General features: G+C 50.6%; 2 protein-coding genes and 1 long non-coding RNA gene across 7 annotated transcripts; 1 reads left to right on the top strand and 2 right to left on the bottom strand.

Moving 5' to 3' along the window:
- Positions 1–4,908: 4,908 nt before the first annotated feature.
- On the bottom strand, positions 4,909–7,309 carry LOC130542463 (uncharacterized). Its single transcript, XR_008957035.1, has 2 exons — positions 6,493–7,309; positions 4,909–5,607 (listed from the first exon to the last, which is right to left on the bottom strand). It is a non-coding gene; the product is annotated as an uncharacterized LOC130542463 (long non-coding RNA).
- A 16,465-nt stretch (positions 7,310–23,774) lies between these two features.
- On the bottom strand, positions 23,775–83,194 carry SSH1 (slingshot protein phosphatase 1). Of its 4 annotated transcripts, XM_026515054.4 has the most exons (15): positions 83,019–83,194; positions 78,197–78,237; positions 56,736–56,839; positions 52,882–52,946; positions 52,307–52,428; positions 47,748–47,816; positions 46,418–46,483; positions 43,329–43,523; positions 41,785–41,878; positions 40,609–40,737; positions 38,131–38,177; positions 36,593–36,739; positions 34,889–35,089; positions 32,508–33,075; positions 23,775–29,933 (listed from the first exon to the last, which is right to left on the bottom strand). In XM_026515054.4, exons 1-15 carry the CDS (start codon positions 83,085–83,087, stop codon positions 28,680–28,682), a joined length of 3,171 nt encoding a protein of 1,056 aa, XP_026370839.2. In that variant the 5' UTR covers positions 83,088–83,194; the 3' UTR covers positions 23,775–28,679. The 4 variants fall into 4 exon arrangements, with proteins under 4 accessions (XP_026370839.2, XP_026370841.2, XP_057161907.1 ...); XM_026515056.4 differs by lacking the exons at positions 56,736–56,839; positions 78,197–78,237; positions 83,019–83,194 and having other exon boundaries at positions 52,863–52,944; XM_057305924.1 differs by lacking the exons at positions 52,307–52,428; positions 52,882–52,946; positions 56,736–56,839; positions 78,197–78,237; positions 83,019–83,194 and adding an exon at positions 48,350–49,287.
- An 11,241-nt stretch (positions 83,195–94,435) lies between these two features.
- DAO (D-amino acid oxidase) lies at positions 94,436–112,996 on the top strand. Of its 2 annotated transcripts, XM_026515058.4 has the most exons (11): positions 94,436–94,578; positions 99,118–99,320; positions 101,707–101,821; positions 103,266–103,342; positions 104,000–104,065; positions 105,926–105,980; positions 107,235–107,339; positions 108,246–108,328; positions 109,648–109,765; positions 110,407–110,505; positions 111,713–112,996. In XM_026515058.4, the coding sequence occupies exons 2-11, from the start codon at positions 99,127–99,129 to the stop codon at positions 111,842–111,844; spliced, it is 1,044 nt and encodes a 347-aa protein (XP_026370843.1). In that variant the 5' UTR covers positions 94,436–94,578; positions 99,118–99,126; the 3' UTR covers positions 111,845–112,996. The 2 variants fall into 2 exon arrangements, with proteins under 2 accessions (XP_026370843.1, XP_057162063.1); XM_057306080.1 differs by lacking the exon at positions 104,000–104,065.
- Positions 112,997–113,531: the final 535 nt, after the last annotated feature.

Below are 113,531 nucleotides of genomic sequence, written 5' to 3'. Positions count from 1 at the left end.
TCCCCTTAATGTAGTCTTTCATGAAGAAAATATTTTTAATTTTGATATTCAATTTGTCAATTTTCCCTTTTTGGATCACACTTTTGGTATTAAAATCTAAGAAGTCCATGATCCATGTCGAATTATTATTTAAGTTTACTTTTTTTTTTTAGTAAACTTTATACCCAATGCAGGGCTCAAACTCAACACCCAGAGATCAAAAGTCACATGCTCTTCTGACTGAGCCAGCCAAGTTGGCTTTGTTGAATTAATTTTGGGGTGTTTCTGTTTTTTCTTATTTAATTTTATTTATTTACTTGACAGAAAGAGAGCACAGCAGGGGGAGCAGCAGGCAGAGGAAGAGCGAGAAGCAGGCTCTCTGCTGAGCTGCGAGCCTGATGCGGGGCTCGATCCCAGGACCCTGGGATCATGACTTGAGCCGAAGGTAGACGCTTAACTGACTGAGCCACCCAGGCGCCCTTGAATTAATTTCTGTATAAAGTTTGAGACTTAGGTTGAGGTTAATTTTTTTCCCCAGCAGTTGTACAATCATTCCAGTATCATTTGTTGAAAATGCTATCTTCCCTCCATGGAATTTTTTTTTTTCCTCTGTGGAATTTTAATTTCATATTTTTGTCAAAAATCAATTGGGCATATTTATGTGGGTCTATTTACAGATTCTCTACTTTGTTACATTGATCTATTTATCTATCTTCTGCCATTAACACACAATCATGATTACTATAGTTATATAATAAACCTTGAAACTGGGTATACTGTTTCTGCCCACTTCACTCTTTTTAAGAAATGTTTTAGTTATTCTAACTTCACTGCTTTTCCATATGTTTTAGAATAATCTTGTTTATATCTGCAAAAAAAAATCTCTCTTGAGATTTTATAGGAATTGTTAAACCTCTCAGTTTGGGGAGAAGTGACAGCAGCTTTACGATGCTATTTTCCAATCCATAACATCATATGTCTGCTTAGATCTTCAATTTCTTTCATTGTGTTGTGTGGTTTTAGTAAATAAATCCTGTAATGTTTTGTGAGATTTACACCTAAGTTATTTTTTTACGATTATAAATAGCATTGTATTTTTAAACTTCAGTGTCTATGAGTTCCTTGGTAGTGTACTGAAATACAATTGATTTTTTTGTATGTTTAACTTGTATCCTGCCGCCTTTTTGAACTCACTTATTAGTTCCAGGAAGTGTTTTGTAGATTCCTTGGGATTTTCTGTGTAGACAATCATGTCATCCATAAATAGGGATAGTTTTATTTTTCCCTTTCTGATCTGTATGCCTTTATTCCCCTTTCTTGCCTTATTGCACTGGCTAGAACCTCCAGTACTATGTTGACTAGTGAGAGCAAACATCCTTGCCTTCTTCCTGACTTCAGGGGGGAAGCATTCAGTCTTTCATCATTTTTTTAAAAATAATTTTTATTTTGTTATATTAGTCACCATACAGTACATCCTCAGTTTTGATGCAATGTTCAATGATTCATTATTTGCATGTAATACCCAGTGCACCATGCAATATGTGCCCTCCTTAATACCCATCACCGGCCTATCCCAATCCCCCACCCCCCTCCCCTCTGAAGCCCTCAGTTTGTTTCCCAGAGTCCACAGTCTCTCATGGTTCATTCCCCCTTCTGTTTACCCCCCCTTCATTCTTCCCTTCCTTCTCCTACTGATCTCCCTATTTCTTATGTTCCATAAATGAGTGAAACCATATGATAATTATGTTTCTCTGCTTGACTTATTTCACTTAGCATAATCTCCTCCAGTCCCGTCCTTGTTGCTGCAAATGTTGTGTAATCGTTCTTTCTGATGGCTGAGTAATATTCCATTGTATATATGGACCACATCTTCTTAATCCACTCATCTGTTGAAGGGTTCCTTCCACGATTTAGCTATTGTGGACAATGCTGCTATGAACATTGGGGTGCATATGGCCTTTCTCTTCACTACATCTATATATTTGGGGTAAATACCCAGTAGTACAATTGCTGGATCATAAGGTATCTCAATTTTTAACTTTTTAAGGGACCTCCACACTGTTTTCCATATCAGTCTTTCATCATTAACTGTGATATTAGTTATAGATTTTCTTTGTAGATACTCTTTATCAAGTTGTGAAATTTTGCCCTTTATTCTGACTTTTTAAAAGAGCTTTTATCATGAATAGGTATTGAATATTGTCAAATATTTTCTTTTCATCAAATGATATGATCATATGATTTTTCTGTTCTAGCCTATTACTATGGTAGGTTACACCGATTGATTTTTTAATATTGACCTGGCCTTGTATCCCTGGAATAAATTCTACTTGGTCAGGCTGTATAATTCTTTTTACATGCTGCTGAATTCTATTTGCTAATGTGTTTTTAAGCATGTTTGTTTTTAAACTAATGAGGAATAACGGACCCTTTTTTGTACTCTTTGACTGGTTTTGTTAAGGCAGAGTAACATTGCCTTAATAAAATGAGGTGGGACGTGTTTTCTCTTCTATTTTCTGGAAGAGATGGTGCAGATTGCTGTTAATTCTTTAAATGTTTGGTAGGCTTTTCCAATGAAGCCATATGGATCTAGACTTTTTTTTTTTTTTTGAGGGGGAACTATTAAATGACAAATTCAATTTCCTTAATAGTTATATTGCAATTCAAATGATCTGTTCCTATTGGGTGACTTATGGTGGTTTGTGTTTTTTAACGTATTGGCCCACTGCACTTAAGTTGTCAAATTTATGCACGTAGAGTTGTTTATGAACTGTTATTATCTTTTGATGTCCGCATGGTCTGTAGTAATAGTTCCTGTTTCATTCCTGATATTTGTAAGTTGTGTCTTCTTTTTTTCTTGTTTTCTTGGTTAGTCTTACAGATTTGTCAATTTTACTGATACTTCCAAAGAACTGCTCATCATTTCATTGATTTTCTCTATTGTTTTTCTATTTTCCATCTCATCGATCTGTGTTCTTTATTATTTCCTTCCTTCTGCTTGCTTTGGGTTTATTTTGCTCTTCTTGTTTAGATTTTTGAAGTAGGAGCTTAGATTATTGATATGAGACTTTAATATATGTATTTAGTACTTCATTTGTAATATACGCTTTTAGTACTGTAGAATTGCTTCTTAGTACTGCTTTAGCTGTGTGCCACACATTTTGATATTTGTAGTCATTTTCACTCAGTTCAATGCATTTTAAATTTCCCTGAAGACTTCCTCTCGGACTCATGAATTATTTATAAGTGTGTTGTTTAGTTTTGAAGTGTTTGGAGATTATCGTGTTATCTTTCTGTTACTGATTTTTTTTTAAAGATTTATTTATCTATTTGACAGACAGAGAGACAGCCAGCGAGAGAGGGAACACAAGCAGGGGGAGTAGGAGAGGAAGAAGCAGGCTCCCAGCAGAGCAGGGAGCCCGATGCGGGACTCCCTAAGCTGAAGGCAGACGCTTAAAGACTGAGCCACCCAGGCGCCCCCTCTGTTACTGATTTCTTTCTTTCTTTTTTTTAAAGATTTTATTTATTTATTTATTCAACAGAGATAGAGACAACCAGCGAGAGAGGGAACACAACAGGGGGAGTGGGAGAGGAAGAAGCAGGCTCATAGCAGAGGAGCCTGATGTGGGGCTCGATCCCGTAACACCGGGATCACGCCCTGAGCCGAAGGCAGACACTTAACCGCTGTGCCACCCAGGCGCCCCTCTGTTACTGATTTCTAATTTGATCTCATCATGATCAGAGAACACACTGTATGGTTTATTTAATTCTTTAAAATTTGAAGTTTCTTTTTTTTAAAATAATTTTTTAAATTTTAATTAAGTAGGCTTCACACCCCACATGGGGCTTGACTCATGACCCTGACATCAAGAGTCGCATGCTTTTACCAACTGAGCCAGCCAAGTGCCCCAAAGTTTCGTTTTTGGTTTTGCATTTTTATAAAGCTTGATAAAAAAAAGTATTTTAAACTGTACAGTCACCAGAAGTACGTAGTTATTTAAAATGCACACACTTCACTTGCCATCTCCTGAAGTTTCTTTTTTATGGTCCAGGATATATTCTATGTTGGTATGTGTTCTGTGGGTACTTGAAAAGAAAGTGTGTTCTGTTGTGGTTCAGCAGAGTTCTACAAATGCCAATCAGATCCTGTCAGTTGACAGAGTCCTTGCTGATTTTTTTTTTGTTGTTATTAAGTTGTTCTTTCAATTGTTTTTTTTTTTTAAAGATTTTATTTATTTATTCGACAGAGATAGAGGCAGCCAGCGAGAGAGGGAACACAAGCAGGGGGAGTGGGAGAGGAAGAAGCAGGCTCATAGCGGAGGAGCCTGATGTGGGGCTCGATCCCATAACGCCGGGATCACACCCTGAGCCGAAGGCAGACGCTTAACCGCTGTGCCACCCAGGCGCCCCATGTTCTTTCAATTGTTAAGAAAGGAGTGTTGAAATCTTAAACTATAAGGATGGATTTATCTATGTCTCCTTTCAGTTCTATCAGTTTTTGCTTCACATATTCGGCAGTTCTGTTGTTTGGTGTATACACATTTAAGACTGTTAGGTCTTCTTGGTGGATTGCCCTTTTATCATTAGAGTGTTCCTCTCTGCCTGATAGTTTTCTTTGCTCTGAAATATACTTTATCTACTATTAACATGGCCACTCCTGAATTCTTTTGATTAATGTTTCCATAGTGTGTCTTTTCTCTATCCTTTAACTTTCAACCTGCCTACACTGATATATTTGAAGTGAGTTTCTTATAGATTGCATATGTTAGTTCATGTTTTTTAATCTAATCTCCGTCTTTTAATTAGTATATTTAGACCATTTACATTTAAGGTAATCATTGATATATTGAAGTTTAATCTGACATTTTGTTTTGTGCTTTGTGCCTGTTGTACTTTTTGTTTGTCTTATTCTTATTCTCTTTTTCCTGCTTTCTTGTGAGTTACCTGAACATTTTTTTTTTTAGAATTCCATTTTGATTTATCCCTCGTATTTTTTAGTGTATCTCTGTGTATAGCTTTTTTTAGTCGTTGCTCTAAGTATTACATGATAGCTAGGATAAGCCTGTATCTATGTATCCGTATCTATATATCTATAGATATGGTCACAGTCTACTGGTGTCATTGTACCAATTCAAGTAAAGTATAGCAAACTTATTTCCCTTTATGTCCCCTTTGTTTGTAATATAATTGTCTTAAAGATTTTCTCTACATACATTTGGGACTATATCAGATGGTGGCAAAAGTCCTGCCTCTCTATTAAGCCTCTTCTGATGCCACCCTAGAGGAGAGAGACAAGCACATCATTTCAACAGGTAGGGTGGAAATCCAGACTCCTCCTGTGGTCTCCACTGATGCCAACGGGGTGACAGCCTCATGACCACCCAGTGGGGATGAATGTCCCCACTCCCTACTCAGCCTCCTCTGACACCACCTCATGATGTGGGTATAGCACAGTTGGCTCAGGGCCCAGCCCATGGTAGGGGCTGAGTCCGTGCATGAACGCCATGATGAATTGCGCTGATGGTAGAAGCCCCGGTGTAAAGACTGGCCCTGCTCCCAGTCCTCCTCACCTTGTGATCTTGGGTGAATCACATCACCTCTTGGGGCCTCAGTTTCCTTATCTTGTCACTGGGAAAAAAAATGATGCTAATTTGAGATTATGTTTGTGAGAGCACCTGCCACAGATCCTTAATACAAATAAATATTATAATGGAACTGGTACTTATTAAACACTTACTACTGCTCACCAGGCCCAGCATTACCAACTTGCCAGGCACCAGCTCAAGGAATATTCATCCTAAGCTGATGAACACTAATATGGTTTTTTTAAATCTCCATTTTACAGGGGAAACTGAGGTTTGTTGCACAATAAGAGCTGACACAAACTCAAAAGACGTCAGTAGGGCTATCCTACTTAGGCTCAGTAACTCCATTCTCAGAAATTTATCCTTAGGCCATAATCATGGTTGCATGCAAAGATACAGTCAATGCTCATTATTTACTGTTGTAATACCCTATAATAAAGTCACCACAAACACTTCATTAGTGAACACTGAATCCTTGCACCTAGGGGAAATACTAGGGCTAGGTTCCTGCAGGCTGCTGGTCACGGCATTTTCCTCAACCAATCAATACATAACCTTGTTTTATGTGTGTTTCTGTTTGAAGGCACCTTATTTAATATATACATGGTTCATTAATGTATATTTATATAGTTGATTCATTAACATTGAACTCACAGCCAATAGCCCTATAACTCATGTCTGAACAAAGCTTGTCTAACACAAGCATTTTCTCCCTAAGGCACATCGCAGCCTCCTTGCCACTTAGGAACCCAGACCGCACTTGAGCTCTACACTTGGGGGCCTTTCAATAGCAGCTCATGTCCTAAATGCACACAAATGCTAAGTATACCATGAAAGGACGCTTGTTTACATTATGAGAGCCGAAACAAGAAGGCAGAACGTTGCCTCGTTCGACCTCAGCCGGCACTGTGCGTGTCGGATGACTAACCTTTTCTCCACTCTGCATACGCGCGGGCCACGAATGACGAAAAAGCACTACAAGTGTGGCTTCTGGGGTTGCAAATACATTTTAATAGTTGAATTTGCAAATATGGAGTCCGCAGATAACGAGGATTGACTGTATAAGTGTAAGGACGTTTATTGCTGTTTGCTCTGGAAACAAACCTTGATGGAAACAAGAGCAGATAGGTAAATACATTCCAGTGCGGTAATTGGACGGAACGCAGTAAATGAGGGATATAACCAGAAAGGCAGGCTGAGGTCAGGCACTGGGAAGAATGAACAGCAGACAAAAATGTCTGTACCTCATCCTAGAGGCAAATGTGACTTCCCAGAATCCAACCTCTGCCTTCCTCCTGCATGAGGTCTGTGGTCCCTGGCCCCCACATGCCCAGGTAACATCTGTGGAAGGACTGGTCTGCCACAAACCATGGAACAGGGCCTCAACCTTTTCCCCTTGTGAAGCCTGACTATTCCTAAGTCCACTGAGATCCATAGGTTGTTAAGTAGGAGATAGAAAAGAAATTCGTGGAAGACAATTGTTCGCTTAGTGATATGTAAGGCTGTCCCATCTGTGCTGTTAAGTGAAAAAGGCAGGTCAGAAAGCAGTTATGTCCCATCTCTATACACACACACACACACACACACACACACACACACACAGTAATAGAAATTATCTCTGAGTGACAGGATTCAAGTTATGAGTGAGTTTCCTTTTTCTCTTTCCTGTTCTGTATTTTCTCATGTTTCTGCAAAGGGCATTCAATGGTTTGAAATTTTAAAATGTTACCTTTTTGAAAAGGGTGAACAAATTCTGTATATTCAAGGTGTTCTGCCAAGACCTGCAAGCTCCTTGAAGATTTTTCAAAATTCAAATATGAATCTTGGTACAAAAAAACCACTCGCTCCGCCAAGTAAATCCTGTTGTTGCAATAAACCTTACAATGCCTGTGTCCTCTACAGCCGCAGAGCTACACCTTCCAAAGTCTAACTTGGCCCCGGGGATTACTGTTAATTAACAACAATGATAAATTCTCAAATAGGGGCCTTTACACTCCCCACCTCTGCCCCCAGGGCACATCAGACAATGTCTGGAGACATTTTTGGATGTCACAACTATGAGAGTGCTCCTGGCATCTAGGGAGTAGAGGCCAGAAATGCTACTAAATATAATGCAATGTACAGGACAGCCTCCATCCCACCCCACAATGGAGAAGTATTAGGCCCCGGATGCCAACAGTAGTGAGGTTGAGTAACCCTGGCTCAGACATGGGGAGCTTGACTAAGTCTTACCGGGCTCGGGGTTTTACAGGAAAAATCTCATGTGATCCTCATGGCAATGCTAGGAGATAGGGCCTATACTCATGCCTGTTTTACAGAAGAGGAAACTGAGGCTTTAGGAGGGGGAAGGAACTTCCGATTAGACAGCTCTATCTTGCGTGTTTCTGACTTCAGGGCCTGCCTTCATCTCCCCTCCGCAGCCTCTGCTTCCAGATTGCTGAGTTATTGCTGTTTTTTGTTTTTGTTTTTTGAATCATGGAAACTTTCAGATAGAAACAAAAGCAAAGAAACCAGTGGAGCGGGGCGCCTGGGTGGCACAGCGGTTAAGCGTCTGCCTTTGGCTCAGGGCGTGATCCCGGCGTTATGGGATCGAGCCCCACATCAGGCTCCTCCGCTATGAGCCTGCTTCTTCCTCTCCCACTCCCCCTGCTTGTGTTCCCTCTCTCGCTGGGTGTCTCTATCTCTGTCAAATAAATAAATAAAATCTTTAAAAAAAAAAAAAAAAAAAAAGAAACCAGTGGAGCAAGCCCACGTGTTCCCACTCTCCAGCCTCAGAGCTACACTTGGGACCTCCAGCACGGGATGCTCTCCTGCAGAGTCGAGAATCCCCCGGACACACCAGGGTACATCACACCAGGCCTGGAGCCCTCGGGGGGCACAGGAGCTCCTCTCTCAGGTGGTTTGGAACACGTGCCCTTTTCCTTTACAGGTTTTGATCATAGCCCCCGTCGGCTGCTGCCTTTCCCAGCAGAAGAGCTAGGTAGAAGATCATCCGTTTTCTCCCCAAGGGAAGTGCCACCTCCTTTTCTGAGAGGTGAGAAAATGGTTTCTCCTCAAAGGAAAGCTGAAAAGAGGGAAGAGCCCTCTGAAACAGAGAGACTCCTGCCACCAGAATCGTCAGTAGCAAGAAGGCATTATTTGCCCCGTGGGAGCCAAAGCAGCTCTCACTCTGTGTCTGCATGCATACACCAGTTCTTATGGGAAGAGGAGGCAATATCTTTGATTCAAACAAATGTTCTCTGGTTTCTTTGTGCCAGGCTCAGCTGCACTCTAGTTTTGGACTACAGACAGCAATCAGGAGTCAGCTGGCTTCTTTCAAATGAGGCCAGAGCTTCATGGTCGGACAGGAGCAACCGGGTTTGTAACCCAGACAGAGGCTCCTCTTAGTTCCTATTAATGTTTGAACTGAATTACATGTGCTGGGGAAAACAGCAGCAGGGATGGCTATGACCGTGAGCTTTGGAATCAGACAGCCCTGGGGTCTGAGTCCAGTTGTTTCAAAGATTAGCTGTGTGACCCTTGTTGTTAAATGATCAACTTCTGTGAACAACAGTTCCCTCACCTGGAAAGTGAGGATTATTCATTCAACATGTTTTGAGCCCCTACTACATGCCCATAAGTGATTTCTGTTAACTTAGTTACTGCTGAGAACCGTATCCTTTTTCATTTGTCCTTCCCAATATCCCTGCCAGGGACACTGAGGAAAGATTGCAAAAATGGCTACGAATTATTCTCTTCCATCTAGCCACGCCCTGTGCAGTTGCTCTCCACTCTGACTCAGGCCTCGACCATGGGACTGGCTTTGGCCAATGGGATATGAGCAAACGTGACACATGCAAAGACTTGCAAACTGTTTGCGTGTGGAGCTTACCCTCTCTTGCTGTAGTTGGATCCCAGCCACCATGTGAAAAAGCCCAGGGAGAAGAAGCTAGCCTGCTGGATGATGACAGTCCTATGACCCAGACACATCCTGTCACCCCCAGCCAGCCGCCACCGAATATCAGATATTTGAGTGAGGACACCCTGGACCATCCAGCCACGATCAACCTTCCAGCTGACCACAGATGCAAGAGCAAACCTACAACCAAGCTAAATAATATATGTTGCTTTAAGCCACTAACACTTTGGGGTGGTTTGTTACACAGCAATAGTTAACTGATACATAGCTCTTATCCTCCCACTTTACAGACAAGGAAATGGAAGCTTGGAGAAGCTTGCCCAAGGCCATGAAGCCAGGGCTCAGTCTCTTCCTCCTACACCATGCAATGAGGCCCCCTCTGCCATCCCTAGCCCCTAAAGCAGGGACGATTATTAATAAGACAGCTGATGATGTGAGGGCTGTATTCACTGCCTTTGCTCAGTGGCCTGCTTGGAGACCGTGGCCATGCCCTTGGCCTCATTACGTTGGTGGACATATTATCGACTGCTCGGAAGCTCTGTGGATATGCGTCCAGCCTGGTGCATGGTGGGACCCACAGAACAAGCTAGAGGATGTGGGCTCTTTGAGAACTCCACAGTTCACTGGGTGGGGGAGCCCTCAAATGTTCACCCATCCTCTCTGGGTCCTGCTCTGCATATCCGATGGCCACCAAGGGAAGGGGGTATGTATGACCTTTCTAAAATATGTAGGAATGAGAAAACACCTCCCTTGGACAAGACAGACTTGCAAAAAATGGCCAAAAACGCCAGGAGCTCCCTTTCCAGGGTACACCACATATACATTGTAGACTCTGGGCTTAGCACTTTACACGCACGTCATCTGATTTTATCCTCTCCCAAACCACATCATGTGGATATAAAGCTGCAGAGTTAAAAAAGTTCAGAGCACTGGCCAAGGACCACGATTACCTGGGTTTAAAACCAGTCTTGGCCACTTACTAGTAAGTGACTTAACTTCCCTGTGCCACACCTTGCCCATCTGTAAAATGGGGATATGATAATAGCACCTACTTCATGGGGCTGTCGTGAAGACTCAGTGCGGTAATGGGTGTAAAGTACTTAAAACAAGGTCCAACACAGCTGGCGCTCAGAGCATCCCACCGCCATCACTGACAGCATTTTACAGATGAACACTGAGGTGCACATGGGTTAACTGCATTGACTAATTTCACTTGGCTGAGTCCATGGTGGAGCTGAATTTTGGACCTTGGTCTGACGGACTTTTTGTTTTTTAATTATTTATTTGAGAGAGTGCAAGTGAGGTGAGCGGCAGAGGGAGAGAAGACTCTCAGCAGGTGCTGAGCCTGACGCAGGGCTCGACGTGGGGCTCGATCTCATCCGAGATCATGACCTGAGTGCAAAGCAAGAGTCGGATGCTTAACCGACTGTACCACCCAGGCTCCCCTGGTCTGACAGACTCTTTTTTCTTTTTCTTTTTATTTATTAGAGTGAGAGAGAGAGAGAGCCGGGGGTGGGGAGGGGCAGAGGGAGAGAGAGAAGCAGACTGCCCCCTGAGCAGGAAGCCCATCAAGAGGCTCGGTCCCAGGACCCCAAGATCATGACTGGAGCCAAAGCAGACACCCAGCTGACTGAGCCACCCAGGCACCCCGATCTGACAGACTCTTTTTTTTTTTTTTTAAGATTTTATTTATTTATTCGACAGAGATAGAGACAGCCAGCGAGAGAGGGAACACAAGCAGGGGGAGTGGGAGAGGAAGAAGCACGCTTATAGCAGAGGAGCCCGATGTGGGGCTTGATCCCGGAACGTCGGGATCACGCCTGAGCCGAAGGCAGACGCTTAACCGCTGTGCCACCCAGGCGCCCCTCGATCTGACAGACTCTTAATAACAACCCCATTGCTCCTGGGGGTTCCAGGATCACCTGCTCACCACACAGGGTCCTACCCCTGCACCCAAAGTTCCTGCCCCAAAGTCAAAGAAGGACTTGCCCTTTATGGTCCTATTACACAAACAGATTGCAGGCTGGTTCCTCAGACACCCACACCCATGCCTCAAAACCCACGTAAAGGCCTTTTCGATAGCATTTATCACACTGTATTGCATGATTTGCTTTTCTGGTCATCTCCCCCCGCTAAAAGAAATGGCTGCCATATATTTTGGGTCTCCTGTGTGCCCGACATCTAGATGCAAGCATTGCCTCACTTAACCTGCACAACAACCCGGCAAGTGCGTTGATCAGACTTTTGTATAGATCAAGAAACCAAGGCTCAGAGCGGTGAAGGCATCTGATCCATGGTACACGCTCGGGATGCAAATACCCGTCTCTCTTGTTTGTTTGTTTTTTAAGATTTATTTATTTGAGAGAGAGAGAGAGCAAGCGCATGTGGAGGGAGAGAGAGAGAATCTCAAGTAGACTCCCTGCTGGGTGTGGAGCCCAACGCGGGGCTCCATCTCAGTTGAGATCATGACCTGAGCCAAGATCAAAAGTCGGACGCTTAACCATCTGAGCCACCCAGGTGCCCCAGGGTCTGTCTTATTTGCGATGTGGGCTCATCTGTGGCGCTGTGGGACCTTTGACTACTAACAATTACGCACTCTGCAGGGGTTAAACCCATGCCATGCTCTAGGGCCCATACTAATCGTTTCACATGCATATCTTCTTTAATCCTCAAAACATTGCAAATAGATACTGTTATTATCTTCTCCTTTTAGAAGAGGAAACGGAGGCTCAGAGAGGTACAGAAACCTGTCCAGGGTCACACAGCTTACAGATGGTATAGCTAGGACTTGAACGTAGTAGAAACAACATCTATGGACCATTCGCTGCCTCTGTGAACAACTTCAGACACAAAGACCATGACTTACATGCTTTTGAATGTTCTCAACATAGTGTTGCTGAGTGTCCGGGATGCTAAATGAATATTTACCAAACATACTAGTGATTAAATGAATGGAACCCTCAATGTCTCTCCAAGTACCCATGCAGGTTCCCTGGGTCTGTGCATCGCATGGGAGAGCTTTCGAGCATGTCAGCCAGAGAAATGGAAGCTGACTTCCTCACCATAAAACCTCGTTCCGGTTGCATGGGTCTGATGAAATATTCTTTCTTGAGCCAGATGGTTTTGCTGACACTCCTTAAAAAGTTTGTGAGAAACCAGAGAAAGAAAGGGGCCATTAACTGACAACAGGCCGGGCTTTCTCTGCTGCCGGTCTTGGGCTATTCGATGTATCAGCTGGGCACAGAAACGAGCTGTGAACATCTCTCCCTGGAAATGCTTGCGGCCACAAATCAAAAATCAGTCTTTATGGGGGAAGAGCGTGGAGACGGCTGTTGGTCACGTACGGGGCTTTCCAAATATACTCCACATCCCCAGAGCTGATAGGAACTCGTATGGGGAGGTCATTGTAGATCATCAGACCAGTTCCATGTCAGAGTCAGAACTGATAATCTGGCCGCACGAAGAGGAAAGAAGAAATGGTGTTCTCCGTCATGAGTCTTAAAAGTGCTCTGGTCTTTGGCTATTAGTCTGTTACCTCTGGCTGCAGAACAAATCACCCCAAGCGCATTGGCTTTATCATCTCTTGCAGGTTGAGAATTTGGGAGCCATCTCGCTGAGCAGTTCTGGGTCAGGGCTTCTTAGAAGGTTGGAGGCAGGGGCGCCTGGGTGGCTCAGTCGGTTAAGCATCCGACTCTGGGTTTTGGCTCAGGTCATGATCTCAGGGTCATGAGATGGAGCCCTGCGATGGGCTCTGTGCTCAACGGGGAGTCTTTCTGAGATTCTCTCCCTCTGCCCCTGCCCCTGTCCACTCTCTTTCTCAAATAAATAAATAAATATTAAAAAAAAAAAAAGGAGGAGGAGGAGAAGGAAGGAGAAGAAGAAGAAGAAGTTTGCAGTCTGGTGAAAGTGGGACTGCAGTCTGTGGAAGGCTTGACTGGGACGTGACTTCCCTTCCGAGTTGCTTCACCCACACGGCTAGCAAGCTGGTGTGGCCGCTGGTGGGAGGCCTCAGTTTCCCGTCAGGTGGGCATCTCCTCTGGCTGTTGGAGCGTCCTCATGACATGGCAGCTGACTTCCCCAGACGGTGAGATTCAAGAGCTCAAGGCAAGGCTGCAATGCCGTTTATGACTCAGCTTTGAAAGTCACACGCTGTCATTTTTGTCCACTCAGGCCAGCCCCAATTCCACAGGTGCCACAGATGCGTTAGGTGTTCACTGCAGCGTTGTTTTGAATAGTAAGAAGCTGGAAACAACCTATGTATGCGTCCTTCTGTATGAGAACCCACACAGTTGAATAATGATTATCTACGTGCCTATGCCCCGGGAAAGAACCGGGAAGCTGTCGTCGCGACATCATCATGCTTAGCGCTCTGGTTCTTCCTGTGGGTGGGCTGAGTACTATAGGTAGCAAATTGAGGCTCGGGGCACCCAAATGTGGGACCAATGAGGGAAGGAAGCTGGCTCTTCATGTCTGAATTCAGCCGGCTGGGCTGCTCTCTCCTTGACACTCCCAGAAAACTGGAGCTGAGCATTTTGGTTTCTGGAACACCCCTTTAACCAGGCTGGCTTCTAATCAGAGCTTTAGCAGCCGCCTCTAGGGTTTGATTCCAAGTAGCAGATGGTCCTGCGAGGTGTCAGGGATTGCTTCTCATTCCCCTCCCCAATCCTCTCTGTCCCCTACACCGATTAGGACACTGAGAGTCTTCTGGAACACCCAGGCCAAGCAAGGGCCACAGAGATATTACCTCGTCCTGTTAATTAGAAACAGACGTTTGTCCCCTGCTCCCTCGCCCCTGCACCAGTTCAGTGAGAAGTGACCAGTCATTTTTCTTGACCCTCAACACATTAATTATCCAGGGATTGCAAAGAAAAGGAGACCATTTCTGGAAGAAATCTATGGCCCCATCTGTCCCTATTTCCCTGAGGCTCCCAGGACTCAAACAGCTTTTAAAGGATGCAGATACAGTTTCCTTGTAGCCAGCTTGCTTCGGCCTCCCTGCAGCTGAAACCAAGGCCTTTCCCAGGGCCTGGGACAGTGACATCCCTCAGGGGGAAGAGGCTGATGGGGTGAGAGAATTGGATGCTAACTCTTCCTCTGCCTCGGTCAGTAAGCCAGAGGTGACAGAGAAAAAGAGCAAGACTTTCTGCTATCATTTTAGCACCACTGGAGCAGTTTGGCAAATGAGCAGACCCCGTTTTGATTTCCATCTCTGCCAAAGACATGCTGTGTGGCCTTGGGCAAGTCACTCTGCCTTTCTGTGCCTCCATTTCCTCACCTTTGAAAGGAGAGACTAGGGTTGCCTGGGTGGCTCAGTCGGTTGTGTCTGCCTTCGGCTCAGTCATGATCCCAGGGTCCTGGGATGGAGTCCTGCATCGGGCTCCCCATTCAGCAGGGAGTCTGCTCCTCCCTCTCCCTCTCCCTCTGCCCCTCACCCCATTCGTGCTCTCTGTTTCTCAAATAAATAAATCTTTAAAAACAAAACAAACCAAAACATAAAATAAAAGGAGAGACTAATGGGGCCTATCTCTCATGGTTGCCATGAGGTTTAACGGGATCACATTTATTATTTTTTTTTAAAGATTTTATTTATTTATTTGACAGAGATAGAGACAGCCAGTGAGAGAGGGAACACAAGCAAGGGGACTGGGAGAGGAAGAAGCAGGCTCATAGCGGAAGAGCCTGATGTGGGGCTCGATCCCAGAACGCCGGGATCACGCCCTGAGCCGAAGGCAGACACTTAACCGCTGTGCCACCCAGGCGCCCCTAACGGGATCACATTTAAATGCTTAGTCAAGTCAGGGCACCTGGGTGACTCAGTTGGCTAAGCAACTGCCTATGGCTCAGGTCATGATCCCAGGGTCCTGGGATCGAGCCCCGCATCGGGCTCCCTGCTCAGTGGGGAACCTGCTTCTCCTTCTCCCTCTGCCACTCCCCCTGCTTGTGCTTTCCTGCTCTCTATCAAATAAATAAATAAAATCTTTAAAAAAATGCTTAGCCAAGTGTAGGGCACACAGTCATGGTCGTCAGGCTCATACTATTGCAGATTCATAAAGCTAGCTGCAAGAGCAGATGCCCGCTGGCCTAGACGGAGCCTTTGTGAAATTAAGGAAGCTGAACCACTAGGACCTCAGATTTCTCATCTCTCAAGTGGGGACACACAAGACATACCCTTGCCGCTGGGATGTTGAGATCAGCTGGTGGATCTGGTGTAGACTGTCGAGCGGGTTTCAAACCCTGCCTATTGGACCTGATTGTATTAAGTGCACCTGCTCTTTGCCTTGGCCTTCAGCCATGCCCCCCAACCCTGCCCGAGATGGTGTGCCTGAAGGCTGGTGGGCACGCAGGACCTGAATCTGGGACCCTTGCACTGGAGGCCAGAGGGCTCAGGAGGTGTGGGCCATGCCCGCTCTCCTCCAGACTGTGTACCATGGGCCTGGTAGGAGGAGGAAGGGCGTGGTCCCTGGGGTCCCCACCAGGAGGTCAGCGGTCCTGTGAGGAGGTGGAGACGGCGGGCAGGGGAACACACTGTGGGCGGGCAGGTAGAAGGCAGTGCTGCCCAGAGTCCACCTATCTGGCCCAGAGTGACCCTTCCCTGCCCCCTGGGGCTGCAGAAGCCATCCTGACACTCTCGTGCCACCCCGAGAGGCTTTTGTTCCCACAGGGGGAGGTGGGGGTATGGGTGATAAGGGCGCTTCTCACCTGCCCTTTGTGAGCTTCTAATAACATGCCAAGCTGCTGACCTTGTGTTTCCCCTCACTGCCCTTTCCCGGGTATGGGAGGCCGATTGAGCTCCTGAAATCACACAACGCACGGTGTGTTCCTGGACTGGCCACTGTCACTTCCTTCATTCAGCAAACAGATCTGGGGCTGGAGTCAAGAGCTTCCCTTTTTCACTGTATTGCTGGGCAAAGGACAGTCGCCTCTCTGAGCCTCTGTTTCCACATCTGTGAAATGGGGATGACAATAGTGCTGCCCTAGAGTTTTTAGGATTTAATGAGAAAACAAGGCCCTAGGTAAAAGGGGCTGTTAAATTCTCTCCTCCACCACCCCCTCCCAACCCCCCCTCTGCTCTAGGGAGACCCCTCCTGGTCTACCCAGAAGCCCAGCCCTGCTGGTTGTTATGCGGCTGAGCAGGGAGAATGGCTCAGGCCACAGCTGGAACCAGCAACATACAGACTCTGTGACCTTGGACAAGTCACTGGCCCTCTCTGGGCCTCAGTCTCCCCTTCTGTGGAAGTCAGGAGCTATACAGTAAAAGCTGAGACAGCAGTGCCTGGTACATTTATGGAACACTTACTGTATGCTCCACCCTTCACCTGCTTCTCAACAATTCTAGGGGGCACCCGTGTCATCGACAGCCCATCGTCCAGCAAGCGAGGCTCAGAGAGGTGGGGGCACATGTCCACAGGCACACAGCCAGGAGTAGTGGTGCTCAGCTTGTATCCCACCCTCCTGTACGAGTAGCTTCCTCTCTTGGGGTGTGAGGCTAATCTGGAGGGGCTTCCATTCCCGCTCCAACCCTCCCCCCTCTCTTCCAGCCTCTGTGGGGGGGTGCTCTCTTGGAGGGGCAGCTGCCGTCCCAGCTCCACTGAACTCAGCACAAAGCAGTGACAGGGCCGAAGTCCCGTCTCCACTGAGTCAGGAGGTCTGATGGAAAAACACCCAGAGCCGGCCCGGGTTGGGGAGGGTGCTCTGGGATCTGCTTTTGTTCTCTGGGCCCAGAGCCAAACAGCCACAAAAATGAGATTCGGGCCCTTCCGCAATCTGAGCACCTAACGTGTGCCTGGCATGGAGCAAGGCCCTGGGGTCAGGTAGAAGTGGGAGAACTCACCCCAAATCACAGAAGCCCGTGTTTATGGGGGACTCACAGGGTGGACTCTCATTTAATCCCCATCACCTTGAGTGATCAGTGCTCTTATTATCCCCAAGTGACAGATCTGGAAAATGAGGTCCAGAGAAGGAAAGTGATTTGTCTGAGGCCACAGAGCTAGTCCGTGTAGGAGCTCAGATTGGGAACACTCGCAGCCTGACTCCGGGCCTGAATTATCTCTCTACAGTACTGTTTCCTGAACACCTACTATGTACAGTCATTGTAAGTCATCTCCACCCCTCCCCACAGACCGTAACCCTATTTTACAGAGAGAGAAGTGGAGGCTCAGAGAGGTTAGGTAACTGGGCCAAGGTCACATAGCCAGGAAGTGGCAGAGGAAGATTCAACCAGGTTTGCCTGACTCCCCCAAACCTCTCATGGCCCAAAAGGGGAAAAGTGATCAGCTCCACCATTCATCATTTTATTTATTTAACCATTCACTGAACAAATACTCATCGAGTGCCTCTTATGTCAGGCACAGGGTGGGCCGCAATAAACCTGACCCAGCCCCCAACGTAAGAGGCTCCCAGTCTTGTACACACCCATGGGGTGCTCAGACTAAATAGCCCTCTCTTTTAGACTCGGGGGCATGCTATTAGGGATGGCTTTCTGGAAGAGGTGGGTCTGGAATTCTGTCTCCTTTCTGGCTGGGCGACCTGGGTAAGGCATTTAACTTCTGAGTCTCTTCATCTGAACAATGGTGAAAACAAAGCCGGCTTGTCTGGTATGGCTCAAGAGGTGTCACCTGTTATACCAACATTAGGATCCCAACCGAGGCTCCACTGCCAGGCAGAGAAAGTGGGCGGAGGGAAGAGGTGTGATGTCACTGGGGTCTAGGCTCTGGCAGGCAACAGGCAGAGTGCCGAAGCCCTTGGAAGGCAGGAACACAGGCAAATGGGTGAGGACAGCGCAAAGGCCCCAGACAGGGTGTGGCCTCCTTGAGTCTAGGGCCAGAACTGTGACCTCAGCTGGACCCCCCGAGGCTTCCAGCAGGAATGAGGCCACGGCTGGGGGCGTGTGCCCTGAAGAGGAGGGGACCTGGTGAGGTGTTCAAGGACTAAGAGAAGCAGCAAAAGGGGTTGTCGGTGGTGGAAGGTTCTGGGCTTAAAGCTCTAGTGTTGGTGTCCCCTGGATTCAAAACCAGGTCAGACACCCCTTAGTGACCTTAGGCAGGTGATGTCACTTATCTGAGCCTCCTGTTTCTTCACACTTGCGTTCCCAGCTCGATGTATGAAATCAGATATTAACAATTATTTTATCTGACAAATGCATGTAGAGCACATATCTGGGCCTGGGGCCATTCTAGGCCCTTTATGCACGCATATTTTTTAACGAGAGGTGTGTGGCACAGCGAGCGGCTGGCTCATACACCACGAGGGCAGCTACTGTCACTACAGACATCATGTGATTTTGATACAATGACTGTTTTACTTTCCAATCAGGAAAAACAACAATAACAACCAGGAAAGCAAATTCCATTTTGGGAGCAAGATGGGGCCGTCTAGGGCATCTCTGGGAGCCCAGCTATGAGCTAGAACCAGGATGAGAATTCGGGGTGGGGGACAGTCCTGCTAGGGCCGTGCACTTGGGCTCTTCTCCCGGGACCTCCAGGAAGAACACTGGGAATTAAGAACCGCTCCCTATGGGAAATGCACCGGTCCCGGAAGCCTTCCAGACACAGTGTGTGCTGCGTGCCTGCGTTCGTCTCCGTGCCTGTGCACGGGCATGGACATGTGTCCTGCGGGGGTGGCTGGGGGCGGTTTCGAGGAGGTTTCCCAGGTCACCGTCCAGCTCCGGTCTTGCTCCGTCTTGCGTCCTCTCCACCCCGGCCTCCAGTGCCCGTCCACGGCCCCGCTGCCAGCCGCCAGCCACGGCCGTCTGTTGTGGCAGATGTTTGGCTGTGCCATGGCAACCCCAGAACAGGATGTGCCTCTGGATCGCGGCAGGGACAAGCCCACGCTCACAGGCCGCCCACGCCGTTCCCTTCCCCAAAGGCTTATGGCAAAGAACCACTCGGGGCCGGGTCGGGGACGGGCGGTGTTTGTGTCCGGAGAGAGGCAGAGCCAGCATCCTCCGTCATCCAAGGGTTCCGTGGCAAGGGATGGGGAGGATGTGTGTGCACATCCCAGGGGAGTGCCCCTCCTCCTGCTGCAGGGGCCTTGGGTTTGCTTCCCTCTGCCCTTCAGAGCGATGCTAAGGAAGCAGGGTGGGGAGGAGAGGTTCCCATCAGCAGGGTCTGATCTGTGCGTGTCCAACCACCATCTTCCCCACTGTTACAGCAATGGCTCACGGAAGGACTACTTTGTGTCACGACCTGTGCTAAGTACTTTATATAGCAAATAATACTAAAATTCAGGTGGGTGTACTTGGTGCTAACTACCCAGAGCTAATCTTTAGCACAATATTTTAAGGTTATTTTTGTTAACTTGGGAAACTGAGTCACAGGGAGGTTAAGTCACTTGCTCCAGGGCACAGAGTAGCTAAGTCAGAGAGCTGGGACTGGAACCCAGGCCTATCTTGCCCCAAAGCCCTTGACTGGACGGGTGACACTGCCAGGGCCGGCTACATAATTTGCGGGACCCAGTTGCAAAATGAAAAGGCCTGGTCTTTGTTAAGGAATTATTAGGGATTTCAGGGTGCCTGGGTGGCTCAGTCGGTTAAGCGTCTGTCTTTGGCTCAGGTCATAATCCCAGGGTCCTGGGATGGAGTCCTGCATCAGGCTCCCTCTCCCTCTCCCCCTCCCCCCTGTTTATGCTCTCTGGTTGGTGCTGAGTCCTGTGCAGTAGCCGCCCGTGAAGCCAACCCTGGATGCTACCTCACCACCCCCCAGATGCTCCCGGGGGGGCCTGAGCAGCCCAGAGAAGCTCACAGAGCAGGAGAGTGAGCCACGGCAGCCTGGGAGCGCTCTGTCTGTTCCCGGGGCCGGGACAGCTTGCCAGAGGGAGCAAAGACCTCCTGCAAAACGCTGTGCTGAGTCTCCCAGAGCCACGAGCCTGGGAGCTTACACGGCAAAGTTTAGCTCAATACAAAAGCATCCTTTTATTAAATCTTTACACTTCTCTTTCTCATTATAAAAGTAACAGAACTCTGTTGCAGAGATGCTGGAAGATAGGTAAAAGGAGGAAATAATATAAACCTTGAATCCTACCTGTCTGACTCCATTTCTGTTAGCAGGTGGTCTATTTTCTTCCTGTCGTTTACAGAAGGGCTTTGTGTCAGGACCCTCAGGGATGAAACAGATGGCTTCCTCTTTGTCCCCAGCACCTGGCACATGGCAGGGGAGCCACGAAGTGGGGGAGGGGGAGAATGCTGGAATGGATGGATGTTATAAAGGGACCTGGCTTGGGTGACCTTTCAGACGCTTCTGGACTCCGAAACACTCAGGAATTCTTAGACTCATCGCTAATGCCCGGTGCTGACCTAAGGTTTGGTCCAATGAGCCAAGCTCTTGTTGGGGTCCAGAAGGTGGCAGGCTCCACCCCTGCCCCAGAGGGACTTGGTTTAGGCAATCACAGGTGTCCCCAAACTTTCCAGGCCTCGGTGAATGAAACTAGGACACCCTTTCAGAGCATATTTCATTCATTCACTCACTCATTCACAACCGTCAAATATTTATTGAGCAGCTACTATGTGCTCAGAATCGCACTAAGTACACTACGGGCTATTTTCTTTGGGGAGAGGATGATGGGGTAGAAAGTATATGAATTTGGAGTCAGGCACCCTGGGCTTTTGTCCTTTTCTGGCTGAGTGGCTCCGACCCTCATTCCCTAACCTGAGCTTCCAGCTCTTTGTTTACAAAACGGTGTCAAACCTGTTGTGAGGACCAACTCGGTCATACATGCGAAACACTTGCAAGGAGTCGATGCTCAGTGTAGGTTCCTACCTTCCTGCCTCCATCCCCTCCAACCCTCCTACCAGGACCAACAAGAACAGCCCCCATGCTGCAGCATGGATGGTGGACCAGGCAAAAGGGGGTTGCGTACGTTAGCAGCTCATTCTCAAATCCTTGCTCCACGAGGTAGGTAGCATTGTTCTTAACCTATTTTGATATCCGACTTCCAAACTAGAGAGAGCTCACCACCTCCAACATACCCAGGAGAATCTGTCTCTTAGCATCAGGGCCCTAGGCACCCTTTCCTACGCTGGGAGGTTACACCTGCCAACACCAACATTTTATTTGCTGGAACAGTTTACAAAAAGAGGACTTCTGAGCTGAAATGGGACCCTTTACAACTATACTTCAGGATGCACGAGCAGTTTCCCTTTAAGGGCAAAAAATGGTGAACAGGATTTGGGAGAGACACACACACACCTTGTCTCGTCCAAACAGCCTTTGGAGCACGACGTGGGCCAGATTTTCCGGGGGCTGAAGGCTTCATTCCTGACTCCTGTGTTTTCTTGCTGATACCTATAGGGAGACCAAGAGGCGTCTTCAGGTTGCTTTTTCTACTTCTGGGGTGGGGACAGCTCTGGGAAATGTTTCAGGTGGGAAGGAGGCAGTACCTCCCGGCTTCATCACTCCCCAGATGTAACCGCGGGCAGACCACTTGCCCTCTGCAGGCCTGTCTCTTCATGTGCGAGCTGCGGATCACATCAACAGGGCTGTTTGGAGGACTCTGGGATTCCTTACCTAAAGTGCCGGGTACATAGAAGGGCTGGTAGGATCTGCTCCGTCGTGCTAGGGTACAGGATGTGTACGTGGTGTCTTCTGGGTGGGGTTCCTTTGGAAGCTGTTGACAGGTACCTAGAGAAAGGGCTTCCCAACAGACCATGGAGTGAATCCTGAAATGCCGGTCATTCTCCAAGCCCCGCCTTCTGGAGCCTCCTCCAAGCATCTCACCTAAAGGGGCTTCTCCAGACGTCAACACAAGCAGGGGGGGTCCTCCTCTACGAAACTACCCCCGCTAGAGGCGTGACCTGGGATCACACTCAACCTCAGGATCCTTAACTCTGAGGATGAAATCTGGGTAAAAATCAGCCAACTATGGGAACGTTCTCCTAGGGCGCTGGGTAAATGGAGTATCCGACAAGTTTTGGGAACACCCGTGTTCTGTTAGGGGGATGTGGGTGTTGTCTCTGGGAAGCATGTGTGGAACAGGATTGTAGCTAGCAAAGTGGAAGCCTGGCCCATTGCATCACACTATTTTGATGGGTTTTGTGCTTGGCCATTAGAATTCCCAAGGAATCCATCGGGAACAGAGTGCTAGGCCGGTTCCCCAGGCTCTGATTCATGTTTGGAGCCTGAAGAGAATTTAGGAGGTATGCCCAGCCATGCCAACGACAAAGACTGTCCTGAACCATGACCCTCCGTGGTTTGGTTTCAAAAACATCTTACAGAAAGGACTGCTCGGCAGCGTGCTGGCACTAACCACGGGATCACCCCCCCCCCACGCCCCTTAACCTTACGCTTTGATTTCATACCCCATCAATAATCCCTAACCATAATTTGGCTTCAAATGTAGATGTGTCTAGAGGACTCCATGTGCTAATTGGCAAGTGAGAGTACTCAGACCTGCTAGACAGCTGTAATTCTTGCTCTCAAGTCATCAGCTTGCATTCTGGTTTATCCATCAGTCTCCCGTGAGTCCAGGCGACAGACACAGCAAGACGACACAAAGTGTTTCTTGGAGCCACAGGCACTGGAATTGAGTGGTCATGCCAAGGTACCTGTGGCCGCCAGTAGCGCCCACCAAGCATGTGTGTACGTCACAGCTCCCAGCGGTCCCGGCAGTCGGGCGTGGGGCCGTGCAACTAGGTCTTGCCCGCTACAACATAAACATAGATATATCCTATCTAAAGGCAGCGACGAATGAATGTGAGTCCCCGTGCTCTTTACCCTGAGGCACAACCAGAGCAAAGAACACCAAGGTAACAGGGTTCAAAACGCAAGGAGCTCAGTTTTGTGAGTGGCCAAGGGAGGAGGGCCACCCCAAGGGTCCTGACCTGCAGTGGACTGGGACCTGGGCATGAGATAAGCCTTTGTCGTGTGCGGCAACTGAGGTTCCCTGGGCTTCCTGCCTTGGCCACCAGCAATAATTAGCCTCCACAGTCTCCCCTCCCATGATGTGTGGCTGGACTAGCTTACGTAGTGGTGTCGAACACACTCTAGCTTTCTGCTTTCATGCAACAAGACACACCACCCAGAGTCCAAGTCCCTCACTGGCAGGGAGAGTTTTTGGGGGGATACAACCCACAAGCGGGCCTGTTCTTCCTTACTAATAAAATCAGGGGGTGGAAAAACAAGACAATTCCTAGAGGAGCTAACATTTGTTCCCTTGGTTCTTTTTTCCCTCGAATGTGTCCGGGTTTTTACAGCACAGGGCTCAGCCCAGGGTAGGTGCTCAGTAAAGACTGGCTATCAGGACGATGCAGACACGCTGACTGACTTGGCAAGGACTGAGGAAGAGGCTTCCTTTTGCACGAGTTCACAGGTCATCAAACGTTTATAAAGAAAAAGTTTATTTTCATCACAATAAGCACACAGACTATTACAGGACACACCAACAGAAGTAAAAAAAAAAAGTGCATTATGCATCTTCTACTGCAAATTCACAGTACAAAAGATACTGCCTTTTAAATATATAATATAAAAAAAAACACGAAGAAAACAATAGAATAAAAAAATCATTGATATCTTAACGCAACACGCTGGAACCCACTGGCAGCTTCTGAAAACCAAAGAACTTATCTTAGAGAGCTCCTGATTTTGCAGGGGGCTGGTGTCTGTCCCCACATTTGGCTGCAGCGAGCGCAGGACACCAAGAGGAGAAAACGGGGAGGCCTAGGTGGTAACACATCTCTATTAAACAAGAGTACAATTGTGTGATGGGGGGAAGGGGGGAGGTGCCACCCCCAGCTGGCTAGCAAACCAGATTCTGTGCTTTCCTTGCTCCTGTGGGACACACTGTGAGCCAGTGCCTGCCTCGCCTGCGGGACCACCAACGCTCCTCGGACAGTTGCGGGGGGCACCGCCCACCCCCGCATACGACTGCACAGATGAGTACAAGTACGGGGAAGGGCAGGCTCCAGCCCTCACGCCAACCACCACTGACAAGGCAAAGGTCCGATCACAGAAGGTGAGAGCTTACCAGTTTCCCATAAATACACAGTATTTGTAAACTATTATTAAGGCACTCAATTGTAAAACAATAATTACAGTGTCGGAAAAGGGGGAGGAAGCAGCCACCTTCTTGTGTGGCACGGCCAACACAAAGGATAGCAGAGGGGCTGGAGGGCTGGCAGGAGGAAAGACTCCTGTTGAAGAGACTGCCTGAAGCCAGGGCCGGGGCACCTACCGCTAGACAAAAAGGGGGGGGGTGTCAACGTCCAGGGTCTACCCCGAGTGGCGCTGCACACGGCCCCACTCATCGGTCAAGGTGATCCACTTCGTACTTGCATGTGTGCGGATGGGAGAGCAGTGGCGTCAGATGATCGGATTCAAGTGGCGTAACGTATGTGCATATGTACGTCTGTGTGCAGTGCGCGCGCACACACAAAGGTATTCAGTTGCAGGGTACACAATAAAAAGACCAAGTAGCTGAGCATGGCGGGGGGGGGTCCATCAACTACCCCTGTTTGGCATGCGGCACTGGCAAGACCCTGTGGGATGCGAGCGGAGTGGGCGAACCCTCACTGTGCTAAGTGTCACCGATCCTTAGCCTGCCCGGCTCTCCTGCCAGAGGTCATGTGGTTGCCCTCCCTGGGTCTGGGGAAAGCTCTGCTAGGTGGCCAGCCAGATGAGGGTTGCGTGGAATGTATTCTGGAACAAAGCATTTCTGGTCACCAGAGAGCACATCTTTCTTCAGACACCTTGGGTAAAGGTCACTTATATGACCTTGCCTAAATGATGCATCATTTCTTCTCACTGGGGAGAAACAGCCCCAGGGGAGCAGGGGGTCATGAACGTTCTGGGAGCTGGCCAGTATGGAGAGACAAGAGTGCCGAAGCAGAGGGCTGTCCTGAAGCTGCTAATTCTATTGCACCTTTGGCCCTACCCTGTGGCATCCTCTGGGCTCTTCCAAGAAGGAAAAGCTTTTAGAACGGGCTGGAATGGTTTTTGGCTAGAGGGGTGGCGTAGAACAGAAGGGAAGGTTGGACAGTGCGGCCACGTGTGAGCAGCTGGTGAGGGATCTCACTGCATGACGGACAGGGTGTCACTACCCAGGAGCGTGCTGTTCAGCACCCAGAGGTTGGCATGGGTCCCCAAGAAGAGATCAAAGAAACAGGGAATGCCAAGAATAAGAAGCCCTGTGCTGAAGTTCTTCTGCAGCGACCATTGCTCCAACACCCTAACATAGCCCCAAGGCAAAGAAAGTAAAATCAGCATTATCGAATCATGGTAAGAGGGCAGCGTGGTCTCTCCACTCTCTGGAACCAGTTTCCCCCTCATACTTAACAAAGCTTGACAAGAAGACCCCCCCACGCCACCCTGGATCAATGCAAAATGAAGATCTAGGGAAGTTCAGTCTAGCTTGCAGCATGCCACATGAATTACAGCGAGAGAGAGAGAGAGAGAGGGAGGTGAGGTGGTCATGACACGCAGTTCAAGACTCAGGGAGATTATCCAGCGGATCTAGAAAACTCCCGTTCTCTATTTCAACAAGGGCATTCCCTGCAGATGGTGGTCACCAGGATCAATGACCTTCACAGCAGAAACCCCCGCCTCTCACTCGTGCCCCCCACATTCGGCACGTTCGCCATCAGCGAAGATTCCAGATGGAGCACTGGCCAAGATGCGGCATTATCTTATGGCACGGACTTTCTTTTCAGAGGCCAGTGTGAGTCTGTCTTTGCCAGGGTGCCCCCAAGCCTGGCAGAATGCTCTTGCCGATGGAGGTCTTGGAGAAAAGTTTGTATCCTTTCCTCCAGGCCAGAGTGTTATCCATCCAATCAAGAACGCTCCCATTTCACTTTGATGATGGGGACCTGGGCCCTGGTCTGTGTAGATGCTGATACACAAGCCGTGCTCGTGCAAACGGAAGGGTCACCAAAAGCCGAGGACTCACTCAAATTTGTAATCCTCCTCCTACGCTTTCCAAGTTAAAGTTTGCAAGAACGTACTGGTCTCACACACCAGACGCGGTTAAAAGAGCAACAGAAGCCTGTCAGCATCAAATCTAAAGGACCATCTGACACAAAAATGCAGCCACCACGTGAAATTTAATTTGGCAAAACATACCGAACTCGGTATGTTTTTTGGGAATGATGTTTTTTTGGCTGGGGGTAGGGGGGAGCCCAACAGAGTTTCCTAAGAAAGAAGCAGATAATCACCTTTCAAGATGATTTCAACGGACAGGGGTAGGAAAACAAATTCCTATAAAATAACATTATGTTAAAAAAAAAATAGCACTGGGGAGGAAAAGTTTCTGGAGAGACGGTTTCTGCACCAAATCTACCCACTAGTTGAAATGTGCACCACCCTTGTCCGCCCTTGCTCCTGAAGACCCTGCCTGGGGTGCTGTCTGGCTGCTCTGGGGGACCCAGGTCTGACCACTGTTAAGATACAGGACGACAGCTCCTTCAGCCACTTTCCGAGCTTGGCTGGCACCGGAAGGCTTCTAGTCTCACTGAGTAAGTCTGGCTGACAGCTGAGTGCAAGCTGTACTTGGAGAAAGCTTCGGCCAGCAGCGCCCCGCACCTACACAGCTACCCCCACCCCGCAGGAGAGCCACGCGGGGCTGGGCGGGCAAGGTCTGGGTCGGGAGGAGGCAAGGGCTGGGCCTGAGGTGTCCAAGAGGCAGGGGAGGCCTTTGACTTTGCCAGTTTCTTCTTGGAGGGCCCTGGGCAGCCGTGCGTTGTCAAATAAAACCAAGGGTCGGCAAACCTTTTCTATAAAGGGCTCGATTGTTATCTTAGGCTTTGCAGGCTACGTGGTCCCGGCTGCACATTAGGTGGTTGTTTTTAATAACCCCTTAAAAATATAAAAGCCATTCTCAGCTCATGGGTCTGTATACCAGAGTTTGCGTACTCCTTAGACGAAACCTTTCTGCCTCACTACCAAGCCTCTTTTCTCTCTCTCTTCGAAATACTTTTAACAGCCCATCTTGCTGACCAGCACCCGCGGACTCCCTCCACCCATGCCTTGAGCCCGTGGCAGCGAGACGGGCACAGCTCACCTGATTCTGAAAGCCCCCCCCGCCCCCGCAAGCCCAGGCCAGGACTACAGACCCCTCCTCTACTCTGTCCTCACCACTAGAAAGAGCCAGAGAGAGACAGGGGGCAGTATCCTCATTGAAGGAAGGGGCGACCGTAAACATAAGCGAAGCTTTTCAATGGTCTCGTTTCTCTGAGAAGCTGCTGCAGGGCTGTCCCTGGAGAGGGACTGGCAGAGCTGCTCACGACGGATTAAAGCTCCCTGTCCCCCCCAAACATGCTCCTGTGACCTAATGAGCCCAAGGGCCTGGGCTCCTGGCAGGACAAGCCACGTCTCGGAACCACCACCCCCACGAGACGCTTGAGCACTCTCAAAGCCTCAACCCCACGCCATCGGGTTCAGCAGCAGATGTGACGCAGTGAAGCTTCGTGGGTCCTTCTCCCCAGACTGGGGGCAACTTACACATCACCATTAGCCATGACTGAGGACGTCACACGTGCCCAGCCCCGTCCTCACCCCAGTGCTGGCCAGACACACATCACTCCGCCGTGACAACACACCAGGACAAGGAATTCAACTGCACAGATGATCTCCACACACCACGCAGCCGGTACAACAACAGCATTCGACAGCCTTGTCTAACTTCACCTAGCGGTGCTGGGTGCAGCCGACTTAAAAGTCTTAACACTTTTTGGGGTCCCCACCAAAAAATAAAAAAAATTAAAAAAAAAATTCTCTTTTGGAAAAATCTTTTCTGACACAGCATTATTCCCTGGAAGGAGCCTTGGTCACTACTGTATTTTAAAAATAAAAAGCACAGCAAGAACAGAGGTAGGACTTATATTGCCATCCAAGGGCTTCCCCGCGAGGGCCTGAATGAGCTAGGAACGTGCACCGTGGAGACGGAGCCATCACTGCGACCACTCTTCCGCACGGTGCAAATGGAGTATTCAGGATGTGTGTGCATATCTGTGTATGCTCTTTCGAAAACAGGATTCTTCCTGAAAACACGGGACTTGGGGATCGGAGTTTTGTATCTCCTGGCCGACGGCTTCTGGCTCTCCCGGGCCACCCGACTGGCATCGCCCCCTTTCTTCTTGTGCTGGGTTATTCTTGTTCCCTCTCCTCCTCTCGGCGGCAAGAGTGGGGAGTGTTCGAATGTCAATCACTTAGGAGACATCACGGCCAAGACCCACGGTGAAACGAAGGGAGGGACCACGTGAAAACACACGTCCAAATACAGCAAGAGGCGGGTCAGCTTTTGCTCATCCACGAGGGGCTTCTCAAGTGTTCTGAAGCAGATTTCCCTGACGGTTGAGAGGTGGTGGCTGGGTTCCTTGGGGTTGCCTGGGGCTCACGCGAGAAGGCAGACTCGCTCGACTTGGCATCCCGGGAGTTGGTGAGGGTAGATGCATCCGCCTCGCTGGACAGGTCCTCAGTCGAGAAGTTGAGACTTCCAAGCTTGGCCAGAGAGTGTGAGCGTTTCAGCGGGGACGAGACGGTGAGGCCTGCCAGCCGGAGCCGGGTCTCGATCTCCTGCGTCCGCTGCTTCACCAGCCCGGGCTTGCCCCGGACACTGTGGATGCTGTCACTGCTGGAGCTCCGCGTCAGGTTGGAGCTCATGGAGGAGGAGGTGGGGGTGTAGCAGATGGTCTTGAGGAAGTCTTTTGAGAAATGACTAGTGTGATCCATGCGGCCGAGGAAGGGAGTGGGGCTCTTGAGTGGGGTGCCTTCGAATGGAAGGGGGATGGCCTCTGACTTCTCATCGCTCCCAGCGAGGCTGGGCAGAGCCGGGGGCCCTGGCAGAGGGATGGGGGCCAGATCAGGGTTCTCTTCGGGGATGCTGGCCTCCAGCCTGCTGGTGGTGCCATCCCTACAGGTAGACGCCGGGTCTGCGGGCGTGCCCTTCAGCCTCTCCAGTTCTTTGGTGTGCTTTCGGACCAAGCCCGCCTTTTGCAGCTGAATGATGGATTCCTGGTGCTGCATCAGGTAGCTGTTGGTTGCCGGCTTCTCGGCTTCTTTGCTGAACAGAAGCCGCAGGTCCTTGGCCGGTTTCAGATCTTTCTTGGGTGGCAATTCCTCCTTCGCTACTTCCATGCTCAGAGGGTTCTTATCACAGTGAGAATTCTTCAAAAGGAGGGACTTTGGCAGGACTTTTTGGGTTTCTCTGGAAGGTTCCAAAAGGCTAGCTGGTAGTTCTGGGACAGCTGCAGCCCCGGAGCCACCGACGTCTGACCTTCTCGAGCCTGCTGGTGGTAGGAACGGGGGACTTTCGCTTGGGCCAGAGGCCAGTTTCTCTAAAGCTCGGGACCTGCTGGACGTGTGGGCCACGGGGCAAGATGTGAGGTGGGGCAGGAAGGTTGGCTGGGTACAGATGGCGGGAGCTCCAGGGTTCTCGCCCCGCTCCCTGAAGGCCTCAGGAGCCCCGCCGGCTAGAGGGTACACACAGTCGGCACAGGATTTGTAGGAAGGCTTCACCTTGTTAAGGATCCCGAATATAGCATCGTGCTGGAAGGGGACAAGAACATGGTGAGTAGACAACAGGGAGCCAGAGGCCACAAAACACGAGGGGGGCGTGCAGTGCGGCCGGGCAGGCACCGGACAGGCAGCGCCCCCCTTCAGTGAGTGCAGGAACACAGGCCTCTCGGAACCCACTCGGCCACGAACAGTGGTGGTTAGGGATGCTCAGCCCAACTTTCCAGAAGCTATGTGACTACGATCCTGGGCAAATCTCCAGCCACACGGCCAGCACCGTCAGGTGCAGAACCTGCTCAACCCCACCTGTGCCATCTCACGTGTCTCTCCCTTCCTTTCCCTTTCCCTACTGTGCTCGGGTAGTATGCAGCCTGAAAATGGGGCTCTTCCCTTCTAGCGCGAACAGCGTGGCTCCAAAGAACTACCAGCTAGCCACTGGCTGTGGTCTTCACAGTAAGCTGGTCAAAGGCAAAAATGGCTTTGGAAAGACTCCAGTATAGACCCAAACACGGGCGCTCACAGTCCCGGATGAGCGAGTCAGGCTGAGGTGGGTTTTATATACCAATGGGGAACATGTTTGCCTTGTTTTCTGAGGAAAGCCACCTGCCTCTTGGCAAATGTGACCTGCGCCTCCACGTCGTGCCCTTCCGACAGGCAGGGCAACAGCTCACTTCCCTCACACGCCCATCGACAGACAACAGGGCTGCTCCTATGCGCTGAGGTGGGGAGCCGACCCTCTCCCCTCGGACAGTGGTTTAGCTGTGAGATTCCCAAGCTGGCCTAAAACAAAGGCTTCTTGGCAAAGAGCAGCTGGTCCATGTTTCTCCCTGCCCCCTGCCCATGGCCCTGACCATCACGGCCTAATTCCATCCTGCATCACAGACGTAGGTCCCCCAAGAGAAGAAGTCATAGGGTGGTCCAATACTGGAGGAATTGCAAGGAAACCCAGCCATGATTCCTACAGGCTGCAGGGAGCATATGGAGAGTATGTGGTGGGGGAGGCGGGAAGCCAGATCTCCTATAAAATCCTAATGTAGTCAGGATTCCTGGGGCCAGCTTCCAGGTCAACCAGTGAGACCTGAACACCCCCAAACTCTTCACCCAGAAATTTTTCTGAAGCTCTAAGTTTTCTCCTAAAACCTTTAGAACCTAACATTCTAAAATGTGGGAGAACATCCCCCGGTAGGAGATTTAAGACTGACTACCTTTCAGAGCCCAAGGAGCGATAGGGGGGGAGCAAATTCACTCGCCCAGCTCATATTCAGGGAGTGCCTGTCACATGTCAGGACCTGCGTCAGGCACAGGGGCTGCAAACAAGACATGGTCCCTGCCTTCAGAGGATCTAGCATGGACCAGAACACTGAGTGACAAGCGTCAGGATGGAGAGGAGTGAGCTCAAAGTCTTCTGCAGAGGAAAGGCTTCCCTGAGGAGCTGAACCTCCGCTGAGACCTTTAGGACAAGCAGGTGCTGACCAGGCAGAGGGGAGAGAAGGCACAGTCACCCTGCTGCTGAACCCCTCAGCAATCTGGCACCGTAGTTAGCAAACAAGTGTGGAACAAGTGAAATGAGTGCTTGTCTCTTGGTCCTATTGCCTGGAGAACCTCACCCATTCAATCCAATCCGGCCAGGAAAGGCAGGCTGTCCTCATGTACCTTCTTACCCACGCTTCTCCATGTTCTTCATTTCCAGGACCCACCCGGTGCCATTTCAGACTGATGGACGCACTGCTGTCCCGGACAGATGTTTTGTATCATTTGTCTTTATGGGTATTTGCTCTTTGAGGGAAGGGTGAGTGGTGGGAGAAATTCATGAGTAATTAACATCTGGTCTGGAGGTCGCAGATCTCACTTCCCATTTCGTTTGTATTAGAACATGGGAAAGACAAAACCCTCTGGATATGGGAATGCATTTCTGAGTGCTCTCACTTGTGAATCACGACTGTCTCGGAAGGTGGGCGCGGAGGCCAGGGGAAGTGAAGCTCCTTGGCCTCAAGCTATGGCAAGAGCTGGTACAGAGAGAGGGTGGGACTTGGGAGCGGGCGGCACAGCACACCCCTCACAACACCATCCTCGGCTCCCGGGCCACTCGGAGGAAAGCCTGGCGGAATTAACGACTTTCTGAGCAAGGGCCAGCTTGCCAAGACCTTGTTGCGGAAACCCACCAAGTAGGAGAGCCACGCGGGACTTACGGGGTCAAGCGTTAGAGTACGAGTTGGAAGACCAGGTATTTGATGATACCGAGCAATTATTACCAATTCTTAAAGGTGGTATCGTGGTTATGTTATAGACTGGAGCATCTGTGCACGAAGCGACCCAGCTGGGGTTTGGTTCAAGATGATTCAGAGTGTGGGAAAGTAAAGGGGGGCGGGGATGAAATGGGAAGAGCCTTGTGTTGATAAATGTGGAAGCTGGGTGGTAAGTTTTGTTTTACATTTTATGTAAGTAACAAAGAGATCGAGTTGGAAGCTCTGCCTGAGCCGTGAATGAGGCGCATGGGGGCGGGGGGAGAAGGCCTGCAGGGATGAGAGCCAGGCACCTGCACTCCCAGACCCCTGCAGCCATGCTCCGGTCATGCCCACTGCCCCTGCGCCGGCCGCCCTTGCCTACCTCGAAGTCATCTGGACAGCTCCTCTTGCTGTTGTTGTTGTTAAGGTTCTCCCGGTTGAGCCCGCCTTTATCAAGCTGGGGAAGAGGCCGCCCCCACTGCCCTGCTCCCGGAGCCTCCTCCCCTTCCATCTCCTCCACCTGTGGCGAGGAGCCGCTCCGGGCCTTAGGGCTCCCGAACTCCAGTTTCTTCTTCACTTCCTTCTCGCAGAGTCCGGAAGCTTCCTGGGGATGTCTGGGTGGCGTGTGTGCCTCGGTCGGCTCAGCCACTTCCTCCAACACAGCATCCCTCTCCAGATCCTCCAGGTGGACCACACTGCCGGTTTCGTCGTTGGGGGAATGCAGGAGGGGGTCTGAGAGCCGGCGGAAGCAGCAGGGGAGAGTGGGTCCCCCTGGGGCCCCGCTGTCTGGGAACCCAGGCTGGGCAGCATCGTCCAAGCAGGGCAGCCGGGCGTCCGGTGTGCCATCCAGGGTCTCCGGCAAGAAGTCCCCAGACCCTGCAGGGTCATCCACAGGCTGCTGGAGGCAGGTCTTGCTCTGCTGACGCCACAGCTTGTTGTGCCGTTGTTTGCTGCGGGGGACGAAGGGCAGAGGAAAGTCATCGGGGGCCAGTGCCCAGAATGTCCCCGGAGGAGGGGCGGGGGTGAGCCAGCAAGAGACGACAGCCCAGGGCCTGTGGCTCCCGGCAAAAGCGTTCAGTGACTCTGCCGTGCACTGACAATGTGGAGGACACGCGAAGGCGGTCTAGACCTCGGGTATCATCACGGTGTTGGTGGCTCGCCTCATTCTGTGAACTCAGCCACGCCACCGCCCATCCCATCTCTAAGGCTCTCCATCTGTCAACAGAATAATAACCTTCCCTTCCCTCTACTGTAGGGAGATGGTGGGGACCGAAGCAGACAGCACATACAGATTTATCTGTAAACGCATAACACACATCAAGTTGAGACGATCAGAGAAAACCACAGGGTTTTTGTTTTTTTTTTAGGTCAGAAAGCTGACAGGTTACTTTTAAAAATAGGTCTTATGATACCGTGGTAGTGTAGTTAGAACACATTTTTAATGTAAGCGTCAAAAAAAAAAAAAAAAAGGAGAGAAAATTTTAATGTGAAATCAGGTGCCTCCGTGACCCTTGGGGCACTTGTACCAACATCCTGCAGGTGTGCGGGCTACGGTGCGAGAAGTAGATGTGAAAGGACGGTGTGAACTAAGGACCTGCTGTGTTTTGCAACACATGGGAGCAACATGACCACTCGTGACTGCTCCGCGTGCACATTCCAGGCAAGGCCGAGAGGGCCCCCAGATGTGGCTGCAAGTCAAGGTCACACTGCCTTGTGGCTGTGACTACAGCCCGAAGACCCCTGGTGAGGCTGTGGAGGCAGCAAACCCCTGACGGCAGCAAGTGTCTGAAGGGCTAAGGGAAAGGAGGGCAGGATGCAGCCACTTCTTCCCCCTCCTCATCGTCCCAGGGCCCTGCCTGGGCATCTGTCCAGCTGCTCCCCGGGTGACAGTAAAGGGACTCCAGAGATGTCCAGAGTGGTTCACAGACCCCGTTCTGCCCTGCCAGGGCATCCCTGCTTGCTCACACTTGGCCAAGAAGCCTGTGGACTGAGCCTGTGGCCTCCTCATAATACCAGTCAGAAATAATCCAGGGAGAAAGGGAGTCCCAGCGTCCACTGGGGATCTGCCTCCATGGGCCTCCCTGCACCGGAGCCTTGGGGGCCAGCAGACCTGGGTGTGCTCTCTCTCGTCTGCGTGATGTGGGACACGCTAACTCCCAGCATCGGTTCCTCATTCCCTCGTACGCCGGGGAGAACCTGTCCTTGGCAGACCTTTTCTGGGTGGCAGTTAGAGATTTCGAAAGCTACGTTTTATTCACCACAAGCCAGGTCTAGCACAGCACCTGCAGAGGTAAACCTGCACAGTCCTCGGCAAATCCCACAACAGCCCCACCAGGTGAGCTTGGACTGCAAACTCAGAAGGGGAAACCAGGGCTGGGGCAGATGGGCGAGCCTGCGCTACGCGGCCCGGCTCGTCGGTGCCGAGAGCCAGTTCGCCCTGCGGTGCCTGTAACTGGCCTGTGGAGAAGCCTGGCCCGGGGGATGCTCAGGAAATGGGGACAGCCACGTGCCTGCGCCGCACATGACGTCAAGCCTTGGATCAGAAGCCACGCACCGTTCCCTCCGGCAGCAAAACAGCTTTCTGTGTGTGCCAACAAAATCAAACAGATCCCTCCTGGAAACCACTAATCAAACCCCAAACAATAGTTGTTTTTCTCAGCCCGGCTCCCCCCGAGAGGCGGGATTTTAGCTGCAGAGGCCGCTGCCAGGCCGGACGGGAGCCCACTCGGTTCTGCCAGCCCTTCCCCGCAGACGCTCACCCACCTTGCATCCAAGATGCCTTCATACTCAGACAGCTGCCTCATGAAGCCCGCGTTGGGCCGTGTAATGCTGCGTTTCTGCTTCACGTAGTTGTACGCTTTTTCCAGAGGCCAGCCAAATTCCTTCATCGCATAGGCTATGACCGTAGAAGCGGATCGACTGACACCCATTTTGCAATGTACCAGGCACTTGGAATGGTTCCTCCTGCAGAGGCGGGGAGAGAGTCCAAAAACTTCCACAGTTTCATTCTCTCAGGTTTTACCCAGTGGGTTTTTTTTTCTTTAAACCCTGAAGTTATCTCAGTGCCCAGACCACAGCCCCCCCGCCATGTCCTGATATTTATGCAGCAGATGGCCACACACCCTCGAAAGGAAATAACTTCACTGCAAAATCAATTAGCACACAATAGGAAATCGAGATAAATCTGTCCTTGCCTTGCCAAGTCTCGCAGGGAGAGCTCCCAGATCTGGCCGCCCTCAGGGACAAAGTGGGATCGCTGGGCCGGGAGACCAGAAACTCTTTTGCAGGAAGCAAAGGGGCAGCGAAAGGGGCATCTGCAAAAGCTACAGTGCTGTCACAGCAGAGGGAGATGGGGCCCCGGGGGGCTACAGAGAAACCGGGTCAGCAAACTGGAGGTTGTGAGGCCCTCGGGAGGGCAAGATGCTGGCCAGACAGGGAGGGTCGAGGAGCCAGAGCGAGGATGGCAGTGCCCCGGACTCGGACGAGGGCAAGAAGGCAGGCAGACTGGTCGTTTGTAAGGAGGCAGTACTGGCCCTGGAGGGGCTGACTGCACAGAAACGGCAAGGCCATGTGTCTCGACACCTCGCTGGCTTAAGAATGGAAGGGTACACGATGCTGGAAGGGGCTGCACCTGGGAAGCTTTATTTGTACAGGAGGTAGACCCACCAGCCTGCCTGTTTACACTGGAAGCAGCTAGCCCGTCAGGTGGGTCTGGGCTCCTTTCCTAGACCCCAGACTTCAAATTCATCCCCATTTGTCAGTGCGTTGTTTTTTTTGTTAGACTGCTGGTCTGGACTCTATCCCCCAGGAATGCAAACAAACTAAGATTCGGTAAGGACATGTTACAGAAGCTTTGACCTCAAGGGGTATGAAGCCGAAGACAGGGTTTCTTTCAATAGCATCGCGAGGGTTCTCTCTCTCTTCTGGACTTCAGTACAGCAGAGTTGTTCCACAGGAGAATAAGGGGAGGACAAAAGATGGGGTGATGCCAGTAACAGGTCAGGGCACCGGGGACCTCTGACGGTCTGCCCCATTCTATGCAATAACTCAGGTGTAGAAGGGGGGCCACACCTCGCGGCCTCTGCCTGAGCAGCTTTCTCTGGGGAAGCAACCCAAAGGGGTTCAAAGTCCACACACGACCTGGCCCACCCGCCTCCCTCCTTTGGCTCAGCGACTCCCTGTAGACAGAGCTCCCAAGAAATGTCCACTAGTCAAAAGTGGGGTCCAATGTCACCATCGATGATGAGGGTAACAGGCTCATTGGGGCCCCCACCTTGAGAAGATCGATGACTGTGCCTTTTTGGTGCTAGCGGTCCTGTGGTCTAAAACCAGAGGTCCACCAGAGAGCAAAGGCTCCACAAACCAGAGATGTCTGTGGCTGGGATGTCTGTGCCATTAATTTCTGCCCACCCAGTATCTGCCGGTTACTTCCTCGGACCAGCTTCTTTGGCTTCTCCACCCACTTACTTGGCTTTGTTTATGAAATGGTACGCTTCGTTCCAGTGGGCAAGAAGGTCTGTTGTCTCTTCATCATAGACCCGGATGTTATGATATGCAAATAAGCCAGGGAAAAAATTATCTATTTCTCTGGTGACATTTAAAATGTAGTCAACACTGTAATGAGAAAAAAATAAAGAACAAATTTGGAGAATCAGAATGAGGAACTACAAAAAACCAAAGTAACAGAAAACTGAGCAAAGAAAAAGTTAAATACGTACTCATGAAGCTCATGTTTATGGTGGGACTTCTGTTTTTCCTTAAACAGTACTTTTTTTTTTTTTTTCATTTCCCAAATGCCCTCTATAAGACGAGACTGTATCGTATTTATGATAAAGAGCAAATTTCTTTGTAAAAAAACTTACAAAAGAAAGTTCAAAAGCATTGCTAAGCAATGTGAATTCTGGAAAGCAGACGTATGTATTACTTAACTACATTTTCAGACATTCTCAAAGTTTCGATCTTCGTAACTGTTATGAATATATAGAGAGGCTTTAAAAAAAAAACAAAGTCTCCACTTTTACATAGCTAAAAGAGTAGGATATATCCACCCATTATTCAGGTCCTTGAAAACTGCTTTAAACCCTCTTGAAACAAGGCAGACTACGAATAAACACACAGTGGGGAGGGCCTTCGAACGCAGATTCTCTAAACTTGATCCTTACATCCCCGGAAGACCAAAATAATTTACCTCAAATAGGCTTTGTAAGAGAATACTTATAAATGCTTGACAAGACACCTTCACACATCATTGATTTATTTCCAGCCAGAGAAAGCACAGATCTAGGTATCGCTCTACATTTTAAGAAAACTTTCTTTTGAAAGAACACATCTTAACCAGTAGTTCTAAAGATATATTTTAAGATTTGTTTAGTCTTGATTTTTAAATGCAGTAATTCAAGAATGCCATCATGTCAGACCCACAGAATGGTGATTTTGTGGCTGTGTTGTTTAAAAAAAAATGTCCAGACATCTGTTCTTGAAGGTCTAGATTTAAACATTTTTTTTTTCTTATTCCTGCTGGTGGACATTTCTCAGACTGAGACGGGCATATGTTTCTGACCAACACGGAGTATTTAGCTGCCAGAGTCCCACCAGGCCCCAAAGCATAACCTCAGGGAGAACCGGGAGCGGTCCTGGGACCAGAGGTGCCGACTGGCCTCACAGGTAGGTGTGTGTGTCCACACTAGGACCGCCAGCACCTGTGCCTGGCAGTGGGGCCCAGGAGGGGGCTCGTGGTCCTATCAGCATGCACGCTGTCCTCTGCCACTGGAGTGACTGCGGATCGTTCCTGGTGACACACACCATCACACAAAACCCTGTGAAGATCTAGAACCCGTGACTTATTGGGGAGGTGGCATTTTGAAGCACATCTGCTTAGCTCTGCAAATCAGCCCAACCCCTGGAGATGGGAGACAGGGTGCAGGCAGTTTTAAGGGCTCAACCTCGGGGGGGGGGGGTTCTTAGCTGCCTGGAAGGACAAGGGGAGACGAGGGGAGCAGACTCACCCTGAGCCCTGCAGTTCCTCCAGATTGGATGCATTCCATTCAGATCCCTGGGGGACAGATCACACAAACCCCCGTGAGTGTCACATGTCAGCCTCAGAGCTGCTTAGGGGGTGCATGGGGTGGGCTAGCCCTGGGTGGGGGAGGGTTATTTCATGGGCCCTTGGCCTTAGACAACGGACAGAACAGAAAGAGGCCGCTAGCAAAGCTGGTTCCCGAGGCATTCCCGGCGTCGTCAGCCCACGTGGCCCGGCCTTCGGGTAACGGCAAAACCTGTACCCCCCTCACATCCTTTCCTAAGGCTCCAGCAGGGTCCTGTCACCAGAGGCAGTGACCTCCGGCTTCCCGCTCAGAAGAAGGCACTTTCACACACAATTAGTTTAAAGCAGGACTCCGTCTACCTTTCCGGGAAGTATTTTTAAAAGTTCCCACCCTCTGAACCAGTGGTTCCACATATAAACAGCGGCCCTGAGGACACACCCAGAATTCACACCTAGATTTACACACAAGGATATTTTTGGTTATTTGCAAACACAAACAATGGGAGCAACTTAGAGGTCCGACAAGAAGAAATCAGGAAAATAAATGATGATGAAGCCACATGATGAGGCAATTAAAAATAAATTGTACTTTGGAATGACACAGGGAAACACCACATAAGGAAAACAATTTAAAAAAAGAAAACAGGATACAAAACTATATAAAAATATGATTCTTCCCTTTCCTTTTTTTTTTTTTCCCAAGATGCTATATAGATATAAAAAGAAAAAACCAGAAGATGGGAAAATAAATATTCTAAAACGTTAACGGTGACTACGTCTAGATTTGCGAAATTGGGAATGTTTTTTATTCTTCTTTGGAGTTACTGAGCGTTTCTGAACCTTCCATAACATATTTTAATTTAATGCCTTGTAAAGCATGTTATAAAACGAACCCTCCATTTCTGAGCTTACCAGGAACACAGAAGGGGAAAAGCAAAGAAAAAGCTATCACTTCGCTCTTAGGCAATGCAAATGACATAAAGTCGGGAAGAGCAAAAGAGCCCCCCGCCCCAAGTCTCCCTAGGAACTTTCCCAGGAGGGCAGACCCCTCAGGACGCAGGGGCTGCAGGGGGCCCAGCGGAGCTGGCAAGTGCGGGTGCTAGCTGGATTTTCATGCTGGAGGGAGAGGCTCCAATATAAAAATTCCTTTAGTATCTCTCATGGAAAAAGTGACACAAAGCACCAAACCACACTGAAAAAAATATCGAAAGTTCACGACATCTGTGAGCTTCCTCTTGTTGTGATCACCACCTAGTGGAGAGACGGCCTGGCTTCTGTTGTTGCCACCAGGAAAAACCAGCAACTTCCCAGGGAGAAGACTGGAGCCCAGAGCGGCCTGACAGCTTTGGAGACACAGGCTTCAAATCCACACATTCACATATGCTTTAATATAAACACTACATATAAATATATATATATGAATTGATATACACAAATACATTAAATCTATATATCTATATATAAATATATAGATATATAAAATATATATATTTAACACACTAAGCATCTATCACAACACATGCATCGGGAGAACTACTAATTAGCTCTCGTGGGCAGCAAATACACTTCCTCCACTTTCCCAGGAAGTGACTATTGCTGTAAAAATGGTTGCCATTTATCAGTGCCTACAGAAACTGCACTCGGTGCTTTAAGTATCTTTAACTTAATCCTCATAATCATCCCACATGGTACAGAATGAAGGAGAAAAGGCAGAGAGGCTCGCTCCCAGTCCCACAGCCGCCATCGGCCGGGGAGTGGGCACTTGGCCTGGTGGGTCTCACCTTCCTCACACTGTACCTGCTTCCCTAATTTTAGTAACACTCTCTCCTCTATAGTCTCTCTGAGGAACTCTGAGAACTTGCCAGTTGCCTTCTATGGAGATTTACAGCATTAAGAGCATCTGGGCACAAGACGGAGGTGGGCAAAACCCGCACAACCCGCCCCTGGTGGTGCTCCCGGGGCCTGTCCCTTGGGTGGGCCTGGGAGCAGGGCACAGAGTAGCTACCCGGACAGAGAGACTGGAAGAAGTTGTGTTTCAGGCGTTCGGTCTGTTTTGCCTACTGTTTCTCACACCTCAGTGATGCCTGGGCGTAATTCTGGGGTTTGGCGCGCATGCGCCCTTTAGTTACTGGGGGTTCTGAGCCCGCAAACCGCTTGGAGGTAACTGGATGGGGCCTCGGTGTTAGTGACTGAAAACCAAAGATGGAGAGATTCTGAAAACGGCTGCCAGTGGACTAGCCAGAGAGCCTTCCAACAACTCCCCACAGCCCAGCTGGGAGCCCCATCTCAGACATCTGGCTCAAGGGCAAGCTAGGGCAGGCCAGAGGAAGGGCGTCGAAGACTGGAGTTCCCAGAACAGCCAGAACTGAGGTTCCAAACAACCAAGGTCTGTAGACGGATGTTCCCCAAACCAGACCCCGCCGTGCGCTGTGCTTCTTACGAGATAAAGGTGGTCGAAGATAAGGGAGGGCTTGTCCATCTGTCCCAAGATAAGGAGCATCTCGTTGTCTATGAATTCCTTGAATTCTTTCAAGTTACAGTTCATCTGCGTCTCTAATTCATTACGGATCTGTGGGAGTGGAAAACGGCAGGAGAAGTGATTCGCTACAGAACGAGAGCTGTCCACCTCCAAAGAAGTCAAGTCACCACTGAAACTGTGGTTGTTTTCAAAAAAGGCGGTTTGTTGTTTTGGCGGTTTTTTGGGATTTATCCCAGAGGAAGCACACGTGCATCGAGACGCACACAGCACGTAACGTCACAGTCAGTCTGACCGGGAAAAGTTTACTATTTTAGACGAAGAAGCTGATTCGCACAGGATCTCTTCTGTTGAGTTTAAGGCACTTCTGCTTTTACAATTAAATAGCAAATATTTCACAGTGAACATATAAAGTCAGTTTCATCTTGCTCTGAAAGGCATCACGATAGGACAGGCTTATTATTTTTTTTTGGTGGGCAGCAAAGTTTATTGAGGTATAGCACAAAGCTCCCAAAGAGGGAGGGGACCCAAGAGGGTTGCCCCATAGTATGACTTTTTATGTGTATTAACTGATAAAAAGGGTGACATATGGCTTTTTTAAAATGTCCCTTTCAAGCCCTTTTATCTACCCAGTTCAAGCTATTACTATAATTCATTGCATTCTTTGAACAAAAAGCAACGGAAACAAGAAAAAAGTGATCCAGAAAAAAATTTGAAGGCACGGAGAAGGCAGTCCAGGGTTACTAACTTGCTAGTAAGTGATAATCCAGAAATAAGAAATAAGAGTTTGCTGGATCTCAGTAACACACAAGGCAGAGGAGAGGGCGCTAATAGGCAAATGTGTCTCGGTGCAATGCGTGGGTCTCGTGGAATTACCACCAAAGGTCTTACAGGTTCAGAGAGATCAGGAAATTTGCTCAAGGCCCCATGGCTGGTATGCAGCATGGCTGGCTCCGAGCTAGAGTGGGATTCTAAGGCTGGCGCTCTCTCTGCTAAGCCCTGCAGGGAAAAGGGCCTCCGAGAGTCCGGAAGCTGCCCGATAAGGGAGGCCAAGTGGCAGACCTGCCCCCGCTGTGCCTTGAGCAGCAGGACACATGAACACCTGTGACCTCTGGCCTGCAAAGGGAGGAGCTCTCTTACTTCTTTCGAGGTCACATTTTCGAGATCCTGGCTCATCATGATGCTCCGGAGCTTGGCTTTGATGAGGCGCTCAGTCCTTTCCCCTTCGGTTGGCCTGGAAGAGAAGGGACATTCAGTAGGCCGCAGAAGGACACGGAGCCTGAGGTCAGCGTGAACAGAAATACCAGATGCTCTCGGGCTAAACAGAACGTGGCCTGCACTCAGAGAGCTCCGTTCCTGGTGTGCATGTTTCTGGGAGGAGGGGAAAGGGACACAGAAGTCCGGCTCTGTGGTTAGAACTCCCGTGGGAGTCCAGAGAGTGGTGGGCGGGTGGAGAGCACAAACAATGGCTGGAAAGCATATTCCTCGTTCGGGTCTGCTGACAGTCAGGCTCTCAGGACGAGACGCTGGAAGCACCCGCGGAACGTCCACTCGCCACCAACCAGACCCTTCTGTCTCTGCCTGAACACGTTTGGGTATGAGGCCATCACTGGGTCCGGCTCCCCTCATCTCCTCCTTCTTTTTTTTTTTTTTTTAAAGATTTTATTTATTTATTCGACAGAGATAGAGACAGCCAGCGAGAGGGGGAACACAAGCAGGGGGAGTGGGAGAGGAAGAAACAGGCTCATAGCAGAGGAGCCTAATGTGGGGCTCAATCCCGTAACGCCAGGATCACGCCTTGAGCTGAAGGCAGACGCCCAACTGCTGTGCCACCCAGGCGCCCCCCCTCATCTCCTTCTTACATGGAGAATCTGTGTGTTTCCCCGTAACATCTACCCATCAGCCCTGCTTCTACACGGACCAGGGTAGTTCTTCCACAGGACGCCCTTTCTACATTCAAAGGCAACTGTGATTCTCCCCAACCCTCTCATCACTTGGGGCCTCATAGAACGTGGCTTCCGGTCCTCTCCTCATTCAGGCTGACCTCTGCGTCCATGGCCCTCGTAATGCAGTCCCAGAGGGACACACGACTCTGGGGGAGGAGGGTCCTAACCAAGACAGAAGCAGGGGAGCCATTTCCTTCTCCTGGACCCAGACTTTCACTGAGTGCAGCCTCAGGCCACATGAGCTCTGCTGGTGGCCCACGTGACACGGGCCGCCTGATTCACTGTCGTGGCCTCTAAGGCAGGCTGCCCCCAGCCAGTGTCGATGCAGCTGTGTTTTGGGATCCCGGGATGATGGATATATAATACTCCTCAGAACAGAGGGAAAGGCTGTGGGAATTAAGTCTCTGGTCACCTGGAGAGGAAAGGCCAGATCGCAGAACACAGCCCAAGAGCAGGGGAAGCACGTGGGCTGCAGTTTCCTTTGAGAAGCTGACGGAAGTTCTAGAGCTGTTCCCCAGAAACGCATTCACACCCAAATCCATCTCTAATTTCAGAAATGGGGCGGTGGTCACAGAGCCTTCCCTAAGCCACAGACTACCCGCGGGCAGCAGGTGAGGGACCCCTGCTTGGAATGCCGGTCCTGGGAGAGGTGGCCCCCAATCCCAGGACTACTGGGGCGGTGTGCCCTTGTGCAGACTCAGGGTCTGGCCGGCGTGGGCGAGGCAGCGCCGCACTTACTTGTCCACAAACAGGGCCGGGGAGTCGGGCCGCGTGGACTCCAGGTCCTGCATGGCGTTCCACTCGTTGATGCAGCTCTGATCCGAGCTGATGCAGCTCTCATAGTAGGTGGCCCAGATGAGCGCCACGCCCCCGGGGAAGTAGTTGTGTCTTCGTGCCACTTCGCAGGCCTTGTGAAGGACCTGCAGGGCAGACCTGGGGTGAGGAGGGGGGACAGGGTCAGGCCTGGGGAGGCACAAGGCATGCTGGGCTTTTCCTTCCACACGTGGGTTGAGAATGGGGCGGGGCAGGGCGATCCCTCGAGGACTCGCTCGGAGCATCACCATAGGTAAAAGGTTACATGAGGGATGCGAGGCAGCCCGAAACTTCCAGGCTGCCAGGTAACAGCGCTTGTCTACAGCGCTTGTCTCGGTGACACGCGCTTAAAACCAAGCGCGGGTGAGACATCCTTCACCATTCCCAACAAGGAAACAGCATAAACTTCGTAACTCTCCCACCCAGGCTGGCTCACGGGTCATCTCCCATTCTGTCAATTAATGCCCAAAAATTCAGATTTATCTCCGAAGCTGTGGGAACCACCGCAAAGCCCCTCAGGTGGAAGGAAAGAGTCTTTAATGTGCAGCTGACACATTTTACTGCGTTCTGAATAATTTATCTTTCAACCTTTGCCATCGTTGCTGTAAGAGCTTGGATGCTTAGATCTCTTAGGGAAATGAGTGCTAGAAACTCACAGTAATACAGAAACGAAATGAAGAAGAGGTTCGGGAAGGAGAGTGGGGCAGAAGGAACAACATGGAAAATGTGTCTGGTAACGCTCAGCTTAGTCATGCCTTTTTTTTTTTTTTTTTTAAACAAAAATTGAGGCTGAAACTTTCTCAGTGAAGGAGGTGAACCAGGCATTGAGGAAGGGTGGGAGTGGGAAGCCCCGGAGGGAGCGAGAGTCCTCGGGGACGGGCTCACCGCCGCCATCTGCTGCACGCATCCCACTCGGGCATGTCTGTCCTATCTCTAGGCTGCTTCAGGGAATAGGCTTGAGCTGTGTATTTACTAAATTTAGTTTTGCTCCTGAAGTTTTGGAAAAACATATGGGCCTATTTTTCACTTGCCTGTAGAGAAAGAGGTAAGAAATGATCCAGGGAACCGGGGATGTACTGTATGGTGACTAACATAATATAATAAAAAATCATTATTAAAAAAAAAAAAAAAGAAATGATCCAGGGACGCAAGAAACATTTGGGACATCAAGGGAATTACGATTTCGTGCTTTTCCCCAGAAGGAGCCTGAATTGAGGGCAGTGTAGGGTAACAGACGAGGTAAAAAGGAAGCACCATATTGACTGGCGGCCCACAGGAGAATCCGGCCTAAGTCTCGCCGTCCCAGAGAACAAAGTAATGATGAAACACTGGGCGCAACCCTTCTCATCAGGCATCACCAGCTTTCTCCAGAGCCTTTTCCAGATTGCAGGGGAGAGAGCGTCGTGTCGAGTTCGCTGCAGGGGTGGTTTGTGCGAGCCTTCAAGGATGAGGGAGGCTCTCAGGTGCGTGTGCCGGGTTTGGAGAAGCACCAGACCTGACCTCTTCCACCCTGTGCAGCCTTCGCCCACGGCTACCTCATCCCCAAAGCAGAGTGTGCAGGAGGCCCTCCCCCCGACGCGGGCCCTGCACCCCGCATCCTGTAGCAGAGTGCCCTGTGAGAACACGCTCCCTGCGCTCCCCGGTACAACACGTGAGTATGCAGCTTGCGGCCACCTCCCCTCCATAGACCTGAAACCCCATGAGGACAGGAATTATGTCCATCGCATGCCTTCCGAGATGCCCAGTGCCTTCAGGGCACAAACTAAGCGTGTGCCAGGTATAAAGAATACGTGAATTTACACTGGAATGGCGTTTGGACAGCAGGAACTGTAGATACGTAAGAATAACGCAACTCTGACAACAAAAACAACAGCCCAAAAGAAAAACTGGCTGAAGGACCCGAATAGACTTTTCTCCAAAAAAGATGTACAGATGGCCAATAAACACAGAAACAGATATGCTCAGTATTCATCAAGTGGGGAAATAGAAATCAACACCATAACAAGATACCACTACCCTCAGAGGGCGATGATGAAAACTCACTAACTAACTAGCAGGTGCTGGCGAGGACGTGGAGAAATCGGAACCCTTGTGTCCAGCTGGTGGGAACACAGAACCCTTGTGCCCGGCTGGTGGGAGCACGGAACCCTTGTGTCCAGCTGGTGGGAGCACGGAACCCTTGTGACCGGCTGGTGGGAGCACAGAACCCTTGGGCACGGCTGGTGGGAGCACGGAACCCTTGTGTCCAGCTGATAGGAGCACGGAACCCTTGGGCATGGCTGGTGGGAGTGTGAAATGGGGTTAAAAGTCTGGTTTGTGGAAAACAGTTTTGGTTCCCCGGGGAATGAAACACAGAGTTAACCACATGCTCTAGAAATTTCACTTCTAGGTACATCCTCAAAAGAACTGAAAGCAGGGACTCCAACAGACACTTTGTCCTCCCGTGTTCACAGCAGCTCCAAGCACCACAGCCAGAGGGTGGAAATAACCCAAATGTCCAGTGACAGATGATAGGACTGCACAAAAAATAGTCTATAACGACATACTGGGGTAACGTTCAGCCTTAGAAAGGATTCTGACATGTGCCGTAAGATAGACAAACCTCGAAAACATCGCAATACGTGACAGAAGCCAGACGCAAAGGGACAAACCGTGGATGATTCCCCCCATCTGAGGGACCTGGAGTAGGCAAACTCGTAGAGACAGAATGTGGAACAGAGGTTAACCAGGGCCTGGGCCAGGGAGAGGGACTTAGTGTTTAATGGGACGACGAGAAAGTTCTAGAAATGGATAGTGATGTCTGCACATCATGGAGGTCCAATGAATTGCACACTTAAACAATGGTTAACATGGTACACTTCGTGTTACGTGCCTTTTGCCACACACACACACACACACACACACACACACAAATGCACTTAAATGAGCTTTAAACTCGAAGGGGGGTTTTCTATTCATGCTGGCAGCTAAAACAAGATTTCTGAGGTGACAAAAGTCCCTAAAAGCACACTCACCACATGGCCTGGACCGATACGGGCTTAAAGACGTGCATCCGTCCCGCTGTGCTGACGCTGAATCCCCTGAGGACGAAAAACAACAAGAGAAAGGAAACGCAGTGAGAAATCAGACCCTACAGCCACACCACCATGAGATGACCAGGCAGGCCCGCCGCGGACACCCCGAGGACAAGGGTGGCTCACGCTTTCTGAGCAGGGAACGCAGGCCCATTGGACTGAACAAGCGTTAAGAGCAGGAAAAAAGTGAAGAAAAAAAAAAAAGTGTTCTCAAATCCGAAGACCTGCTTTTAACCCAGCTTTCGAGGTCTATCAAACACACAAACCCCAGCAAGGGCGACACTGTCATCTGACACCACCTCGTTCATGTTCCTGCCACTGTCCCAGCCTCCTGCTACTTCCTGTCCCGCATATCCCACCCACTGTTTTTGTAATTGCATAGAAAATATATTCACGGACAGCAAAATCTGAAGAAGGAAAAAAAAATATAACTGCAATCCTGCCTCTTCCAAAAAAAAAAAAAAATCACATTTCAATTTTTCTTCCCCAATTCCATCTATGAGGCAACGTAACTTTTACCGTTGGAATCTCAGTGGAGGGACAACTTGTATTCAGCTCCTTCCCCCCCTTACAGCAGAACCCGCCTATTTCCCCGGGAAGCAAGTGTACGTGGAACCCGGGCAGCTCCTCGTCTCTTGTCTACCTGCCCAGGCCAAACAGGAGGGTTCCACCTCTGCAGGCCCCGGAGAGGCACCTGACACGTGGCGGTACCTGCCAGCTGGTGTCTCTCCCTGCAGCCCCACCACTGTGAGCTCCCACTGTGTCCCTTCCCACCGTGAACTTACAGCGACCAGCTCCGCGTGGAGGGCACATCAAGGTGAATGCTGCGTGATGCTCTGAACGTCACACAGCAGCCCACACCCTGTAAACACTCTTCTGTTTGAGACCTCACGACCCAAACTCCCTTACAGAACGTCCCAAACATCCCTGTCTTTGTGTGGCTCACTGGAGGGCATGTTGCTTCTCCTGCTGTAATAAGTCTCTGCTCCTAAGGACCACCCAAGGATGCCCAAGCCAACCCGGGTTTCAAAGTCTACAGTGGAAGAATCTTTTAGTATTTTTAAAAATATTTTATTTATTTGAGAAAGAGAGAGACAGCATGCATGAGAGGGGGACGATCAGAGGGAGAAGCAGACTCTGCTGAGCAGGGAGCCCGATGTGGGGCTTGATCCCAGGACCCTGGGATCAGAGATCTGAGCTAAAGGCAGATGCTTAACCGACTGAGCCACCCAGGCGCCCCCGGAAGAATCTTTTAAAGAGATCTCCTTACCCGTCTCCATCAAGGTGGATTTTCGTGTCACTCCACAGCCGGAGAACCATCCCGATGGTGCAGCTTTTACTGCTCAGGAGGAAAGAGATGCCCAGAGTCAGAGTCCACCCGCTGGTGCACCGTCTTCCCTGGCTTCACCCAGCCTGTCCAGCTCGCAGAAGGGAACTACCACCTGACCTGGGCCTGGCTGCTGGGTGTGTATCTGGGAGAAGCTCTCAGGCTGTCTGCGTAGGGACCACCTGCCACTGAATTCTAGAAGACACGAGCCTGGGACGGCCCCACCAGAGGGGGTCCCCAGTGACCTCTACTTGGAGACGGTCACAGGGGACTGTGTGCCCACCGGACTGAGGATGGAGCTCCAGAAACGCTAGGTCTCGGCTGTGGCTCTCAGGGCGCAGGGAGCAAGCGGCTGACCACACGCCCATGCTGCAGCAGGGGTGAGGCCGCTGATGGCTGGCGCACTCCTGGCACGAGGCCATACGCACTCCAGGGGACACAGGCGAGCGGTGGCAGCCAACCGGGCCTCTTGGCCTTGGGTGGCGGGGGTGGGGAGAGTGCCAACACCGGGGCTGGAGTTCATTTCGGGGCCTCTGTTGCTGTACCTTTCGCACAGCGGCAGTTTCAAAACTAGCTTGATTTGCTTTTGGTTTGCTCACCCTAACGGTGAAACAATACTTAAATGACTCCGCAGACAGGCGCCCCTGAGAAACAGAGAGGGACAGAAAGGACTTTATCAGAGGGTTACTTCAGATTATTATGAAAATTCTTCAGGCATTTAAGAGAGTCTGCTCAGGAGAGACCACGGTAATGGCCAAGCGCGGCTCCGACAGCCTCTGGGGCTCTTGACCGTGCACGTCTACTGACCCTTAGCAACAGCCCGGGAAGCAACGTGACGCCTATGACTGCAGACTGGGAGCTCTGAGCTCACAGACCCCCCTCTTCCTCTGGAGCACGGGCCACCAAGCGGGACTCTTCCACCCTCTGCTTCTGTCTGTGGGGAAGGTAGCTGCGAGCCCTTCGGGTCAAATCAGACTAAGCCTTTTGTGTTAGGCAAATTCTCTGGTCCCCACCCCTGCACTCCTACACATTCTTGATGGGCTAATTCTACTTCCTTTGTAGAGCTGCAAGATAAAATTTATGCTGAGACCTGTGGAGCTCCGGAGCTGCTTGGCTGTGTCACTGCTTGGGAGGGCGAGCAGGGGCCCCCCTTGGAGCCCAAAACTCACATGCTGAGAGCCCAGGGCAGAGGGCACCTGGGAACACAAGGCCAGGGCTGGAAGACTCACCCTTTCTCAGAGCTGAGGACCCACTCCAGGGGCTGGTAATGAGGAAAGACAGAGCAGAGAGCTACAAGGAGCACTGGACTGGGGGTAGCAAAGGCCCGGGCCGAGGCCCAAGGCAGGAGGGGGCCTTCCAGGGCAGGCTTGAGATGAAACTGCCCATATGAAACAAGGATAGTAGCTAAACCGGCCTCCCCTACCTGCCGAGATGGGGAAGAGCCTAGAGAGAGCCCTGCGCGCAGGGGGCTAAGTCCACAGAGGACTCCCACTCACGGCCTCAACCTGCAGTCAAGAGCACAAGCAGGGACCATGATGACATGGCTGTAAAAACTCTGCAAATTCCCTAACGGCCCCTTGTCTGCTGTTCTGTGAGTTTCCAGCAGTCCTGTAGCGACCGACAGTAAAATGTCTACAGGGAGGAGGGCCTGCGAGCTGGCGCACAGGGGGGGGCAGGGGTACCCGGTCAGGGACATGGGTCCTCTAGGGGAGGGATGACCTCGAAGGACAAAGTGGGTGGGGCAGCCCTGGGAGAAGAAAGCTTCAGAGGAACAGAGGAGCCAGCGTGGCCGGCGTGGGGACTCGAGGGCTAAGAGGGAGCCGGCCTGGCACGAGGTGTGCCGTGGAAGCCCTTCGCCGACCGCACGGTGCCAGCAAGCACGGGACAGCCATGTGGTCACGGCACTCACAGTGCTCTCGCCTCCCAGACAAAGAGGAATGCAAGATGGAAGCCGGGGTGGCCGCTCCGGTCTCCTGACGACACAGGCGCAGATGGTGGGGGGGGCTCTGAAAGAGAACCTGTGAGCCCACGGGGCCGTCATTGCCCCCGCGTCCTCCCTTCTGACAGGGCACCCGCATATCCTCCGGGAACACGGAACCCCTGCAGGTGCCCGCTGTGGGCAACACTCATCTCTCCCTCCTTTTTTGGGGGGGGAATAAAGAAGCAAAATCTCATGTCAGGAATTGAGAAAAACAAGGAAATCATGCTTTCAGCAGGACAAAAGCTTCTGTAAGGACCAGGGCTTTGTATCTAAGCCAGACATGAGTTAAGAGTGCCTGGTGCTCCCCAGTGTGGGACCGCAGAAGAGCGTGCAGGGCCCAGGCCCCCGCCTCCATATGCCTGCGCGTGCTGGGCCGCCACTCAGGCCCGACAACAGGAAGGCCCACTTAGTTCCCGTTCCCTCTGACCACCTGCTCACCCTCTGTAGCTCCTTGACCCACTCCCACAACCACAAGATGCCCGCACCGGCCTCAGAGTTGGCGCGTGCACGCAGGCCTGTCTACCCCAGCTGTGAAGGACGACTTGGGAGTGCATGCATACACGTCTAATACTACGGTCACGGCCTCCAGGCTCTGCGGTCGGAGAGCAGAGGCCGGGCACACGGAAAGTGCTAACAAGTACAGACGGTCGAGGATGAATGAACTCATGAACAACGGGGTGCAGAGGAGAGCTACAGCGTATTGACGCGTGGGGTCTACACCGCAGGGCTGCCATAAAAGCCTGGCTTCTGATGCCTGGCTCTGCTCGTAGGATGGCCTTGGGGTACCCTCCCCGACCTCTCGAGCTGCATTCCTTATCTCTAACACATGAATCAGGGCTACCTGCTCCACGGGGCAGTTCAAGGGTCCAATGAGACGCTGAGGACACGTTGTGGCAACTGCCCTGTGTTCTCCCCCACGGAAGCAACAGATGGCTGGCAGGAGGGGCCGACCTCCACGGTGGGCACATCCCACAGGGAGGCAGGGTCCCGTTCCGGGCCAGAGGGTGTTACAGAAATGGACTACACGTGGCGAGGAAAGCTCTGCCCCGGAAGGAACTCCGAAAGGCTGGCTGATCATCAAAGAGCAAACGTAACTGCATCGCTCTTTCATACTAAATACCTCTGGGCCGCACCGCCGCGCCGACAGTGGCCCAGAACCCTGAGCTCTGCCCGTGTCCCAGAGCGCCGGCCTGGGGGTACCCTGACACGAGGTGCCAGGCCCTCTCGCCTTCCAGGGCGCTCTTCACAGCTCACCTCCTAAGACCCATCAGGCTCCACAGTCTTCCACATCCAGACTTCCCAACCAGCCCAAGGCCACAGATGCCGGCTCACATGTCTCTCCCTATGTGTGCCGCACAAAACTTTCTTAGGATGCTATTCTGTACTGGGAAGAAGGTCACAAAAGAAACGTCTTCCCTCTTTCTTCATGGACTTGTTAACTGGGAACGAAGCCTTGGTCCCTTGTAACAGCCGCTCTCTCACGGGAACGAGACCACACAGCCGTCACACCATTCACCGCATCTGTGGCTTTTTCTGTCCTGCCATCGATGCTGTCCGTGATGCCTTCAAATGCACCCCCGCCACCCCGTTCCCTGCTGCCCACTTGCCCTTTAAGACACAGTGAGCTACCACAGGCTGCAGGAGGCTCCTCTCCCGTGCTTCCACGACCCCCCCGAGCATCCCTCCATCGCTGAGCCCGTCACCCCGCCATTGGGTCATGGCTCCTTCCTCGCTAAGCTTGTAGGCTCTCAGAGGTGGATGACTGCCTCGGCTGCTTCTTTGTGTACCTGGCCCCTTGCCTCATACGCAGGAGGACGCAGGAGGACGCACACACTTGCCTTAGTGGATGAGTAGATTAAAGATCACAGATACAGGGAGCCTAACTTAATCCGGTTTTCACAAACCCAGGGTCGGCAATGATCTCACGCACCTTCATTTATCCTAGGTGTAAGAAGAGCTGCACGCCCTCATTTCACACACATAACAGGGTCTATGATGTAACTAACTTGGCCTCCGGTTATTGGAAAATTCCAAGCCTCTCTTCAAGCTTCTGATCAAGGACCTGTCAACAAATACTGGGGAATCCATCTGGGATGGTAGTAATACAGGGTAAGCCTATCAATCACATACTTCTACATGGGCCCGTCCGTGCTTCACGTGGCTGGCTCCTGCTTGTCCTTGGGTGTTTACCACAGCTGTCACCTCCTTCAGGAAGCCCTCCTGGCTAAGATGCTCTCTTCTACGGCACCCCCAACAGCAACCCAGTGGTAAACCTCTAAGCTCAGTGTACCTTTTCTATCCTCTCAGACCCTGAGCTGAGAGCAGAGACTGAATCTAGCACAGCACCAGGCATGCATGAGCTGTAAGGGTGCGTTCTACTGTTCTGCATGCCTGGTCATCCCTGTCACTGACCATCACACATCCCACCACCATCTCCCACGGATACGGGACCATGGAAACCTGCTCCAGTGGCAACCCATGTCTCTAGTGCAAAAGGGAAGCGCCGCCCCACCACACTCACCTTTCCTTACTGGAAAAGTCGACTCCCAGCAAGATACTCTCCTCCGTGTCCTGGCGCCCGCTGCTGTCCACCACCACCATGTACCGGACCCGCTCTGCCCAGGCGCTCTCCAAGCGCACGGCCTAGACGGGCAAAGACGCTCTCACTGGCCTGCCTTTCGAGGTGGTGGCCCCTTCCATCACCAAATCAACATCAAGGACTTCTGTTTTCTACCTTTCCCCCTGTGAGCTCAGGAATTAAGATGAGATTCTGAAGAGCAGGAACCACGTCTGGTTTACATCCCTGCACGAGGGATAGTGCTCGGCTCTGGGAAGATCCCCCAAAGTGGGCCAAATGGCTGAACAGGTTAAGATCCAGAGAATGAAGACCTCAACCCTCAGACTAACAGGGACACCTAACACATCCTTTCTCTGGACCTTGTGGGTGGTGAAGAGCACACCTGGCTCTGGCTTTTGTGAACAATTTGGGAGAATTTGCTGTAACACAGGAACTCCCCACCTCCCGCTGCTTGTGAGTAATTCCCTACCAAAGTGCACCATTAAAAATGAAAACTTGCCACTCTCGTCTCTTCTTACCAGCCTGATCCGATCCTCACAACGCAAAAGGTTGATCATCACTTGAAGATGTTGGGGCAAGTCACCTGTTGGACCAACGAAGAAAGTTTTAGAAAAGGCCCCCACCCCCCTTCTAGGCAGAAACCTGCAAGAGGCTGAGGTTAAGGGTCTGGATGAAGACCGCGAAGCCAAAATCCCCCCACCTCCACCCCAAGAGAAGCGTCAAAAGACTGGGAGGCTCAATTTCTCTTACTCCACTCCTGAATGTTGCCTGATGAGGATGGGGAGATCTAGCTGACGGCCACGCTTTCAGAAGTTGCCTATATATTCTGAAATGTGGGGCGCCTGGGTGGCTCAGTCGGTTGAGCGTCAGACTCTTGATTTCGGCTCTGGTCATGATCTCAGGGTCGTGTGGTTGAGCCCCATGTGGGGTTCCATGCTCAGCATGGAGTCTGCTTGAGATTCTCTCCTCTCCTGCTGCCCCATCCCCCCCTCGTGCGCCCTAGAGCGTGGCCCCCACGACGACCACCATGGTCAACGGCCACAGCGAGACCTCCATGCCTGACCACACCGCCTGGTCCCTATGCTGCTGGAGCTTTGTGGCATTCGCCTACCCCATGGAGTCTTGGGACTGGAGGGTGGCAGGTGAGGTGACTGGGGCCCAGGCCTACGCCTCTACCACCAAGTGCTTGCACATCTGGGCCCCAGTCTCGGGCCTCCTTCTGATCATTACGCTCATCATTATTTTCGCCCACTGGCTCACTGATGATTATCCAAGCAATTTCAGAGGTCGTAAAATGTTATGAAGGCTACTAGCAGCTGTCCACGGCCTGAGGCTCACACCCCTTTTCATGGTGGTTTATATACACATCAGTCTACGATTGAATTCAATAAAGCATTCTAAAGCATGATTACTTTATAAAGGCAGTAACTCAGAGCTTCCAGCTTCTCTGAGCAATCCCAGAGCCCGGGAGGTGCCTCCGGGCTGGGGTGCACGGAGCAGAGTTTCTCAGAGCTGGGGAGTCTGCACAGACACGGAGGATCGACACAGCTGAAAACAGGCTGTGTGTTCCAGGCCGAGGGGCCCCTACCCGAGGTTTGTAACCAGTGAGTAGCAAGTGGGATTCTAACACCACTTTTTCCCCCACCTTATACATTTCATGGTTTCTTTCTGAAAGAAAGATTCATCTGCAAAGATCCTGGTCTATAAGGAAGGAGGAGGAATAACTCCTAGAAGATCTATATTAATGCTGATTTGCACCACGCCAAGGAGGAACAGAATTATCTTTAAAAAGACATTATCCTACAGCTCACAACCAGAATCCCAGAAGGATCAATACCCTGGATTCGTTCCTTTTGCAAAGGCATCTTTTGAATTTTAGGGCAGGCTGACAGATGACGTCCAAATCGTCCTTCTTGCCTCAGAGAGGACTCGGGTCGTTGGAAGCTGGCCCCTCTTGTCTGTTCTCTCCGCGACAGGATAGCACGGCGTAAGACACCCACACTGGCACTGCTTTCCATAAGGAATGATTGGCAGGTAATGGCTCACATTTAAGAGGACGTGGAGCTCCTCATCCCCCCTCCTCTATCCAACAGCACCCGCACCTGTCCTGACCCTACTGCCCCAGTGGCACACACCCGCCTTGGCTGGTCCTGGGCTCGCCTGCACACCACCACCGTCCACCCCAAGCCTCAGAAGCACGCAGATGAAAGCCAAAACAAGCCCCTTTGTCTGGTGAGTGCCTAAATGAAAGGGACATTTTCCACACAGATAGGCTCCTTTCAGTGGGACTGCTTGTGGAGACGTGGAATTGCTGACCGACAGAACTCCCAACCGCAGCCTGGCATGCACACGCTGCCTCGATGTGCTGCAGTGTACGCTCAGCACTTGCGGCAAGATCAGAGACTGTACGCCTAAAGTAGAGGCCGCCGCCAGAGTCTCGGACTGCGGACTGGCTGCAATGACCTGAATGACTTTTGCACAGACAGAATCCAGCCTCACTCGTTCTCAGCTCTGCATGACTGCTGACGGGACTGGGGGCCATCCAGGCCACCTGACAGTGATTCTAGAAAAACAGGAATTGAGGGAAAGTCCAGACTGCGCCTGCCCCAGGGTCATTTCCTGAGAGTCCTGGGACAGTCACCATCCCTCTTGCTTTTCTGAGCTCATTGGCCATTCCAGCCAGACCTCGGGGGCAGAAGAGCCGCCAAGCCTGCAGCTTTCTTCTTACTGTCCTGTCCATTCCAGAGATGCGTGAACCAGCCCGACTTTTGGTTCTTACATGGTTTTGCACTTGCACCCCCAAGCTCCACACAGTATGAAAACACTAAATCAGAGGATGGAGACACTGTATACTATGGGTAAGCAAAGCTGGAGCATTCGCTTTGCTGTCTGTGATAAGACATGAACAACGGTTAAATTCCTAACAGGGCAGAACCATTAGCGGATTCAAGAAAGAAGGTTCTGCTTGTAGTAGTACGGTACTCGAAGTCACTGTAGTAATAATCAGAGCTACCATACACACAGAACCCATGAGGGGAGAAATATGTTACATGCATACATTTTTTTAAAGTAGGCTCCACGCTGAAAAGGTTTAAACTCATGACCCTGAGATCAAGACCTGAGCCGAGATCAAGAGTCAGACACTTAACCGACTGAGCCGCCCAGGCGCCCCTACATGCATACATTTTAAATTCCACCCTGTCTGAGGTACTGGTATTTGATGCCCATTGTAAAGATGGGGTAACTGAGGCTCAGAAGTCGACCGTTGACTGTTCAGTGAATTGTAGGGACTGGGATCAGAAGCCAGGTCTGTCTGGCTCCAAAACACACATTCTTGCCCCAAACTACGCCGCCTCCTTGTGCTAGACAACTGTTTTCTGAGCTTCGAACAGAGCTCAATCTTGATTCCAAGTATCAGTATGTGAAAATACCAACTGACCCATGGTGTTCTTTATAAAGTGTAAGACACGAAATTCTAACCTAGGCACTCAGATCCAAAATGAGGCGAGATGACTTGAGGTGAGAGACAAAATGATCACAGTGACAAGAAAACTGGCCCCAACTGCTGGCTGCTTTCGCCTGCTCTTGTTGCGAGGGTCAGAGGGCTTGGCAGGTCGCACTGAGAATGCACTGTCTGTCCCAGAAGGGCCCGCAGAGGCTACGGGCCCATTACAAAGACGCACTTGTATGCAATGTTTTCTGGTTCCTCTTTTCAAACTGCTTTCGGTGTCAGAGTTCAGTCACCTCAGAAAACCAGTCTCTCCTACTACGTGGGCATTTCCTACCTGTGTGCTATTGGACCTAAACGAATACTGGGTATGATCCCCACCTTATCACTTCTGTCTACTTTCAAAAACCAAAGCCACTGTTAAATCCTGAAGGCTTCCCACCCCAATGCCTGCCGAAGACTCGTAAAGAAACTCCCCAGATGAGAGCTTCCCAGAAGCTCAGAGAAATGACCAGAGTCCTCAGAGAAGGTACACGGCATCCCAAGGTGGTTATATTCAAGGCGACAACGTCTGGCTATCACATGTTCTGGTGCACTTGTTAAGAAAACTCATACTGTAACTTAAAATCTGCAGTTAACTGATAAACCGTGGGTGGGAAATCGTTACACCCGAACAGAGCGCTGCCGACTGCCTTACTTCTCACATCAACACACACGGACCGCGGGGCACTAGCTCGCGGTGCTACCTGGAAGACGTGCACGGCTTACCTGCTCAAGCAAAGAGCTGCTGCTTTGCCCCGGGCGTGACAAGCCTGTGTTCCACTATTCCTCTGGCCTTGAAAACCAGCCACTTGCTCACCCCCGGGAACGGAAGCTCCCCCCATCGCACAGAAAATAAATTCCAAGGTAAGAACCTCAATTTACCTGCATGCTTGTGGGGATGCTGGAGACTTCGCTGGCTTTGAGGGCTGTTTCCCTGCTGTAAGAAGAGGGCTGCTCCTTTCACCATGAAAAAGCTCTCACTTAAGCTGGGAAGAATAAAACCAGAGAGCACAGTCAGGCTGGAATTCGGAGAGGAAAAGGAGCAAAGACATGCAGCAGAGGAAAAGCTTTCGTGCGGACCAACGGCACATGCGATGCACGCGGGACAAAACGGCTTTTATGATCATTCTGCACTGCGCTCTTCCCACACCTTCACTACGAGCTTGCTGCTGGAGAGTCTGCGTGATGGACTCAGGCTTCGGCCCAAACGCCCCAGGTTGTTGGGGCTCTTGCAAGGCCGAGAGCCCCCTCTTGCAGGATTACTCTAAAAGATCTCACTACGGAATCTTTGTGACTCCCTGACTTATGACAACTTCACGGATCTCAGTGCCTTCCCTTGATGGAACAGAGAGAAGAGGAAGCTATACTTTCACCACTGGTTTGCATCTTAACAACAGCCGGTGGTTCCTGAAGGGCGACTGAACTTAGTCAAGGATACGGTGTCACTGCTGTGGTAGAAAACCCCCAACGGACAAAAGGAATTTCTCAGGAGAAGGAACCTTTGGTTTTTTCGTTATTTTAAAACAGCAATAACATTTACAGTCGACATACAACTTGAGAAGTTACCATTTAAATTTTAAACATTTCATGATTTGGCTCTCCAAAAAAATCTTTGGCTCACGCAGAAATTAAGACTATAACAGACTGTATCACCTACTAGTTATTACCAATTATTCGAAAATACTGCTGATGCTGAAAATTACCCATAAAATGCACTAACGTTATTAACAGTGGTTGTGTTGTTTTGTTTTGTTTTGTTTTGTTTTGTTTTGTTTTGTTTTGTTTTGTTTAGGGGGGCTGGACCACCTACGATCATCTTCTTTCTCTTTTTGGCTTCTTCCAAATCTTCTATACTGAGCAAACATTCACTTTTTAAAATGATTATTTTTTATTTGATTTTCAGAATAAGGGAAGACGTACTACACGATATAATGGAAACGCATTTTATTTCTATTAACTTCATGAAAGATACAGTTCACAACGAAGGGAACTCTAAAAATCATTAAATCTCTCCTGAGCATATCTCAGCTGACATATACGTGATTTGAAGGGAAAATCTCCAAGAAAAAGCAGCACTTTTTTGTGCATGTTTGTTTTAACAGAAAACAAACCGATTCCTGACAGAAATACAGGGACATTTTCTGTAAATATGAAAAAAGCAAGATCACCTTCTCTTCAGACGTCTTATCGTTAGTAGTTAAAAGTTCTAAACCCTGGAATAGAAACTTCAGCTAAGGGGGCGCCTGGGTAGCGCAGTCGTTAAAGCGTCTGCCTTCGGCTCAGGGCGTGATCCCGGCGTACCGGGATCGAGTCCCACATCGGGCTCCTCTGCTGGGAGCCTGCTTCTTCCTCTCTCACTCGCCTGCTGTGTTCCCTCTCTATCTGGCTGTCTCTCTGTCACATAAATAAATAAAATCTTTAAAAAAAAAAAAAAAATTCAGCTAAGTCTAATATACAACTCTAAGTCACAAGGTGCTAAGAACACTCACCACATTGAACTCAGTGGCTCCTGCAATCAGAAAAACAGTGACCTTGTCTAATATGAAGTCCACAATAGAATCGATGGCTTCTCCTGCTTGACTTCTCACGCCAAAAACAGTGACTCTGCTCAAATATCCAACGATAAGGCTGAGGGCTGCCTCTCTTATTCGGGCCTTTGAGTTATTGGCGGTTTTGTAGATTTCATTTACCAATAGTTTACATCTGTACGGCTTTTCGCTTTTCTTCATTTAGTACCCTCAATGTGCTGCCACCCCATCCTTTCCACTCTGTCAGCTGTATGTTTGTGTAGCCAGTTTCAAGAGCTGGGGAACCCAGGATTATAAAGACTGAAAGAGGGGGCGCCTGGCTGTCTGAGCCGACCTGTGACTCTTGATCTCAGGGTTGTGAGTTCAAACCCCACACCGGGCGTAGAGATTCCTTAAAAATAAAATCGTAAAAAAAAAAAAAAAAAAAAAATACCGAGGGGCGCCTGGGTGGCTCAGTCGGTTAAGTGTCTGACTCTTGATTTCAGCTTAGGTCATGATCTCAGGGTTATGAGATTGAACCCTAGGTTGGCTCCAGTAATGGACATGGAGCCTACTTCTGATTCTCTCTCTCCCTCTCTCCCTGCCCCCACAAAAAAAGAAAGAAAGAAAGAAAGAAAGCAAGAAAGAAAGAAAGCAAGAAAGCAAGAAAGCAAGAAAGAAAGAAAGAAAGAAAGAAAGAAAAAGAAAAGGAAAAAAAAATCCATACAGACCAGAAGCCTGAAAGCTCTGGAAACAGCCAGCCATTAATGGTGACCTTTGCCTTGGAAATCATGGGCAAAAATTCCCCTTGGTTTCCCTTACATTTCCTTCGGGGGGAAAAAAAGGGAACAATGCAAAAGAATAGGCTGGTTTTATCCCGTGATTGCTTACAGGGCCAGTTGTGTGTTCCTGTGACTGATAAAGAATCAGAGGCCCCCATCTACGTATAAAGTCAGAGGCCCGTGTGGATGGGGGCCCTGGAACACTGCCTCTGCCCTCCCCTCGCAGCCACGAGGCACAAGCGTTTACGGTAATGAGTGAGATGTAAAGCTGCGGGGAAGCCCACAAAGTGAGACTGCCCTGAGTCTGGGGAGACAGCAAGCAGATACGACATGAGGGTGACCGCACACGATGACTCTTGCGGCCAAGAAGCTGGAGAGCATGGGCAGTCACAGCATTTACGAAAACAAAATGCAGACACTCTCTGTGACCCTGTTTCCTGTCTTCTGCTCTGAGCTCACTCCAGGCCCTGAGCCTCAGGCACCCTCTGGGTGCCCGGTGAGAACATCCTTTCCCGCAACCAGGGCTCCATGGGGTTCTCTGTGACAGGCTTCTAATACAGGGAAGCATGGTACCCCGATTTGCAAGTCCCGGGGCACCAAGCTGGGGGTGCCCTTTAAGAAATCCATTTTGGGGGGACGCCCGGGTGGCTCAGTCAGTGAAGTGTCTGCCTTCAGCTCAGGTCACGATCCCGGAGTCCTGGGATCCAGCCCCGCGGCGGGCTCCCTGGTCAGCAGGGAGTCTGCTTCTCCCTCTTCCCCCCCACCCGCCCCACCCTGCTCATTCTCTGTCTCTCTCAAATAAATATAATCTTTAAAACAAAAAAAAAGAAAAAGGAAAAAGAATCCCTTTTGGGGATGGCACACCCATTTTACTAGGTTCTTGGGGCAAGAAAGTACAGACCCATAAACTACCCAACCCAGCTACAGAAAAATCAGCCTTCTCCCCCAAAATGCTCGTGTCCTAAAAAGTGTGTGACTGAAGTTCCAGAAAGGTCAGACCCCGACCAATAAAAGTGAACTGTTTTCCTCCATGGCTTTAAGAAAAACCCTGATAGGAGAGTAAAAACGAGTTCAGCCCCGGCCCTCCCTGCCTGCACCCTCACCGAGGGCTTTTATCTCCGCAGCACAAATATGCTCTCAGACACTGGTGACCGCCCGTTTCAGGAGACGACACAGCATTAAGAGTTTTCTACAAAGGCAGTAAGGACAGATGAAAAACCCCAGCCCTCACAGCATAAACGGCCAGTGTCCTCCAGAAACCGATACGTGGTAGGAACAGAGAGATGGGGTAGTGATACGTACTAATTCGGGCTGGAAACCTCAGAAGAGCGGAAGCTGTGAGCTGGCTGAAGGGAGACGCAGAAGTCAGGGAAATAAACCCCGTTCATGACAGCCGGCGTCCCATCTTTAACTGCCCCCGAGCGCCCGCCTTGCACTGCCTCCGGAGAAAGACGGAGAAAGACGCAAGGGAAGGAAGGGGCCGGAGTCCTTCCTTCGGCAGGAGTCCCCGTCCCGATGACGTTCCCACCCAGAGCGTGAATGGCTCTTGTGGGACTCTTGTCTTCCCCTGATATTTGGGTTTAAAAAGGCCCTTGTCCCTGCATATCCAGATGAAAGAGGGCCATTCAGAGGGAGCAAAACAGCTGAAGTTCCTCTAATCACTTTACTCCTACGGTTTTTGTAGGCCTTAGGAACAAGCACCAGGGGGTGTATTACGTCGTGGGGGAAACAGCTGGCCGCCAAGGAACAGCTCCAGAGCAATGAGGACCCCATTCTGGTTGAAATCGACAGCCTGAAGGACTCCTCTATTTCTGTCAAATTGCCACCCATTCACCCAGCGGTGACCGTGGGCAGCTGCCGCAGTTAGCCCGTGTTGTCAAAGCATTCTGAAAATTCTTCAGTCATGCTAATCGCTGCCTGAGGAGGCGAAGGGGGCTGAGCGGGGAGAAGCCAGGTAGAGGGAGCCGCATATGCACACATAGGAGGAGCTCAGAGAACCGCAGGCACGGTGGGCAGGGCAGGCTGCAAAGGGAAAGCAGGCCCAGGTCCCCAAGGGCCAGGTTGGAGACCCTGAAACCCGCCCTGCAGGAGCCAGCAGGTGCTGTTTTTGGCGCTTCCTGGGGCGGGCGAAGTAAATCAAGGACTCAGGAGTAGCCACCCTGCAGGGCAGACTGGGATAAGCACCCAAAGAAAGGAGCCCTGCTGGTGTTCTGAAGAGGGAAGAGGGGAGCATGTAACTGGCGGATTTTGGAACGCTTCCTGAAGGACGGAGCACCGGGCAGAGACTCCTGGGGAGGCCTTGTCTGCAAGCTTCACCCCCCACCCAAGCTTCCGAAGGATAGATTAATCCTCACAAGAGGATTAAGTGGGGGCACATACTACAATGATTCTGCAGTGGAGGAAACTACAGCTTGCCCAGGAACATAATAACATCTTTACAAGTTGGGGCGAGACCCAAATCTCTCCGCCCCACGCCCATCTTCATAAGCCTGGGAGTGCCCCGCGTCCCTACCAGCCCAGAGCAAGACTCAGAGCCGTTATCCTGACGTCACCTCTGCCCCTGCCTGCCCTGGCGGCTACGTGCAGGGTAACTAACTGCAGGCCGCTCTGGCTACGCTGTAGCACGTCACTGCCAGGCAGCCCTTCCTCCCAGCAGGGGAAAGCATCGCGCGGAGTTAAGGGAGAGCAGCCATGGTCCAGGGAAACAGGACTCCAGCACGAGAAGACTGGCTGTCCCACCAGCCCTGGGGGCAAGCAGGAGGCCTGGGGGACCACCGCCACTACCCTGCCCACGGGCTCCACGACAGTTCTGGGGCTGGACACGGCGTCTGGTCCCTGTGGACTGAATGGGAATCCAGAGGCGGAGTTCTGTAGGCAGCACGGCCACCACACTGGTCGAGAAGCCGCCTTCAGGACAGGCTTCTTACCAACAGCACTGTCATTTACTGAGTGCCTGCTGCGTGGCAGACACTGTGGCCTGGTGGTGCGAGGCTGCTCCGTGGCGTCCAGCTCCCACAGCTCGGCAGGCCAGGCAGCGTTTTCTCCAAACGACACATGAAGAAAGCTGTCAAGTCCTACAGCACAACGTCTAGGGACCACCTCGTTTTTAACCAACTCCCTTGGTGGCTCTGGGGCACACTGGGCTTCAAGAAAATAAAATGCAGTGGTCTGGGAATCCATACTTCTGGGCTCTAATTTATGTTCCACTCTACGTTTGTTGTGATAATCACTCACAGGGTGCTGTTTATTCACTCCAACAGCCAAACACCTGCAGACGGGGGAGCTCAACGGGAAGCCAAGCCTGCCCAAGTGTCAATAAAGGTACAAACAATAATCCTCTCTAAGGAACGGGTCTCTGTTCGGGTGGTTTGGGTGTGTGCTGTTCCTTGAAACAGCAACACAGTTCCTGGAAAAAAGGAAAGACGAGGTGTAGAAACACCACACGACGGAAGTATTATGCTCCCGTCCCGATTTCCAACACTGGCTATACATCTGAAGAACGCGCAGAACTTCTAGAACTGGGTCGTGCCCAGGTCCAGCCTCAGCCGATTCTAACTGGAAACGTCTGCGGTTAAGTCCAGGCATCTGCGTTTTAAGAAGTTCCGGAAGCGCTCCTGATGCAGAGTGAGAACCTCCCAATGTCACAGGAACAGAAGACACAGAGACAACCAGCGTCCGCCGTGGGTTTCACACACTAGGTACATGATCGATGTTTCCCGCTGGTGAAAAAGAGCACCAAAAAAAGGAGAGCAGACACGATTCGGTGCAATGAGGGGAGGTCATGCTAGGTCAAAAACCAAAAGAATACCCTCCTTGGATTAGTGTATAAATGCACCTGCCCCTCTTCTACCAAACACTTTCAGAGTCCTGGCCTTTGAAAGGCAGCCCCGCCTTTGTTAGGACAGTAACAAAACGGACACATCGGCCCTGGGATGGGCTCTGCCGTGGAGAGCATTCTGGCTAACGTCGGGCCCTTGGTCTTTACGACACTCTTCCCTGCAGGCCAAGCCAGGGGTTATTATACTCATCTTAAAGATGAGGAAACAGAAAGTTTAGACTAACTGGTATGATTTTAGTATTTCCGACGCTACATCTCACACAAAATCAGAGAATCGGAGCCCAAAGCAGAAGCTCTGAAAAGAATCCCAATCTGACGGGACTGGCTGAAACACTGAACTGTTTCTATGTGGAGATCAAGCCTCGATTCCCTCGGCTCTGCACGGGTGATGGCTGAGGGCACTGTGATTTGTCTAGCGGGTGTGATGACAATTCTAGGGGAAAAAAAGGAATGAATGTAAAGTTAAAGTTGTCACCACAGAAAAGGTGGGTGCCAGTGGGGGCTCCCGAGAGGAGTTTCTGTTAAGTGTGTTTCGATGAACAAATATTTGCTGTGCGTGGTCAGTGCTAAGTGCTGGGAATGCAGAAATAAACCAGACGCGGCTCCTGCCTTGGGGCGACGCTACATTCCAGGGGTCAGACGGATGCCGACGGTAACTGCAGCGGGACAGGGCAGGTTCCACCTAGAGGCATCTACAGGGTGCTACAGGTGCACGCACATATGCACATGTGCACAGACACGGGAGGGGCGCCCAGCACAGCCTGGGGGTCCAAGATCTCCCTGGAAGAAACGACACCAGGCTGGGCCTCAGAGGACCCGTGAACACAGAAGAGGGGGGTGGGGAGCAGGACAGCAGGAAGATTATGTTAGACATACCCCATGACAAACAGAGGAAGACCTGGGCTCTGCCGTAAAAGGCCCCACTGTGAATGCCTAAATGCCTATTCTGGTTTACAAGTCAGTGCCTTGTAAGTTTGGTTAGCATAAGTTGGTTTCTCAGAACTTGATCATCCCCTGGTGTGCTAATAAACTCAAGTTTCAGAACGTGCAAAGGTAAGAACCAAACCTTGGGCCTCAAGTTGAGCCATCAACCTGTCAATATAAGTTCTCAGCACCCGGATGCTTAGTACATCGATGGCTCTCAATGGGAGCGGTTTTAAATAAATACATGTTAATGATACCTTCTGCCTGAACGGTGCCCTACAGTTTTTGGAGAGCTTGCCCTTCCCTTTTTTCACTTAATTCTTACAATTTCATGCTTCTGATGAAGGGGTCAAGACAGAGAAGAGGAATGACCTATCTGTGGTCACGCGTCTACGGAGCGGCAGAACTGCGCTGAGAAGCTCCCTGTTTGGCGCCCTCGCGGCAGGACGCCTGGGTCAGAGGGCACGATGGCCTGCCTGCCCCGTGGCTCTGGAAGCAGCAAGCAAAGCCGGATGGATACGGATCTGCCTCAAAACCCCTACTGGCGATGGTCTGGATGGATTCAGACCCCATTCCTGGCAAAATGAAGTTTGTGAAGACGGAGAGATCAAAGACTGACTATTTGCTCTCCCTTGGGTCCCTCCCTCACTTTGAACTCATGGTCAAGAGTCATTAAGAACCCAGAGTCGTGCCAAGGCCCTGTTCCTTTTCACTTTGTGCTTCACAAAGCAGCTCGGCAGGGCCTCGTCCCAAACACCATTCTTCAGAGCGTAAGAAAACAAGTAACTCACCTGATACACCTCCCAGCAAGAGCTCCCCAATGGCTCCCCTACACACAGAATGCTGAGGAGAGGGAAATTCCAGCTCTGCAGGGCATTCTACTTAGGGAACCGGGTCACAGGCAAGAAATGCTGGCAGGGCTCAGTACAAATGTCTCTGCTGCTGGGGCATGTATTGTTTGGCTAGAAGGCGTAGGCTTTTCTCAGAGAGAAGGAATGTCCAGAAGTATTTCAGACAGTAAGAGACATTCTCTGAAGCCAGCTACACAGCTCTCCTTCATATCAACGGGTAGGAGCGAGCAGCTCCTACCAAGAATATGCCAGCAAGCTCGCAGCAGCAGGATTTTCCCCCACCCCACCGAAGAAAGACTGCAAATGATGTGCCTGGAGTTGGCTCTCCAAACCTTTGGATGGTTCTTTCATGCATCCCCCTCCCGCCCGCAAGAGCCTCAGGCCCCCCGCCTGGGGAAGCTCAAGCTGGTGTATCTTCCTCTGTGCATCTGGGATACCAGGATCTAAGCCCCCTGAGGAGGGCAGAAGACACAAAGGCTGCATTGTACTGGAAATGCAGTGGCAGCAAAGACAACGTAGCCAGCCAGAAATAACAGGCACACGGAGGAAATGTTTTTGAAACAACGCACAAATTCCAAGGACAGATGATCTCAACCGTCCCAGGTCCTTTGCCCTTTCTTTTTGGTATGCAGCCCCATCCCACATTCATTGGCCGCTGAGTCCTAACCTTTCCCGAGGTCCCTTCCTCCCCAGTTCCTCAGTCACTGCTCCAGTTTCTGGCCCCCCTCGTCCCCGCGAGCCACGCCACATCTCCTGGGCCCCGCTGCGTGCCTGGCTCTATGCTGGGTACTCAGAACGTTCCGGCAAGAGAGTGGACATGCTCTCTATCTGCACTGTCCCAGAGGGGAACCACTAGCCACAGGCACCTACCGAACACTGACAGTGTGGTAAGTGTGACCAATCAACTGAATTTGTCATTTTATTAATTCTAATTAAATTCTAGTTGAATGAGCCACATGTGGCTAGCAGCGATGGTGGAGGGTGGCTCAGCTTCAAGAGCTCTCTGTCTACAGAGAACCAGGGCAGGGACCTCTGGCCTCCAATCTACCACACAGATCCTAACCACAGCTCTTGTTACGCCCTTCCCAGCTCCAGAACTTTCAACGATGGCACATTTTCTGTAGAGTCCAACCTGCTTCTGCTAGCTTTCTATAGTAGCTACAATTAGCCATGCTGCTGACCTCAGTTTCATTCATCTGACACTCTCTGACCTCAGGAGCTCATAAAACAATCAGAAAAAGTGATTTATGATAAAAACCTTCCGCGTATGACCTCATACCCGATTCCTCCCATACTCCACGTAGTCTCTGCTTTCTCTCTGTGCGGTCGTCCTCATCGACTCCTCTACCCTGGACTCGGTTCACTGCCTTCCCTCTCTTATCTGCCTCCCTGCCTTGTGCCCACCTGCCAGTGTCCCCACCTCCTCCGGGAAGCCCTCCCTTGCAGCCCCAGCTGCCAGCCGTGGGTTTTCCCTTTCAACATCTCAAAGCACCTTCTCTCTTCTTGCAGGTTAAGGAAGCTGAGGCTTAGAGGTTAAGTCACTTGTCTGAGGTCAGACACTTAGGACGTGATAGGAACCTAAGGCCCCTGGTTCCCAAACTGTGTTCACAGACATACTTCTAACTAATGGTGAAGTTATCCTCACACCAGCGTATCTAAACTTTGCAGTGGGACTCGAGGGCCAGAACACATGTCATTTTCTAAAGCTCCTTCTTCACCTGGCATACAGGAGACTCTAACTAAATACCAACGAACTCAGCGAGCTGGCCTCCTCGTCAGTGTCAAAGCACTGCATGACTAACTCACCTTGGTAATCTCTAAGCAGCTCGAGCATGGGGGGCTCACCACCCGCAGGACGCACTGGACACGGAAGACTCACCACATAAAGGCCGTAAGTGGACATACAGTCACCTGGCAGTCAGGCCCTCTTGGCAACCAAGGGCATTGAACAACACAACAAGTCTTCCACGTCACCTTGAGTGTTTTGACAGCTAGACCTATGACTTCTCCATCTCTGGATCCCCGAGGACCCAAAAGGCAGTGTGCACTCAATGACTGGAACGCTAATAATGAACATCTTTGTTGAGTGTCAGGCTAAGCAATCTGTACATATTAACTAACCTAATCCTCAGGGTCCATCTTGGAGGGAAACTGAGGCTCAGAGAGGCTGAGCTGCTTGCCTATGTTCACAGGGCCAAGAAGTGGAAGAGCCAGGACAGGGAACCAGGAGGAGGACTCCGACACACTGGACCTCTGCTGAACGGACACCTCAGGAAAACAGCATCAAAAATGCTGAACGGACATCTCAAGAAAACAGCATCTTCTCCAACAATTCAGGCCCAAGACCATCTGGCGGACAGAACCAGGCAGGCATCTGAGCTGGGCAGGGGTGCGGTGAGCAGGGCTGGAAAGGCATCTATGCAGACGAGAAGTGACTGCAGAGATGGGAGGCTGGTGACAGCCAGGGAGACTGATCAAATGAGCAAATGTTTTAGGGACAATTTGGAGCCGGATTTCTGATGGTCAGGGAAGGGAGTCACAAATACAGACAGAGAGAAAACTAGAATGAACTCTGAGATGTTGGATCTGAGAGGAAGGTATCGGTCTGAACTCATGGTTCCCAAAATTATTTAAATAGAGAACTAGAAATGCAGGTGCGCGTGCGCACACACACACACACACACACACACACACACACTCCGTAACTCTGCCCCTACGAGGGCCTGAGGAGGGCAGCACCCCCATAGTGATAAGCACACCTTGTAAATTCTATTCTCCACTAAACGGAAGCAGGGCCCCTTGGACAAATGACCAATTCCAGATATGTGGCAGAGAAAGTACAAGATGAGGCCTGGGACATCTGGTATCAGAAAGCAAGGCAGCGCTGAAGGATGGCGGGGACAGGTCAAGGGTCACAGAAACCAGCTTGAACATGACCCCAGTGGCCAAGTCGGGGACTCTGAAGTCAATAATATGACCAGTGGATTATAAACCGTGGAATAAAACAGAGAAACATAAGTCCATATAGATATAAATAAACAGAAAGTTGACGGGGGATGGGATTAACATGATTTCCAAGTATCGCCCCCAAAAATACTTCTTAATGATAAAGGGGAAAAGAAGAACCATAGAGTAAAGGAGCCATGCAAAACTCACCTGGGTGCCCAAAGTGAACATCACCAGAAACAGGACAAACCAAAATCGAGTGCCCCCTGGCGGGACTCGAGGCTAAGTGCACAGCATGGCTCCTGGGCTATTCCTGCTAGAGACCCCACCCAGATCTAAGCTCCAGGGAGCACCACGCGAACCTAAACCCAGGGACAGTCTACGAAATGACAGGCCTGTCCCCTGCAAAGTGTCCCATTCATAAAAGTCAAAGAAAGACGGAGGACATGTGCTAGAATGAAGGAGACTCAGGCAGGACACCTACAAGCCACATGCAATCCCGAACTGGACCCTTACATTACCGAGGAGGTTACTGAGTCAAAGGGCCGACCTTGACTGGGCTCTGAGGGTGGGACGGTGGTCATGTGTCAGGGTCAAGGGTCAAAGGTCTCCTCTGGAGAAGGCCATTATCTGTATGCAAAGGGCGATGGGCATCAGGCTGGCGACTTTACTCTCAAATGGTTCAGAAAAAAAGTTCTTTGTGTAGAACTTTCCTGTTTTTATATTGTCTCAAAAATCTAAAAAACTATTTGGAAAATTTCCACTTAATTGGATTTTGGGAAAATATTACTTGTAATTTTTCTTTATTGGCAGGTGATAAAAGCTTTTAAGACTACTTTATGGGTCATTGCCACGGGCATACTTCATGGCCTTCCTCTTCCATGTTTTGGGAGACTTTTATACCCTCACCCATGGAGATCTCCACCTGCCTTAGGACCCTTTTCCTTCTCTGCATTTTCCAAGATGGAGGCAGCCTTGCTTCGTGCGTGAGGCAGCAGAGAATGATGGGAAACGCTGCTCTCCCAGGTCCTCCTGGTCTTTGTGTATCCAGAGTTTGGGGGCCTCATGCACACACAGCCCTGACCCATGGAAAACCTAATTTTAGCATCTTCCTGCTTGAGACCACACTTCTGAAACAGCGGGAGGCCAACCTGCCCGTGCGAGCCTCCCATTGTGAAGGGCGCATGAAGTCAGGACGCTACAGGCCCACAGGATGTGACTCAGCATCCTGTTTTCAATGTTTGGGGCAGCCAGCAGCTTTGGCACCAAGTCCTGCCGCTGACCTCACCTCTTCAGACCACAAATACCCAGGTTAATTGGTGGGACGGGCCTGTAACATCAGCTCCCTCTGTGGGCCTCAGGGCTAAATCTAAGACAACCTGCTTATCCGCCCACCACACTGGGCCGTCTTAGGAACACCCACAGGTGGCCATCAGGAAGGGTTCTTCGGAGGAACAAACCTGGTGGTATTTTAAGGAATATCATGAACCAAGCAACTGATCTTATTTCTCTCTTTGCTTTGACTACTAGGATGCTCAAAGTCAGATCTGTAGCCATGCTCCGGCAACTGTACCAATGTTACGCTGTGCATTCCATGTACAAACCTCTTGGCTTCATCTTATTTTCCCCTACTTTCCCGCTTTTCTCATTAATTTTACATTATATTGTTTTCTCTGAGTTTCATAAGGTGTTTCAAATCCCCTTTGGACAAAGCTATGCAGACACAGCATACCCACATTGTCTGTGGTGGGTCAAGACTCTTTTTTTTATTTAACAATGGACCCCCAGCATTCGGCAAAGAACCCGATATATATGCACTAAATATATACGGCTGAACTGATAAATAAAGCAAATAGCTCAAAAACTGCCTCCATTACCATGACCATTACATGCCTCACAGGAGACACTTCTCCCTCCCACCCCACATGGTGGGGTCAGCACAGGGGTGCCCAGGGCCCAGAGAGCAGGCCCCTTAGGGAGCCCTCTTGCTGCGTGGGTCAGTGGCCTCAACCCCAGACCCAAGGAGCCACTCCAAACCTCCACCTGCTACAGACCAGGCACGGAACAGACAGGCCTGGACAGGTGGGAAATGACAAGTGATATCCAGGGTGGCAGCCACCTGGCTCTCTCCAAACCACATCCCTCCCTGGCGGGAATTTCGACTGCGCCCAGATTTGGGGAAACACACCTGGAGAACTCTTGCCAAGGCGCGTGCCAAGACCCGACCGGGGGTCACTTCTGTCGGTGTAGGGTGGCCCCCAGCAGCGAGAGCATCAGACGTTTCCTAACACGGAACAACCACCGCTTTCTTTGAAACAAAGTCTTTTTAGAAATAACTTCAAAAGTAGCCATTAAAAAAAAAAATGGTAAAAATAAAGGCCTACAAGACATGATGCTTCCCCAATAAAGGCCTGGTACAAGGTTCAGTAGAACTTGGGAGGGAAATAGGTCGCACGTTGGCTGTTTCTCCTCTCGAATTCCACGGGGTTGACCTTTTGGTCTTTTGTGGCGAAACTTGGGATCTATGGAGGGGAAGAAGGTCAGGAGGGGCAGCTGGAGGGGCTGGCAGTCACTACCATCAATGAAAATAACAGCTAAAAAAAAACCCAACTGAACAAACACCCCATGTATCCAGCACTATGAGCAAGGACTCTGCACCCATGCAGTAAAAGATTCTCCCTAAGCCTCCCGAGGGTCCCCAGAGGGAGAAGGACTTTTCCTCGGTTTCGAGGAGGGCAGGCGGCTGGCCCCAGGTCACAGTCATGCAGGCAGCTGGGTGGCAGGGCCCGTACCCTGACCTGGAGGCCAGGCCCAGGCCCATGTGGGACCTCTGTAATTGACATGGCAGCCTGCCATCTCCCAGACTCCGGGGGCACAGTGGGGCGGGCCACCTCCCACGTGTCACAGTACTGACTCCGCCCCAAAGTGGGACTCACGACACACCCCCAACCCCCCCCCCCCGGCCAATCAGTCGCATGCCTTGAAAATGGCTCCTCCGGACTCTGATTAATCCTATTTTGATTAACCCTATTTTCTTATTGCAGCCTTCCTTGAAGCAGACGACTTGTTTTGGACCTTCTCCTAGTCTTAGGAATTTTCTAATAAGCAATCCAAATCCAGAGCTCTGACCACAGCACAAGGTGCGCCAAAGGCAAGTTCTGAAGGTGGGAGTCCATCCTTTCCAGCCTGCTCCCGAGAGCCAAGGGGAGCTGGCCCAGGGCTCTGCAGAGGAGTGCGTGGGTCCAAAGGGTCCACTTCCTCTCAGAGGCTGCGCTAGTGTTCTCCACGTCAGGGTCAGACCATAACCCTGACTTGGCTAGACTCCCCACAAATGTATGACCCTGACCTCAGTGCTGGAATGAAGGAGAAAGTCTGGGAAGTCTGTTACAAATCTACAGCAAATGGTGACAAGTACAGTGCAACAGAGGACAAGACGGGTGGGTCTGAGGACTCTCAATCTTGGATCTCGGGGCCATAATATAATCTCCTCTCTTCACTTTACAAAGGAGTAGGTGGAGGCCCAGAGATGTCTAGTGACCTGCCTAAGGTTGCACAGCAGATGACATGTCTCAGGACAGAACCTAGCTTTTCTGACCTCCTCTAACAGCTTTGTTCCACTTACCATAAGGGTGACTGGCGGGACCAGCGTCAACCACGAAGGAAGAGCTGGCTCGAGCATTGCTGGTGTACGCACGGGCTCCCCTGGCGCACTCGGTGCCTGGGAAGAAGGAGACCAGGGCCCTGTGGCATTCTTTTGAAGTCTAAGTACTGGTATTTCAAGAGCTTAATGAAACCTACTAGACTCTGAGCAAAATTCATTTCAAGTTAACCTTAATAAGAAGTTTAATTAAGTTCCAACGGAATCAAATTAACTCTTTTCCTTCGTCCTCATCTGTCCCCACTCTAGAAGGAGTTTTTCTAACAACCACCAAGAATTTAACCTGCCCTGAAGGCAAATTCTGATTTGAAAATCAAATGTCCCAACACACCAGGAATAACACCTGAGTTAAACTGAACGGGACAGCAGGACAGCACAATAGCCCCAGAATTTTAAAAGTCTGTGTACCCCAATGTGGAAAACTGGGGGTCAGTGACAAGCTACTGCCTATAAAGCCAGGGGGACAGGAAAGGATGAGCTGAACACAAAACTGCATGTCTCCTGTGAAGGCCCGGACGGAGCAGAAAGGAGGAGACATGGACTTCTGAGTCACAGTGACCTGCACTCAAACCCTGGCCCTGGCCTCCCACTGGCCTTTTCCAACTGTAGTTTCCAAAGTTGGGGCTGGCAGCCCCCCCACCCCGGAGGCTTGTGACAATGACGCAACCTGTGAGCAAGGTTCCAAACCCAGTGCCTGCACCTGCCGTAAGCAGGAGCTCCTCCCGGTGGCCGACGGGGAAGGGGGACACATCACACATCTTGCTCTCGGTGGGGCTCGCCGGTGCAGGGGGGTCCGGCGACCTGCTAAAGCACACAGCTCACGGCGGGTCCCCTAGGCTCCAAGCAGAAAGAATGGCTGCACGGCGGCGGTTCTTCCGGGGGGACTCCTTCCTCTGTGCCTCCTGGCGAGAGCCCCAAACTATCGGCAGGAGGGCTGGCAGAGGTAGCTCTTGGGTCTGGGGTGTGAGGACAGGTTTCGGAGGGAGCCTGAGGGTCTTGCCTCCATCACTTTATGCTACAGGAGGTCAGGCCAGCGGCTCACTCTTCGAATCCACAGGATGGGAATCAAAATGGCGCCCTCCTCACAGGAGGTCTGCGTAAGTTAAACGAAGTAACACAAGCTCGGCGACTCACAGAGCCGAGCGTGTTTGGAGGCTCCCTTCCACATCCTCCGTCCCTGCTTCCCTTTTTCTTCCTCGCACTTACACGCTGTTAACGTTCTTGTATCTTCCTTACTGCCTTGTCTTCCCCAACGGAATGTCGGCCATGAGGGCAGAGGTCTGTCGAGTGCACTGCTAGATTCCCAGCTTCTACAAGAGTGGCTGGCACGGAGTAGGTACTCCGGAAATATCTGCTGAATGAATGGCTCATAGCAGACAGGTTAGGACACAGGGGTGCCGCAACTGCTCTAACCACCTATGTTGCCCAAGAGCACCTCAAGTTCCTCCACGTGAAAAAGAACACAGTAAAGTCACTCTATGACACCTTGGTGGCCCAACCAGTGTGTGCCAGGCGCTGCAAGGGTTGAGGCCAGGAAGGCCCTGTCCTGTAGCTCAAGGCCCCGGGCGCAGGAGGGCCTCAAGCTTGGTTAGCTCTGCTATCACCATCTTGAAATTCTTAACCATTTTTTAACAAAGGCCTCCACAATTTTCATTCTGCACTGGGCTCTCCAAATTAGGCAGTCGGCTCTGCTAGTGAGGGAACATTTATGTACGTAAGTAAATATACAACAAAGCAAGTCCCAAGGAAATACGAAGGAGAGAAAAGCGCACGTGGGAAGGAAAAGGAAGAGCCACGAATCACAACAGAAGCTGGCCCCTGAAGGAGGTACAGTTAGGGGTGTTTGTTCAGTGTTTACGACAGTGAAGACGTTCACGGAGTTATGACATTTGATTCTGACAACAACCCCACACACTGTGTAAGGTCTGGCCCACGGCCTAGGTGAGGTGACAGATGACAGAGGTGAGAGCCAAACCCAGGCCTGTCCCCTAAAGCCAAAGCTCATGGAGGGAGATCCAAGGATCAACGCAGGTGGTATTTCAGAGGACAAAACAGTCAAAGTTGGGGGTGAATCCCAGAGATGCCAAGCCTGAAAGTTAAGAACAAGTGTGTGGGCAGTCTGCAGAAAGAACGTTGAATTCACTGGCGTGATGGTCAAAGCCTGCAGGCTCGCTGGTACTCCTGACCTCTTCCCTTGAGGACCCTGACAACATTCCTCAGTTAGCATCACCTTTACATAATGTACCCACAGGCTGAGACCAGTGGGCAGAATTCTGAGAAGGCCCATAATCCCAGCCCCTGTTGCCGGTGGCCTGGGTGAGCCTCTATCCTGAATGTGGTGGGACCAGGTAACGGAGTGGGACAGTTGCTCCCTTCAGGTGACAACTGTATGGGAAAGGTGACGGGACGGTCACTCCTGGGATGGCATTCCATAGCCATAGATCCTCGTGTCGGCCTTGAAGAAGCAAGCTACCATGACCTCCACAGCTGGAAGAAAAGGAATTCTGCCAAAAACCACGTAAGCTTGGACGAGGACCTGATGCTCAGATGTGACCCCGGCCCTGGCCGACACCTTGAGACCCCAAGCAGAGGACTCAGCTAGACCATGTCCAGATTCCTGACCCGGGCAACTGTGAGGCAATGACAGGGCATTGTTTTGGATGGTCCAGTTTGGGCTAACTTGTTACACAGCAACTGCTAACGCATACAGTGAGCCGCTGCAGAACTGGGATGCAGGGGTGCTTGACGCCCCTCGGCAGGACTTCACCGGACAGACTATCCACAGAGACAAGAAAGGCCAGGCTGACCATTGAGAAGGGCAGAGAGGAACCCCGTGGGTGGACGGGCATAAAAGACTGAATGGAGATGGGGAAGTGAGGACATGGGGAGTAAGGCCATGCCCACCCCCAGCCCACCCCGCTGCTGTGGGGGAAGGAGGGAAGGCACAACCACACTCCAGATGGTTATCAGGACACTGGGGGCCTCTGGAGAATTCCAGGTCACGATCCAAAGGGGAAGGGAGCATGGAGAGGTGCAGGGAGGTCATAGTTTACCACAGACAGCACACGAAACAGAAGACAAAGTCCTGCTGCCCTGGCCCCAATATCTGCCTGGGTAGGCAAGAAAAAAAATTAGAAGAACTCTAATGAGCATTTTCATACGCTTGACTTGGAAACTCTGGATGGAAACAACAACAAAAAAACATTCACTCCTGATCCACCCTCTGGAAACAACACAACCAGATTCTCTCCCCGGGGCCCCGCCTGGCACATAAGCGCTTACGTCTCATGCCAGACTGAGGCAGCTCCCAGGATGGCGAGGGAGCCAGGAGCCGCTGCCAGCAAAGCCATCTGCTCACCAATTCCCACAGTCTGAGAGGCACAGCATCCAGAAGGGGATTGCTGGAGGCCGGCGGCAGTCTGCACACACAGAGGGCAGGGGAGAGGACACAGAGATCTAGATCTCCGTTGCTCTCATCAGCCAGCTGCGTTCTGGGCAGGAGGTGATCAGCTCCTGCGAGGTTTCCCGGAAGGCCTTCCGAGAAACCGTCCGAATCCCGACACTGACTCTGCAGAGTGTGCTTTCCTATTTGCATCTTACAGGGATGCAGCCAGGATAAGGCCGGGACTGCTCCAGGTCACGGAGCATCCACGGTGGTGGCCCTCCCTGGGGCCCAGTGTGACAGAGTGGACACCGCACCCACAGGAAGTCCTGGGCTGTGAACTGACACTAATACACACATCTTATGGGGACCAAACGTCATGATGGTTCTTCCAGCCTGTCATGGGCCTGGCTCCGTGCAAGGAGCCCCACCCCAGCTACTCCACGACCCTGAAAGGTCGTAGCTGTGTCTGTTTGACAGACGGAACAAAAGAGACCCACGAAATGCAATAAGGCAGAGAGGCAAAAGAGCTCAGCTGCTGGGGTAGGAGCCAGATTCTGAACCTAGGTCGGCCTGGCTCCAAACCCCAGGCTGTCTCCTCTGCACCTCGCTCTTTCTCATACGGGTGTGCAATATACCGCAGGGCCAGAACAAAGTTAACATATTTCAACTGTCGAAACGTCCTGCACAGGCAGGGAACTAAGGCCCTGTCCCCTAAGGGAGATACCACCAACGGTGAGGGATGAGACAAAAGCACGTGCACCAGCCACGAAGGGCAGGTGTGGTACCTGGCCCACAGAGAGGAACTAAGAGTGACCCGCCAAAGAGAGGGACATCACAAAAGTGTCTGGGGGCGGGACTGAGCTGGCCCAACAGGAAACGGAACTGGCTTCAAGACAGAGCTCAGCCAGGGAGTGGGACTGAAACACAGCACGTGCGAGAGCAGGGGGGCAGGAAGGGACAGCAATGGAGGGGGAAGGTGGAGAGCAGGCAAGACAGGATGACAGCAAGAGGCACAGGGGTGCTCAAGACCGTGTCCATCTGATGGTGGGGACGAAAACCTGAGCGGGAGGGAGGAGTGGATGGGATGACGGCCTTACACAAGATGGGGAGTGATAAGGACCTGAACAGTGGTGCCAACAGGGGAAAGTGGGGAAGAGGAGCAGCGAAGACCCAGAAGACCACCCCATGTGATTCGGCCATTTCCTGTCCATGGCTGAGTCAAAGAGAACTCCCGAAAGATGAAAGCTTTCATGAAGGGTAGACAGAGGGAACTATTCTGCTAGCCCAGAGAAATCCTCTCTCCCCTAGGCAAGCAAACACCACGGACTATTCCATTATCTCTTCTTCTAGAAGCCTAGACAGCAAAGGCTTGAAAATGCACATCAACACATGGGTGAATGCGTTGCAGTCAAAGCTTAAACCAGAACACCAGAATTTCTCCTGTGCAGCTACGGGGGTTGGAAAGCAGGATGGTGTCATCTGCCTAAACATGGGGAGTGAACATCAAGGTTGGGGGGAGAGGGACTGAGAAGGGAACCCAAGAGGACAAGCTGAGAGCCCAGGTCCCCAGCTCCAGGCCAGGGTCTCCCAGTGCTCACAAGGGCATGGCGGGGGGAGGCCTGCTGGGGGCAGTGACGAGGGATTCCCATGGTCAGCACACATCGAGGGGGCACCACCCCAGGTCAGCGGGACTCCTTGGTCCTGGTCCCAGCACCAGTCTCCAGAATGGCAGGGGTGCCATGGCAAACTCAGGTGTTGGAAGCAACAGAGGCCTCGCTTCAAATTTAGTACCTGCCACGTGCAACCTTGGGGCTCAGGTTCCTCCTCTGTAAATTGGGAAAAACCCCCTCCTAGCGTGGTCGAGAAGAATAAATATGGCAATACACAGAGCTGACTTCCCTTCCCTTTGTGAGGTCCACTCCAGCTCCCAACTGTGCAGGGAAAGGGCCTTTTACTGGTAGCCACGGTCCTCACATTTTCATATCACTGCTATCTGTGAGTTATTAATTGAAATAATTCCAAACGCTATGCTGTCAGGTAATTGAGGGAAATTTGGGGGGGGGAGTTTTTTGCCCCAAAACAATCTAAGTGAGGGTACGAGCCCTGCAAGGGGAGGGCGCAGGGATGGAAGAAACTCCCACTGCAGGGCAGCACTGGAGGGAGGCTAGGGCAGGAAACGCACCTGCAGACGCAGCCGCTCTTGTGGCCTCCACGGTGGTCAGCAAACCCTTCTTCCAGCACTTCCTCCCCCAAAGAGCCTCCAAAGAGCAGACTTCAACCGCTTCCCCTTGTTGCCTCCACCCAGAGCCAAGCGCAGAAAAGTCTGCTCTACAACACGGCCCATGACTGCCCCCACTTGGGAGTCCGGCTGATTCCAGCCTTTGAGCCCTGACCCAGACCCCGAGCAACCCAACACCCCAGGCGACAGGGTAAATCTGTCATTGTCCCCAAAGGGAACATTAAAATGAGGACCCAGCTACTGAAATAAGACCGCTGTGATTTTTGCAGGCTATTATTTCCTTGCACGTATCATCTTTAGAAATAACGTATGCCACAATGAGAGTATCTTCCCTCCTTTCACTGAAAGACACAGAACCTTCAAAGACACGTGAGTTTAACCAGGAGAGCATTCTGCTCTCGGTAATGAATGGTGGACCCCAGTTTCTGAACGCACATTCCCTTTCCCAGCTGGTGTTCCTCTTCCTCACGAGATGAAACAGATTTTCCCCCCCAAAGAACAATATCCTTGAAACTCTATTGACCTTTTTAGACTCTAAGAGTCTGAGTTTAAGACCGGCGCCTTAGTGTGCAGTACATTATATAATAAGAATAGGTTATATAACGGAGTGCAAAATCTTCTGTAAACAAAATACCCAAAAGAAGGCCTTTATTTTTGGAAAAGAAAAATAAAAATGCCTTTGGGGTCTACTAGTGAATATAGCAGCTAAGGACTACAGCCTGAGGAATTTTTTTTAACAGAGCATACCGAAAAGATTTCTCACAAGCACACAAAAAACACCCCACCTTGAATGAAACTCAGGGGGTGGGAGGTCTGTTTCAAATCAGTAACGTGCTTACCTCCGAAGGAACACCTTCGACCAAAAGCCGGATGGAAAAGCGAGAGCATATGACAAAGAGTATTTTTTTAAAACGGTAAAATCTGGAAGTATCTAAAGATGTTCAAAGTGGTAAAGCAAGGAGGGTGGTGGAATCCTGGCACCAATTCTCCTTCTTTTCGACATGTTATACAACGTTATGAAAGCTCTTTACGGTTAAACACATTCACAAATGGGAAAGCACCACCTCTGTTCATGCTCGTGGTATAATTTTCACAGCCCTCGCGGAACGCGCTGGTGTATTCTCTTCCGAGGGTTCTCCCTTCTGGAAAGGAACAAGAGTATTTCAACCTGCTGGGAAGAAAAGACTGAGGAACAAAAACTGAGTCTGCTTACCTGAGGTTTACCTTTCGCTCTTCATCGCTGCCAGCCTCCAACTGCAGAGAGAGAGAGAGAGAGAATGTCACACCACAGATGCCACTAGCAACGAGCCTCAGACACAAGTGTCACGTTTTCTGCTCCGATGTCTGAAAAAGATACAGACGTCCAGGAAACCCAGCTGCGTCCACACGGTCGCACCCTTTCCTCAGCAACCCCGCTCCGCTGTCCCTCTGAGAAATTTCCGTGGAGGGATTTTTCAGGCTTCCCAGCATTTATCCACATTCCTCCCACAGTGTCGTGCACTGATTCCTGTTGACTCAACTCCTACCTAGCACGGGTCCTCATCACGCTCTTCTCAACTTGCCAGGGTTGTTCTGGATCTCACCCTGTTTTTTGTGTTGTTGTTTTTTTTTTAAGATTTTATTTATTTGACAGAGAGAGAGAGCCAGCGAGAGAGGGAACACAAGCAGGGGGAGTGGGAGAGGAAGAAGCAGGCTCCCAGCAGAGGAGCCTGATGTGGGGCTCGATCCCAAAATGCCAGGATCACACCCTGAGCCGAAGGCAGACGCTTAACGACTGCGCTATCCAGGCGCCCCTCACCCTGTTTTTTAAGGGGAGCGGGGGCGGGGGGGGGTGATGTTTTAAGAGGAATCTATTTCCTCCTTCAAGCCAGGCAATAGCTGAGTGAGCAATACCATTTTCAGCCCTGGCACACGGGTTTAAAGATAAAGAAGAAAAGAAAAGAAAAACCACTCCAGGCAAGTCTTTCAAGATGGAAGGGGGCCAGGAGCAGCCTGTCTGTCTGTGGGTCTCAAAAGCTCTTGGTGGTTCTCAAAAAGGCTTAAATGTTTAATACAAAACTTTCTAGGCTATTGGTTTATTTATATGAGGGAAAGAAACGGACATTTAATATTTTCTAAAAGTTTAAAGGCCAAGAGGGTTAGAATCTAAAAGTAACTAGGACTTATGCCCAATTGCAATTTTTCTTTTCTTTTTTTTTTTTTTTGCGTTCAATGAGAAAGCTGAAATAAGAACGGCCCCCCCCCCATCCCCAAACAACTCTGCACTGCTGAGACCTGGCATGTTTTGTACGTTCCACAGAGGAGCCCATTGAAGAGGAAAGAGAAACCTGGAAAGCAGTGATCCCTGGGAGAGATGCAGGGCTGAACGAGGACAGAGACCAGGCAGGAGCCAGCAGTGATGGGAAATGGGTACAGAGCTCACGTGGGAAGGGGTCTGAAGAGCAAGGGACACAGAGCAGAGGGGGGCAGTTTCAGCAAAGAAGGGGGTACACTGGAGAGCCCTGGGGCCCCTAAACGTTACGAAGATACGGTATGTGCAGTATCGTGCAGAGGCGGGCACTGGCGGCCGGTCAGCGAAGTTTTCTCACGCTCCCTAACCCACGGCAAAGGAGAAATGGAACACATCAGGCGAGGCTGCGTTGACCACAGGGCCGTGAGCTTCCGTCCCAGAGCGAAGCATAAACACCGCACACGACCACACACACTCAGAAGAGAATGTCGGGTCTAACCCAGTGGTCCTCACATGGGGATGCTGCTTCTCAATGGGAGGACACCGGGCAACGTCTGGGGCCTTTTCTGAGCGGCTGCTACCGGCATCTAGTGCGTGGAAGACCGAGTGAGGCTAAAGACACCACAGCTCATGAGATAACCCCGCACGACAGCGAATTTTCTGGCCCCAACATCGGCAGTGCCAAGGCTAAGAAACCCTGATCCAACCCCAACCCACCGCCCCAGCCCCCCCCACACACAAAAAGATACTGGAGATCTGCCCATAAAAATGAGTCACCTTGAACATTTGTCAAAAATAACAATGTTCCAATCCATTCCTCAAAGTTATTGATTTATCTGCTGTGGGGCTTTCTGCTTGTTCTCACAAAGGAATGAGATAAGATTAACAGTAAAGTGACATAAATGAGATAATTAAAGATGGGGGGGGGGAATTAGGAAAGAAGAGCTGCTTTTGCTGGCCAGGCCAATTTCCCTCTGTTCCCACGCCGGACGGGCTGAGTCAGGAAACATTTCGAATGCATTTCGAGGAGTAAGGAAGTGATTTAGGGGTACCGACCTCAACGACATTTAATTCGTGGTCATTCTCTGGGATTCCCGGGAATGAAATGGAGGCGGCGTGCGGTCAGTTATTCCGGGGAAGAACACACGTAGGAGGGAAGCCAGCCCTTTTGCATGAGCTGAGGCCCGAGGAAGGTCAGATCAGAGGCACAGCCGGCCTGGACCCACGTCTCCTGAGTTCACAGGCACGTGCCTGCTCTCTCTGCACTGTCTTGCTTCTTCCTGCCTCAGCCCATCTGGAAGAGAGCCTCGCCTTCCAGGGAACATCCCAACCTCGGCTAGTTCACTGGGCAATGCTGCTGATCTACTGAGGGAAAACAAAGGGAGCTGAGGGGGGCCTGGGTGGCTCAGTCGGTGAAGTGTCTGCCTTTGGCTTGGGTCATGATCCCAGCATCCTGGGATCGAGCCCCATGTCAGGCTCTCTGCTCAGTGGGGAATCTGCTTCTCCTGCTCCCCTGGCTTGTGCTCGCTCTCTCAAATAAATAAAATCTTTGGGGGCAAAAAGGTGGCTGAGTTTTATTCTCATGTTTAAGAGGTCACTGGCACTTGGTAAAAGCAATGCTCTATATAATAATCTGAAATGCGTCTCGTAGAGATGACCCAATGTCCAACAACATGTGATACATCCATACGATGGAATATTATCTGGCCATAAAAAGGAATGAAGTATTGATCTGTGCTACGACATGGGTGAACCTTGCAGACATCATGCTAAGTGACGGAAGCCAGACGCAAAGGTCACACATTGTAGGATTCTGCTCTTATGAAATGTCCAGAATGGGCAAATCTATGGGGACATCAAGTAGATTGGTGGGTACCTAGAGTTTGGTGAGAGCAGGGTGGGGGTGCAGAGAGGGGGGCTGCAGATGGTGGTTAAGGGGCGTACGGTTTCTTTTTCGGAGTAATGAAGATTTCTGGCCCCAGATCGTGGGGACGGCTGTGCAACCTTGTGAATATACCAAAAGCCGCTGAATCATACACTGTGAAATGGTGAATGGATGATATATGGATTATATCTCAGCTAAAGATAACATAAAATTTAAAAAATGTGTCTTGGACGGGAACAGATCAGGTGTAAGCTACACAGGGATCGTGGGGCTTAGAATCCGACACAGAGGCTAAGGGTCCCTCTACAGAAGGCCTTACTGAAGTTGAATCCTTCCATCACTTCATGGTTGAGAAGGGAGTATGAGACAAGTGCATGGAAGCACTCTGCCCAGGGCAAGACGGTGATGGAGGAGAACAGATGTCCATGTGGGCAGGAAAAAAGCCATTGCAGCCTCAAGTCTCAGCTGCAGGAAACTGGCCACCAGTGTTCTTTTCCCCGCACTTGACTTGCAGAGGAAGGACTATGAGAATCCTGTCTGCAGACAAGGTAACTCATTAACAGCCTCTCCAGGAGAGGAGGGGGCTCTGGGGGGGTTCACCCCTTACAGCCACTCTGAAAATGTTCCAGCTGCTCCTAGCAGAACAAGACCGAAGAGCTCCCCGGGCCAGAGGCCCGCAGGACAAACAGGGCTGCTACACCAAAACCAGTTCCTCTTCTCTCACACAAACCTTTCCGTGTTATCAGTCAACTTCCCCCACAGAGCAGGGGCTAGACTGGGGCTTAGATGCTGCCCGGGCCACTTCCTGGGCCTGCAGGGCCTCTCCTCCAGCCTTCTCTCCCTTCTCTCAACAGTTCCCAATCTCCTCCTCCAACTGCTCTGTCTTCAGGCCAACTCTCAGTCTTGCCATGGAGTTGAGAGCAGAGGCCATAAACGGTTCTCCAAGAGAAGGTGGGAGAGTGGGGGACAACAGGGTCAGCCCTGCAACTGCCTGAGGCCCCAGGCGAGTGCAGCCCAGGCCAACTGCAGACTCAGAGGACCCATTCCCCAGTCTACCCCAGAGCAAGAAGGACCGGCCCACACAGGCCTGATCTCACGCAGACACACAGAAACCCGCAAGATGCAGCGATGCGATCTCAGCCCCCACAATGCACCCGTGCAACCACAGAAACCCCAGAATCAGCCCCAGCCACACAGCCAGATAAACACAAACATGCAGTCTCGAAAGAAATTACAAAAAGGAAAAATCCAGACTCGCACAAAGACAAGACACCCAGTCACAGAGCGCCCTGCGCTCACCCAGTCGCTGTCACACAGTGACACGGGCACCCGACAGGACAGCCACTCACACCATGAGGCAGCCCTCCAGGGGCATGCAGTCCGGGAAACAATCTCAAACATTCACAGGGGCACCCCCGGGGGGCCTCCGTCACAGCATCAGGCAGGCACTGTTCCCAGCAGACAGGCCACAGTCACGCACAGACTCACGTACACAGCCAGGCACACAGGGAAGGGGCCGAGACCAGCCACAGGGCCACAGATCTCGGAACCAGCATCTCCCACAGTCACCAGTTAGAGGAGTCCCAGTGGCACATCCAGTCTCCCACACTGTCACCCCCAGCCGGGGATCAGTCACACAGCTCATGCACAGCCACCCCCAGACAGAGGTCACACCCGCAAACAGCCTCGCTGAAAGTCACCCCCAAACAGAGGTCACAGCTGCACACAGTCACCCCCGGACGGCGTGACACTCTCGGTCTCCCGCACAGTAACCTCAGGCCGGCTGCCCCGGCAGGGTCGCACCGCGGCCCCCACCCCCGCCCCGCGCAGGCCCCGGCGCCCTCCGCCCCGCACTCGCGGCCCAGGCCTGGAGCGGCGGCGGCTGCTCGGCCGGGTCGGGGCCGCGGGCCCGGGGCTCACCTCGCTGTTGCTGGCCGAGGAGGAGGCGGCGCTGGGCGTGGGCGAGCGCTGCAGGGTCACCAGGGCCATGGCTGCGGCGCGACTCAAGCGCGCCGCCGAGGCCTCAGGCTAGAGCCTCCGCTGCTGCCGCCGCCGCCGGGGCCGGGCCCGGGGCGCTCCAGCAGCCGCGCGCGGGCGGCCGGGCCGAGCCGGGCCAAGCCGGGCCGGGCCCGCCCCTCCCCCTCGGCGTCCGCCGCCCCCGCCCCCCGCCTCCCGCCTCCCGCGCCGGCGCGCGCCGGGCCCCGAACCCTGGGGGGCGGGGGGGGCGGGGCGGCGCGCGTGCGCGTGCGCGGCGCGGGAGCTAGGAGCGGCGGCTTGAGGCCCGGGCCGGCCAGTCACGTCCCCCCGCGCGCCCAGCACGCACGCCTCCGCCCGCGCGTCCGGCCCCTCGGGCCTGGAAACCGGGGCCGCGCGCTACCGGGAGCACTTCAGCCCCTGGAAGCTCGCCCCGCGGCGCAGGCGGGGATACCGAGGCCCGGCGACTGAGCAGGCAGGGCGGCGCAAGAGCCAGGGAATAAAAAGCCAGACCGGCAGTCTGCAGAAATTCATTCATTCATTCATTCATTCATTAGTGAAATATTGAGGACCTACTAAGTGTCAGGTGCGGAACAGTCAGCAGTGCACCAGATTGAAATGGGCCTATCCTCAGGGATTTTACAGGCGTGAATTAAATTGCCGGGCACGTTTAAGTTACTTTGCTACTATTTTTATATGAATTCTATGTGTCCATGAACCCAGCCAACTCCTTGGGAAGTCAGGGAAGGCTTCTCTGAGAAAGGGACATTTGCTCTGAGGACTGACCAAAGAGCCGGATTAACGGGTGAAGAGAGGGCAGGCAGCCCTGGGACTTGAGGGGGAACACGGCCTGCACAAAGGCCCGAAAACTGGAAGGAGGTTGTCCATGAGAGGCCAGGGCCTAGTGGAGGAAGCAAGAAAAGAGTGGCACATCGAGGTGCGCTCTAGAAAGCTCTATGCTGCTGGGTACAGAATGTGTGGCAGAGGGTTTAAGGGAGACCAGGGAAGGGGCTGCTGCTGCCCTCTTGGGAAGATGTGACAAGTACGCGATGGAGAGGTGGAGTACTACACAGTCAGGTGGTACTGGCTTGACTCAGTGATAGGAAGCTTCTCTCTGATTTCCAAAAAGTCCTCCTTCTCGTCTGTCTCAGTATGCACACGGCACAAGCACCCACAAATGGCATGGTCCAATCCTGCATTTTAGCAGAGGGCTCCACCTGCCAGCTCATTGGCCAACCAGAAACCCAGGCAGACTTCTGGATCCCTTCCCCAGATCCAGGGGCTGGGACCTTCTGCTTACTCCCGGGATCTGGCTCTCAGCACCATTCATATTAAAAGTGGTTCTCAGTGGGGGCATTTCAGCCCCTATGAAGCTTCTTTTTTTTTTTTTAATCGTAGGAATATTTTTGGTTGTCTTGCTGATGGAGACTGGAGAGCCACTGACATTTAGAGGGCAGGAGCCAGGAATACTAAATGTCCTGCAATGCACTGGAGAGTCTGTCCACCGCAAGAATTGCTCGATTCCCACCGACACTTGCATCGGTGAGCAACCCATTCATAATTCTCTGAAACTAGAACCTAACTCCGTTTTAGATATCAACACAAAGTCTCTTTCACTGAATTTTCAGAAATGCAACTATGTTTAAGTAGAGGGAGAAGTATCCTTGGAGAACTTTGTCTGGAGTTGTTCACCATTTGGGAAAAATGTATAGATGCCAGCACCACTCCTAATATTAAAGTAGTTGACCCAGCAAGTTTGCACTTGTAGCTGTGATCTTGGCCAACAGGTGGTCATTTCTATTTAGTGCTTATTTAAAAATATCAAATATAAGACAGAACTGGGGACAAAATTCAGTTGAAGGATGAATATCTTATTCTCAAATCCAAACATACTCATTAAAAACAAGACACAAGCTTCTGAGACTTTCCTGCGTCCTCCAGGGAAGTTGTGCCCAAGTATTTACATACTGAAATCCATGTTTTGCTAGGATTTATTTCTCTTGTATGTCTACATTACAGTCAGTGCATTATGGATTTGGGGTTTTTAGACCACATATGTAGGTCGACTTTATTACCTGTAAATTTTGTTCCCAGTTAGTAATCATTAAAAACTATTTGTAAAAGGGATGGGGGGTTTTAAGGTTGAGAGCCTTAGTCCAGCGTTTCTCAAATTCAAGTGTTTGAAAAGCCCCTGGAGAAGACAGATTTCTAGGCCCCGCCCTCTAGAGTTTCTGATGCACTGTTTTCAGTCAAGGCTGGAAATTTTGCATCTTTAAGCATTCCCTGAGGAAACTGAAGATCCCGGTCTGGGGACTTCGGTTTGAGAACCACTGCCTACACAAATGGCAAGTCATCCCTCTGCTCTTCCCTCTGTTTCTTCCACTCCAATTTATCAAGAAATCTGTACCAAGATCCTGTCCTGTGGCATTGGAAGGCATTAAACCCCCCTCCCCCCACTTTTCCGGAGACTACCTCTACCTTTTCTCACTTCCTCCCCAAGCTGGGAGGGTGTCTTCCCTCCCACTACTAACTCCTGCCAGACACCACCTCTAAAAAGCCCCTGGTCCAGGTTCAGGGTCCTTTCCAGGATCCCATAACCCCCATCCTATCCTTGAAGACGAAGCAAGTGTTATCGGGCATCGTCATAAGTATCTCTGTCTTGTCACCTGGTCCCTAAGAAAAATCTCAGGGGCAGGGCTGGGACCAAGGTGAGGTGACAAAATTTAAGGGGGTACCAAACCAAACCAAACCAAACACCCACAAAAAAGCCAAACCAAAAAACCCCACCCTGATAAGTAACCTGAGAAATATTTTCATGCAGCTTTTTAGGGCATCAAACTTAATGCCAAAAATCCATGATGAACAAAATATCCACATTTACTGATTTTTCCTTTTGCCTCCAGACTCCAGTAAGGCACAGGAAGACACGTCTACTGATCCTGTCCTGCTTTGATTCTGTCTTGATTTCCAGTTGTGCTCACTCTAACCTCCTGTGCAAACAGCCTGTGGGCTTGACTCAGCCTTGGCTGTAAGAGGGATGGGGAGCGGAAAGGAGAAGTGAAAGCTATTTTCAGCTATTAAAAACAGCACTTTATTATTCGCTGTCTGCTAGGTGTTATGCAAAATGCTTCGTGAGTATGCTGGGGACACAGTTTATTAACATGTGAATGCTCCCACTCAGACTCCAGGCTCACCTCCTCCAGGAAGCCTTCCCTGATGGAGGCTGGATTCTGTGCCCCTTCTCTGTGCTCCTGTGGCCCCAGTATTCCTTTCTGGGTTGGGCTGCTTTCTTTATTTCTTGTCACCACTGTTGTGATCCTTATTTCATGGGTAAGGACATTGATGCAGAGAGTTGTCACGTCACACACCCAAGGTCACACAGCTAGGGAGTGGGGAAGCTGGTGTGGTGAAGTGGTGAAGATCATGTTTTCCACTTAAGAATTCAAAACAGGGGTTCTTCCAGAACTCTATGGACAGTTCTCTTTTTTTTTTTTTTTTTTTAAAGATTTTATTTATTTGAGAGAGAGAGAATAAGAAAGAGAGCACAAGTGCGGGCGGGGTGGGGGGGGGGCAGAGGCAGAGGGAGAAGCAGATCCCTGCGAAGCAGGCTCCACCCCAGGACCTTGAGATCCTGACCTGAGCCAAAGGCAGATGCCTAATGACTGAGCCACCCAGGTGCGGGGATAGTTCCCGTTTTAAAGCAAACTAATTTGCAATTCCTTAACTATTCGGAATTGAAATCCAGAGGTAATAAAGCTTTGGTAGACTAAATAATGGCTCTCCAAAAATGTCTGTATCCCAATCCCTGGAACTTGGGAATGTTACCTGACATGGTAAGAGGGATTTTGCAGTTGTGGCTAAATTAAGGGCGTTGAGATGGGGAGAGTATCCTGCATTATCCAGGTGGGCCCGATATAATCCCAGGGGCCTTTATCAGAAGGAGGTAGCAGGAGCAGAGTGAGCAGAAAGAGATTTAACGACAAAAGCAAGAGGTTGGGGTGATGCAAGCAAGACCCTGAGCCAAGGCCTCTAGAAGCAGAAAAAGGCAAGCGAATGGATTCTCTCCACTCGTTGTCTCTGAAAGAACTCAGCCCTACTTGATTGTAGACTTCCGGCCTCCAGAACCACAAGAGAAAAAATTCCTGTTGTTTTAAGCCACTATGTTTCTGGTAATTGGTGATAGCAGTCATAGAAAATGAATATAAAAATCAACCTGCATATATACTGTAAGAAAAAAAATCATTATAATGTCATAATCCAATATATTCCAGTCCCTTCTTGGATATTATATTATTTTCTCACTTACTCGTTCATTCAACACACATTTATGGAGTGTCTCTGCTGTCCATAGGAATTTGGGGTCCATGAGTGAACGAAACAGTCACTGTGTTTGGAGGGCATAGCCAAACAACATATAAGCAAATATATTTGCTATAATATATGTCAGAGATCTTGTGCTTAAATAAATACCGGCAAAGCTCTTAGAATAAGTCAGGTACAGATAAAGGTCAGATATATGAAAGAGGGTGTCAAGGAGTGAAAAGGGTTTGAGAAAAAAACAAGACAGACCAAGGGGTGAAGGGTGATGGGGAGGGCTATTTAGGCAAGTGGTCAGGGAAAGCTCTGGACAAGGTAACATTTGGGCCGAAGAAACACACGGCAACCCCACCAGGAAGGTAGAGAGCTGCTGGGATCCGCCTGGTTCAACCTGGCGTCCTGACTTGGGAGCTGTGGAGCTCCGGGTCAGACACTTCCTTATTCCGAGGCTCCCCTTCCTCCTCTGTCAAATGGGACGAAGAATGACAACACTTATTTATTTCGAGGGTTGATTGTGAGGATCGAACGTGACCAGGAGCATCAAAGGAACAGCCATCTGTCCTGCTCATTCATGTTACCTCGTGTAGTGGGTTGAACTGTGTCCTCCCCAGAAGACGTCGAAGTCCTCACTCCCAGGACCTGTGTGTGTGGCCTGATTTGGAAATAGGGTCTGTGCAGATGATCAAATGCAGATGAGATCATTAGGGTGGGCTCTCGTCCAATGGCACTGTGTCCTTCTAGGAATTTGGACACAGAGGGAGACACACAGGGAAATTGCTATGTTGGACTTAACGCTGCCATAAGCCAAGGAGCCCCCACGGTCACCAGCAAACCACCAGAAACTAGGAGAGGAACATGGAACATATTCCCACAGCCCTCGGAAGGAGCCAACCCTGGCAAGAACCTCATTGCAGACTTCGGGCGTCCAGAGCCACGAGGCGACAGATTTCTGTTGTTTAAACCATGTAGCCCACGGTACTTGGGACAGCAGCTCTAGGAAACTGATATACCTAATACTATCATTTCCTTGGGTGCAGAAACTGAGGCTTAGAGCAGAGCCAGTATTGGAACCCAGGCCAACCAGCCCCCAGGGGCCATGTGCAGGTTGTCAGCCTTTCTAGCCCAAGAGGGAACAGTTTGGATGTGCCCCCATGTGCAGGGAATGGTGTTCTGAGACCGAAAGGCTTGGTCACTGGGCATGGTGTCCAGGGATGGAACTGGCCGTTGTGGGTATCCAGCACTGCTGGCCAAGGCCACTCTCTCTCTCTCTCTTTTTTTTTTTTTTTTAAAGATTTTATTTATTTATTTGACAGAGAGACAGCCAGCAAGAGAGGGAACACAGCAGGGGGAGTGGGAGAGGAAGAAGCAGGCTCCCAGCGGAGGAGCCAGATGTGGGACTCGATCACAGAATGCTGGGATCACGCCCTGCGCCAAAGGCAGACACTTAACGACTGTGCTACCCAGGCGCCCCAAGGCCACTCTCTTAGCAGGTGATGGGCACCAGTGGCCAGGCAGCCCCGGAGCGCCATGTTCCTGGATGTTGGCTAAAGGCTCCCTTCCTCCACCTACCCCCTGCTTTAAGCTGTGGCTTTTCCCTGCTAGGTGGGGAGGCTCTGCCTGCGTCCGGGCAGCCCCTCAGCTCTCCAGTGGGTCATCCATAGGCAACACACGCTCTATCTATGCTGACCCTTCCTGGGCCTTGGAACCTCAGCCTGTGAGCTGGACTGATTAAATGTTCCACGAGAGGGGATTTGTTAGGTAAATGTGGGCATATGCATATGATGGCCCTTCTAGAAGGCCCTCCATATCCCCATCTCCTGGTACTCCTGCCTCTGTGGAGCGCTCTCCACAATGAATAGGGCCAACCTGTGTAATCACAGAGGTGACGGGGTGTGAACTTCTGAGGAGAGCTCATACGTGACACTGTGGCTTCCATCTTGCTGTCTCTTGGATCACTCCCTCTCAGGAAAGCCAGCTGCCATGTCATGAGGACACACCCCAGCAGCCCTATGGAGAGAGGTCCTCATGGCAAGGAACTGAGGCCAACAGCCAACTGAGGCCAACTGAGGCCAACAACCAGCATCAACCTACCAGCCACATGACTGAACCACCTTGAAAGTGGCTCCTTCAGCCCCATTCAAGCCCTTAGTGAGACTAGAGCCATGGCCAACATCCTGGCTGGGCCTTGAGAGAGACACAGCCAGAACCATCCGGCTAAGCTGCCCCCAGTTACCAGACCCACAGAAAAAGTATGATAATACATGTTTATTGTTTTAAGCTGCTAGAGTCTGAGGTAATTTGGTATACAGTAATAGAAAATGAATACAGTAACCATAAAAAATATGTCATAAAACAAAGCACTGCTGCAGAAAGATTTTTATAAAATATTAAGTGGGGGAGGGGGGAGTAGGTCACCATATAGTATATGACAGGACCCCAGTTTTGGAAGAAAAATATGAACTGTTAGAAAGCTACCAAAGAACAAAAAAGGAGACATACATGGAGACATGGAGAAGCTTAAAAAAAAAAAAAGATTTTATTTTTAAGTAATTTCTATACCCAACGTGGGCCTCAAACACACAACCCCGAGATCAAGTGTCACATGCTCCACTGACTGAGCCAGCCAGGCGCCCTGGAAAAGCTTTGTTTTTTGTTGGAAAGACTAATTATAGTAGGATTATCAGTCTCTCTATATTAAATTAAATGCAATTCCAATGAAAATCCCAACCTGATTTTTTGGAGTGTTAAGGAGTCCTGACAAGAGATAACAGAACAACCTAACATTTGTTGGGCCCCTGCTGTGCATTGCGTCCTCTGACAATCACTATTTCATTTTAATTCCCCAGTAGGATGGGGCACCTGGGAGGCGCAGTCGGTTAAGCGTTTGAGGTCAGCTCAGGTCATGATCCCGGGGTCCTGGGATTGAGCCCCGCATCAGGCTCCCTGCTCAGTGGGGAGCCTGCTTCTCCCCCTCCCTCTGCCACTCTCTCTCTCTCAAATAAATAAATAAAAATCTTTATAAATAAATAAATAAATAAATAAATAAATAAATAAATGTTTTTTTAAAAAGCCCTCAGAGGTTCTTAAACGTCTGTGCAAGTAATTTATAATAAGGGTCAGGGAGGGAAGGCGGAAAGCAAGGCTTCTATATGTGACATTAACGGCAGAGACCATGAAGGAAAACAAAAAGATGAATAGATTTGACTGCAAAAAGTTTTAAAATCTTTGTATGACAAATGGGGGAAAATATTTGCAACAGAAGGGGAAAACCCATATATATTAAGGGAATTCTCACAAATGAGTAAGAAGAATAGCCAACTTGATTCAAGAGAAGAATGAGCTACATACATGCATACATGCATACGCACTTTGTGAAGAAATCCAAAAGAGGGGGCGCCTGGGTAGCTCTTGGGGTGCCCGGGTGGCTCAGCCATTAAGCACCTGCCTTCGGCTCAGGTCATGATCCCAGGGTCCTGGGATCAAGCCCCGCATCAGGGTCCCTGCTCGGCAGGAAGCCTGCTTCTCCCTCTCACACTCCCCTTGCTTGTGCTCTTTCTCTCGCTGTCCCTCTCTGTCGAATAAATAAATAAAATCTTAAAAAAAAAAATCCAAAAGGACCCATCACCATATGAGAAGATTTGCAGTGTCACCAGCAGGGCTGGAGCGAGGCTGAGGCCAGTGGTGGGGGCGGGGGGTTGGGCAAAACGTGGGCGGCTTTCACTCTTGGGGTGGTGCAAGTACGAGGTGCACACCTCCTTAAATCTGTCAGTTGAGAGCTCGAGCCTTTCTGGAGGGATCAACATTTTAAACATGCAAACTCTTTGGCACAATGATTTCATTTTTAGGAATTGAGTCTAAGGAAATAATGAGACGAGTGTGCCAAGAAACACGTTCAGGATATTTCTTTGTAACATCGAAAAAAAAAAAAAGTATACGGATACCCCCATAGGGACTGACTTGAAAAATGGTCATATCCATAGACAGTGGTACCTGTGGTCTGAAAGGGGTGCTGTTGTTCTATGGTTGCATGGAGAGAGGTTCAGGACCCACCATACCGATACGAGAACAGGACAGGAGACAGCACAAACACCAGGATCTCATTTTGTCACCGGGATATTCACCCCACATTCACGGCCCCTGTTTCCGAGTGGTGGGACTGGCCACGGGTGATGAGTACTTTCTTCTTAACATCTCCTGGGTGGTACACATTTACAGAGGTTCTGCTGACCTTCATACTTAGAAAAGTTAAAAGAAAACTCAAGTTTATCTGAAGGACAGTAGCTACGCGTTAACTTGTTCTGTAACTTCACTTGCCCCATGGAGAATTCTGCTTCCTGCAGGGAATTCTCCCGGTGAATGATTCTTTCGCCTTAACCGAGAGTATTTCAGAGCTGCTAGGAGGCTGTGCTGTTTGTTGACCAGCCACTGGAACAGGAGAACCTTTGACTCCTACAGCTCCTCCCAAATACACAGCAATTTCTTCCAGAGGTCCTTTTTGGGGGGCTTTTTGGGGATCTTCTATCAGCGTGAGCAGTGAACTTCGGGGATTCAGAGTAGTTTCTTCAGGGCGATCACCGAGACCAAGTGGGCCCTATATTGAGTCTGTGGGACTTCCTTCCTTCTTTCCTTCCCCCCTCTTTCTCTCCCTCCCCTCTCTTCTAATTGTGTCAGGGATAGCGATCTCAATTTTAAATGCACAACTGGATGAATTTTTACATATACGTACATTCCCATAACTACCCCCTCATTAAGGAGCATGTTTCCAGCCTCTCAGAAGATGTCCTTGTGGGGCGCCTGGGTGGCACAGCGGCTGGGCGTCTGCCTTCGGCTCAGGGCGTGATCCCGGCGTCCTGGGATCGAGCCCCACATCAGGCTCCTCCGCTGTGAGCCTGCTTCTTCCTCTCCCACTCCCCCTGCTTGTGTTCCCTCTCTCGCTGGCTGTCTCTATCTCTGTCGAATAAATAAATAAAATCTTTAAAAAAAAAAAAGAAGAAGAAGATGTCCTTGTGCCCCAGTCTGGTCAGTGCCTCTCCCAGAGGCAACCCATCTTCCCACATCCTCTATCACTATTAATTCGTTTTGCCTTTTTTCTTGAATTTCGCACATGTAGAGCCATGTTGAACGGGTTTCGTCCTGTATGGTTTCTTCTGCTCAATACAGAGACTCTGAGGTTCCTCTAGGCTACTGTGTGTGGCAGCATTCGACTTTTTCATCGCTGCATGAAATTGTGCGAAATTGTGCAAAAACGCCACCATTGGTTTCATTCGTTCTCTAGCTGATAGATACTTGAGTTGTTTCCACTTCCGGGGCTAGGAATGTTCTTGTACAAGCCTTTTGGTTGAGGTGTGTTTTAATTTCCCTTGGGGTATGTGTGTAAGATTCGGGGTTCCTGGGTTTGGGGATAAGTGTGTATTTAGCGTTAGTGGACACAGGGAACAAGTTTTTGAACCGAAGGAAGGGATGATCATAATAGGACCTAGCGTATAGGGCCGTTGTGAGATTAAATGAGATAATCCAGGGACCCCAGGGTGGCTCAGTCAGTTACGCGTCTGCCTTGGGCTCAGGTCATGATTCTAGGGTCCTGGGATCGAGTCCTGCATCGTGCTCCCTGCTCAGCAAGGAGTCTGCTTTTCCCTCTCTCCCTCTTCCTCTGCCCCCCCCCCAGCTTGTGCTCTCTCTCACACACTCTCTCTCGAATAAATAAATAAATAATCTTTTTTAAAAAAAATGAGACAATCCAGGCAAAGTATTCAAAACTGGCACACCATGCAGGGTCTGGCTGGCTCAGTTAGTGGAGCACAGGACTCTTGATCTCAGGGTTGTAAGTTCGAGCCCCGTGTTGGGTGTAGAGATCACTTAAAAAGAAACTCTTTTAAAAAAATAATAAAACTGGCACACTGAAATTTAAAAGACATGCACCATTGCTGGGATAGGAGTGGGGGGGGCACATGAAGCTAACCGGTGAATTTCTGTTAACTTTAAACATTCCCATGATGAACTAGGGGCACAAGGTCGTATCATATAAAAGTGATACATGACTATTATTTTAAAAATTGAAATGAAGGGGCGCCTGGGTGGCCCAGCAGTTAAGCGTCTGCCTTCGGCTCAGGGCGTGATCCTGGCGTTATGGGATCGAGCCCCACATCAGGCTCTTCCGCTATGAGCCTGCTTCTTCCTCTCCCACTCCCCCTGCTTGTGTTCCCTCTCTTGCTGGCTGTCTCTTTCTCTGTCAAATAAATAAATAAAATCTTTAAAAAAAATTGAAATGAAACAGAAGTATGTAGAGTAAAACATGGAGTTCACCCCATCCTTTAAAAAATTATTATTAAAAAAATACCACGCACTAAATATTTAGTATGCATTTTCTTATTTTATCCTCACTTGTTTATTCGACGATGCTGAAGATAGGGAAGTGGAGGCTGGATCTTCATAGCTGACCCAAAGAACGCCTTACTCGGGGCTGGTTAGTCCCTGTCTCCGGGCCTCAGTCTCCCCATCCACACAGGGAGGCGCCTGATAATCCTTTGGCTCCAATAATCGTAACTCCACGTCTAGCCCTGGCAGAGGAGGGACCTGGAGTTCTGCCGCCCGTGTCTCTGGGATACGGCAGCAAAGGGCCACACATCCTTATGGCCCCAATAGGCGTCGCCTTGAGTCTCTCCTTGGCCTCATGCACCCAGCATCCAAGAATGGCATTAGGCTGGCCGGCTGGCCGCTGGAGGTCCTGTCCTGTATCTCTGGCCTCCCCACAGGGCTGCCAGGCTGACCAGGCCCACAGTGGCTCAGGGAACAACCCTCCCCTCCCCCAGGGTGGCAGCAGGAAGAGGGAAGAAAGAGGATCGTCTCCAGCTGGCCCGAGAGACAGACCTCCTTGTCCCCATCAGCCCTCCCGCCCTCCCTTCCCGGAGGGCTGTCCACAGGGGCTTGGGATCAGCCAGAAAAGTCAGGCAACTTTTCAGGGACCAGAAGGAGGGGAGGGGAGGTCTCCCAGCCTGTGAGCAGCGCAGCGCCAAGCCCCACCCCTCGCTGTGCCCTGTCCATAACTCCAGATTTTGACCCTGAGCTCCAGTCCCAGTTGGCGGGCAGAGGGCTGAGGACAGGACGCCCCAGAACCAGGAGACTCCCCTCAGGAGATAAGATCCTGCGTCTGCGGCAGCTGCCTCTTCAGGAAGCTTGGTGATCGATCCAGGTGAGTGGGGGTGGCAGGGCACCAGGACTCAAGGTCCTCTGAGCGTTATGGAGAAGGCTCCACATTAGAGCCCAAGGCGGGTGACAGCTAGGCAGCTAGTCAGGAACACAGGCAGCAGGTGCCTTCACCTCTCCAGACCTCCTTCTCCTCATCTGGAAGACAGGGATCATAATCACCTCTTATAGGGTTAATCTGAGTATCGAAAGAGGTTACGAACCGGGAAGTGCTTAGCACAGAACTGAGCACATAGCAAGGACTCAATAAATGGTCATTATTATTTGCCAACAGGGGGCTGGTAGCCTGGTTGTCAAGCTTTTTTAGATACGGTTCCTTTTAATCGTAAATTGTGAAAATATCAACCACAGAAGAAGTAGCCATATGGCACAAGCTGATTTTGTTCACTCAAATACCTTGCCCGTGATTTGTTGATTTTTTTTAACACGTCTCCAATTTTTTTTTTTTTTGCCACATGCAAATAGCAATCAAAGGCACGAGCTGCCCCAAATTCCTTTTGAGGGACAAGGGAGGTTATAAGCAAACAAACACATGCCTGAAAAGCAAGCAGAAAGCCTCAGGTGCCGACTTCCTGCCTGTTGCCTAATAGTTACCCAGCACAGTGGCAGAAAGCTCAGAAAGAGCAGGGTCCAGATCCCAGGGCCGTCCCACACTGGCTGCGTGACTTCGGGAGAATGACTTCCTCTCCCTGAACCCCAGTCCCACGTCTGTAGAACCTCCCAGATCAGTCGAGAGGACGAAGCGAGAGGACATCTGTCCTGAATCTGCCCGTGTGGCGAGCGGCAGATGCCCCAAATTCCCCTCCCGCCCCACACTTACGGAGACGTCACAATTCCACACGCACGCAGAGAAACAGGAGAACCTCGGCATCTTCCTGAATGCACGCGCCAAGCACGCTCGGTGGAAGTAATGACAGGAGACCGGGAGAAGGGCGACACTAACAGGAACGCCAGCCACAACGAGAAATGGCTGACCTAGTAACCGAGCCGCGTGTCTGCGAGTCCGCAAGTTCATTATCCCCGTGCGTGCGTGATTTTACCTGGGGCTGCATCTGTCAGATCCTACAGCTTGGCTCCTGCTTCTCAGAAGAACCGCGTGCATTTATACTGGACTTGAACACACACACACACACACGGTTGCTATCATCAGTCTCAGATCTGATTCATGCAGTTTAAGATGATTGGCTTAGGAAACACATTTTTTCCTTCTCAATTCTATGCCTACCCGCAACACACTAAAAATTCGGACACACGTTGTATGTTATGGGTTCTTGTAACTCAGGACCCTGAAATATTGGCAGATTTTTTCAAATAGGGTGATTTGTCAGCCTCTCATGGTGCTGTTTAGGGACACGGACTTGCAAGTCAGGCCGTGCTGGGCTCCGCTTCTCACCACTAGCTGGGTGTCTGAGCCCCACTTGCTTCATCTGGAAAATGGACATAATGATAAACCCGAGGGTTGTCAGAAGATGAAAGCAGATAAAGCACGCCAAGCTCTTAGCACGGAGACTGGAACATACTAACAGGGCTAGTGTCATCTCTGTATTGCCAGTTCTTTTCCTGATTCGACCTATTCTTGCCTTTTACAGAGACTTATTCACCCCAAGACCCCACAAAGCCTTTTATCACGAACATGTCATTTTGGTTGAGTCGCTCCACTTTCCAGGCCTCAGTTTCCCCATCTGTATGACACAGTCTAACTCCTCTTTAGCATTTTACGCTCTGGAGAAACTGAGTCCCGTGTTGTTACTTGTCCCTCTTTATCTTGGCCCTCTGGTCCCAGATGTTGTTCTGTGTGTCCTTCACGCTCTTCTCTTGGGCACGTGCCCCTGCTCCTACCCGGAGCCTGTGACACACCTGACCAGCCTGCTTATCGGAGACCTGCGTGTGCCTGCCTTGTTTCGGTCCGAGGCCTCTTTCTGCCTGCCTAGAAACCTCTGGAGGGTTTTCACGATCTCCTTCTCATCCCTCACAATCTCTACTACAGAGCAGCTCCTCTTTGTCTCTGTCCTTTGCTGGTTTTCTAGGTGGCACGAGAATAGGAAAAAAAAAACAAAACACCAAAACCTTGTGCCCTGGAAAAGTCAGAGCTGGGTTCTCCCCGCACCTTTCCTCCGACCCTTGTTATGACCTCGAATAACGTAGCTTCCTCTCTCTGCCCTTGGTTCCCTCACCTGTGAACTGGGCTGGTGACAATCACAGCTGTCATTTATGAGCGCCCCAGCACTTCACCAGTATTTTCTCTTTTGATCCTCATAAGAACTAACTTCCTTCCTTCCTTCCTTCCTTCCTTCGTCCCTGCTACAGACAGGCACTATTCCAGGCCCCGGGGATAGAGCAGTAGATAGAAGTCCCTGCCTGGGGCCCAGTCGGTTAAGTGTCTGACTCCTGGTTTCGGCTCAGGTCGTGATGTCACGGGTTGTGAGATTGAGCCCCACGTCAGGCCCCGTGCTTGGCAGGGAGTCTGCTTGGGCTTCTCTCCCTCTGCCCCCCCAACATGTGCACACACTCACTCTTTCTTTCTCTCCCTCTCAAATAAATAAATAAATAAATCTAAAAAAACGAAATGTCCCTGTCCTCCAGGAGCTGATATCCCGGTGGGGAGACAATGGGCAGGGGGCTCTGTTAACCCTTAGCCGTTCACCGAAGAGGAAATAGAGGCTCGGTCAGGATGACCAACTCATCCCTGTTGCCCCAGGACTCTCCTGGTTTTCACTCTCAGAGTCCACATCCTGGGAACACCCTCAGTCCCGGGAAACTGAGGAGATTGGTCACCCTTGCTCAGTGAAGTTAAACGACTTGCCCAGGGACACACAGCTGGTATGTGCCAGAGCCAGGCTATGAACCTAGGGATGTCTGACCCCCAGTCTGGGCTGTTACTGCCGCCTCCTGGATCCATTTGGGGAATTTGGAAATTACAGGAAAGCCCTCTATTTTCGCCTTCTTGTTAATGCACAAAAGTGGTCAACTCTTCCGAGTTATGCAGAGAGTCAGAAGGCCCAGAGAGGGCAAGTAACTTGGTCAAGGCCACACAGAGTCAGACGTGAAGCCAGGTCTGACTCTCTCTTCTTCCTCTTCTGCTCCCCCCAGTGTTCTTTCCCTTGTTATCTTCAAGATGCCTGGGGGAAAGAAGGAGGTCACCACGTACTGAGGGCCTACTCTGTGCCAGGCGCTGCACCAGAAACTTCTGCCAAGCTAGTGGATTCATTTTCAGGGTGACCTTGTGAGCTCAGGGTTACCCTTAGTTTACAGATGAGGAGATTGAATCTCCTGAGGCCAAGTGGGGGAAGGAAGGATGGGAGGAGGCTAGGGGTGCCTGAGAGGGTCTGCCCCTGCAACCAAGCCTCGCAGCGGGAAGGAGAATGGCCCAGAGGAGCGATGTCTTTCCGTTTCCTGGTTTTATCTCCAACTTGGCTGCTGAAGCCCCAACGGAGTCCAGTTCTTGTGGGCTGGAGCCGTTTTCCCCCTTTTACAAAACTAGGCCATATTGAGAATGTCCTGCCGTTCAGGGCCACAGGGTTGCCAGGAGGCTCCGTCTGTGGGAAGAGGGCTGTGAGTGTCGAGGAGGGAAAGTTGAATTTAGCCCTTCCGGGCATAAAAAGTCCCCTTGTTCTGCCTCAGCAGGAGCCGACAGGGTATTTCCCTGCTGTGCGGGGGCCCAAGCTGCTTCAAGGTCAAAAGCTAGGCCTTTTAAACTTCTGAGGACCCAGCCATCCCAGCCCCCAAGCCGGCGTAAGTGGGTGTGCAGGAAGACCTGAGTTCTAATGTCAGACATTGCACCCATTGCTCCCAGCTCGGAGCATAGTAGGTGTGCCATAAGTGGATGTTGAGTTTACTTGAACTGAAATTAAATCCCAGCATCATCGCTTACTGGCTGTGTGACCTTTGGTAACTTACTTGGCCTCTCTGAGCCTCCTTTTCCTCATCTGAACAACGGGGCCAATAACACCAGCCCCAGCCTCCTAAAGAACGTGGGGGGAGAAGCACTTAGCACTGGGGTTGGCACACAGTAGTTGCTCCATAAATGTCAGTAAACTACTCCTTTTGCACTTGACCCTATGTTGAGGTTTCTACACTGGCCATCTTGTTAAAACTCCCATCTTTTCTCCAAGGTGTGAATTATTTTTCCCATTTCCCGGAAGGTGAAGGCTCATGAGCGTCCTGCCCAAAGTCAGTGGCCAGTAGGTGGCAGAGTTGAGGCATGAGCGTTGAAGTTAGAGCCCATGGTTCTAACCGCCAGCCTCCCAGCCTACAGCTGGCCAGGCGCTCTGCTCGGCCCTATTTATTTATGCTCCTGGCTTGGGGCAGGATATCTGGGAAAGGCTCCCCAACCAAAGCTGCATCACTTACCAGCTGTGTGACCTTGGGCAAGTTGCTTTCCCTCTCTCTGTTTCAATTTTTCCATTTCTGAGGGTCATTAAGAGGGTCAGGTATAGAAGGGCTTGGCTGTGTTTGGCACTTTCTAAGCCTTCAGGGGGCGGTGGTGATGGCGGGGATGGCCCACTGCAACCTTTCCTCCCTGCAGGCCGGCACAATGCGCGTGGTGGTGATAGGAGCCGGTGTCGTTGGGCTGTCCACCGCCTTGTGCCTCCACGAGCGCTACCATCCGGTCCTGCCAGCGCTGGACGTGAGGGTCTATGCGGACCGCTTCACCCCGTTCACCAACAGTGACGTGGCAGCCGGCCTCTCTCAGGCTTACCTCTTGGACCCCAGCAACCCACAGGAAGTGTGAGTGAGGGTCCCAGAGGGCGGCCCGGGGAACTAGAGGCTCTGGGTTTAAAAAGAGGGGATGCTCCCTCTCAGGGTTCCCGTCCCCAAGAACAAGCCCCTTGTTAAGGCTTAGAAGAAAATACTAATAAATAGTAAGCCCTACTATGTGCTGGGCAAATGGAGGCTTTCCTCCATGCCTCCCCTAAACTGGGTAGCTGTGGATGCCATGTGCATTGATGGATCAGGAATGTTTGGGTTTTGGGTTTTTCCCCCCTAGTTTATTTATTTAAAGGTAATTTTCATCGGATTTCCACGGTGGCTAACAGAAAACACAGCCCCTCGGGGGCGCCTGAGTGGCTCAGTCGGTTAAGCAGCTGCCTTTGGCTCAGGTCATGATCTCGGGGTCCTGGGATCGAGCCCCACGTCAGGCTCCTTGCTCAGTGGGTAGTCTGCTTCTCCCTCTGCCTCTGCCCCCGCTTGTGCTCTCTCTGTCTCTTGTCTCTGTCTCTGCTTCTCTCTCAGATAAATGAATAAAATCTTAAAAAAAAAGAGAGAGAGAGAGAGGAAGAAAACACAAATCCCAGCAATAATTAGAAAGAAGGACAATGCACTAAAGTCCTTGATATTGGGTACAGTAGGGAGCAATTTTGCCCTCAGAGACTTTTTTTCCATATATAAATTCATAAAAAGGTCTTTCCGTTTATTTGAACTCATTCCAATTGCCATGTTTAATAGCCTCTCAGCTATATTTAACGGCTTAGAAATCTATCTCCCCTGAATTTGCCCATCGTGGCAATCATTTTTATTTAACAATTTCTTTTTTTTATGTTTTTATTTTAATTCCAGTTGGTTAACATACAGTGTTACATTAGTTTCAGGTGCACAATATACTGATTGAACACTTCCATACATCAGCTGGTGCTCACCACAATAATCCCCATCACCTATTCCACCCCCCCCCCCCCACGGTTAAGAGTCTCTGTCTCAGGGCGCCTGGGTGGCTCAGTCGGTTAAGCATCTGCCTTCGGCTCAGGTCATGATCCCGGGGTCCCAGATCAGGCCCCACATTGGGCTCCCTGCTCAGCAGAGAGCCTGCTTCTCCCACTGCCCCTCACCCTGCTCGTGCTTTCTCTCTCTCTCTCTCTCAAATAAATATATAAAATCTTAAAAAAAAAAAAGAGTCTCTCTCTTTTCCCCTTTGCTCATTTGTTTCTTAAATTCCACATAGGAGTGAAATCATAGGGCATTCATCTTTCTCTGACTTATTTCGCTTAGCATGATACTCCCCAGCTCTGTCCATATCTTTGCAAATGACAAGATTTCATTCTCTTTTATGGCTGAGTAATATCCCATTGTATATACAGACCACATCTTCTTTATCCATTCATCAATTGATGGACACTTGGGCTGCTTCCATATCTTAGTTATTGCCAATAATGCTGCTATAAACACGGGGGTGCACGAATCTGTTTAAGTTCATGGTTTTGTATTCTTTGGGTAAACACCCAGTAGTGGGATTGCAGGACCGTAGGGTGATTCTAGCTTTAACCTTCTGAGGAACCTCCAGATCAGGAATGCCTGTAAGTGGGTGGATAGATGATCAGTGTAGCCCAGACGTTGGCAAAGATTACTTTGTTTAGAAACCGCAAACTGCCCGCTGCTTTAGCAAAGAATCCCCAAGCAAGTAACGACTCAAACAGAAGTTACATTCTCCCATAAATTCCAAAACCAATATTCTTGATCAGTGGGTGGCAATTCAGGGGCCCGGGCTCCTTGCATCTCACAGCTCTGCTGTCCTCTGAGGCTTCCGATGTGGCCACCGTACCTGTGTCACGGTACCCTCCGATGTCACTATGCTGTGCTTTTGGAAGGAGCACAGCATGAGGACGACGTGTGCAGTCTTCGGGTCCATTGGCCAGAAGGCAGTCACATGGCCACACCTGGCTGCATGGGAGTCTAGGAGATGTAGCCAGGTTCTATGCCCAGGAAGAAGAGGAGGAAAGTGTTTGAAAACAGCAAGCCAAGGTCTCCTGCTGACATTTATATGGGGGGGGGGGGTGCTTGGAGTGAGCCTGAACCGTGGGGCAGATCTCAAAGCGGGCCCAAGCCTTCATTTAAACTTACAGCTGCATGATCCCAAGCCCGAGGTGGGTTCCAAATGGTTGTGATGGGCCATCCCTTGTTTCCTCCTTCCCTTTCCTATTAATGGGGAAATAAATACTAGAAAGTCTGGGGGTAGGGAAGACCCATGGGCATTTGGGACGCTGCAGAAGCGAACGTGGTGGATTTCTGGATTTTGACATATCTCCACCAGCCTGGTCACAATCCCGTGCAAGCCAACCCTCAGGGTTTTCTTGTCCAGCTCGGGATATTAGGTGACCAAGAATCCACGGGATCCTTCCAGGCATTGGAACCAACAGACCTTCGACTATCTCCTGAGCCACATCCATTCTCCCAACGCTGCAAACATGGGCCTGGCCCTAATCTCAGGCTACAACCTCTTCCGTGAAGCTTTTCCGGTGAGTGAGGGGTCCTTGATCGCAGACCAGAGCTGGGAGCCCGAGTCTGGGGAGTACTTTGAGCCTGGTAGGTGACAGCCTCTTGCATTCAAATCAGGTTTCCCTTAAATTCTGTTTCTGCTTTAAAATTATTTTTGTTTCCAATTTTGTTATTAAATTGGCAGAGGCCAAAGCACTTTCTGATGAACCAGGGAAACTAGTCTTTGGTTGAGTCAAACCCAGACATGTCCTGTAACACTGGTGATTTCATGCTGAAGTCACAAGGTTTCCTGTGTCCCTGGAGGTGCCAGGACTTTTCACCAAGATACACTAAAGCACTCATCATGGCACATGACCCCTTACTATGTACCAGGCCCTGTGCTAACTACTTTACGACTAGTGACTTGTTTAGTTCTCATAATAACCACCAAGTAAGTGCTCTCATTAGCCTCTTTTTACAATGGGGAGATAGAGGCTCAGAGAAATGAAGTAACTTGCCCAACTCACAAATCTCTGACGTGGCAGAACTGGGATTTGAACCCAGGCTCTCTGTGACCCCATGGTGCCCAATGTGCTAAGAAGGGCACAGCCTTGGGGGATGTTCTCAAGTTGGTTGGAGAGGACGGTCGGGCTGGATGTCCGGAAACCCAGGCCAGCTCTCTATGGCTGAGTCAATGTTTAGCAGCAGGCTACGGCAATCACCCATATTATCTGTTCTCTTCCATGGGACCAAGAGTGATTATTAACTCCATTATACAGACAAGAAAATGGGAGTCTCCGAGAATTCAACGTGGTCTGTGGGGAGGCCAAACCTCCACCGGGTTGTCTGACCCTATGCTCTCCTGCCTCTCACCCTCACTCCTTGATATTACCCTCGCTGTCAGCGGTTTCTCCCCTATTTCTGGCTCTTACCCTATCACTCGCCCTCAGCCGTATTCTCACTCTTCCTTCGTATGGCATAGTGGTTAAGACCATGGACTCTGAAGCCAAACCGTATTGGTTCAAATCTCAGCTCCATCATTTATTAGCTGTGTGACGTTAGACAAGTTACTTAACCTCTTTAAGTCTCAGTTGGCCCATCTGTGAAAACGGAGATAAGAATAGTGTGTGTCTCGGGGCGCCTGGGTGACACAGCGGTTAAGCGTCTGCCTTCGGCTCAGGGCATGACCCCAGCGTTCTGGGATCGAGCCCCACATCGGGCTCCTCTGCTGGGAGCCTGCTTCTTCCTCTCCCACTTCCCCTGCTTGTGTTCCCTCTCTCGCTGGCTGTCTCTATCTCTGTCAAATAAATAAATAAAATCTTAAAAAAAAAAAAAGAAGAGTATGTATCTCAATGAATCGTTGGGGTTACTAAATGGAGCGGTGGAAGTAACGTACTTGGAAGGGCACCTTGCATGCAGTACACATCGTACAACTTTTTACTGACTTCACTCATCCTTGCTCTTCCTTCTCTCCTTCCTTGGCAGGATCCTTCCTGGAAGGACATAGTTCTGGGGTTTCGGAAGCTGACCTGCAGAGAGCTGGACATGTTTCCTGATTACAGGTGAGGTTTTGTCATGAGCAAAGGGGCTGAGGTTCCATGATTCAGACAGATCTGTCCAGAAGGCAGCAGAAGATAGAGGCACCATTTCCTGTCTCATCCCAAGCCAAGAGCCACTGGTGCCTTGGCCCCCTACTGCTCTGTCCAGCTCCTTTGGAGAAGCCACCCACCCAACGGGGCCCTGGGCTAAGATGGTGGGGGATGTGGAGTCACAGATCTGAAGCCTAGAAGCTCCATGTCACTACCCGCTTTTGTGGATGAAGAAACTGAGCTTCAGAGAGGCTAAGTGACTTCCCAAGGTCACACAGCCGGTGACCAAAATGGGATTCCAATGCCGTCTGTGTGACTCCAAACACCTCTATTCTTTTCCTTGCAGCCTGATGTCTCTTTGGTTCTCCCCTCACCCTACCCCATGCCTGGATCCCCTCTAAGAATGCACATCCAGTTTCCATGTGCACACCCCAATGTCAGGGATGGCTTTTCTGATAGAAAAATTTTCCTTGCACCAAAAATCAGTCCCCATCTGAACTCCACTCAGTGGTCCTGGCTCTACCCTGGGGACCCCCCAAAGTGAGACTGCTCCCATCTCTGTTTGGAGGCCTTTGAATATCACTCTGATTCTGACTCTTTATCACCACTCCTGCGTGGTCGCGACTCTAGCTATGGCTGGTTCAACACAAGCCTGATTGTGGAGGGGAAGAGGTATCTTCCGTGGCTGACTAAAAGGTGAGAATTTCAACTTTGGGTTTGGGAAGGCACCTCCCAAGGACCAGAGTGTCTACTGACGATTGTTCATGGGATTTGTTTTTGTATCGCCCAACCCCAAACGTTAAAGGAAAACTCTTAGGCTTGGCGGGAGCTATCCTTCGTTCTGATCTGTTTCATGTAGTAAACCATGGTTCCCATACCTGACTGGGCATCAGAATCACTTGGGCAGCTCTTTACAGGTGATTTTTTATTATTGACCTCACCAGAATCCGTAAGGTTTGCGTAACGGTTTTAATTGGATTCTCTTTAGTTTTCCAGACATATTGACATCATCTACAAAACATAGGTTTCCTTTTATTTTTATACCTCATTGTTTTTCTTGTCTGACTGCTGTGGTAGAACAATGGTGTCTAACTACCTCCAGAACAATGTTAACTGATAGAGGGGATAGTACACGTCTCCGTCTTGTTCCTGACGTTAACAGACATCTTGTAATGTTCTAAATTAGCAAACACTAGCTTGAGAGACATATTTTATTTATATTCATATTAAGGAAGATTCCATGTATGTCCTATGTTTTCCTGTTTCATTAAGATTTAAAAAAAAATCTAGAATGGATCACATCGTTTATCAAATGACCTGAGGAGCTTTTTAGAAATACATATTTCGGGGCGCCTGGGTGGCACAGTCGTTAAGCGTCTGCCTTCAGCTCAGGGCGTGATCCCGGCGTTCTGGGATCTAACCCCACATCAGGCTCCTCCGCTAGGAGCCTGCTTCTTCCTCTCCCACTCCCCCTGTCGTGTTCTCTCTCTCGCTGGCTGTCTCTCTCTGTCAAATAAATAAATAAAATCTTTAAAAAAAAAGAAATACATATTTCAGGAGCCCACTTTATATCTACTGAATCAGATCCTCTGGGGTGGGGCTTAGAAATTTGTGTGTGTGGTTTTTTTTTAAAGATTTTATTTATTTATTCGACAGAGATAGAGACAGCCAGCGAGAGAGGGAACACAAGCAGGGGGAGTGGGAGAGGAAGAAGCAGGCTCCTAGCGGAGGAGCCTGATGTGGGGCTCGATCCCAGAACGCCGGCATCACGCCCTGAGCCGAAGGCAGACGCTTAACCGCTGTGCCACACACCCAGAAATTTGTGTTTTAAGAAGTTCCCTGCGTGATTCTGATTATCAGTCACGTTTGGAAATCATTGCACTAAAACATAGTTATTTCTCTCCTAACTTTAGGATACTTATGACTCCTATCCAGTCTCTTCCTGGACAGAAAAACCCCACTTTTTCTTGAGGAAATAGCCCTGAGGTTATGCTTCACCTTTCATAGGGTTTAATGCCTGTTCTTTTGATGTTTCTCCTACTTCTCTAATAATGACAGATATATTTCCTCTGGGACATTTTGAGGGAGGGGTGGACGTCCCCAGCCCACCTTTCTCCTCGTGGCTTGCTTCTGACAGAGGGGCATTTAGCATTTGTCCAACTCTGCCCTTCCTCCACCCTGCATCTCATTCCTTTGATGATACAAAGCAATGTGGTGGTGGTAGGAAGAGTTTTGAACTAAGAGGCCTGGGTGTAAGTTCCAGTCCCATCCTTGACTCACTGTATGACCTTCACCAAGGCTCTTCTCCCATCTCCATCTGCCTGACAAGGGGCTTGGGCAATCTCAGGTTTCCCAAGGGACGTTTCGCGGACCACTCGTCCGTCAAGGTGTTTATGAACGGATCTGATCTGACCACACAGCCATTTTCTCAAGGAGCATCCTGTGGAACTAACAACCACGGAAGGTTCTTTGGGGAACATCCCCAATGGCATCTTCTTGGAGAGATGGGACAAAGAACTGAATACGGCGCTTTGTGATGTGTCTGATCCCCCCCAGGTTAACTGAGAGGGGAGTGAAATTCTTCCAGCGGAAGGTGGAGTCTTTTGAGGAGGTGAGTTGCAGAGCTGGAAGGGGCTGGATGTTGGAGAGAAGTGAGGAGGGGAGGCCTCTGCTTCGGGCTACTGGGTTGGGAGCCCCCTTTCAGTCTCCCAGGGTCTCCTTGAGGCCTGTCCCAGCTTCCAGGCCTTTCTTCAATCCCAAAGGGACTCAAGCATTCTGTCTCGACATTGGTGGCCGGAAGAAAGGGGCTGTAGGCTGATGGTGGACATTAGGGGCTAATCCCCCTCTGAGCCTCAGTGGGTTTTAGGGCCAGAGAGTTGGCTGCCTCTTACCAGTATCAGCGGCACTCCACTTTCAAGTTCTAGACATTTGGTTGCCTCCTACCTAAATCAGGGTTAATGTTTCTGCAAAGTCAAGGCTCTTAGCTGACTCAGCTCCAGAGTCACACCATCATCAGTAACAATGACAGTGGCAGCTGTCACCGTCAGGCGCTGGCTAAGTACCAGGAGCTTTGCTGCATGACTTCCCTGAATCCTAGCACCTAGAACTGTGCTTGGCACGGGAAGGTGCTTGGGAAATGCAGCTACGGGCATTACATAATGATACCTGCTCTGGGTTGAGCCCTAATGGGCACTTGGGATACATGGCTGACTCGGACACAGCCCTTATTCCCAAGAAGCTCACAGTCCAATGTAGCAAATACTGGCTCTTGAATGACAATAGTGCCTTGCAATGTGTGTGTCCCATGAGAGACCTGTGAGGGAAGTCCCTGGCACTGGGCTAGGGTTTGGGTGCCCCTCATGCTATACCCTTGAGCTGTCGAGTATCCCACACGTGCACAGAGCCAGGGGTTCCAACACGCCTTCTGAAAACGCCTTGGCAGAGCAGAAAGCAAGAGAAAGAAATAAAAAGGATTCAGAAGGAGGAAGAGAATTATCTCTGTGTCTGACTTCTTCTGGGAGGTCCCAAGAAGGTTGCCCCCTTCCGCAGTACTCCTTCCTGAGCACTTTCACATCCAGGGTCACGCTGGATGCTCGCGCAGTCTAAGAACAGATATTAGCAGCCCTACTTTATAGCAAAGGCAGCAGAGCCTTGAGGGGGCGATGGAACATTTCTGAGGTCCCATAGCAGGTAAATGGCGGAGCGGAGGTTTGGAGTCCGTTCCTTGGATTCCTCATTGAGCCTCCTCCCTGCTGTTCCACAGGGAGCAGAGAGCTGCAGGGCGGAGGAGAGAGGGAAGGAGGGGGCGGGGGATACCAGGGCCCTCACCCCCTCCCATGCCACCTGCTCTGTCCGTTGCTGCCAGGTGGCAAGAGGAGGTGCTGACGTGATTATCAACTGCACTGGGGTGTGGTCTGGGGCATTGCAACCAGACCCTCTACTGAAGCCAGGCCGGGGACAAATCATTAAGGTGAGTGTGAAGGTGACGGATGGAGCCTCCTGCTTTTCTTGATAGAGAGATTGTAGCTGCCTGCTTATTTCCTCTCCAAAGATAAAGGTTGTGTCGGGGACACCTGTTACAGGGGCCTCACAGATTTCGGGCAATTGACATGTTAAAGAAGCAAGAAGGACCGACGCGACTCCTCCAAACATTCTCTTTCAGGTTTTTTGGTGTTTGTTTTTTTAAGCAATAGAGCAAAGCAAGCATGTATCTGTTTGTACATACGTAAGAGCTGCGTACTCCTGTATTACCATACAAGGAGCAGACATTTATGGAGTGATTATTAAGTACCAGATACGGGCCTGAGCACTTCATCGTGTTATTAATTTAATCCTTACCAGAACCCTTTGAGATGAGGTCTATCATATTGCCATTGCTATTTTACAGATGGGAAAACTGAGGCACAGAGGAATTAGGTAACACGCACAAGTGCACATGGTAGCGAGTTGTGGAATTGGGGTTAGAACCGAGACAATGGGTTTAAGAGCCTTTGTCTTGGAAACATTGTCCCCCATTGCCTCTCACTGTGTATGTGTGCATGGGTGTGAAGGATGCCCATTTGTGGGCGTGTGCCTATGTGTGCCTGTGTGAGCGCTGGTGTGCTCCTGATGTGGGCTGATGTGTATGTGTATTTGTACGTGTGAGCTCGGCTTTTCTGTGGTCATGCAGGTGAGAACGTGTGATATTTCAGGGAGCAGGGGTGGCTCTTCCTGCAAGAGCAAGCAGTCAGTGCAGACTTGGAGCAGAAGGGTCTGCGGGGGCCTTAGGAATTGGCTTTGCCACACTTGTCAGAACATCTCGGCAGAGAGGGGAGCAGAGCAGGGAAGCCCGGTGATCCAGCTCCCCTGATGAGACTTGTCTGCCCTCGATCGACAGGTGGATGCCCCTTGGATGAAGCACTTCATTATCACCCATGACCCAGAGAAGGGCATCTACCAGTCCCCATACATCATCCCAGGGTAAGAATCTGACATCTTAGGGCAGAAGAAGGGGCACCTTCATGCCCTCTCTCCGCTGCCCACCCCAGGCCCTTTGCTTAGTCCCTGCAGATTTTTTCTTCCAGTGTTTTCTAAGTGAGGTTGAACCGTTAAACCCCTGGAAAGGCAGGACTCAACCTTAACTGGGCTCCATCTTGAACAAGCTTTTGGACGACAGTAGTGGTCATCCTGGAGACAACGGTAGTGGGTGTGAGGGCAATGACACTGGAAGGTGTGAACAGAAATAACCGGAGTGTGGTAGGAATAGGGATTCAGATCGATAGTGATGATATTAATGGAAGGAGTGATGATGTTAGTGAAGATGGTGGTCGTGTTGATGGGACGACAATGTCATTGAGAGTGGAATGGTGATAGTGGAGACAGTACTGTCATTGTTGGGAAAGTTCACAGGGGTGGTGATTGGGACACGGATGGTAGAGTGCTGACATTAATGGGGGTGGCATGGTGTCGATGAGGAGGTCAACGATGATGGCAATGATTGGGAGTGGAGGCACTGTCTGGTGCTGACGGAGATGACACTATCAAGGACGATGTTAATAGGATGGGGGAGATGACACTCTGAAAGGCAGTGTTAATTCATGTTGATTGTAGCATTAGTGTTAGGTGGGGCTGTGCTATCTTCATGGCCATGTTAGTGGTGTGGCAGAGATGACATTATCAATGTCAACATGGATGCTGGTGGTGGAAATGGTGAATGGGGCTGACGGTGATGACATAGTCATGGTAGCAAAGAAGGCAGTTGTGGAGATGATGTTGTTGACGTAGATGATATTTTTTTTCCAGTTCCATTAAGATATAATTGAGAAATGGTTCACATTTACAAGGTGCACGATTATATATATATATATATATATATATATATATATATATATATATATAATGTCTCATATATATATGTGGTGATTACCACAATAAGGCTAGCTAACCCATCCATCATGTCATGTAATTATAATTTATCTGTGTGTAGTGAGAACATTTAAGATTGACTCTCTTAGCATTTTCAAGTATATAATACAGTATTGCTAACTACAGTCACCATGCTGTGCATTGGGAGAGATGACGATGTTGACAGTGACATTCATGATGACAGTAGAGATGGTGGTGGGTGGTGATGACAGCGGCAACTGCAGCGGTGTTGATGGTGGTCTTAGCCAGGATGACAATGCGGATGGTCATGGGGATTGAGGTAGAGACGACTGGAAGGGTGAGCATGCAATGGCCCCCATTCATCTCAAAGGCTTCGTTTCCCTTCGCCATTGACTCTCCTCACTCTTACCCAGGATGCAGGCGGTAACTCTGGGAGGCATCTTTCAGCTGGGGAACTGGAGCGAGGTGAACAACAACCAGGACCACGCCACCATCTGGGAAAGCTGCTGCAGACTGGAGCCCACCCTGAAGGTAAGACGGGGAGGGCCATCGGTACCCTAGACCAGGGTCTTGGCCGCTTGATCATGAGGCCCCTTGAGGATGGGAAGACACTGCCGCTGGGATAACTGGGCAAGTGTATTCCAGCAAGGGCCTGTGAAATACACCAGAAGTTGATAATGCACGAGGAAGTCCTACTGTGAGCTGGTGACACCTATCTGTCCACGGCTAAGAGTTGCTGTCTTTTGAGGTGACATCCCTAAAAACACCTTAGTCTGTCTGCACAAGGACCAGATACATTTGTTTTGAAATCTCAGCTTTTTCATTGGCCTGTTGGTGGCGGTGACAGTGGTGGCGTTGATGGTGACGAATGGGCTCAGGATGGTGAGAATGGTGGTGAGGAGGCGTGGCTGTTCACATCATGGTGGTGGCTGGCAGTGGTGGTTGATGGAGATGGGGTCATCGACAGAACGGGTAGTGACGTGGTAAGAGTGACAATAATGATGTTGGTGACTGATAAAGGTGGTGATGGTGGTGGTGGTGGTTAGTGAAAGTGACGGTCGTGGTGGTGGTGGTGATAAGGAGACGCCAAAGCTAACTCTATCACCTAAAAATGGCAGCAGCAAAAAAAAAAAAAATCCGGAGATGAATTATTAACACTTTTTTTTCCCCAGGATGCAAAAATTGTTGCTGAATTGACTGGCCTCCGGCCAGTACGCCCCCAGATTCGGCTAGAAAGAGAACAGCTTCGCTTTGGATCCTTAAACACAGAGGTATGCTCTCCTGGCAAGGAAAGCAAAGTCCTCCCCTCCCCTCAATAGGCTCTCAGTCTTGCCTGACATCTGGCTTCGCACAGCCTCCTGGCAGGCCGGGACAACGCTGGCTAACATCCCCTGCTCTGTAGAGAAACTGAGGCTCAGTGATGTTGTAAAGGACCTCCTCGAGGTTACAGAGAGGGCACTGCACCTCAGTTTGTCAAAGCCTGTGGTTGGGCAGAAGGAAAACGGGTACTTCCCGAGACACGGACAACCGCACTGAATGTCCCCTCCAGCTCTTTGGGGTGGGGACTGCTTCCCCGTGCTTCAGATGAGGATACTGGGGATCTAAGAGTGACGTCATCTGCCTACATCAGACAACTGGCGAGGGGCATGGCCGGGATGTGGTTTGCATTCGGCTCCAGAGCCATTTTGCAGATGTCCATTTGTGGCTGCCCCATCACGGTCCTGGGGTCCCTCTTTCATGTTCCCTCTTCTGGGGTAGGAACGGGGCTTGTCGAGATGGCCGAAGTTGTCCTGGTGGAAGGAACTGATCTGACTAGGTGGCAGCTGGAGTCCCCACAGGAAAGCCACTCTCCTTATGTAGATCATCCTTCCTCCCTTCCGCCGGGCGTGTGTGTGTGTGTGTGTGTGTGTGTGTGTGTGTGTGTGTGGTTGCATGCACGTGTACATACATACAGAGGAAAGTGTCACATACGGAGTCAAACTTCCTACTAATGGTTTTAGCTTTAAAAGAGGCCCCAGGGGCCTTGCCTCTGTCCCTGGGACTAATTAGCATGATAACTCGAGTGTCCCCCCCCCCCCCCCCCGCAGTGCGCCAGCTTTCCTTTCCTCCCGAGGTGGGCAGAAGAGTCTATTAACACAAGAGGTCTGGCATTCTGGAGCAGGGTGGCCACAAGAAAGGTGATTTAGGGAACTTCAAACAATTTGACTGGGGGAGGGGAATCCCTGACGTCAAGTTCTAGATGATTCTACTTCTCCTGTGCCGAGTGCATAAAGCAGGTCCATCTCCTAAGCAAAAGAGAGTCTAGGGTGTCGACCTCCAGCTCCCCAAGCAGTCACCTTACTGGTGTTCCTGCAGCCCCACCATCCTGCCAGGGAGCTGAGAGGCCTTCTGGTACCTTCTGGCTTTGCCCAGAACTCTTCAGGGAGCTCCTGAGTCTTCCAGGGCACTCCTGGCTACCTTCTCTCTTGCCTCTCCTAGGTCATCCACAACTATGGCCATGGAGGCTACGGGCTCACCATCCACTGGGGCTGTGCCATGGAGGCAGCCAAGCTCTTTGGGAACATCCTAGAAGAAAGGAAGTTGCTCAGGATGCCCCCACCCCACCTCTGAAAACATCGCCTCCCCAAGGACTCCCCACTCCCCTCAGCCAACCAATCAATGCCCCCCCCCCCAAACTATCACTCACTCTCCACTTCCACCCTGGCTCCTCTCTGCAAGAAGCACAAGATGAGAGGGAATCCACAAGGTCCATTCCTGGAGGCGAGTCCGGCCCTACCTGGGGCTCTCTTTGATCACGGGGGTCTCTCTACCCACTCTGGGCCTGACAGAATGAAGAACAGCTGGGGGCTGTTAGATTCTAAGTCCTCAGAAGAAAAGAAAGCTCAGAAAACCAAAGGGGCAAGCAGAAAATTGAGGATAGTTGAGGTTAGGTAACTTGAGGACAAATTACATGAACATATTAAAGGTTCTGAAAAGTCCTGCAGCAAAGACATCTATCTCATGTTCTTTTATCCAGTCCTAAACTTATTTGGCTATGGAAACCTTTTTGCCCAGAGCACTGATGCCACAGAGTGCACTAGAAGGCTACGATAGATCTCCTTGCAGGAAGTCACATGCAGAGCTGGAGCGTGGGGAGGCAGAAGAGGCAAAGCACTGAACTAACAACACGATACCCGTTCCACATCCAGGATTCCCAACAGCATCAGCAACCTGCTGAATGGCCCCATGAGCACCATGTAACCGCCTGAGGAGGGGCCGCCGGAGAGATCATCCCACAAGGAGCCCCTACGTAGGGAACTGAACTTACCAAGCATAATCCGGGTTTGGGGGCAGATTTCATGTCTCTCTTCTCTTCTGGCTGGTACCATCTAAGAGGACTTAGACTTCCAGATGTTTTTGAAAGCCTTAAATGACCCTAGCATCTTTATCCCTAATTATCTGCATCAGGCTCCGAGGTGGAATTTGCATCTGTCTGGGATTTTGAGAAAGACCAGAGCCTGGAGGAAGCCTTCATGCCTCTGGGACCCGTGGCACCCTGGGTGCTGTGACAGGGTCTTGACTGGCCCACACCATGACGTCTACATCCGTGTCATCACTGTCTCCTCCTTCCCATGCTGTCACCCGGTGGGGTCTTCATGAAGCATCTGCCATGATTTTGCCTGGCGCGGAGCTAAGTAGAGTGAGGGAGCTAAGATCTAAGTTAGAGTTCCTATCCTAATCCTAAGAATAAGAATAAATTATTAATTATTACTATACCTAAAATGTATTGCATTCCAACTGGGCATCGGTGCTAAACTCTAGCACGCATTATTCGTGTAATGTGTAATCACACACACCCCCACCCACGAAGTAACTCTTATTCCCATTCCGTAGGTGAGCAAGGTACAGAGAGGCAGTTGTGGTCAACAGCTGGGAAGGGGTAGAAAGGAGATCTGGGGCCGGGCATTGGGTGATTCCAGTGCCTCACTTTCAACCCGTGCGCAACACCCAATCTCAGGCTGGGAGGAAAACGTCCAGCTACAGGGGAGCCATCTTTCTCAACTATCTCTGCAGACGCTTTAGAAGGTACTGGCTCTCTCCTCCTCATAGCCTCATTGGGTCAAGACTAGGGACTCGCACAAGGTTGGGTGGGGGCATCTCCCAGTGCCCGGAGTGGAACACAGTTCAGTTTCTGCCCAACGCGATGGCTTTACCCAGCCTAAAATTCCTCAGGGAGAGCGACCCCTACCGGCCAAGGCTAGGTTGTCAGCCGGAACTCGATAGAACTTAGCACAGTGAACTCAACAAAAATATACGG

Source organism: Ursus arctos, unplaced genomic scaffold (genome assembly GCF_023065955.2).
Source record: "Ursus arctos isolate Adak ecotype North America unplaced genomic scaffold, UrsArc2.0 scaffold_34, whole genome shotgun sequence".
Lineage (NCBI taxonomy): Eukaryota > Metazoa > Chordata > Mammalia > Carnivora > Ursidae > Ursus > Ursus arctos.
Note: the sequence above shows the minus strand (reverse complement) of the source record. Positions and strands in the feature narration are given on the sequence as shown.

Coding starts and splice junctions, on each gene's coding strand:
- SSH1 (XM_026515054.4), bottom strand. CDS start 83,087: ATGGCCCTGGTGACCCTGCAGCGCTCGCCCACGCCCAGCGCCGCCTCC. Junction 56,840..78,196: donor GAGCGAAAGGTAAACCTCAG/GTAAGCAGACTC, acceptor TATTCTTCCCAG/CTTAAGTGAGAGCTTTTTCA. Junction 41,879..43,328: donor CCGGCCCTGTTTGTGGACAA/GTAAGTGCGGCG, acceptor CTTCTCTTCCAG/GCCAACCGAAGGGGAAAGGA.
- DAO (XM_026515058.4), top strand. CDS start 99,127: ATGCGCGTGGTGGTGATAGGAGCCGGTGTCGTTGGGCTGTCCACCGCC. Junction 104,066..105,925: donor CTTCCGTGGCTGACTAAAAG/GTGAGAATTTCA, acceptor GATCCCCCCCAG/GTTAACTGAGAGGGGAGTGA. Junction 109,766..110,406: donor GACTGGAGCCCACCCTGAAG/GTAAGACGGGGA, acceptor TTTTTTCCCCAG/GATGCAAAAATTGTTGCTGA.